Source organism: Amblyomma mixtum, chromosome 6 (genome assembly GCF_055824585.1).
Source record: "Amblyomma mixtum isolate Tamu chromosome 6, ASM5582458v1, whole genome shotgun sequence".
Taxonomy (NCBI): domain Eukaryota; kingdom Metazoa; phylum Arthropoda; class Arachnida; order Ixodida; family Ixodidae; genus Amblyomma; species Amblyomma mixtum.
Window position 1 is genome coordinate 40,967,929 of NC_143017.1, and position 144,179 is coordinate 41,112,107.

General features: G+C 45.1%; 1 protein-coding gene across 1 annotated transcript; it reads right to left on the reverse strand.

Annotated features, from left to right (window-relative positions):
* Positions 1 to 26,132: 26,132 nt before the first annotated feature.
* Positions 26,133 to 90,761, reverse strand: LOC149338818 (uncharacterized). Its single transcript, XM_089550371.1, has 6 exons — positions 90,350 to 90,761; positions 37,317 to 37,688; positions 35,336 to 35,683; positions 29,893 to 29,913; positions 27,920 to 28,011; positions 26,133 to 27,696 (listed from the first exon to the last, which is right to left on the reverse strand). Exons 1-5 carry the CDS (start codon positions 90,402 to 90,404, stop codon positions 27,923 to 27,925), a joined length of 885 nt encoding a protein of 294 aa, XP_089406497.1. The 5' UTR covers positions 90,405 to 90,761; the 3' UTR covers positions 26,133 to 27,696; positions 27,920 to 27,922.
* Positions 90,762 to 144,179: the final 53,418 nt, after the last annotated feature.

A 144,179-nucleotide genomic window follows, 5' to 3' on the forward strand; every position in this document is an offset into this window, starting at 1 on the left:
AATAAAATATAAACGTGTAGACTTACCGTAAGCGGACGATGAAGCTGGATTTTGAAGAAAACGTAATCCGCGAACAACACGCCAACGCCATTGACGCAGCCACACACAGGGTTGTTTGCAGCCCGAATGATTTTCCGCCGTCTCGCGGTAAAATGGGTAAAACGTGAAACAGAAACCCATTTCACGGTCGTATCTTTATCGCTCGCACTCTTGCCGTGTACAGCTTGATCTGATATCCAAGACCACCGAATGCAATTGGTTTATAAGCGTAAATTCTTCGCTTACCCTCTAAAAACCTTATTGTTTACGTGAAAACAGAACCGAAATCTAACTGCTTGACCGTATACGCGCCGCATCTCCCACCGAATAGTATGTGGTACAATTATCAAATAATAATTATAATGTTGCATAGCATAACGTCTTTTTAGCGTGCGTTCGTGTTTAGAAAACTGATATGCTCGACATAAGGGTGTCATCTGCTCCGAAGTAACAGGTGCAAGGGTAGGAACGAAAAAATACTGGCTTTGTGATTGTTGCGTCGGTGCACTTTTGATTGTTGCGTCGGTGAATACAAACTGCAAATGTATAGATGGGAGATGTTAATCGCACAGATGACCAGGCTTTATGAGACTATTCTGAGGTGTTTCTAAGGGATGGGCGCTTCCTTGAATTCTCATACCCGTCTTTCCCTCTATTTTAAGCACGTTTTAAAGAGAAATGTAGAAGCGTTGATGAAATGTTTCTGATTTCAGCGCGTTGGACAGTAACAATCGAATGATGGAATGGAATTGTGTCGAGCGATTCCTTTAAGGGACAGCGTATTCATTCGATGTAGTACAGTTTGCGGCGCCCTTACTCCAAGAACGGCTGCCTTTCCTCGGCTTACTTGTTAGCATTAAATATTTAATTGTATTGGCAATATATGTCACGATATAACGAAAAGGAGCTTGTCAAGGCTCCTGAAAACTATATCCAGGAGGGTGTTGTAATGTCCTCAAGCAATACTTCTTTAATTTCGTAATAGCGAAGGAGGTGGAGGACACCCGACATAGTTGCGGTCACCAGATGCAGGTCCCCACAGCATGCAGTGCAAAAATAAATTGACATTGTTCTATACTTAGTCGAAAGTCAATGTATCGAACATTGTTAGATAAAATTAGGATTGTTATAGACTGGTCTATAGACAGCAGACTATCTATAGTGTATAGTGTATAGACGAAAGAAAATTGAGGTAGTTGTAGACTGTAGTCTATAGTCTATAGGGAGTCTATAGACCGTCTATAGACGAAAGGAAATTGAAGCACCTATAGACCGTAGTCTATAGAGAGTCTATAGACCGTCTACAGACGAAAGCAAATTGAGGCAGCTATAGACCTTAGTCAATAGACAGTCTATAGACCATCTATAGATGCAAGAAAACTGAGCCAGCTATAGACTTTGGCCTATAGAACGTCTATACACAAAAAGAAATTGAGGCAACTATAGACCTTGGTCTTTAGAGAGTCTATAGACCGTCTATAGACAAAAGGAAATTTTGGCAGCTATAGACCTTTGTCTATATCGAGTCTATAGACCGTCTATAGACGAAATGAAATTGAAGCAGTTATAGACTTTAGTCTATAGAGAGTCTATAGACAAAAGGAAATTGAGGCAGCTATAGACCTTAGTCTATAGCGAGTCTATAGACCGTCTATAGACGAAAGGAAATTGAAGCAGTTATAGACTTTAGTCTATAGAGAGTCTATAGACAAAAGGAAATTGAGGCAGCTATAGACCTTAGTCTATAGCGAGTCTATAGACCGTCTATAGACGAAAGGAAATGAAGGTAGTTATAGACTTCAGTCTATAGGGAGTCTATAGACCGTCTATAGACGAAAGGAAATTGAGACAGCTATAGACCTTAGTCTATAGATAGTCTATAGACCGTCTATAGACAAAAGGAAATTGAGCCAGCTATAGACTTTAGTCTACAGAGTGTCTATAGACCGTCTATAGACGAAAGGAAATTGAGGTAGTTATAGACTTAAGTCTATAGAGAATCTATAGACCGTCTATAGACTAAAGGAAATTGAGGCAGCTATAGACTTCAGTCTATAGAGAGTCTATAGACAGTCTATAGACAAAAGGAAATTGATACAGCTATAGACTTTAGTCTATAGACTTTCTATAGACTGTCTATAGACAAAAGTAAAAGTCTATAGGATGTCTATAGAGTCTATAAAAAGTCTATAGAAAGTCTATAGACCATTTTTATAAGGGTTGTAATGGTACTGTTACAGATTGATGAAAATAAAAACTTAAGAAGCAGACGAAAGAGGAAGTATTAAACATCTCGCATCCAGGTAAGATTAGGCTCATAAACATCGCGCAAAGAACTGGACATGGATGAGACGAAAGCAAAGAGTTTTCATTTGGGAATAAACATAATACAAACAGAAATAACGTGCCTAAGATTCAAATCGTTGCCCGTCCGTACCACAAACTGTTCGCACGATTTTCTTTCCCTCTTCTCGCACGGTATTGAAGGCGTTGTTGTTGCAGAGGAATAAGCTACTATACACGAAGCAAAAAAAGATAAGTACTGCAATGTGCAGGCAGCTTGCAGGACGCGCAGTCCTGCTTCGTTGTTGGGCACACCAGTACAGCTCTGCAGCTCGGGAAAGCATGGCTACGCAATTAGCTCAGCACGAAGAGTGGGGCAACGCGTTAACACCTGTCGACTAGTCAGGTTTAAAAGTTCAGTGTTTGCTCTTAGTTGTGCATCGCTCTTAACACAAGTTTAATTCAGGTCCCGTATTCTGTTGAACAAAACACCTATTGTGGCGGAGTTTGCCTCAAAGGCCCCTTGATGCGTATTGTCGTAAGTAGTGCTCGAGGTTAACTGTCAATGCGCACGGACGCAGGTACTGGGCTGGTTTTTAAATTTTTATAAATCTTTAAACAAACTATATAAACTCAATGTTAAACTAAGTACAAGCTAGTATTAACAAACTACCCTCTCAGCCTTCGCAGCTTAGTTCAGTAGCTGACATTATCTGTTGAACTGAGCGATATGGACTCTAAGTGCTCCCCAAATAGACGTACCATAGGTGATCACCTGAGGCATCTCCTGCAGCTTGTGGCATGGTATTTTTTGATGCATTCGTCCGCATTGGTTAACATGCTTCAAATTGCGACCCAAGAATTAGTTCAGTTAACTGATTGAGCACTCCTGCTGACTTGGTCCAACAAATACAGGGTCTTTTCTGAAAGTAGTAGGACTCAATTTTTTTATAAAATTTATTTATTAGAATAGTACAAATAGCAAGAATTTTTCAAAGTCACACCCTTCCGCACCTACACGCTGCTGCCAATGAGTTTTCCAGTTTTCGTACGCCTCCAGGAACGCCTGGACCGGAATGCTGTTTAGCTCCCTCGTCACAGCCTGTTGAACCGCCTCTACCGATCCGTGATGTTTCCCTTGAGCGTCGATTTTATTCTCGGGAATAGAAAAAAGTCTGGCGGGGCCAAGTCGGGCCTGTAGGGGGGCTGAGGCAGCGTTGCTGCCTTGTGCTGGGCAAAAAATGGGGGTGCTCATCCACGTGAAGAAGAAGATCCTGGCAGATCGCTTTCCGGTTGACCTATTGCTCCTCTGACAACACTCCCGGCACCAACTTCACACTTTCCTCATGACTAAGTTTTCTGTCACGATCTCAAACACTTGACTTTGAGGAATGCACAAGTCATCAGCAGTCATTCTGATACTCATCCCACGATCACTGTTCAGTAAATGTTTCACTCGCTACACATTTTCGTTGGTCTTGCTGTTCGAAGGGCGTCCGTAGTAGTCGTCGTCTTCCGCTCTTTTCTTGCCTTCTTGGAACAGCTTGTGACACTCAAAAAACACCTGATCTACCCATGGTAGCGTCACCGTAGGCCTCCTTAGTCATGTTGTGCGTCTCTTTGCCCTTTTTACTATGATCTACACAAAATGTGATCGCGTATGACTGATCCAGTAAACGCTCTATGATTCTGCGTTACGAGACGTTTCGACAGCGGTTCGCAGTACAGGCGACCTGCTCTTTTCAACGACCGGGAGCCGACTGCCGATTTTCCCCAGCATTCCCAATATACCCATTCAACGATCCTGCACGAGCAGACCACCTCTCGTCCGCCCGTTAGCCCAGGAAAGAACCAGTCCTACTACTTTCAGAACAGAGCCTGTAGTCGACGTCTCGTCTTGGCAGGAACTACTTGCATGAAAATATTTTTTTTGTTGTACTTAAAGCCTACACGCCATTTCGTTGATGTTAGGAATAGAACTTTTTGAACACAACAATTTTTGTCTGAACAACTATGTAGTGGGAGTCGGAGTTGTCTAGCCCACACCCGGAAGACCAGCTCGGACATGTTTTGAACTTGAGTTTTGCGATAGGAAAACTCAGCTCTATAACGAAAACGAAAAAAAAAGCTTGGATGATTGAGCTTCGGCTACCTAACTGTAGGCGGAGTTCACCAAGCCTGTCTAGATGTTCGGGGTTCCTAAGTTTAGTTGCATGTACCTATGTTCAATTTAAGCACTCATTATAATTTTGTGTGTTAAAACGTTTCTTTACAGGTGAGAAAGAGTAACAACAGTAAGGGTATCGTCGACAATATGTCACAAGATGAACTCTTTCTTGATTTTATTGGATTTTTTTTTTCCCTGAACAAGGTGTATATGCAGACTCGTTGCACGTATTCCCTATCGGCAAGGGAACAGCGCAATTTGTCCATGCGGCGAGAAAGTGTTCGAGATGAATGTTTTCAAGCCTGCAACTTTCTTCTCGAAACAAGAAAATATTTGTTACTTTCAACACAATGGCCGCCTAGCCTTGCTAAAACAGCCTTTTCTTCGCGCAGCAATCCCTGCGCGACTGTGCAGGAACAGCGACCCGCGCTCCAGTCACGTTGTGCACGTCTCACGCTTAGTCCGGAAACGAGGCTGCAATAGCAATCCCGAAAATTAGCCGACAGGACACGCGCCCTCCTCTTCTGTAGGCTAATGCTCCGCGCTGCTAAAGTGTTTTCGGCTGCCGGTGCTCTCTCTTCTCCGTGCTTTAGTTTTGTCCCCTCTAGTACTACAGAGTTGAAAGGGCAGATACCCTGTTTACCTGTTCGCTGCACTTATCTCGCCCTCGTATGCACGTTTTGTGTACAGGGGCATTTATTTTCTGCCTGTTCGCTACGCTGCCTTGCTTTCTGCAAGCTTCTCGTTCTCCACTGGAATTTGCGCGAGGGTTGCAAAACATTAGAATCTTGGTGAAACCGACGTTGACACGTGGCGGTTCACTCTATGAAATGTCCATCGTTTGTCGCTGTCTAGCGAGCACCTCATTTACTCGTTTGAGATTGAATTCAGAGAAATGGCAATTATTCAAACGGGAGCAACGAGGGATCACACAAAAGTGACGTGACGCGTACTTCTGCGTACTTATTTCGTGCCACTATAGTATGTAATTAGTTAGTCCGCCCAATAGAAAGCAAAAAGATTTCCTGCAGTTTTCAAAGGCAAAAAAAAAAATACCTGCTTGCGTTTGTACGTCATCGACCCAACTATGTCGCGCATTATTTGCTATGCCTTTTCTTTTGTTTTAGCCCATTATGATCATTTGGTATCGTTTTATTTCGCTGGCCATAAGTTTAGGAGTTCCTCTATAAGCTGTGGTGACCGGATTTCGACAAATAAATTGATTGCAATGGCTCCCGTTTACTGATAAGTTTCGGGGGGGGGGGGGGGGGGGAGGGGGTTCAACATAATGTCACGTTGAAGTGACTGCAAACCGGACATCAGACAGACAGCAAAAATGCGTGTAAACAAAACTCTTTATTTGGGCGGGCATGCACCCGCAATGAACTGAATCGCTTAGGGGCCGCATAGCAACAATCGTGCCCGGCGGTCATGGAACAGAAGGCCAGCTCGCTCTCGGCCGTGCTCAATTTAAAGCTGATAGCCAAGTTTCGAGACAGGGCGTGCAAAGTTACAGCATTATGAAACAACGTAGAATTAATTGGCTTCGCCTGGATGGGATCGATCGAGGTAAATGTCATCGCATTTTGCATCACGAACAAAGCAATAAAGCGGCATGCCGGCAGCCTGGAAGACTCAAAAAACACTACAAAGATTCACGACAATATGTTGGATATCTCTTGCTGAGCGAGTGCACATTTTCTGCCAACGCAAATGTTTTCAAGCCTTTCTAGCGTTTATTTTATTTGTGCAGGTCTTATTACTATGATTACCAGGTTTGCCTATAACGTCTAAACGACAGTGAGAACTTCGGCTTGGGTTGTTTTTTACGAATATGCAAAAATTTTTCAACATATAAAATAGACAAGGGTACTTAATACCTGCCTCCTCATTTTACGTCTGAGAGGCATGACCATCAAAAAAAAAATAGTAGATATTTATGGCCCCGGTTTTGCGCACTATCCAATATGCCACAAAAATTATCGAATGCCAAACTAGATTAACGCTTCGGCCTCTGCTTTTGGATATATAAAGGCTTGCGGGGTTGCCATTGTTGTTGCAGTTCATAAGTTAGGTTATGTTTTTGAGCCAATATATATTTTTCGTTCTTTCTCAAGTAAGCCTCATGCAAACATTATGTATTGTTTCCCGCTGCAATAATGCGTTCCGGCGCTGCAGGTATTTTAAATAAATAAATACGCAGAGAAAGAGGATCTTTGCAGGCACAATGAAGTGTAGTAGCGTTCTGCCGAGAAATTTCTTTTTCACCTCCCAATGCCTAAGAAAGCTAATCAACTTATATCTTTCATCAAGTGTCCATATTTGTAACGTCGAGGATAAAGGCTGTTCACGACTTAAATCTTGATATTTGTACAATGTCAGCTATAATCAGCCATATAAACTAATCTGATATAACTGAATTTGAAACGTGTCATGCCCACCTGGTTGCGCAACCATTTGGCTTAATATCAATTAGTCGAATGCTCTCTCTTTTCTTTGCACTGAGAGTAGGTGAGATGGAAAAGCTTCTATATTCCAATTTTTACACACTTCCGATCGTCTTTTTCCCTACGATCGCTATTGTTAGTTGCTGGAAAATAAACTCTCACTTATTCCCCAGACACCAGATAGCGCAACCGATGCTGGGCGCCAGAGGCATTAAGTTCCACCTCATTAAAGACGTGGGCGCTGTTGCTCTGCTTCGGTAGCCGAGTTTAGCGGATATGTAACGTCGTCACTGCCGACCAGCACAAAAATTTCCCTTTTTGAGTCACAGGAGAGTAACAAAGAGGTTGTTCCAAGCTTTGGTTTGGCCTTCTAAAAAGAACGAACCAAGCTGTAACATGCATGTCCTCCTGAGCCCCACTGCATAGGGTTTGTGTGCATGCAGGCCAATACTATAGTTCTTAAAAGAAAGAGGTTTATGACTATACTATTGTTGAAATGTAAGTCTCAGAGAACAGACTGTGCTGAATTTATCGAGTGAGAAAAAACTAGCTTGCTGTTAATAGCTCTTGCTGCTCAGTGATAATCGCCATGTATGCCAACACCATGTATGAGAAGAAAACTTAATTTTAAATAACAAAGGCTTCTTTCTACAATTGCTATAAATAGTCACGAATACAAAGGCAGCGAGTCCAAGAATATGTCTGAGCTGCGTGCATTTGTTTACAAGAATTCTTCACCAGAGCATGAAAACGGTGCCAGAAGCAGCCCTTCCTTTTTCGCGCCTTAATCTTTAATTTTTGAACGCCTACAAGGTACCGCATCCTCCGAAAGCTGCGCAAATGTTGAACGCACGGCAGCTGGAGCGTGCAACGCTAGAGAGCCAGTTACTACAGGAGTCACACGCTGACGCACAGCAAAGCAGGGAGCGTAATTAGCTGCAACGCCGGCAGCTCTCCTGGCGCAGCTAACGCCGCTGTAGAGCACTTGTGCTACCCATTCTCAGCGGTTCAACGCAGGGGAGGAAGGAAGAGTGGAAAGCTGAAGGCGTGCACGACGCGCAAGGGGGCCCGCGTAATTGAAGTTGGAGCAACGGCGTCTGGCGAAACGTGGACACAGCGGAAAAGGTTCCGCACCAGTGAATCGCTCACGACTTCTCCAGTGCGGGTTGACGGCTACAAATGTCTTCTCTGCAAAACGTGTTTTGACCATTGAGAAATCAATAATGAAGGCTCGAAATTCGAAAGCGTCTTGGCTACCTAGGAATGTAATATTCAAAGGCTAAGCTCGCGAAAAATATGTCACCAATTAGACAGAGCCTGCTGGATAAGCTGCTCTCATTGTTAATCAAGGTTTTTGGTGCTTAAAGCACCCCTCTAGTAATGGCATCGTCCTCTAACAGTAAGCAACGCGATTACTGTAAAAAGCACAAAAAAGTTTCTCCGCAACCAAGACCAGAAAATGGCTATCGTTGACTATATTGGCTATATAACAATATTTGCCCTTTCTAATCACAGCGAAAACTGGGACCCATAATAAGACAGATCAGCCAAGATGGAAATAGCTTTTCTGAGCAAGCATGATAATATTCAAAAATCAAAAAACATGCTTCACTGCGGGCCAAAATCTGAACATGTCAGAAGTTGAAAGGGTAAACGTTCAGCAAAATTAATACTGAGTGCACCAGAAGGACGACCGAACTCTCGGCAATCTCTTTGATGTTTTTTTTTTAACAATGTACGAAAGATGGGCAAGCACAATGCTGAGCCGTGTACATGGTTGCAAAATAATGAGCTCAACTTTATTACGTGCCTTGCTATCTGCCCGATCTAGTTTTTGAGTAAGTTATGAGGTAATCAGGCATGCTTTGTGAGTTTTTCAGTGGTCATGAACACACACGTGCGCAAATGCTTGTTTAGTTTTGTGCAGAATAATTTTACGCCTGCCGCATACGAAGGGTAATAACACGACAGGTTTCCGCGGTCGGAGTATTTCGTTCTCTGTTAACCCCTTGAATCTCCGCCTCCACACTTGAATACCAAAACTGAACGGTGTCAAATTTATGGATACTAGTGTCCGAGACGTATATACACAAAAATAAACAGTGCTGAAATTTGGAAATGACTGTACGCATATCTTAATTGCGGTATATGCAATGAACGCAAAAAAAAATTTCATCAGAAAACGCGCTTTACGGATTTTTTTTTAAATTCGGGCTTAAAAGTAACCCTAACAACTGAGTCGCTATGAAAATAAAACAAAAATCTAAATGACCTGGATATCAGTGACATTGAGTGTTACCGCGTGGCGCCCGCGTCAAAAATGTAGCGGTATGTCAGGATCGGAGTCGGCACTTGTTGCATGTTGTTTCTTTACGACTGTACTTAACAATAAAGCCAACACTACTCAGACGAAACGCATTTTCTGCCAACGCAGCGAATATAATCACATGGTCCAGTTATTGCTTTCCTATCAAAAATACTGCATCACTTACACGCCTTACAGAAGGCACACTTTTATAACAATTTGGCATTTTCTACATTCGAGCCACACAATAAAGTTTCCTTGGTTACAATGAGTTCTTTAGGTAGACCATGCTCCAAGAACATTCCGTGAATGGTGCCCAGCTACTGTCGCCAAGGAGGGAAAAACCACGCAGCCAGCGAGGAGGTCTTTATAGTTACAAGCTCACTGCCCTTACACCTTTCTTGTCATTGCTTAGAAAAGCTGTCGAAAAGTATAGTAAGTAATTCGGGTCGGAAACAAAAGCTCTTTTTGCCTGAAAAGTAGACAGTGGGCTCAGCGATAACAAGAAGGGAACAGAACCGAGCACCTCGAAATAAATTTAGCAAGAAAAGCTAAGCAAGATTAAAATCAGGTTTTGTGCACATTGACAAGAGTCGGCGACACGTTTGAAGGAACCTTAACGGGCGAGTGTCGGGTCCTAGTCAGTGGATGCGCTCAAGACGGAAAAAAATACCGGCGCACTGGATTAACATCAGTGCCTTAACATTACGTTTTCTCCTTGATTTTAGTGGGTTCTCTTCGACTTCGCTCCTGTTCGTATTTTTCTATATAATTTGTCATTTAAAACTCTTTGCTCAACTTTGAAGAGCAAACTGCTGGTGAGACTCTGCTGTGCTCTTAACTGAGTCATCATTCGTAGTCATTTTTATTTTCGTTCACTTAAGTTTAATGATTTTAGTTTCCGTTGAGTCTAAGTCACTCGTGTTAATTTTTTTTTCTTCGTGGGAGGGGGAGGCGGGAGGGTTCTTCCGTTGGCAGCTACCGTCCGGTGCTAGTACTGGCGAGAAACGTGTAAAACGGGATGGTCGCGTCTCGGTGAAGTCAGGAAGACGGAGAGAAAAGGACCATGCCAATGTAGGCGAAAAAAATGCCCACGCCTGCCTTTTCACTATCTTGCGAGACATCGGTAGCAATGAAAATATGAGAACGGAAGGACATAGGTGGTCCTGCCATAAACCGTGAAGCGGAGGAAAGGGCTGCAGCTTTGCATTCGATGTGAAAATGTCATCAAATGCAATCTTGACATTGCATTGTTATACATTGAATGGAGATCTGTGAAATGAATGTTTAAGGGACCAAGGAGATACTGCACGAAACATATCTGCGGAGTATGGAAACGAGACCAGGCGGCATTTAAAAAGACTGCAGGTTGACTAAGAAATATTATACTGGAGGTGTGAAGAAGTGAGTCGCATAAATTTAAAAACGTTTGGACTGTTAAAAGGCGAAAGCTAGATGATAAAGATGGAATTCGCGCCTCAAGGTGCAGGACAACATTGGCTATATATTTTGAAAGCCCCAAACAAAGGCGCAACGCCTCACGCTCCAAGAGCACAAGAGAGCGAAGTTTATAGGCAGGAGCTTCTGAGAATAAAACACAGCCGAACTCTAAAATTGGGTGGACATACAATTTGTAGATCAGCAGGAGTGTGTGCCTTCTCATGCCTGACCTAGCGCTGCAAAGCTTACGCAGGATGCGAACGGCCCGAACTCCTTTTGCAGAAACTTGCTCAATGTGTGCCCACCAGGAAAGAGTTGTGTCGTATATCACTCCAAGATACTTCACTGCTTCAACTTGAGGGATTATGTGATTTCTACAAGCAACGCAGATACTTAGAGGATGAGAAACTGGGAAGACTAACAAAGCGCATTTCTTCACATTGAGGACTTCCTCGGAAATCTTCATTGTCCTCTTCAGCGCAGGTGGTAATATAGTTACTTTATGTGAGTGTGACTAACTTTCTAACGCAATACTGGGATTTATGCTTGACAACAAACTCTCCTTAAGGCGTCACAGTACACCTACTTCGGGTCAATTAACATTTTAGAAGTGCTATTTCTCGCCATAGATGGGTATTGAACCCACGTCTTACTGTGACAGCGAGTTCTAATGGCTGCGCAATAGACGAAGTTTCATGCCGGAACTTAGGTGCCCATCACGCATGGCCTACGCTAACCAGACGCAAGAAATTTATCTCGAGCGCGACTGCAGATCGTTCAAAGTCTGTACTGGTGATAGGATATCTGTTAGGCTTCGCATTTGCAGCTTTGTTGGAAAATGTAAGAGTTACCCAAGCAAAACAGGTAACCGGTACAATATTGCGCAGGGATGTTTTTACCCCGATCCTTTGTAGGACCGGGCTATGCCATTACCGTTCTAATATTGGGCCGATCGATAGAAGATAATGGGAGTTAAGTAAAAGAAAATGTATTACCGGGCCTCCAGCCGAAGGCTACAATAACATCATGCTAAGTTAATCTCAAACATGGTGAAAAAAAAAATGACTCGCAGGTATCTTCCTTTTTTTTCTGAGAAAAGCATCTTGTTTCTGTTGTTTAGTCGTGCGGTGATCGGACGGCTTGCGCTCTGTACAAAGAAATTGCATTGCTCACATAATACTACTTGTACCCTTGCCGGTTTAGGTGCACTGCTGCGGTAGCAGTCGACCACGGGGACGCTATACTTTTGCGACGGGAAAAGAAATCGCCAAACTGGTAACTTTGCGTCCGAATTGCATGCAATCGCGACTTCCGCAAAATATGCATAAGGAGGAGCGGCGCGTACCTCAGTGATTATCTTTACGCTTGACGCCTGCCCTCCCTTATGAAGACAACTTGTGACACCAAGACTATGAACATAGCTCCGTAATGCCAGTGCAGATAAAAATCGCCTTTCTTTACTTTGTTATTCCAGTTTATTTCTGTGAATTTTTGCCTTTCGTCGTGCTCATGAAAGTTTCAAACAAATGTTCCCGACAGGTGAGCCATTGATCAAACTGGCACTAGCTCCTACTTCACAGAGACGGCTACCCTAAATAAATGACACCGCGCTGTTGCTACCTCGGCTGCTGTACTGCTGTTTGGTTTCATCTAGACGGTGGGAGTCGCGTGCGTGGGCCGTGCCCCGGTGAGAGGCCATGATTTGCAGCGCGCCTCGTTGTTTCTTCTCTGCGGGGGGCGCAAGAAGGGTCCCTAACGAGTTGCTGCTACACGCCCACGCCGCTCGTGATCGACCCGAGTCCGGAAAGAGTTATGGCGTGTTTGCCGTCCCCAGGGTCGTTACGAGCCGCCCGCGAGTCACTGAGCAAACCGCGGCAGCGGCATTTGACGCCTTCTCTCTCTGTGGCTTAGGCTGTATGAGGAGGCAATTTTCGGCGTCTTTTCGCGGTTATGACAACGCAGGGCCTCCGTGATTGCACAGCGCGCGGGACTCCTTCTCGAGTGAGCATGCCTTTATTTCGAGTTTCGTGAGAATGAGAACAGGTATGTTGCACAGGAAAGCCACAGGTATTCATTACGTAAAGGCGAAACTTTGGGGACCCGTGTATTTCGCCGCTTGGGTTCCTACTTATTTTCTTTCTTTTTTTGTTGGGTAGAAATTTCGATCGAGGGAAGCGAGGTAAAAAGTACAGCAGTGTGGAAAAACACACTGCCGCAGACAACAAATCAATTTGTGGGTCCCACTAATCCTGAAAAGTTTTCTCCTCAAGGCCTAACAGTTCGAATAAAATACAGAAAGGGGCAGTGGATTGAACACTTTAAATAAAATAGCGCTGCTTGGTTTCAACACGAGCAGTATAAAATACGACAGAGACTACGGGACGATACGCATTGCATTCTTTTTTGTACTTTATTGTGTGACAATCTTTGTTAGATTGTACAAAAAACGTGTAAATGAGATCTAATAGACAGTTCTTTGCTCGGGCTCTTTGCTCGCGCTCTTTGCTTGCGCGGATAGGCTACTCTGGGCTCTAGGTGGGTTTTCTGGGAGGAATGCGAAAATAGAGGAGTGCACAAACTGGTATAGTAAAACAATAGAAAGAGTGAAAATATGCGCTAATTGAATTGGGATGTACAGACCTCAAGATAGTATGCAGGAAAAATTTAAACAAAATGAAGAAATGTAATGCCCTGATGGCGTATCCACGGGTGGACAAAGTATAGCGCTTGCCAAATACACCTAAAGCAGGAGGTGAGAACGTTTTAAATTTCTTCAGTTAACCAAATATCATCAAGATAAGCAAATCTAAAGTTAAGTGCCTGCCGCTTCTGTGCAGGGCAGGCTGAAGACACAAAACATAATTCATAGTTATCGTGCCGCCGTGGTGGCTCATTGGTTGTAGCGCTCGGCTGCTGACCCGAAAGACGCGGGTGCGGTCCGGGCCGTGGCGGTATAATTTTGACGGAGGCGATATTCTACAGGGCGGTGTACTGTCCGATGCCAGTGCACGTTAAAGAACCCCAAGTGGTCGAAATTTCTGGAGCCCTTCACTACGGCGTCCCTCATAGCCTGAGCCGCTCTGGGACGTGAGACCCCAATAAAATAATCCAAGTTCATTATTTTCAGACCTTCTGTAAATGGCTACGATTGGAACTCACAATATGTGCGTTTCTCAGCATAGGCTCAGTATTCTACAGAATGTGGTGCACTGTTTTAACTGAGGCACAGTTCTCGCAATGCCAACTCTTCAATGCGCTTGAAATAACTTATATGGGAAGGTTTTTTCTTAAAAGGCACGTTTAGTCAAAGACAATGGTAGACAGATCCCACAATGCCGGAAAGTCTATGCTGAAGTGTAGATTTTAGGCATTGGTCATTAGTAAGAAGAAATGCGTAATGATGAGATGCTAGCTCGAAATTCGATTCCCTTCATCGTATTAATATTTGTCATTTGGGACGCATCATACTGTGTAAAATAACTAAACAAAGAACTTGATGTTCCGGTGCTGTAGACCTTAGCGGACCGCCTCATTACCTTTCCGTTTCCCAAATCAGCAAGTGTGCTGGAATCCCTTTGAATTATATAATGCCTTTTGACACAGGCTAATTTATGCAGATATTCAATGTCAACGGAGGCTGGCTGGTGGTAAGATTTGCATATTAGGCTCTGAACTTTTTTATAGCTCCTCTATAGCCCGTTATTATCGCCCATTATTCAGCTGTTTTGCGCAGCATGTATAAGAGAGGCTAATTTTATACCGTGAAGCACTGGCTTGTAGAGGAAGTCGTCGGCTGAAGGCGGTAGGACAAGAGGACTTAAAGAAACCACAGTTTAAACTATCCTGCCATGATGAGACGTCGGTAGAGTACAGTATGAGTTTCAACGCTATAGCATTAATGACTCCGTTTCCCAGAAAACCCGGCATCGTCTTGTGAGCGAAAAATCAGGAGCGTGACTCACTCAGGTGGTGTTCAGAAAACAACCGAGGGGGCAGGTGGGCGACCGAGGTCACGTGACCTTACGGCGTCATCAAAACCTGCCCATTAGATTGTGAGCAAACTACCACCATGAAAGGTGGCAGTTAAATTAATCATTGGTCACTCGGGAAGAGTTACCTGGGCAGCACAAGGCTCACAGCTGGGAGCACCTGCCACTGCCATGCAGTGGAGCATCTCTGAACGACGGCGGCACTGCGCGAGGTGGGGTACGGGGACTCACAGAGATCTGTGAATTTAAAGTATAGGCAGTGCTTCTCAATATATGGCAATTAACCCATTAGGCTATGCCTTCATAACCTCAAGGCGGAACCTAAGTGCCTCCTCCAGTTTTTTATACCTATCCCAAGTACCACGGGTAATCGGTCCAATATTGTAATGTCTGGTAACACCCTTTGTCTTTGTAAGACACGCATTTTCCAGTACATTTCCAGTATTGGGCCGACTAGCTGTGCTGGTGGGGATGTAGCTCAGAGCTTTGGGGTGTTGCAGTCTGTGGCATGGGATTATGTTGGAAGGGCCGTTCAAGCGTCCCTGGTGGTCCTAACTTTCGGAGGTGAGAGGACGAATGTTGTTCTCATCTTCTAATAATTTGTAAGACGAAATGTATTAGTAACCGCACAGCATGGCCCAGAAAGAGTGTCCTTGGGCTATAAACTCTCCACTACGGCTCTACAACGCATTTTTTAGAAGTTGCTAAGACTTCGCGAATGATGCATATAGTCTTATTAAGATAACAAAGTTCCGCAACGCAGTCGCAAGCATAATCTCTTAAGATAACATTTTCTGATCATTTTGGAATACGAAGGATCTAACCAACCGCATATCACGGTCCACAAAGAAACCATTTGGGCTTTAAGATCTTAACAACCGCTACACCAGGCGCTCGGGTTTTAGCACTTCGTAACAAGTTCGCAGCTAATGGATGGAGTCCTATTCATATAACGAAGTTCCTCATCCCGGCCGCAAGCATAAGCGCGTAAGATAAAACTTTCTAACATGACCTAGCAGCCGAAAGGGTAGGTTTGCTTTCTATTTACTTCCTCTCCGTCGGAGCGCGACTTTATCTCCTTTTTTTTTTTTTGCTGGGTGAATATTACCCAGGTTACTGTGTAACAATCGTGATTGTGGAAATCAGCTTCCACTATGTTAGGTGCTCCTGCCAGCGAGGATTACGAACCTTTCGCGGTAATCTGCACAGGAAAGAGCAATCTGTACAACCGTATTGCGACTACGATGATTAACGCAAGATAAAGAGAGAGCTTTGCGGCATGCCCCTCTTACGAATGTATCGACTTCGCGGCTGTCAGAAAACGTTCACAAGAAGGTTTTCACAAGAATTAACACTAGAACTGCACTCCAGTGTCATTTCGAGGGCGTAAAACTCGCTCTCCCGCGAAACCCGCACATCATCTAGCTGGGCGCGTAGCGGCTGAGAAGGGGTCTCTCCGTCAGGAACGATTAGCAGTTTACTTGGCTTTACATTAACGTCACCAACGTCTAACTACCGCCTCTGACTGCATCAAAGATCATCCAAAGTTGTAAGCGATCGTCGCATATTCTACTGACTTGAAAAATTGAAATTCGCTTCCGGACTTTCCATCGATGACGCTTGCGAGTTCAAGGGTTCGACATCACCATGTTCTACAATTCTGGGCGCGCGTACTTCACCACAGACTGCTTTTAACGAGCCCTGTGGAGGGTCTGTCAAAAGACGGCCATGGCGACGAATTCCTGTGACAGGTAAGCACTGGTGCTTAAACAAAACAGCAGTACTGTGGATTTTAAATGCCACCTGTAATCGACTGCCTGAAAAGTCAGAGCAAAACCGCCTAACAGACGTTGAAGTTAAATTTCATGTGGCGTTTTCTTGTTCATCTTTTCGTGATAAGCATCGGGTAAAACGATGCATCCTTCTTCTGGGAATTACTGCAAATCTTTTTATGTTTCTTACTCTTGCACTACGAATAAGTGCGCTGTCAAAAGACGGGTCCAGCATGTCCTAACCTCTACCCACATTGAGCTTCTAGAAGGCCTCCACCTGCCAGAAGGCCAACCAGTAGCTGAACGAAAGAAAATACGGTGAAAGCGAATTCAAATAAGCAATGAGAAAGCGATCAGTGTAAAAGCGAAATCTACAACCTCTTCTGGCAAGGCAGATTCGTCGTATCACATTGTATAATTGCTTGTCAGTTTTTTTTTATTCCACCTATTGGCTTTTCCTTTTCGTCTCTAACAGTTTATACAAGTATTTAGCCTTTTAAAGTTTATCGGTTCATAATAATGAACATCAACAAAGTTTGTGTAGAGCCATGCGTCTGGTGGCTGTTGAGAAGCGTAAAGGTTATGCACTTAAATAATCTGTCCCGTAGTGTGAACGAGAAAGGGGCGAATGCGCGTTTCTTCTTGTGTCTGAAAGATCGAAAAATTTGACATCACTGCGATAACGTGATTTAGAGTAATGCGATAGCATTGATGCCTCCTCGGCCCATGTCGCCTCTCTTCGCGTCTCTTTGATTCTCTTTGCCTCTCGTCGCCTCTCTTGGCTTTTCCTTGCCCCTCATTACCTCTGTTTCCCTCTCTTTAATTCACATTAGCCCTACTTTTCCCTCTTTACATCTCTTAAGATTCTCATTTATGCTTTGATTCTCTTCGCTCTCTTTCTTAATTACCCACTTCATTCACCATTAATTCGCCCTAATGAACAATTAATTCCCCCACATTCACAAGTAATTCAACTTTATTTATATAATTCACAATTATTTTGCAACCATTTCACAATTATTTCACTTTTATTCACAAATAATTTACCCTTATTCACCATTAATTAACCTTCATTCACAATTTATGAAGCTTAATTCATCTCTACTCAAATTAATTCAGCGTTAATTTACCCTAAATCACATTTATGAACAATTGTTTCACATTAATGCACCCTTATTTAACCTTAATTCAGTCTTAACACTTTTCTATAATCGTTAATTATTGATTAGATTTCAATTAACTGCGCATTTTCCCTCGTTTCATCTCAGTATTCATTGCGGGCTTTCAAATTTGGCGCCATATGTTGGCTCCGCCCACACTTTCAGTCACATGCTCCCACGCTTCCGGCGTTTTCAAATTTGGCGTCACTCACTGCCCTAGCTCCACCCACATGGCCATTTTTGGCTCTAGTTAATTATCTACTCATTCGATTTCGAAAATACTTTTTGCGCAGCATTCTTACATCATCCTCTTTTAATTACAGCCATTCGCTTCAAGCTACCTCTTCTGAGTTGCACACAACTGCTGCCGACACAATTTGCGGACATGACCCTGCGAACATAGCCTAATAATGCTTTCGCATTAAAAAGCTATGGTTGCAAGTGTGCCTCTTTTTCGGTAATGTGTTTCTGCGCTAAACTGATTTCCTTACTGATAAGTTTGTTTGCCAGTCGAGCAGATTCTTCGTCACTGATGAGTCAACACGGTCGTAGAAAATGGCTTTTACAATGTCCGATGTTGCTGGCACTTTCTGGGTGCTCTAGATTACCATTTCCCTATCGCAGTGTTTCCTCTTTCTCAAAACGGGTTCGCCCAAGAAACGGTTTGTAGCCGAAGCCTTCACCTCTCAAGGTTCGCTCACTTCCAGGCGACAATGTATCACAAAGGCGAGGTAATTGAGCACTTCTCCAAAAGATTCTAGCATGGCGAGGAGGCGCGCAGCGCAATGCACGATGGCAGCTAGCCTGCAATTTTGGTGTTTTTTAGATGAGCACTGAAGAAAACACACTGAATTATCTTGGTGCAAGACACTTACAGGATGAAAATCATCATGTAAGGACACCTGCATTACAGACCCTCTTTCGGCCTAAGCAGGATATGTAGGGAAAGCTCACGAATTATTCTTTCAACACATCACAACATACTATACAAAGTTCAGCATATGCCCTCACCAAGAAACCTGCTGCGAAGGATGTGACTTTTCGCAAAACGCGATGCAAAACTCGGGACATCGAAGTGCTTTAGTGTGTATGGCGCATACCTCCGGCCTCGTTCAACACGTCCTGGAGGCACTAAAAGGGTAGTCTACTGACTTTTTCGACTTAATATCCTTTTGCGACTGCCAGAACTTTCCTGGTCAAATGAATACATACCCTGCTCTTTTTTTCTATGTGGTAATCTCACTTTCTGATGCTAGACGACGGATTCTGCTAAACCTAAAATTGGGGACACTGACAATACGCATGTACCTCAATGAACACGACTTGCCGCGTCGTCAAGGTGGCGTACCATTGGCAGCTTTAATTAAAGCAATAGTTGAGAGAGCTAGGTGGTAGTAAAAATGCTACAAATAAAATAAAAAGGAGGTATCTGGAACAGGTGTAAGCAAATGCTTTTGCAGGCCGCAACACGTTACTACAAGCGTAGTGGCATTCTGCGTCTGTGAAAAATTTGTACAGATGACGAGGAAGCAAGCGCTAAAGCAATAGATTTTGGTAGAGCTATTGGTAGGAACAAGTAAGCCCTTCGGTATCAGTGGCTCCGACCAAACGCAAAGCCGTCCCCACAGAGGTTGCCGATGGCAGCGCTTGTTCGAGCATAACGGCGGCGTTTGTTTTCATGGAATCTCAGCGCTTGCAGACGAGACACAGAGAGGACGCAGACAACACTGCGCTGTGTTCTCTTCTGTAACCACTGAGATTTGATGATGTTTGACAAAACAAGCTAGCCCAGCAACATACCTTGCTTAAGTTCATTGATTTCTTTTTCTAAAATATTTTAAAAGATAATCAAGCAAAGCCAAGCGATAAAAGCGACTGTAGTTTACTGAAAGAACGAAAAGCGGGTTCTCTTAAACTGATATGAGCAAAAATAACTGTCGTCGTGAAGGTGAGGCATAGTCACGAAATCCATAAGATTCGCTGCAGGCATCTGCCGCGTTAGAAGCAACGCGAGAACACCGCGTGGCGCTATTATCCGCTCCAATTTCACCTTAGATGCTAATTTAAGCTATAAAGTCCCACCTGAACCACAAGTTCTGCTCTCGCTATTCCCATCATGGGTTGGGATGTACCAGAATATGCCAGTATTTTACAAACTCACCCTTGAGTGCAGACAGTACTTTCTCAAGGCAAGCTCAACTATTACATCCCGCGTGGAAGCGTTCGTCAGGATGCAGCAAATTGCAGTTCCACGGCGACCACCAAAGCGTTTTGTTCCGACGGGCGCGCAGGTAAACCAATTGCGAGCGGCATTTAAATTTATTTGATTCCGAGGAACTAAGTCCCCTATCCTTCAAACCCATGCAGGAGAGAAACCAGGCGATGGTAGTGCGAGGCGCAGCACTCGCTAGAGGAGGCAGAATTCCTCGTATACATTCAGTACAGTCTTAACGGTTATTTTAAAAAGGCCACACAACAGCATCTTTCTGAAGTTCTCCCTTAATTTCCCACCTGCAGTGAACATAACGAAGAGACCGAGCTTCTCATCAAGCTGATCATATCCCCTAGTTTTGATTAGCTATGTCATCCCAGCAAGAAACTCGTTATTTCCCTTCGTCGTACAATAACGCTCCTTTATAACAGCCGCTCCAACGGCTTCGGATCCGACAGTACTCATACATTTTCTTCCATCTTTTTTATTTGTTCTTTCCTGCTATGCAAAATTTAAAAAAATAGTCGCTGTTTTTCTACATATAATTGGATCAAAGCCGTATACTTAGTGGCAAGCTGCGACACCTTTATTTTTAGTCTCTTTGCAAGTCCAACCGTAGTATTTGTCAGAGCATCGCTTGGGGAAAATATGTACAGCAGTAAGGTGATGGCAACTAAGCCGAAAGCATAATTATAGGCACTTCTTGGATATGGTAGTATGCGTGGGTTGGGTCCCTTTCAAAACTTGGGTATTTTTTTGAAGAGGGGAGAGGCGGAATATGCGACTTTTTAATTGCTAAAAATACACCTGCATACTCGAAAGGTAAAAAGCGTGATCATCGCATGGCGGTCCGCTAACAGCGATTTTTGATTCGGAAAATTTCTCACTTTAGAGAATTAGAGCGATTAAATTTTAGAAAGAAGCTCATTTTTTGCCGACTTATGGGTAAATTTGAAAACCGCAATTTTTCCTTTTTCCATAGTGACCACAATGTCAAGAAGCTGTAAGGAAAAAGTGTCTGAAATAAGGACGTTTTTAGTCCTATTCAGGAGAATTTTGTGTTATGGCATCGAACATGACGTTCGAGGAATCGTTATGGCAATGACTGCACCAGCATGATGGTATGACAATGGCGTTCATGTTATGGCAGGGTTACAAGATGCCCTTTATGTTGTCGGATAACTGGGCGAATACTTGTGGAACTTTTCGCGCATCTTTTGCGAACAGGATCCCCATAGCGCTCGCAATCCGCTGAAACCGCCCTATGTTTGTGGGTCTCATATGAGTATACGGGGATCTTTGAGCATACCGGTTTAGCGGGCTGCGTCCTAGGAGCGTCGTTTCGTCTGTTCAAACAGCCACGCGAAAGCAAGCCGCCGCGGTAGCTCAATGATTATGGTGCTTGGCTGCTGATCCGAAAACGGCGGGTTTGATGCCGGCCGAGGCGGTCGCATTGGGAAGGAGGCGAAATTCCAGAGGCCAGTGTACTTTGCGATGTCAGTGCATGCTAAAGGACCCCAGGTGGTCGATATTTCCGGAGCCCTTCGATCACTACAGCGTCCCTCGTAGCCTGAGTCGCTTTGGGACATTAAATCCCCATAAACCATAGATGCACCTCTTCTGCTCCGCGCCCAGCGCCTTGACGCATCCCGATGCCATGGCTCTATATAGCCGTCGCCGCGACGCTGCGCTAACTTCGTGAATGCGGTCGCCGCGCTGTCACGCCCCCCTTCCCCAACAGCTGCCGCATCAAGTTGCATTCGAATCCGCCGAACGTCGCATCTTTTATGGTTGTAGTCGAGTGTTATCTCTCTCTCTCTCTCTCTCTCTCTCACACACACACACACGCACACACACAACACACAACACGCAACACACAACACGCACGCACACACGCACACACACTCACACACGCACGCACACACAGGCGGCCTTTTTCTCAATGGGGCAAGTAAGGCTTTCTCATTAAAAAATTTCTAAGTTGCGGAATGTAACCCAGGACTTTCAGATTGCGGTGGCGGTGGTGAAAATGTTTTAATCAAATTGTTTAGGTGGTTGTAGCCGCGGTTGGAGCTCTCAGTCCGAAAATCCATTGGCATAGGCTGTTGTCCGGACTCTTTCGGTAAGTTTTTTTTTACTCGTCTCGTCCGAGCTGGTCAGAGCTGACTACCAACCCTCCTGCGTTGGAGCCGAGTACCCAACCCACAGGTCACAAAATAGTCTTCCTTCATGACGAGCAAACCTTAACCTAGTACATGCGCTGCCTTACGACTGGTGTAATGCGTAGGTGCGTCAACAGTAAGGAAAGTAAAAACTAAAGTGTAAAGAACTTAAAATTATTATGAAATGTGCTTGAAAAAAAAAACAATGCTTTCGTATTCAAAGCACGTCAGAAGTAGTTTTTGCTCTCGCCGAATCGCACCACTTGCGCTGAGGGAAAACACGGCCCATTGAAAAATTTTGTTCCTGCGCGCAACCGTTCTCCGCGTGCGCTGCCCCTGTTCTCTCCCGTCTGTGCCCTTTTGTTCTGCCCCTCCTCTCCACCTTTCTCCTGCTCTTCTCCTTGATATTTTTTCCTCCGTTGCCCCTGCCCTTCCCCCACTAAGGCCGCCGGGTTCTTAGAAGCCGAAAAGAAAAAAGCGCCCTTGCGCACTGCGATGTTAGTGCATGCCATGGATCCTCCGGTGGTCGAAATTATTTCGCAGGGCGCCGCTACGGCCCCTCTTCCTTCTTCGCTACCACCTTCCTCCATTTCTTTATGGTGTCGTTGAGGTTTCCATTTAGGAGTGAGAGAGTTAATGGGACATCATCTTTCCTCAAAACTTGCTATTTTTTTCTCACCCAGGAGCGGGAAGGGGGGGTGTAGAAGGGACGACTGGGGTGGCGATAGCAGCAAACCGAGATAAGTGGATTAACATAGCTAGCGTTGTGAATTTAAATTTGTTTATTCGCCACCCCGCACCATGGCGTTTACTTTAAGCCCAATCCTAAACCCAGTAAAGTGGCACCAAAACGGACATGGGATCCTTTAAAGGAAACTTCCAGACACGTGTATAGTAAAATATTGCCTGGAGACTAATTGCAGAGCGATGCAGCGGAGAAAATTCCTTCCAAGTTGTAATTTACACTTTAGTCAGGTGAGGTGCTTTAAGCAATGTTGCCCAAAATTTTAACTGCTGAATGGGAATGCAGCACCGCCCACAAACGTCAAGCCTACTAGCCTCAATTAGGGACCGCCTCAATACTCATGGCGTAAATAATTCACAAAAGCCAGCACTGCGTCAGAAATCAATAGAAGCAGATAATGACGGCGAACTATGTGCTATCATCGAAATCACAAGAAAAATGTACATCGCGAAAACAAAAATGTCAAGCCAGTCGGCAATAAATTGTGTCATGAAAAGCATACCTCCCATCGAAGTAAATAAAAACCCTCACTTGCGCTCTAGATTCTTGAATCCCAGTTCCAATCTGTGGCCTGGATTTCCCTGGCCTTGAGTGTATTAATTCCCTAATGCAGTTTTCTCTCCGATAAAAAGTAGCCTTGTTCACTGGAATGCAAACACTAGCGCACCGCGCAGAAGAGCGCAAACAAGGGCTTTGTAATTAATTAAGCTAATTGGCGAGGCGGCGTTAGGCTTTTGCACGTCTGCAGCTTGTTGCGGCCTACCGGATATCAGCTCCCATAATCTGTGAGCAATTCGTGCCCGAGGCAAAGGTCAAAGATTTTAGCTTTTCCTGCAGGAAAAGTTTTATCTGATCGCGCGGAGAAAAACGCAGTGAAACCTGTTTATGTGCTGGGAGAATGTAGCTGGGATTTGCCCGGCCACTTAATTTTTGGGCCGACTGTTTCGATCGATTCCCTGCGATGAATAGAAGAAAACATAAGAAAAAAAGTGAAAATCATACTCTCTCAAGAATTTTTTTTTCTCATTCCGAGATGCTAACATTGGGGTGTATTAACCAATATCTGCACCAGACCTGTGCGCCATGTGCGCATGTGGTCCGGACAATTTTGGACCGTTCAGATGTGATCAAGCAAGAGCATCGTTCCTAGAACCGTCAGCTGCATCCTGGAAACGAAGAAAAAACTTTAAAATTGCTCAGTTACCTTAACATAATAAAAGCAAAGCGCTATAGTGCAGTGTATCATACTAACGGTGTTTTAGGTGAGATCATACTTAGTAATATTGAAGCCCTAGCAAGAAATGCAAAGTTCAGACCGTAATCATAACTTGCGCTGTTGAAGCCGTCCTACTTGACATATATCGCGGGCCAGTCTACAAGGCCAGCCTGCAAACCTTTGTTTCGAACAGCGAAGGATGTAAAGATTAATTTAGCAGACTTGGGAGAACACCCAATACTTGCACTCCTGAGCATTCAATCCAAACTATATGCTTGCTTCTTGCAGGTCGTCAAGCCGCTTCTAGAGTAGCAAAGGTTTCAATGAAAGAAAGGACAGACATTTGTGAGCAAGCTGCGCGATATGAAAACGACGTATAATGATACTCCTGACCACAAGACTCCTTTGGGCTCTAGTCACAGCGGTTTCACGAAGGACCAAGGGCTTACGTTTGAGGAAGTTTGGGGAAGTTTAGCCCTCAGCCTGAATGCAAGGATGCGAAATACGTACTTGCAACATTGAACGCGAAAAGACGACTTACCTTTCGCAGCCCACGCCACGATACTCGGGGGTGGCGCCAACAACGTATGTGATCTGCGTTGCTTGCCTCTCCGGCGTGAAGACGTGGTGATCGTAATAATAATACTTCATTTCCTTTCAGGCGGCATTCCTGGCTGGGGTAGGTTGGCGGCTCAAGCAAGGTGTTAAATGAGAAGGAGCATCAAGCCCAGTAATTTCGACCAAAAGGGAACACAAAGTGCATTGTATAATTAAAACTGCCACGCTAGTTTTCATGACTCTCACCGAATAAAACGTGTGCAAAATAGCATACGCCCCTGTTTACGAATAGCTCGTGATTAATGCTTGTACGATGTCGTTATTCTGTTCACCGGGCCCATTGTGAACAGACCTAGTGAGACAGAAAAACTTCTAGATGTCGATACGAGTCTTGCAGTTGCAAAGGAAGCATTGGATAACATGTAGAGAAACCTCCAAGAAGTTAACTGCAGCAGTCGCCTTCATTACATTGAGTCCAGAAAAAATCACGCCACATACGGCATTCTTTACAGCAGTTATATAATGTTAGTGTTTTATATATGTCTTTTACTTGTGCATACTTTCAATCTAGTAGAATTAAGATTAAATCGAATCACATGCCCACTGAGTTTTTAAAATAATAATTTCCTTTAACTATATTACGAATTGTCAACTTGCACAAACTTAACAGGCTGCTCAAAAGACTCATTCAGTGTTTTTACTTTATAATTTTTCTGCAGCTTTTGATGAAAGGAATATAAAGTTTTATTATGACGTTAATTGACTTACGATGTTAACTGATGTTAATCGACCAGTGCCATTAAACATTACAAATTGGGACGTTGTCTGCTACCCCCCTGACCCAGAACTGAATAATAGAGGAGCTGTATCATGGAGGTGGCTACAAAGTAATACATTTATAATCCCGGTATGGGCGTACCACGTGTACCCAGAGCTGAGGTCGCTTGATAGATGCACCAAAAGTGGGGCGAGAGGGACCCTCGACTGAATAATTTGGGAGGGCCCAAAGTTTTCTGGGGCGGGCAAACATATTGATAACAGAGAAGCCTGGTAGACAGTGCTATGAAGCCCGGACTCTAAGCTCCAGTGCACCCCCATCCATCTGGCGGAAGAGGCCGCTACTATCTAAAGACAGCCAGCCAGCCTCTAACAGCGAACGCACAACTCCCTGTCTCCCAGACCTGCGTGCCGGGTCCGGGGAGCAGCGTTTTCACTGAAGGAAATAGAAGTTAGTGAACCCAATCCAAAAAAATTTCCATGACATAGTGATCGACCCGTCGTTTGTTTCCTGTTATATGGCTGCTAGCCATAGCCATCTCAACGTGAATGTCTTGAATACTCTGCTACTAGAGGGCAACAAAATATTCGTTGTGATTGCACTCAATACACGCGACTTGACGCAATAAGCTTAAGTAAACACACGCATCGGTTTTATGCTCTGCCTTGCATATATGAATTAGCATCAGAATTGAGGATCGTGTACTCGTTATTTTTTTCAGCGAGAATAATTGCTTCAGTGTTTTTGATGGCAAAATTTTATCTAAGGATTAGCGGCTGAAACCAGGACCGGCACAATACGCTACTAATTTTTCGTAAATGCTGATGATGCTACCAAGAGGACTAATATTTGACAACACTTTATTACGCGAACCTAGAAATCCTCGTCTTTAATGCAGATTAAAGAATTATCAGATGGGAGCAGATGACATGGGGAGGTTACTAAATAATCAGTCTTAATAACCTGCATTCACTCCATCAGATTAGTAAAATCGAAATGTAGTAGTTGAAATATTTCTGAAAGCGTCTGTGGTTTTTCATATATTTTGTGAATGGAAGCAAAAAGACATAATTTGTGTTGGATCCATAAAAACTAATCGCGAAACACCTCTAAAAGCAGCCGCAGTCAAGTATTATGAAACGAGTTTCCTGTTATACTGTGTTCAATAAAACTTGTTCCAGGGCTAATTGGTGACACATACTTTAATAAAAGTTTTATTGGTTTAGTGGGGTTTAATGTCACAAAGCAACTAAGGCTATGAGAGACGCCGTTGTGAAGGGCTGCGGAAATTTCAACCACCTGAGGTTCTTTACCGTGCACTGACATCGCACAGTACACGGGCCTCTAGAATAAATAAAAAATAAAATAAAAACTAAAAAATAAAATGAAAATAAAGCACAAAAAAAGACGACCACCGGAGGAAGGCAGGACGTAGGTGTTTGTGGTGCCTTCCTCCTGCGGTCTATTTTTTTTTGCGCTGCCCATTTATTCAAGTTAACTCCGTGCTCACTAAACGCACTTGATAAGCTGTAATTTGGCCGCTTTATTGTATTAATTTCTTTAAGAAGTATTCATCACTAAATTAGGTCAACTTTAATAAGTGATAGAGGAAAAGATACCCGCAACACTGCTCTGGTACGATCTGAGTTCATAAGTCATCTTATCAATTGAAGCATCCACCATTGTAATAAACCACTCCATCATCCTGCCTAAGCTTGATAAAAGTGCTGGCCAAAACAGGTGGGTGTGGAAGTTTAAAAACGATAACCTTAAGGAACGTTTCCCATTTATCATTTCTCCGGCTGTCACGTGGTGGTTTGGGGAAAAAAAGTTTAAACTGTCTTTGGATAAATCGTCTGCCTTTAATGCGACTCCTGTGTCCTAACCAAGAGGAGGGCCTGCATTACAGGCCGGCTTATAATAGAATAAATACAGTACATGTAACTGTGACTGTTATCCAACACAAATACATTAACTCGTCCGGCACAACAAGTAACGTGTGCACGGCACGAGCAGTCTATAGATGTGTGCGTATAATTTTTCACAAACCAATAACCACCGCCGAAACACATACTGTCCTCTTCCTCCCTGAAGTGACAAAATAAGCGCTCAAGCGCCATCTCTTGGACAATAATGACGATAGTTCACCCGCGGTAGAAGCACCCGCTATCCGAGCTGCTGCTTCGCTGACGCTACATCGGCGCACTTTTGTCCATCCAGCTGCTCTGGTGCAGGATCGGCAACAACGCGCACTGAGAAATCATCGTTGCAATAAGATGAATCTTCCGACTGTTCAAACAGAATGTTCCATCTCCTGTTTGAAGCTCGCTAACAATCGTCACTCAAGTCAACCACTGCAGTCTTTCGAAAACCACCAGGGAGACCGAAGTCCACGTGAGCCTGATGCCCGTCTTCTTTGATACCTGCAGGTAAAAAAAAGTTTACAACTATGAAGAAAACGAATAAAAGCGCTCACACATCCAAAAGCATCTGCACTCTACACGTTACGCATTGACATGCTCTCAGTACTTGAGCAGTATCAGAGGCGTAGTTTTGCCCAAAGCGTCAATGTTCCCAACTTAATGAGAAATGTAAATCAACACAGATGGGAGCATGCTGCATGCAACAAAAAAGAATCTGTCATACCCTTCAGTGCGCACTTAATGTGGAATAGATGCTTAAGATCAAGGCGATGCATGAGAGCGAAAGAACAGGCATGCAGGATGCCCTCGAAGAACCTGCAAAACAGGAAACGTTGCATTCAGGAGAATACTCAGATGTGGAATACGCATCAACGAGTGAAGTGGTAACTCACTACCATCCACTCGGTGGCACAATTGTTTGGCTACATACGAAGTTAAAGGGCTTTCTCAAAACCTCGGCAGTTGGAGATAAATCCTTTCTGCTCAGCACATTATATTTCGGTTTTGCCTTCCTGCATACTTAAGTAATGAGCTTGGCTGGGAGGTGGGAAGGCAACAGCCTAGCCACGATGAATTTTTCTTCTTAAACGCTTGATAACAAACGCCTGGTTGACAGTTCATTCTCTCTTATCCCTCTGTGTTATCATTTTGAGAGAGCTGTGTAGTGTTGTGTTCTTTTGCAACGGTATGGCGGCGCGTGGACGTACAGAGTAACTACTGCCTTTAACAGTAGGCATCGAGAAGAAAGATGCGTAAAATCTACTCCGGTGGCTCTGAAATAAACCGTTACGATGCTGGTGCCCTCAGGCGATAATTTTGAGACATCGTTCATGCAAGTAGTCCGTGACTACCACTAGCTGCCGCAGAATAGACAAACTCGTCTCGTCTCCTGTCTTTACCAGCAACGCTCATTTGCAGCTCCTTCAGAGCTGTGATTACATAAGTCTTGTTCTCGGAGTACTGCCGGTCTTTGTTATATTTCGATATTAGTGGTTTATGGTTTATGGGGTTTAACGTTCCAAAGCGACTAAGGCTATGAGAGACGCCATTATCGATATTAGTGAATTAAAGTGAAAGGGGTTTTTCAAGGCTCCTCTTAACTGATCGAAATAATTTTCCGAGAGGACGTTGTCCAAACTATTTTAATTCACCTAATACGCCGTAAGGGTGAATTCCTAGTCAGAAAAACCCAAGCACCTGCTTCAAAAAAAAAAAGCTTACACTACGTTACGAAAGCACTTGTCTTGTTTATAGTAGCTGGTATTTACTAGACGTAGGGCGATAACAAAGTGAACAGTTGATAGAGTACGACTACCGCATCTAATTTTATCACGGAAGTAGCTTTGAAAATTACCGCTGAAAATGAGCGAGTATGAAACACCCCTGTCACAGCAAGCTGGAGGCTGCCGCTATACTGTTGTCTTGCCCTAGCCGGACGGTCCACTAGGAACCTGTGGAAAAAATTTTCCTGCACCATTCATAAATTGCTAGCAAAGATAACCGCGGTATTTTATATAAATGCAGTCACATGTGCACGCTGCCTTCGTATCTGGCGCCGGATCTGTAGTCATCCGAACCAGGTTTTTGTTCTTTCAATTCCCTTCTTTGCGCAAATGAAATGTATTTGTGAAGGTTTCAAGTATAAACAACAATATATGCCCATTAGTGTACAAAATGAGCTGATAATTTTTTTAAAAAATACTTAACCGCTCCAGAGATTGAATCGCGTTTTCCTTAACATATTCAACAGATCTTTCATTTGAACGGAGGGCATGCTGTTTATTTGCGCACGCGCTGATCTGGGATTAAATGGCGGAAAGAAGCAAGAGGAGGGCGAGTTAAGACAAGTAAAAACACATTTAAACACTACATAAATACAGAGTACTATCCTGTAGCTGGTACTGGGATATGTAATTATCAAAGCAACAGAAAAGCCAGTTTCCAGAACTGGGTTTTCTTGGGACGGCGTTGGGACGATGCTCAGACATTCAATCTTTCAGTGTTCGTTCTTGTTTCTTTACAGATCCAGTTTTGAATTTCATCTCATTAATTGAATGTGCTGAGTGAAAGCCTTTCAAGAAATTGCCTAATTTACGAGCACGAAGACAAAAAATCAGGCGAAAAGTACATTATTATTTTTCTTATACGCTGAAAACAACTTTCGCAGGAAGATCATCACGTACGGATGCTACTTACCATAGGCGCCCCATGTGAGCTCTGAGGAAAAAAAACAAAGGACAAACATATGTTAGGTATCTGCATGTAATTATGACAACCAGTGCTTTCAGTTCAACTCTGCCTCATTCATAAGAAAATGGGCTCGACTATATTACAAAAATGAACAGATATCTGTGATCACTACTTAACTGTGTGAACTTTTAAGAAGTTTTTTCAAGAAATTTAGGGCTCTTTTAGGACCTCTTTACATAACTCTGCAGCAAAGTACAGCGCGGGCAATATAGAATAAGACCCCTGCTTGCAAATATATGGGCTTCTTATGCATGAATTTCGAATTCAATCTTTTGTTGGTGTACTATTTATATTTGTTGTAAAGCCGTAGAACTTTGTAATGTTTATTTCTTCAAGCTTTATGGCACCAACAAGCGGCGTTATCGCATTATTTGTGATGCGAAACTTCCCCACATTTATCACGAAAGATCGCAGCCAGGCGGGAGCTATTCCACGTTGTTTGAAAATGTTGTCACTTTTCACACCCTATCTCAAAAGTTCCTTGTCATATTTAAATCGAGCACAGCCGAGAGCGGTGGGGATTCGGTTCGACGACCGCCGAGAACGCTTGTTGCTACACCGCCACCGAGTCATTCAGATATTTGTGAGCTCAGGTGTGCCACGTAAAGAGTTTCCTCCAGAAGGTCTTTTCGCTGTATTCTTGACGGCCGGACTGGCGCAATCACTACGTGATATTAGTCCCTTTCTCATGGGGAGTAGACCCATTGGGGAGTAGGCTTTACAAGGTTCATTGCGCAAGAAATTCGGCTTCAGTACAAAAAAAAACAGGCTAAGCATTATTTTTCTAATGTATGGCACTATTTCCGCAAGTACGATAAATTTCAAAATTGGTACTTTATTCACCAGTCGGAAACACGTGTGCACGTTGCTGATTATGCTGCAGGTGAACAATTCTTTCCAACAGCAACCATTGTTATGCCAAAAAAATTCTTGCCTATCATTCTTGCCGCGTCAACGACACTTAAATGAGAAATCAACATACGCAACACCAGTCAAATCCACAATGTGGCAGACTGACGCACCAAACTTTTAAGTGGATCAATACCTGGCTGTTCTTCCTTACAAGCCAATAATCATCAAAATATTTATGAATATCCGGGCCGCATATTATTTTGTCTTTTTTTGGCATGACTTGTACAAAACAATGCTTTTACAAAATGTAACATTTTTTTTGTACAAAATAAAGCATTTAACGGAATTGAAATATACCTAAATCGGTGTGCTTACCTTTCGTATTAGCCGAGCCCAACTTGGTACCACAAGTCACAGAATTCACTAATACTTTTCACACAGTATTCAAATTTTGTATAATACGACATTTACAAGCTGCAAATGTTTGCTACTTCTTGCTAAGTCACTTGTTTAGGACTTAGGAGCTTTTCTGGTTGGGACATCGTGTTATTGTTCATTTCAGAGATGTAGACGATGTGGTTGTTTCAGTCTAGGTTGTGGTGGAAATGGGTGGCTGATTATTTAACAATTAACTATATTTTCTGTCGCTTCTCAATAATATGTGTAAAAATGAGGTCAGTGTAAGGAAAGTGATTGATGAAAAGAAACCAGCATATGGGGTTTCTAAAACATGCCCTGTATTATTTTCAAGATTTTAAATATTGAATTTTTTTGAAAACGAGTTCACTACGTTATATCTATCTGAAAGATTTGAGTGCCTGTATAATATCACTGACCTTAGGTCCCAGCGCTGCAATATCAACCTATAGAAATGATTTCAATTTAAGTCGCAATAAAACCGAATCAGATCCAAAAAACATTACAACCAAATAGCCTAATATAATACAAACAAAAAGGTATGTTTCATTACAAAGAAAATGTGAAAATTGTTGCGAAAAGGTAGTCGTGTTTATGTTCTATATAACAGCAAAGTGCGGAGCATTGTTCAGGGAGTATCCATGAAATGTCTGCATGACGTCCGATATATGCTTAATATGCTGTGTGCTTTTAATAACAGTATTCCTATGGGCGTACAATATGTTGTCACTTTTCTTGCCATTTATCAAGACTGGCCTTTCGCCTTATATATTTAAGTTCTACGGATTTATCACAAGCCCCTAATACTGCGTTTAGCATAGTCAGAACGTCCTGCAGAATGTCAGATTATTTGTACAAATCTTCCAGACGAACGCCATATATCAAAGCAGCCTGATCTGGTTCATACTCTACATAATGCTCCAGTTATTTCAGGTGCTAGTTATTCAGTGTCTGCATTCGTTCGCTTCGCCCGATATGTTTCAACAAAATTGGCTGCTACCTTGCTCAAGTTCTCTGTGTTCTAAATGAAGATACTGTGATTTTTATTGTAGAGTATATCGAGGTATTCCTTTGGAAACTTCTTTACTGCTTCATCGTCGGAAGCATTTTTTACTCGTCCCGTCACATCCTCCAAAATTTTTCATGTTTTTTTCAGTAACTTTTTTTGGTGAAACTGTCACATCAAAAAGACAGCTTAAGGTGCTGGTTTTTACCATTACTAGAGTCTACAGCACGCAATCCTGCTTTGCAGCTTTTTTCCCTTAAGTTTTTCTCTGACCCTATCTTTCGAGTAGTACAACTATACTATACCATGATGTTCCCACTTATCACCAGGGTTTTTTATGTTGATTTTCGGCCGCTTTTAGTTCACTTCTCTTGTGTGTTGGGAAAGATTTCAACCATTGTTCTGTAGGCTCACATCAATACAACCTATACGGAAACTCTAAAAACGCAACAAAAAAGTTTGCCTACTTGTTTTTCATTCAGAACAGGTCCTATCTTACTGCTTTCCTTTATTCTACTACGATTGCCCTACATATTTGCTATTGCAATAAAATAATAAGCGATCGATTTTTGTCTCATGGCTCCACTACCGTGGGGGACTTTAAAGAATCATCAAGCTACAGTAACCAGTTTCTTACACTGCACCATTACACGCGAGCATCAAAGGCGCGGCTTGCACCACCTGGTTCTAAAGGTTGAACTGGTTTAGAGACATCTCAAGCACTAGGTTAAGGGAGCTAAGGGAGCACAAAAGAGGCCTTCCAAAAAGAGACGAATAAAAATTTCAAAGGACTAGTCAGCGATCCGTGCTCACAGGAGCTTCCATCCTAGTTTTGCACTTGGCAAAATACGATATGCAAATAAGGGCTTCAATGGGCATAAAATCCCAACTTGCATGAAGCTTTTAGTGCTTTCAGTATAGGAAGAAGGCATAGTGTGGATAACGTAATGCACGCGTTGGCATAGAATCCCGATTTTAATGAAAATGGCTTGCATTGCCAAAGAAAACCAATAGATAAAAGAGGCTTAGTGCCCACTATTGAAACGGGTAAGAAAGAAGAGATGCGCCGTAACGAAATCAAAAGAAGAGAGGACGTATATACCTTAGCGATGCCTCTGACATGATTATGGTGCACGTCACTCTTCTGAATACTTATTTTCATATCTTTCACACTGTTTGAAAACTTCACATTCATTTTTTAAGCAACTTTTTGCTCAATGTCTTATGCGAGCATTCATAACCTTTTGAATGATCGTATTTAATTGAAATTTTGTGTTCTTTCTAACACACAGGCATGTGGAATGAACTAATATAAGTTAAATGGATGCAAACATTTTGACGTTGCAGATATGTGCTCATGTACAGGGTTGGTCAAAAGTTCCCAGGCCACATGGTCCACTTTTCTTCAGTATATATTGGCACTTAAGATTCTGATAAAGCTATCAAGGTTCTCAGATGGTAGAACGATCCTTCTTCTATTCTCTACAGATATTTTGAGCTTCGAGGGTACCTCACCGGCCCGACTATGCTAGTGAAAAGCAATCCCTGTGGCCTTGGAACTTTTGACTGATCCTGTACATATAACGAAGCTACGTAATTTTCGCTCATTTCGTGCAGGTTTTGAAGTTTGCATTTTTTCTACAGATCGCAACACATTTATCCTAGCTCCTTACGTAGGAAACACACTCAGCTGCATAAATGACAAAACTTTCTTTATTTCTACTTCTCAGAGCTTATTTATCACTGCTGGCTCGAATAGCGATTTTAACCCAATTTTTCGCAATGAAAGACTAAAATAAGTCGCTCCGTTGTTTGTATGTTAAACAATGCTGGAAAACGAATAAGCCGCACTGTATGAGCTGAGACAATATATATAATCTTGGTATAATGACGATTTCGTTACGTGTCTGGCCTCCCAACGTAAAAGCAAGTCCGAATAACCTGCCTCTTTGCAACGTGAGTTCGCCCAGTAAATAATCTCGTGTAGACTATTATACTTGAGGAGAAAGCTTAGAGGTATTTTTTGTTGAAAAGAAAGAATTAACCCGACAAAAAGTAATTTCTATGGTACAAAAAAAAATCATCAGAACAACGAAACAGTTGTACTAAAAAAATAAAACTTTTCCTCGAGATTTTTCACATCGGCGCACACAAAGCCTACGATTGACCCGCTACTAATGACCTGCTCTCTGAAGAAGATATGACAATGGTTTCAAAATTTATCATAAACTATCAGAGCTGGGAATTTTTCTATCAAAAAGCATTAGACGAGTCCTGTATTTCTATCTCTGAATATTTAACGTTATCCTAATTATCGGATGAATGTTATGAAATTTCACGTGCAGAGGTCACTCCAATAGTCATCAAAAGATCAAAAGTAAGGAAGCATCGTTAAGTATTTTATCATAATGAGGTAACCGCCGCCACGGTGGCTCAGTGGTTATGGTGCTCGGCTGCTGACCCGAAAGACGCGGGTTCGATGCCGGCCGCGGCGGTTGAATTTCTTTGGAGGAGAAATTCTAGAGGCCCGTGTACTGTGCGATGTCGGTGCACGTTAAAGAACCCCAGGTGATCGAAATTTCCGGAGCCCTTCACTACGGCGTCTCTCATAGCCGGAGTCGCTTTCTGACGTTAAACCCCATAAACCGAACCAAACCAAACCATAATGAGGAAACCAAATATCACGCGAAAAAGCTATGCTTTGAAAGTTATAGACTGGAAATTTTGTTCAGAAAGGAGTTCAGCGGTCAACATGTTCTAATGAATAAATTCTCGAGACGTCTTTATTTTTATTTTTGCTTGCGCGGATGTTGCCAAAACAGCACTTGTGTCTCAGTTATATTCTGGCGTGGGAACACAACATGGTATTCTGGAAAGATGGACGAACCAGATACTAAGAAAAAAAGCATTGCATCCTGTTACAAAAACTGCCAAGTAGGAAACGGTGTAATAAAAGTTTTAAATGCTCGGTGGTATATACTAGCATCAAACTTACTGTCGCAGCTTCCATACGAACACATAAACTTCAGGCAGCCGCCTTGTATAACTGTTGCATGCACACAAAACAACTTCTTCCATTCTTGGCTTAATATGTATTCTCTAATGAATACTAACCGTGCGCTATGCTCATCCTGCGCGTCAATGCGTAATTGCTGTAAGGGATCTCCAGCACGCACTCGAAGAGATCCGCCACAGATGATAGCCGGCTGTCGACCATGTCGACATGCAGAGCGACGTCAAACAGGCCATCTTCGGTTGCTCGCGTGAATGTCCGAACGCCGGCATCGCCAACGGCCCTCCGTCTACTCCCCTTTATAAAAAACAGCTTCAGGTCCGGTTTGGGGTAGGTTCCCTGTGCCATGCACATGAGGCTCACGGCTGACTCCGCCGAATGGGATCGGACCTGCCCATCGAAGGGAGTCGTCGCACTGCTGTAGTTGAAGGAGAACGACTTGGCCGGCACTGCAAAGAAAGCGAAAAGAAGACATAAGGTGAAGATTGGTAGAGAGACTAAAGAAAGAGGCAGTACTGCTTTGTTAGTGAAACACCAAGAATAGATATACAAATTCTCAGCCAAGCGGAAAATTTCATCGTCTAGGAAAATAATCTTTCTTAGCATAAATAGTATTCAAAACATGAGAACTCCACTCATAACTAATTACGTGACTATCATCAAGCCGACCGCACAATGCAAACGCTTGTGTGTATATTCGTGATCCCTAAAACTCGGCCATCAAGCGAAGGCACAAAATAAGGACAAAGCTTTCTACTAATGCTGCTGTTTCGTCTTGGTTTTCGAGTCCCGACTACCGTCGCTAGGCGACTTGCTAGTTGCTCGAAATAGTGCGGAAATTTAGATAAATATTAGCATGAAATCGCTAAAGTAGAATCTGAAGCTCCTAATATAATAGTAGCCAATGGGCGACCTGCCTGCCACAGGCACTATTAAGCAACTCGTTGTCGCTATTTAGCCCGACGGGTGCCTACAGGCAAACACTGTAAGCTAATTGAAGACTGCCAATTTTACCGGCCATGACTGCGAAGTTTTTGGGCTGCTGGTATTTTCAAGACCTTGATAGCGGTCCTCACTGTTTTCATTGGGGCGAAAATTTTCACTGATGTCTGACTACCGAAGACTATCCAAAGAATACCACGACTTCCGATAGCGCCATGCATCTTAAGTATACAAGCCTTAACTTACTGCACTTGTGACCGCTTCAGTCAGACGTTATGCGTGAATGCGTGATATTTAATGGCGAAAATTCGCCAGAAACCGACAATCGGAAAATTATTTATTGTATTTGACCGTTTCAAGTGCACGGTTATGCCAATCTTGAAGGAAACATACAGGGTAGGCAATTTTTGTCCAACAAATGTGTTCCCTTTATTCCTGCAGCATTACGCGCAAAATTAGGTGGGAAAGTTTCCTATATACTCTGGAAAACGCACTTTTAAGACAACATTTGCATTACTGAAGCCCTGGGTTACTGAGAACATATTGATGTCAAACTTTGTGTGCAAGCAAGCACTACGTAGTAATGAAATCACTGCACGGAAATTGCAAATAGCATGAATTTGTGAAAATGGGCGTTAAAACTTTAAACTATAACAAACTAAGCTTAGACCTATTATTTTTTACCTTGAAAAATGAAAATTCCATTGAACAAGTGAATTCCACCAGCGTAAAAGGTTGGACTAGTCGGTATTAGTTCATCTTGAGAAACAGCGCGAACAGAAGAGGGCAAAGAGAGGCGAACTTTGAGCAGCTAAAGGCCCTGACCTCCGCCAGTGCGCACCATCCATCTGTTTGCCACCCTGGTGTGCGTCATGGCTTCTCTGTAATGCACGTCAGGCTGACATCTGTGCTAGGAAACGAGAAAGGCTTAAAACTTTATTTTGTTGAAGAGAAGGCAGAAAAGGGAGAGGGTAGGGGCCGAGACAAGACTCCCTAGCTTGCTTCCCTATTTCCTTGCTCTTTCTACCTGATCGTATTACACTTATGCAAGAGTGATATTCACCCAACGCTTTCCTACACTCGCTATACATCTCATTGACGACACTTGAAGCCATAGCGCCGATGACGGAGGCCGCTCACCGAACACGGTCATGTCCTTGTGCCGAGCGTCTTGGCCGGCTAGCGACGCTACGACGCAGGTGTACTTCCCGCTGAGCTCCCAGGTAGGCTCCACTATGCGGATGGCACGGTACTGCGAGTACACGTCACGGGAGTTCACGGAGAAGGTATCGTCCAGGCGCCCCTGGAGCACGCCGAACGCCTCGCGGACCCTCATCTCGGGTATCCACTGGTATACGGGCTCTGGTCCGTCGTTGAAGAACCACTTGACCACCAGCTTGAGGTCGTTCTCGTTGTACACGTACTCGCAGTCCAGCACCACGGGCGTCTCTGTGCCGTTGCGCACCCACCGCGGCACGCTTAGACGTCGGATGACGACGGCCCGACAAAGTCCTGCGCAAGAGTTTGGGGAAAGAACTTACTGGCGGCTCTAGCTTTTCCTTCTTACTCGATGATAGTAACATTTTTAACGCAATGGCTACATATCGCACAAGCGCGTCACAGCCGGCAAGTGCTACAAATTGATCTATAAAATTGTAAGAGGCTTATAAGATGATCAGTGAAAGTTGTGATTAGAACACGGTAGTTTCACCGCCCTCCGATACTTCAGTTTGTCCTCAATAGTCCTTTAACACAGGGTGGCCAACACCCACAACCATTATTTCGCCAAATATTACTAAATGGGCGCGGTGTAATTGCAGCCACCATATCTTGCCTCTTTTCGTGACGGATGGAGGTCCTACAGAAGAAAAGTTTGCTTCCGAAACCATCGTCCACACTCTGCATGGTGTTCGCTCATGACCACAGATTTATGTCTTACGTCGGCTCATGATAACTTTGCGGAAATTCCTGGCTCCGCTTAAAAGATCGGCAGCACAAAAGGAGCGCGGCACAGTCATTCTGCTAGCTTCAGAGAAGGCATATAAATGATGAAAAGGAGGCCGTCACAAATATACTCTTAGATTTGATGGTATCTACGTTTACATATGCAGCGAAATAGGAGTTTACGGATGCGTAGGCCTTCATACTTCGCCACTAATATTAAGTAAAGGTTATACTAGCCTCGATTTCTCTTCAAAACAAACAAGAACAGTACCGGGCAACCGCGGTGTTCTCATTGAGCAGCTCCAAACATGCCACCCAAATATATAAGAAATAGCACTAAACCAGCGAGCTGAAAACAAAAGCAGTTTCGCTTTTACTTGACTTTATCTAAACTGCTGTATTCCGTTCCTTTGCCGTCTATTGTGTCTAGCTTCTTTTTGTGCAACATATTTTATTTTAAAAGGCAGTGCTGCTAGGCGACATGAGGATCCATAGCGCACAAAATTGAAGGGACACAACACAAGCGCTATGGATCCTCATGTTGACTACCCAGTAGCCCGAACCCTGACCCTTCTATGCTAGGCGACGCCACCTCGATCATTTCCTATAGTGGTGCTTCGCCATGCTGCATGAAAAATAAAACTCTTCACAGTTCTACAGAGGGCAGCTAGGAAACCCGATAGCTTATTAGTATTGAAGTTCTGAAGCTACACTTCCTGCGTGCCCGTTCCACGCAGGGGATCACGAATTTTCTGCATTTTTCGCTTCGCGTGATCCAATATTTGCCCGTCTTCCGGCGGGAGCGCGCCGGCGGCCAGACAGAAGACAAACAGGCCGGCACGCGATGCACGCCTCCCTCACGGGGCCTTCGTTCAATATCCGCTTCGCCGACCTCATTTTATGCTTTTTTCTTGAAAAGGGAGCGCCGCCGATGCCCCGCTCGGGAGTTGCCGCTTCGGGCAGTCGGTCGCCATGACGTCTCCCCTCGGCTTTAAGCAAGTAAAGTAGTAGTTATAATAGTCATTTTGATAGACAAGCTGCATGTATGTTCACGTACATGCTGAAAGCTAGTGGTGCCGAAATTGACTAGTCATGTCACACGACTCTTATGAGCTCAGTTTCGTCTGTTATACCCCGTAAATGGCGTTCATGATCGGTTGCCCACATCAAACAAGTTTGTACGTCTGGGGAGCGCACGACACGCACGCGCAAATGACAGGACCGCAGATGGTGCTCAACATTCATAGCCGCCTATATAGTTATTAAAAAAGCCACATTTATTATGTGGGCGGTTCATTCTCGCCCCCACCCACCGCGGTGGCTCAGTGGTTACGGCGTTCGGCTGCTGACCCGAAAGACGCGGGTTCGATCCCTGCCGCGGCGGCCGAGTTTCGATGGAGGCGAAATTCTAGAGGCCCGTGTACTGTGCGATGTCAGAGCACGTGAAAGATCCCCAGGTGGTCAAAATTTCAGGAGCCCTTCACTACGGCGTCCCTCATAGCCTGAGTCGCTTTGGGACCTTAAACCCTAAAAAACCGAAACCAAACCATTCTCGCCCCCCAAAATAAGGCAAGGGGAACAGTGTCACGTAGTAGAGACAAGTCCAGGCAGTGAAGAAGTCAGCGAGAAGTTCTTGTGAGCGATAACTGTTCATTGGCCTGACCTGCGCCCATAATGGACTGAATGACTCGGTGCCGGCGAAAGCAACAAGCGTGCTCGGCGGTCGTCGAACAGAATGCCCACAGTTCTTGCCCGCGCTCAATTTAAAGCTGGCAGGGGAACTTCAAGGAGAGGAACCAATAGCAAATACAACAATTTGGAAAAATGTGGAAGCAGTTGTTCGTGGCCACGATCAATCGAGATAAGTCTGGTCACGTCTCGCGCCAGAAATAAAATGATAAAGCCGCCTTCCGGGGATTTGAGCGTGAGCGAACAAACTATAAAGATGCGCTGCAGTGTGTTAAAGACACATCCAGTATGCAGGTCGTGATTAGTAGACAGTATGTAGACACGGAACAGAACCATATGCTACAGCAGGAAATTTTTAATAATATTTCATTATCGCCACCTAGTACAAATAAGAAGAGTTGCCAGGCGCGTACATTGACATACTGTTTCAGCAAAGTCATCTAAATGTTCAAGAAATGACCTTTTTCATAGACATAAGCGGCATTGGTCTAGCATACCTAGCATGCGCTTGAGAAGCTGCTAACGAACGTGTTGCTCGATAATCCGCAAAATTCTGCACACGCATTTAATGGAAAGAATGAGACAGCTTTAACTCGAGCCGACTTAATTCGGGGATTTAAGATGTCTATAGCGGCTTTGAAATTTCTTACTACCAGACACTAGTGTTCCAAAATAGAACATTGGCATAAGCCTCAATATCAGCGAAATGCAAGAAGGCTTCAGTTTCTTGTTTTTCTTTCGCGAAGTCGCCAACTATATTTCATTACTTTTGTTCCGTTTGATTATTTATACATATTTTTTTTTCTGATAAAGGGCTCCACAAATACTCGGTCAAGACAAGGCTAAAAATATGCCCCTTTTCCACTAATATTTCAGTCTTTAAATCAGCAGATAATGAAACCTTATAATTGCGTTCTTTTCCAGGATCACCACAAATATGGAAGAGAAATATTTTGTTGAAGGGTGCATTTTAAAGAAAATAAAAAATTTAGTGCCATACGTTTCAGTGTTTAATCGTTAAGAAGTAAAGATTAGTAATGTAAGAAGGCGACCTATGGATTCTATGCCGACGTTTTCAGAGTGAGACAAAAAATAGGCAACAGAGCTTCAAAAACAATATGACTCTAGCAACGGAAAAGAATAAACAATGTTCAAGGGAGGCGTTCAGTTACCCACATTAGGTTAATGATTTTAGGTGCGAGCTAATGTTTGTAACGTCAGTATTGAGGAATACCTACCGTTTGCTTTTTCAGCAAAGTCGAATCCATGAACAAATTTGTTCATCACAGTCGCATAATAAACTCCAAGCAGGCATTGAATAGACACTAACAAAAAAGAAACCTCAAGATTTGTCTGACGGTTTGCAAGCACTAAGGGGAAGATGTGTGCATACCGAGGTCGCAAATAGATTGAAGATGTTAAAAACACTGAAATATTTTCCGCGCCTCCCTTTGTTTGGAGCACACGTCCACATACATGAACAGTTATGCTTTAAGGCCCTAACCGGCACCTAGACAAATTCTATCGACTTGACCAACCATATTTAATTCAATAAATTCATGCGTGGCGTGGCCGCGAGGAGCCTCTTTGTGTATCATTGTAAACGATCTATGCATCTGGCGTTCCACATAGTGCATGTGTCGCTTGGGATATTAAACCCCATAATTTACAATCTTTGTATCTCCCAAGGTAAACTAGGAGCTACTGAGCGCAGCAAACCAAATGACGAGGCCGGCATGAAGCAGGCCATCGATCTGTTGCCCGGTAGTGATTTGTACCACTGCGACCTCTAAGAAATCATGAAAAGTTATTGCAGCGCTAAAAAAAAAACGAGGAAGACAGAATTGAAGCTTATTTTGGGATTTCAAATTAGTAGCCTGCTCTTTGGGCTAGAGTTGCACGGCAAGAATTGTATAGACACATGCGGATGCCGTATCTCGCGCTCAGGGCTGGGTTCGAAACGGTCGATACGGTGTCAGCAAACCATCGTTTCTTTGCAGTTGAAACCACTAAAAAAATAAAACTTCGAGCCCACAAGGCAGTAGCCACTTGGCAAGCGTTCAGATTGAGGAGTTTGTCGAGGGCTCCCACTGATCATTATCGATCCAAAGCCTCGAACTTCACTTGGACGCTAATGACGAGACTACGCCTGAGAAGGATCGAGCGGTGCTTTGGGGCTAAGGCGGTTTAGGGCGCAAGCGGCACCTACCTCGCTTTGCTTCTTTTATAGCGTCCGGATGAAGTAGGCTGCGGCTATTTAGTTCAGGTTCTGAAGAAGCAGAGTATACCGAAGCCTTCGCAGCTCGTCGGGCGCCATAAGTTTCACAAAACAGACCATTTGCCTAACGATATCGTTTCACACGACGTCGCATTAGTGTAGAGGGTTGCGAAATAGTGTGGCTTTGTTGCAAGCAGTGGGACAGCTGTACCGGTCGTCATTTTCTCGCTAGAGTCTACGGCTAATGTTGGCCATGCCAACGGTTGAGCAATGCTGCCCCTCGAATTCATTGGGGAAAAATATGTCTGCGGTTTCTGGGTCCTAGGTCCGCAAGTGGGGCCCAAGAGGGCGTCCGCAAGAGCGGCTGAAAAGTGAGGTCTCCAGTGATTGGCTAAATTTGCAACACACAGCGACGCCGCTAAGCGGAACTTCTCCGCTTCCTGCTTTTGATGTGCCGGAAACACTGCGCCTTCAACTGGCGTCTGAACGGAATTATATGCAACTATTGCTTAAGTATAGCGCAAATTGAAAGGGGCCACATTTCAAATTGAAAAGTGGTCAGGAAGCAGCCTCAAAACGGCAACCAAGTGAACCCAAGGGCGCAGAAAGAAATCGCGGTCTCGGCAGCCGCATTTCCGTGGAGGCGAGATGCAGCAACGTTGGTGAACCACCCGATATAGTCGAAGTCCACCCCTACGGCGCCTCTCAAAGCCCGTGTGCACGCATTGCATACCATACCATACCATACCATACCATACCATACCATACCATACCATACCATACCATACCATACCATACCATACCATACCATACAATACGCAAATCAACTGTAGAATATCGCGGAGATGCGCAAATCAACTCTAATGGGGACTCCGCATACATTTTTATCCCTTCAATGTTCCTTAGCCTGCTTTCATGTCTCACGGTACAGGAGAACGTTTTTATTTTGCTCGGCCTACGAAGTTTGCACCAAATGTCAGCACCTTGCGGCATAGATAATTTAGAAGATAATGCTTTCCTTTCTTCTTCCTCGACTGCCGACTTTGCAAGCAATGACGATGCCCGTATGGCTACCTTTGGGAATGGCAACCTTCCAGTCGCAGCGACTTCCTTGTTTCGTTCTTCCTTACTATTTCGCAATAAGACCCCACATCATCATCGGTGACGAGGTGAAGAAATGCCTCAGTTAATCGTTCAGAGTTGTCAACCGTGCTTCAGACTTTAAACTTTCAAAGAAAAATTCACCTCGAAAAGAAGACATTTAATTCCGCGTTCATGCCACGAAGCCTGGCGTAGGAGAAAATACTTATCTAACGCATTTTGGCGTAGTTATAACTTCCACCGAAAGTGTATGACCCGATAGCGTAGTGGGGTGATCCCCATATAAGCAGATTGTCATTCTCCACCTTACATTCATAGATCCCTTGGAGTCTTAACAACCCTCCTGACCCAGTGGTGCAGCGGTTCAACAAGAATCCAGCACCGTGCGATGGCAGGTGCCCCGCGCGGTGGGCCTTGTGTGGCCCAGGTTGATCGACCGACCCTAGCGACCAACCATAAAATTCAACTGCCACCTGCCACGGTGTGCAGTTCGCTCACTTTCCAGTGGGTAGGCTGTGATGACGTCACAAGGTCACGTGGCCTATGTCGCCCACCTGCCTCCTAGTTTGCTCTGTGGACACACCTCCCAGAGTCATGTTCGTGATAGTTCGCTCACAATGCAGACGCTGACGCCGGGTTTTCTTGACCACGAGGTCTTTTAATAGCCCTATAGTGTTAAAATGTTCGCTTCATTGTGATCATATATTTTCGGTAACGAACTTAAGCAAGGGAAATGCGAAAAAAAAAGAGAGATGGACGAGAAGAGCAGAAGGACGGGTGCATACTCGCGAATGACTTTATTCAGAAATAACACGTATTTATACCTTTATGTATGCCAAATAATTGCCTAAAGCGCACATGCCAGCAACCTTTTCTCTTTTTTATACACTTTGATTGATGCATCACCTGAACCCTGAATGAAAAAAGCATCTGCCAGCTTATGTGCCGTCTGGTCATGACTGCGCCTCAAGATTATGCTTCTAGCCAGCAACGGGCGGCATGGCTTATCAGGCTTAGCAAAGAGCATGTGCCGCAATGTAAGGGCAAATTGAACCCTTTCCCGCCCTTCATCGAAAGCTGGTGCTACCCCAGTCCTTGGTATATAGAATAGTATAAAGGTATACATAGGCCAAACTGGCCGTTGTAAAAGCCAACGTTGTACACTCCAGTCGTTGGTTTATAGAATAGCATAAAGGTATACATAGGCCAAACTGGTCGTTGTAAAAACCAACGTTGTACACTCCAGTCGTTGGTTTATAGAATAGCATAAAGGTATACATAGGCCAAACTGGCCGTTGTAAAAACCAACGTTGTACACTCCAGTCGTTGGTTTATAGAATAGCATAAAGGTATACATAGGCCAAACTGGCCGTTGTAAAAACCAATGTAGGACACTCCAGTCGTTGGTTTATAGAATAGCATAAAGGTATACATAGGCCAAACTGACCGTTGTAAAAACCAACGTTGTACACTCCAGTCGTTGGTTTATAGAATAGCATAAAGGTATACATAGGCCAAACTGGCCGTTGTAAAAACCAACGTTGTACACTCAAGTCGTTGGTTTATAGAATAGCATAAAGGTATACATAGGCCAAACTGGCCGTTGTATGAAGAACGGGAAAGGGCCCAACTTGCCCTTACATTGCTGCAGATGCTCTTTGCTACGCCTAATAAGCCATGCCGGCCTTTACTGGCTGGAACCAAAATCTTAAGGCGCAGTCATGCGCAGTCATAACCAGACGGTATATAGGCTGACAGAGGCTATTTTCATTCAGGGATCAGGTGATAACTGCCTAAGCCACGTGTCAATCGGAGTGTATAAATCAGAAAAAGGTTGCTGGCATGAGCGCTTCAGGTAATGATTTGGCAAGCATAAACGTATAAATATTTGTTATTTCTGGATAAAGTCAGACGCGAGTATGCGCCCGTCCTTGTGCTCTCCTCGCCCGTCTCTTTTTTCTTTTGCACATTTCCCTTGCTTAAGTATGTACGACCGACTCGCCTAAAAACGTGCAGTTTTAGATCGAGGTCACAACCTGGAGACTCCTTTCATACAGTATCATGGACAGACGGTTGATGCTGACTCAACGCGGAAAAGGCTTAGCCAAGAAACCTATTAATGATCTAGAACAGCTTGGCTGTCGGGCATGAGTAGAACACGCACACGCATCTAAAAGAGAGACCTTCGCAAGGAAAGTTAGCACGATAACGACAAGGGGACACAAGTGGCATGATTTCTTCCCATGCGCAGACCAGAGTGCTTAACATACGGCTGTCTCAGTACTAGGAGACTCCATCGCAAAAATGAGCGCAGACGTCTTGTCAGGGCGCCCTGCGATATCGCTAGAAATATCGCCGCCTGTGTATCCTGCCCCCCGATGTCCGGTTCGCTTCCAGTGGTGCTCCACGTGAAAAGATTAACGACGACGGTATGGAGGCGGAACCCTCGCACGCGCCACTGGATCGACAGTTAGTATGGACTACACAGCTTTCGCATTACCAACGCTCGGCTGTTTCTCGACAGCCACGCATTTTCTTGCTTCTTGCACACGAATCTGGATAGATGATTCCGGCGAGGAGTTCAGTTGCGCAGAAATTACGACTGACTCTCATTTTGGCATGGCAACGACAGGAACGTTCTTCATCCCTTTTGCCATCTTTTTGAGTGAAGGCACAACACCCTGCGTTTGCTTCGTTAAGACGCCAGCCATATCACCATAATAATCACAGGAACGTCAAAATCACTAACAACACGAAAACCAGTACCACGCTTGGCAGGTTTCCGAATTGTTACCGTGCTTTGAGAATCGTTGGGTCGTGGTGTTCAAATAACGCTCTGAAACTCAACATCATCATCAGCCTTACTACGCCCACTTTGTGGGCGGGGGACAGACCTCGACCGTCTTTGTTTTATAAAAAGATAGGTTCACACAGCTCATTTTTATTTTTTGCTCTAGCGGAAGATGTGACAGACGGCATAGAATGTTCGTGTAAAAAGGTTTCAATTCTGTAGTTCCTACTCGTGAGAGCCATTTTGTGTAGTCAGAGTAAACAAGGTATTTTTGAATATTTGAACGGCACACATACTGTTGCGCTTGAGCCTCCTAAAGGGCGGCGACAGGTTCTGATAGGAAAGCTGCTGTTTGTGACACCGTTCCTTCTTCCTTTTTTACATCGTTCGAGGCTTTTAACTCGAGTTTTTCGTAAATTGGGGCAAGCATAATCCAAAAAACGTGGCGAACTTGGAGCCGCAAAGCAAACCCAAACTAACCAGAATTACTGCAACCTATACCGTCCGCACGGTATCGAACAGGCATGAGGTTCAGCCTACAGCATGATTCGAACCACCAGCGGGCCAAAAAGAGCAACTTCGTTTCCCAGTGTTTTCGACCGGTACGGATACGCAGCAGATTTTCTTTCATTGCATGAAAAAACTAGCAAGAGGAATGATCTCGAACTGACTCATTCCTCTGGCAAAAGAGCCGCACGATGCTATACCGCCACGCCCAGGCCCTCCATCGCAAACACGCTGACGAAAATTACAGGACGCACACGCACGCGTCAGGGAACGGTAACCAGCCGGCGCATTCTCCCTGTCCTGCGTGCATTTCACGCATCAATGAGAACTGGTCTGGAAACAGCGACTTCGCCGAATGGGTAGCGTCCGCATTTCGGCCCAACGTGCGGCTCATCCACACACTTAATATTTCCACTGACACAAAGCTATCACAAGAGAAAACAGTTTTCCTGAACAACTTATCAGTGTACGGATTTGTTCTTGTCAAATTTACTCAACTATGCACCAAAAAGAACACTGCATTGGAATGAGAAGAACAGCAATTCTGATTTGAACCAAAATTCGAATTAAAAATGTAACTGAAAGAACAGCATTAGTCCTGAAATTATTATTGGAACTGCATAGTTAGAATTGCGCCGACAAAACTGGTAAATTCGCAAAGGAATAATTGTCAAAGCGAGACATATCTTGTGATTACTGTAAATGAGTTTAGTTCGTCAACACCAATCGCTCGCGAGATCCACATGCCAGCACATTTCCCTCTGCATCAGTCGTATTGATAGCCCGTGAATTTTCTGCAATGCGTATCATGCTCACGTCTGCTCTCGGCAAAGTTAGAGGTTATAAGCTTTTGCTCCAGCAGTGATCTCAGCGTGCCATGCGCGTCCACCACTGTAAGGTATAGTTTTACGCGACAAATTTCTGAAAGAGCTCGAACAATGCCTCAAGATGATTTCGCGTGGGCTCCCGTGAGTTCATTGGAACTGTTGGTTTATGTTTCAGACAAACTTTGTTCTTACTGGTGACATCTTGTGTTGGCCAAAATGTAATCGAAGGCGGCAACACTTGCTGACGGGAAAAGAAGAAAATGTGGCGCCACAATCGAGGGCATCACTTCAGACTGACCTGTGAAATCAAATGAGTGAGTGGCCTGCGTTACTGACTGCGACATAAGAAAACAATAAAGTGCCGAAACAAAGAGAACGAGAAAGAGGTGCCCTGCTCAAAAAAAAAAACTCCCGGCAAGCAAGATAAAAAAGGACCCCGTTTGTAAGGAGAAATAAAAGCTGAGTGGGTCGCTTGGAGACAGGCACGCGCTAAGGAAGGGGAACAAGAGAGGGGGGGAAGAGGCCGAGACGGTCGATATATTTTCGCTGCCACCTCATTTCCGCACAAAAGATGGCTCGGCGCTTCGCTGCCCTTGGGGACGACCTGTCACGACCGAACAAAATTGCGGGAAAGAAAGTAAAGTTATTATTTTATTCATTTCTACTCTCGCTCTGTTTTTGCCACTCAGAGCCGAGTGCTTAAAAGGTGTGGGCGAAATGACGTTGATGTATGCTCCCACTTCCCAGGCTTTTTCCCAACAAACGTTACTGATTGATTCGTTCGTTTTGCGCCGTAAGATATACCACCATCGCTCACAGCGAGCGAGCGCCAAGCTGGCTATGTGTCAGGGAAGTGCGCTGTGGCGTTCACCGTAGATTGGAACGAATATCTCTGCGCAGTGACATTGTCGCAGTGACTCTGTTTGCCAGTCTACCAAGTGTTTATTCACAACCTGGATGGTTTTCTCCGGCGTCATTCTTAATCCTGTAGCTAGTTCATCATGACAGCATTTCACTACTTCTCCATTCTCTAATAGCATCTTGACGTGATTTTGTTAAGGTTTTTCGAGAAATAAAAGCAATTGGTGATGTGAATACGCTAGGTGAAATGTGTGGCAGTTCACAAGAGCAGTGTTGTGCAGTTGTGTGTGAGTGCGTTGAAGTGTGCATATACATAGGCAGATCTTGAGACATAATATAAAAATCTGTCGCAGCACGAACGAACCGGGACACGAGAGAACACACAGGACAGGACGAGCGCTCCTCTCTTGTCCCCGTTTCGTTCGTGCTGCGACAGATTTTTGTATTATGTACCAACACCAACTAGCCCAAACTTCAGTACTTCTTCACAGATCTTGAGAAAGGCCAGGCTTTGGGCGAAACATCGATAAAAAAATGCGCTCATAGCTTTCCCTGCTCTAACTCCATATACACCGCAAGTCCCAGCTAAGAGCCAAACTAGTAGCGCCAAATGAGTGCTGTGGAGAGTCGCCTGGCCTATTCCGTAATATTTGTTTCGTCCATCTAAGTTTTAATTAATGAATGCAATTACCTAACTTCCTAAATATCAGCGTGACAAATAAACTGAAGGAAGTACCAGACTTACTTGGAAAACAGCCGTTGTGGAAGGTTCGCGCGAAGGTACTGTTTACGTAGCGTTCTTAACCGGCCTTAAACGAGAGCCCGCAAAATAAAAAAAAAGGCTACCACTTCCGCGTCCAAGACGTCCTTATAGAGAACAGAATCCGCCTTTCTTCGGAGGGCCATCCCTGACGTTACAGACGCAGCTGTAACGTGGGAGCTTTTGTGTTTCGTGGATTTTTTTAGGGCAGTGAACGAAGCTGCGCAACGGTACCTTGCCGCAAACATTTCAGCCGGCTGTTTCCAAAACGATCCACAAGTCATAAAGTGATATTTTGGTTCTGAAGCCAATATACAAACGTAATAAGTACTACCTAATGATCTAACTTTGCGGACAGAAAAAAAAAACATGGGAGGCGCTAAACCGTCGCCTTAAGAGTGGTACTACCTAATGATCTAACTTTGCAGACAGAAAAAAAACATGGGAGGCGCTAAACCGTCGCCTTAAGAGTGAAACACAACAGTGTTCCCTCGTGGTCGAGCATCCATCGTCGAAGATGGTCCATCAGCATTCGGGGAAGGCGCAGACTCCGAAGAAAGCCCCCGCACAAGATGACGTTATCGGCTCCATCACACACGTGTGTCAGGAGTATTAAGGGCCCGTTCGTTATACCATCCACATGACGCCAATCACTGTGCACTGCTCCTGGGAGGTGGAGGAAAACTATTAGTTGTGCGAGCTTATGGTGGGGTCCTCGTTCAAGGGCTCAAAGAGGGACAAACCATCAGGGAAGTTAACCTGGTCCACATTCTTCGGCTTTGGATACAGAGCAACCTCCGTGTCACCAACACCATCCAGACTCTAGAAACCACCGCAAACCAGATAGCTGGCATGATCAGCGGCATTACCAAGCATCGCCAAGGAATGCGAGAGGAAGACACGCTTGGGCTGGTGGAAATGATCTATTTTCGATGGAGGCAAAATTCTAGAGGCTGGTGTACTCTGCGATGTCAGCGTACGTTACATAACCCCAGGTGGTCGAAATTTCCGGAGCCCTTCACTACGGCGTCTCTCATAGCCTGAGCCGCTTTGAGACAAAATTGCGTGTACCACGCATAAAACGTCGCATCTCTGCGGTAACACTATTAATGGCTGATTATGCAGTGGTGTACAATGAGATGTGGCCTAGACAGGAATTATATCGAAGAGAAGTTCGCATTTTTCCACGCTGCACAGCTTCGAAACGTTCTGTTAAAAACGGTAGAGAGGCGAAACCGCTGCTAACTTTTTGCATGAATCGTGTCTACAAGAACTTCTTTCGTGAGTCACGTTTCTTGCGCCTTTTTCTCGTCAACCAGCTGTCGACCATTTCACAACCACGTGTAAGAGCACCCATGAGTTGCTAACTTTATGTTACTCGCTAGTTTCAAGAGCCCGGTTTTCTGGCACCTGCAACAAATGGGAGCAGCCATGCGAAAGAGACAAGTGGCTTGAAAGGCCAGCACAGAAAGGGCAGAAGGGATGGCAGTGAACAACACTGGTCGTGGTCATTTTTATTTTTTCCTGTCTTCTTCTCCCAGCGTTTTACATCATTTTTCTTTCCTAGACGGTTCCACTTCTCGGCTGGCCTTGGACGTGCCTAATCGACCCAGGAGGCACAGCGAAAGGAAACGAGTAAGAGGTCCGACACGTCGTCAGCAACGTTTCCTCAGCCTCCTTGCTCCTTTCGTCGGAGCGGTCCGGTCAAAACCTTCCCCTCTCTTCGTTTTCTCGTTCCCTGCTTCCTTGCTCGAGCTGCTGACCACCGCTCTTCAGGAATTGAGCGGCGGTCCTGCGGACAACTGCAGCCGTTCCTTTATTTTTTCACTCGCGCCTAGGAACTTGTCTCTGCAGTGAACCGTTCGATTCCGTTCGACTGGAGCCCGGAATTTTTTTGTGCTTGTGAATTTCTTTCTAGAAGGAAGTCTCACTTCAACGTCATTGAGAGAGCTGTCGGGAAGTGGGCTGAGGTGCGAGTTTAGACTTGAACTGCAGATATTTTTTCGTACGCCTTTGAGCATAATCTTAAAAGCCCTTTCTTGAAGCCTAAGTCGATTTTATACTCAGGCCTGCTGCCAGATTCCAGTTGGTAGTTTTCATTCTGCATGAAAGAGGGATAATATATATAAAAAAAGTACAAGGCCTGTCATTAGTGTCCAAATGGACAACATCTCTCAAACGTAGGTGCGCCTGCGACCCTCATTCGATCATATGCTGAAGGAGCATGCCTCTGCTCGAGTGATAAATATAATCTGTGCGATCGGGTCAAAGACTCACTAAAAAAAGTACCGACGATTACGTTACTTCCTAATGCGAAATTTGAGCGCAGCAAAAAGCTGTTTCACCTTTTCGATAGATTGAGGCAAAGAAATCGAGCAACACATGTATGCGCTATCACAGAATTATTTTTTTTATTTTTCACACGTATTCCTTTAACAAAGATTCCACTAACAGTTCTTGACAGTCATGAAGGAAGCTTTGTGGTCGGAGAAATAGACTGATATATGTTCGACTTGGTACACCAATGCTTGATTCTCAAAGACGAGATCTATACAAGTGCCTCGCGAGGTTGTCACAGCCGTGGGACGCGTTACGAGCGAGAGGAACGGGATGTTCTCCCGCATAAGTGTTAGGAAATTGCTGTTTGTCTTTATGTCAACATTAAAGTCCCCCACTACTAACATCGGTGTGGATCGATGGACGGTTAATGCGAGTTGCAGGAAGTGCACGACGTCTTTCGTGAGTGCGGTAGGGGCGAAGTAGGCAGCTACTACCAGCAAGCCGTTGGGCAACTTTGCGGCGCACAGTTCGCCAAGTTCATGTGACGTGCCAAACATTTCGACTGGTATTGCAGAGAGACCTGTGCGCAAGTAGATAGCGACTCCCGCCGCTCTGTTGTGGTCTCTGCGAGCACCACAGCAGTATAGGAAATCTATGATTTCGAGAGGCTCTTCGGGATCCATCCAGGTTTCAGCAAAGCAAAGTACAGAGGAATGGCGCAGAATGTGATCGTGGTGTACGTCCTTGGCATGTGCGGCAAGGGAGCGTACGTTAAGAATGTGGTTGTGAATGATGAATGAAGTGCTGCCAGCGAATGACGCGTCCATTGGCTGTCTGCGTGTGTTACTGATGTGTGGTTAACATGTTAAGCTTCGCCTGTAAGAGTGGAACGCGACAGCGTCTTGCAACGCTGCCAGGGAGTCCACGGAACGCCATCGCCAATTCGGCTGTACGCCTTGCTGGACGGTAAATTTATTTTTTGAGGAAAGGAAATGTATCTCTCTCGCATATCTGGGTGGACACCTGCACCTCGCCGTAAGGGAAAGGGGGAAGATGGGAGTGAACGAAGACGCCGTATTAGCTAGACGCGCCTTTGTTCATTCCAAACCATTCAGCTGGCATTACGGAGTGGCTAGCGTGCTCGTATCGCACTCCGGAGACCCTAGTTCGATTCCCCAACTCGACCAATTTCGTTCTCGCTTTTATAGATTTATGCGGTCTAACTAGAAAGGTTAATTAGGCTATTTCATATTTACATTATTGCATTTCTATCCATCGTGTTCTGTCATTAACCTGTCAATTGTTGGAACTGTCTAGGATGTTCGACACAACGTATATGAAACGAGCAACGGCTTACTGAGCGGGGAAGTGCGTGGTGGTGGAGGGAACGCGGCTTCGTACTTATCTGTTTTTTTTTTCAGCAGCGTCTCCTTCCGCGGACGCTGTTGTCGCTGCGGCGCGCGTCTTTCTTTTCTTTTCTTCTGACCTCTTCATTCTCCTCTATATTAATTAGGCTAATTGATTAATTAAGCAATTAACTAAACTCAGTCCAACTTAGTTGCAGCATCACTATACGATCCCTTTGATTGGTTGCATGGTTACTAGCCAAAGTACAATTGGCCCCATTTGAAATTCGCGCACTGTGACATCACGAGCATTTCGACCAATTGAAAAGCGTGACATTGGGGGCGGAGCTGGTTACGAGGCCGACGCCGACGCCGACGACGACGCGAAACCCAGGAATGGACGCCAAAGAGCTGCGCTCTAAAAAGCTGGCGTGCATTTTGAGCCTTGCAGTGCAGGGGATAGGGAAATGGAACGACCGCTCATATATTGCGCCTAAAAAGAGGTGAGGGGTGTCGTGTTGAAGAAATATGAACATCGATATTTCTCACTTTTTTTATTGCGGTGAACTGTGCCTATTAAAAAGCCCAAGTCGTATTCTAAACTGAAGTGATTTCACATCATTGAATAGCTTAAGCGCTTTCATCAGGCGTTATGATTGGGACCTCAACAAACTCTTTAAATTGTGGCTTAGGAATTGCCCAATTCGATAAAAAATGTGTCTGTTACTACAACAACGACGCTGGTTTTGACATTCCGAAAAACAACACTATCCAGTAACTCAGGTTAATATGCAAATTGCAACGGCAGGAAATGAATGGCACGTAACTGCAGGCTTAACGCCTTTATAGAAAAACTCGGCAGAGAAACCTAAGCATGCTTACGCGTCAGATGGCACAAGCCCGCCCGCTCACTTTGTGAACGCAGTCACCGCGTGCTGCGGCGTGATGTAACCTGATACCAAGCAGCTGGCAGTTCCAGCTCTGCATGGCTCTACGTAGCCACCGCTGTGCCCCTTCTGATCTGCGCGCTAACTTCGTGAAGGCAGTCGCCGAACTACCGCCGCCCACATCCCACTGCCCCACTAAGTGCAACATCATGTTGCATTCGGTTCCGCCGACCGCCTGCATGAGGCCGTTATCAACTTTACAGTTAAATATACCTGGGAGCCCTCATAGCACTCCTGGCGCAGTGGTACACCGGTTAAGCAGTGCGTCACTGCCCCAGGATGGCAGGTACTGCCGATGGCAGGTACTGCCACCGGTGGGCTTAGTGCTATTCAGGCTCCACTTCCTGTGCAACCTCGAGCGACCAATCATTACTTTAACCGCCACCTGCCAAGTTGCATGAGGACAGTATCTTTTATGGGTACCATCAAGCGTTATCACAAACACACACACCGAGGCACACGCACGCACACAGACCGGTTTTAATTCAGTGGGGCTAGTAAGGCTTAGCCTTTTAAAAAAACGTTATTAACAAATGTTGTGGGGTCCGTGTCCCGCTATGCCTATGTGAATACGAAATCACCGTGATCCGGGCGCGAGGGAATGCGCCCCAAGCTCTTACTACTGCGCATGACCGGACAGTTCATCACCGCTAGCGCGGCTAGCATGCGCGTCACTACGGGAGGCGCTGCCCGGCCGCAGAGACGCTGCTCGATCGTGCCTGCAGGAGTAGCGTCCTTCCCAGCTGTGCTCGACGGCCGACTCATCATCATCAGCCTGACTACACCCACTGCAGGGCAAAGGCCTCTCCCATGTCTCTCCAATTAACCCTGTCCTTTGTCAGTTGCCGCCACTGTATCCCCGCAAACTTCCTAATCTCATCCGCCCACCTAACTTTCTGCCGTTCCCTGCTACGTTTGCTTTCTCTTGAAATCCAATCCGTTACCCTTAAGGACCAGCGGTTCTCTTGCCTTCGCATTACATGCCCTGCCCAAGCCCATTTCTTTCTCTTGATTTGAACTAAGATGTCATTAACCCGCGTTTGTTCCCTCACCCACTCCGCCCTCTTCCGATCTCTTAACGTTACACCTATCATTTTCCTTTCCATAGCTCGCTGCGTTGTTCTTAACTTAAGCTGAACCCCCTTTGTTAGCCTCCACGTTTCCGCCCCATAGGTGAGTACCGGTAGAATACAGCTGTTGTATACTTTTCTCTTCAGGGATATTGGTAAGCTACCATTCATGATCTGAGAGAACCTTCTATATGCGCTCCACCCCATTCTTATTCTTCTAGTTATTTCCCTCTCCTGATCCGGATCTGCGGTCACTACCTGCCCTAAGTAGATATATTCTCTTCCTACTTCCAGCACCTCGCTACCAATTGCGAACTGCTGTTCCCTTGCTAGGCTGTTGAACATTACTTTGGGATTCTGCATGTTAATTATTAGCCCCACCGTTCTGCTCTGCCTGTCTAACTGATTGAACATGCTTTGCAGTTCTTGTCCTGAGTGGCTTAGCAAGGCAATGTCATCAGCGAATCGCAAATTACTCAGGTATTCTCCATTAATTCTTATCACCAACTGTTCCCATTCCAGTCCCCGGAATACCTCCTGTAAGAAGGCAGTGAATAGCATTGGCGAGATCGTGTCTCCCTGCCTGGCACCTTTCCGTATTGGAATTTTATTGCTGACTTTATGGAGAACTATAGTAGCTGTGCAATCGTTATAAATATCTTCAAATATTTTCACATAACACTTTTCTACACCCTGATTCCGCAATGCCTGCATGACAGCTGAGGTTTCCACTGAGTCAAACGCTGAGTCAAATGCTGAGTCAAATGCGGCCGACTGGAGGCAATGTTAAAGCAAAGTTCGTGGCGTGAGTGGCTGCGAGTCCTGCAGTCCCGCTACTAGCCCGGCGCTGACGCGTCCAGGCGTGTAGCTGTTTTACGCAGCTGAGTAGCATAGCAATTCACTCTCAAATATGCCAGGAGGATCCGAGTGATATTACTTGTTTGCAGCTAGGCCGCCGGCAGCTTTGGTGTTTATAACGTAGCTACAGCTAACTAACTGGACTGACCCTCAGTAAAATCACGGGCTTAGAGAAGAATAAACAACGCAGCTGGTCACTGTAGTCGCATGCAGCAGTGTTTTGTAAACCACTCTCTACCCATTGCTAACAAAAACAACTACTCGAAAACTCGAATCTGCACACAATGCCTTCCGCAAAGGTCCATCAGGAGCTAAATCACTCACCGCAAGAATATCGCGATTAGCGAGGTGGCTTTAGCAAATGTCGAAACATTGACGAAGCGAGAGCAAATTTCAAAGTTAAAATTTAGTAGCAGTGACAATGAAACTGTTTTGTTGCTTAGCGAGCACTGGTTAGGACTTCGAGGAGTTAAAATATATACGCTAATTTATTTATTTTTATTTTTTATTTATTTACAGAACACTACAGACCCTAACATGGGTCCAAGCAGAAGGGGCAAAAGCACAAGGGGAAAAAAAGACAACAAATACTCAGCAATTATGAATAAGTACTTTTGTTAATTGCATCGATGCTGTTTACAACCTCAGGCGGGAGTTCATTCCATTGAGTGATTACAGTGAGGAAAAAATGAGTATTTAAAAGCATTGATTCTAGCGCTGTAAGGTGTTAGTGATCCCGTGTGACGATGTCGTGTGAATAATAATGAAACGAACTACATGCGCCACCACAAGTGGGCACTAATACGCATCGCGGGGAGTTACTCCTACGGTGGAAACACCGGTTAGACAGCTACGACCTTACTGCCGCGGCGCGGGGAATTCTTTTCGTCGCAGGCCTCTGCGAAAGTTGTCGCCAGGGTGTAGCTGCTGATCTTCCAAATGTGTACCTCCCGACTGTGCACTCAATCCAAATATTATTTTAGACACCGCTTCAGTGCCGCACCGCAATGGTTCCTATTATTGGGTTTGCGTTTTCCACTGAGAAAAAATGTCAGGCGCAGGCGGTGATTCACGGATTACAAAGGGGGCGCTGAGGCGTGTCCCATGGAGCCCGAGGAAAATTTCATCTCGACTCGGAGAGGAACCCGCCCACTCAGGTGTGAAAAGAAACTCGGGAGTTGGAATAGGAGAACACTACTGTAGCCGGGGCGCGAAATTGGATCTGCGTGACAAAATGGAAAGACGCAGTCTGTGTGACAGCACGACCGATGTGGGAAGAAAATGAAGTCTTGAAGCTCCGCTTCAGCCATTTCAAGGAATGACGCGTAGATTGGTTTCAAGATATCGACGGGCTGTGCAAACAATTCAGTGACCGAATGCCAGCTCCATTATTTTTTTTCCTTGCAACTGACAGTTATCAGAAGGCTTCCTTAATGTTTTTATCACTACTCAATGGTGACGCAAGTTCTCAGGAGTGTTCATACCGTTTGAAGAATAAAAGCAATAAAGGAATCGTCAAGAATCATTTCTGATATTTCTCTCCGCATATCGCGGGTGCTTTGGCAAGGGATTGGTAGAAATCTTCGTGGCAGTGTCAATCACAGGGAAATTGCCGGCTATGCCTGTCGATTGTTGTCGTCAGTAGACTAACGCCTTTTTTTCCTATTTTATGCAGCGCTTCCGATTACAGTTTTTAGTCAGAGCAGATTAACAGTTGTGAAAGTTTAGTTTTGTTCTAACGTAGCGAAAATGTGTGCTACCTGCTGTCAAGCCTTCTAGAAGACCGCGTCAGTGTTTCTCAATGCTGTGCCACTGGCTGAAGACGTCACCATAATATCTCCTTGCTCGGTGCTAGTTCAGTGCTCCAGATGCCCTGTTATGACTGAGTGACCTCGAGGAGCACCTTTAGTTCACTACCACAGTAAAAGCCATACGAATCGCAGTCTTAATTCATGAGCAGGTACGAACCATCAGCACATGTCTCTTTAAAATTGCTTTTGCCCACAGGGACCACAACAATAAGTCAGTAAATGAAGGAAACTATTTCTCGATGAACGAGAGACATGTAATTTTAAATCGTTTTCCTCGCGCTAATGGAAATTTTCGCATCGGATCTGAACGAACCAAGTGCTCGGCCATAGGATGAATTAGGTTCGCAACTCCGTCTGTCCAATGAGGCGGGTGTATCTGTTATGGGCCTACTTATTCCTCGGTGACTATCACTTTAAATAACGAACCGTATTTGTTCCATTCCTTCGGTATTTTCATCATTATAGCTGCCTCATTATACAGAAATACGGGAATCGTTTTCAACTCTTGTGCTTGTGCTCGTTTGAAACAGCCAGTTTTTATTTCTAGTTATGTTGTGATTATAAAAGTTTCCACCGTGCAATTATGTATTCAAGTGCTTCACCACAAAACGAAGGTGGGCAAACGATTGGAAAAACTGCAATTTGTTAGATGCAAATCGTCATGCATCCACAAAAATGTAGCCGCCCTCTCGCTCGATTATCTAGCACTGAACTTCTACAAATGTGCAGTATTAATGACACCATAAAGGGTTCGTTGCACCTGAGGTAGGTCGTGAACATCGGAGGTACGATGGGAGTAAGAATTTGCGCTAATGGCAGATCACCGAGATGGAATAATCACAACTTAACGCTCTGCAGTTCACGGAAACATAAAAAAGTAAGACTCCAGGTCTTCCTGAATCCTGTGTTTTGCTGGAGGTTCAATTGAAATTCACCCCCTTCCAATAATTCTATTTTTTTCTGCCTTGTCATTAATCGGTCACTTGTGCAAAAGTTTTTTACACGTTACTGTAGCACCCTTGCCCATTTGCACAAAACTGACATATGGACTTTGAACTGTGCGAGATGTGGGAATGTAAATGAAGCAAAACATACAAACAGCAAAGTTTTCAAAGAAATCTAGGGATCATTTCGAACTCTTTTAAAAGAATGGATGCTGTCATGTAACAGCTTCTGAGAACCGAGGTGAAGGTTACCAAGAGGAGCAAAGCGGCAACCTGCAATTAAATTTATTTATTTATTATCATGCCCACAGCAGAACAAGTGGCATTACAGTGGGGGGGGGGGGGGGGGGGGGGAATAACACATCATGCAAACGAAAAAAAAAGGTAACCTGCTACTCATACAATGCAACCACGAGAGTATCATCATTACAGCCCAATAACAACATTCACAGAGGTGAAGAGAATAAATCACACGGTGTAATTAACACTACCTCTTCTGAGAGCCTATTCCAATTCCAATCTCTTGTAGACCTTAGTAAAAAGCATACTTGTACATTTCTGATTTACAGTTAATTTCTCTAGCTTTCAATGAATGGTCACGGCGAAAAGAAACATAGTTTGGTGCATAAATATAGAGGTCACGGCTTATGCCAGTTTTAAAAGAGTAGATACTATGAAAAAATTTTATCCTCGAACAATGTCTCCGCTTTTCTAGCGAATGCCATACCAGAGAGTTTTTTGCGCGTGAAATGCTAAAGTTCATGGTATAATTATTAAAGTCATAACGAATACCTAAATTTTGTACCCTTTCTAGTTTACTTATATCTATTTTTTACTGCGCCAGCATATTCGAGAACTGAGCGAACGGTCTTGAAAAGCAACTCTTTTGGTCCTAAAGGTAATTGTTTGGCGTTACGCCTTAAAAATTAAGAAGACAACACGCCTTTCCTGTTGACTGGCACTGCGGAGAAACAAAAGAAAAACAACAAATCTAGAGATTCGCATGCGAACGCAGAAGCACAAACGATGCGAAGGATTGTACCGCTTTCAGGAACTCTTACTGAAACCGGATAAGCTGGTGGTGGTGGTTGTTGCTAGTCTGTTATGAAATGACACATATTAACTAAAAGACGCTGGCCAGGGTTCGGTGACAAGTGCCAAAAAATTTATCGTATGACTCAGGGGTAAACGGATGCAATAAACTCAGAGTTTGTCATACAAATATCATAAAATTATCATACAAATCACAGTAAAATTATCATTCAAACGTCATACATTTCTATAAAATCATACAGTCATCATAAAGATGTCATAGAACATCATACAATTTGTATGATATTCTATGATGAAGCCTCTATGAGGTTATTGCTTCATGGAACATTTTTTCAGCAGGGATATATGACGGAGATTCAAATAAACCAAAAAGTAATTGAAGACGACTTAACGAAACACAGAATTCTTGGGAAATAATCAAACGAAACAAAGAGGCGAATATCCAACAATTATCAGCCTTGTTAACATGGCAATCAGCCGGTCGCAGTGACGAAGTTGTAAATATGCAAACCTGACTGGGCGCATATTACCCCTGATATTACCCTTAGAAGCGGAACCGACAGAAAGAGACCCAACCTTTAAAAAGTATTTTAACTTAGGACCTTCTCTGATGAATGAACTGGCGTATGTTTCTATGAGTGATTAGACATTTCTACACGGCTCACAAAAGTTCGTGGTGTGAATGCACTGAGCTTGCGGTACTGGATTGGCCAGTGCTGTAGTTTATCTTTCTTTTTATTTACTGCAGGCGCTTGGGAAACGTTCGCTCAGTAAAAAAGGCGCTATAGAAAACTGTCGAACCTCATCGGGTGGAGTAGATAGACTAGCGAGCATGCCGTAGCCGGACACGACTAAAGAACATAGCTTCATACGCCCCTCAAAGGAGGCATCTTTAGAGGGGCGCCTGTCACCCACTCGCGATTAGCATTGATGCCATTACAACAGGTTGGTGTCGTTCGCTGGACGGCCTGCTTTGAGGGCTGACTGCCAGTTCGCGCTTAAATTTTATCCAGCTGTAGTCCAAAACACTTGCGACATTTGCTAGTCTTTCGCTTCGAGAAGCTGTCCAGGCGCCGTAGGGGCAAAAAAATTGAGTTTTGATGCTGTGCCCACGTGGTTTGAAAAGTGTGTTGTGAAGTAACTGAATCTAAGACCATTAAATGCCTTAGCCACTTTATCACAACTCCAGCTTTTTCGCGCAATTCTGGAAGTGCGGAGTAATGAAAACATAGAAAACGAATAGCTCACTGAAGAGAGCTAACAGCGATTGGGACTGTTCCTCAAGCAAAGAAACAGGTTCGGTTGCTAAGCCTTTTAATTGTGCCACATCTGGTATTTTTTTTCTTTTTCGTAATGAAAACACAGCGAGAGCATAGAATATTATGCAGTATATCCTTCCATTACGTTCCGAATTTCTGCATATAAATAGCCTCATGAAGATGCCCGCGAGGGACGGATCCTGTGTCACGTTAAACTGCCTCAGTGTCCCACTTGCTTTCTCGTCGCCATGGTGAAAAAAAGTGGCTTGGCGAAACGAGAGAATGATTGCGCTTGAAAGCCGTCGTATAGTTGGAACGGATAATCATATGCGGCGACAGGAAAGTTTTTGATTTTTTTTTTAGGTTATACAACAGCTGCAAGGACTGTTTCTAAAAAATGAACAGACGCGATGATATCAGCGATAAAAAACGCAAACAAGTTCTCGTTCTCGCTTGTCCTTGCCATTACAGAAGAGAAAAAAAAAACGTCATGCGAGGAAAGACTTATAAGTTGAAGGGCTTGCCAACAAGGACCGTTTAAGAATATCCACGAAGAAAAAAAAGAGAGTCGGTAGAAAAAAAGTTTCCACTTTTATCTGAGCGTGGTTTTTTCAGTGTCAAGTGATACTGAGTCGTTCTGCTCTCTCATGCTTTTTCCAGTCTTCTTGAGTTCTAAAAAAAGGCGTGGATATTAAGGGCGCACTTTTCGTTTTTTTTTTTTACTTTTGAGAAAAGAACTTAAGCGTGCCACTTTGCTCGGATAGTTCACATATGACGACGGCGGCCATACCTTCAGTGGTTCACGTCTGAAATGGTAAGAGTTTCAGTGGTTATTGACTTTTTACTCCTTCTTCATTCCTATTTTGCTGCTGTGATTTCTATACTTAACGTTTGCAAGTCTTTAATTTCCTATTTCTTTAACTTTTGCTAGCCTTTAATTTCCTATTTCTTTTCATATTTTGGTAATTTAGTTTTACAAATACCCTTTTGGCTCACCTTTACACAATTTCCTCAATCCCAGTCATATATTTTAAGGTGCATTAAAAGTTTTCGAAATTGACCATACCTCTATTTTGTCGTCTAGTTTTCATAACAGAGTGCCTTGGAATATTTTTGTGTCATGTCTAGAAAAGTGGAATTTAGTTTTAAGATCTACGACTCTCGAATGTCGCGGCCGCCGCGGTGGCTTAGCGGTTATGGTGCTCGGCTGCTGACCCGAAAGACGCGGGTTCGATCCCGGCGGCGGCGGCTGGAATTTCTTTGGAGGAGAAATTCTAGAGGCCCGTGTACTGTGCGATGTCAGTGCACGTTAAAGAACCCCAGGTGGTCGAAATTTCCGGAGCCCTCCACTACGGCGTCTCTCATAGCCTTAGTCGCTTTGGGACATTAAACCCCATAAAACCAAAACCATCTCGAATGTCGTATCAACTCTCTTTAGTTTCTTCCTCTACTGCGCTGCAATATTGTCACCTGGCAGTGACGACGAGGAAGAAGGCGTAGAACTTGAGCGAGTTTGCTGTTGCACCACATGCGTCCACAAGCGATAAAAAAAAAATGGCAAAAACACGTACGACTGCTTTCCCCGAAAGCCTTGTTCACGCCTCATGGTTGTACAGTCGCAAGTGAAAAAGATTAGCACACATGAAGGAACACCGGAGCGCCGGAATGGCAACGTGTGGCGCTGCGGGCGACGAAGAGGCTGATAACGAGAGTGCTGTGCCGCTCCCATTCTACGTATTAGGGCGGTTCAGCGCACTGTCGCGGACCGGCAATATTACCGGCTAAAAGCAGCGCTATCATCTGTTTTTCTCGCGAGTTCATTCTGACAAACTATCGCGGACATAAAAAAAAACAGTAATAAAAGAAGTCATCTTTGCTCCTGATAACCGAGCCAAAATAAATGCCGCATGCGCAGTCACGTAGAGTAGGGTCGGCAATTCGGCTCTCGGGCGGTGCACGCTTGATAAACCTTACTTCCTGCCGTCCCCCTTTAGGCTGCAAACATGGAAACGGCCCGATAGGCAGATCTGCGAACCGCAGCGACGCGTGGTGAGATATCCCAATTCTGATCGCCAGTGATCTGTGCTAATATTTTTTGCACGCCACTGTACACACATCAAAGTCCATTTTTACAAACATCTGCGCGTATGACTCTACACAAAACACTGCACGCCGAACGGTTGCGTCATAATTTCGCTACGAAAGTATGGGAAGCCATACAATTCAGGGCGCATATGTCATCGGCTCAAAGGCCTGTCGCAATTTATCTTCCACTTTGACTAGCGCATGTAAGCTATATGCAGAGAGAAATCGTATGACGCCACTCGGAACGCTAGACGACAAACGACTGCGTCGTAATTTTGGTACGAAGGTCGAAAAGCTGACACCACATATAAGTTGGCCAGTGGCGACTATATATAGACGCACTAGATGTATTGGGTGTCTGAATTAGCAGTGCTCAGCTTCCTTTGTGCGTCATACAGGCGCTTGATGATGTCGCCCTATTTTTCTTGTCATTGCTGGGATTTGCCGTGACATCTGCGAGTACACGCACACACGCCGGCGAATTTTCTCGTAATGGATCTAGCGTTGCTTTCGCATTATAAACCCACCTAACTGCGCCGCTGTCAAGTACGTTCAGAATATGTAGGGACACGAATTACTAATATATGACTGGGAAATTTCCCAATAACGCTCATACATCGTTGGGAGCGTTCCTGGTAGTCGCCGAATTAGGAAAGTAATCATGATATGTCCGATCCGTCTATACACGCACACTGGGGCAACAAGCCCAAGGATATTTGCAGGAACGCTTCTAGTTTGCACATCTGCAGGCCCGTGCCGCGTGGCGCTGAAAGTTAAAAATAACCGCAGGAATTTCTAATATTCTACACCCTATTGATTTTCTACCGCCGTCGAAAGTAGTTTGTGTGAGCATATAAAGGTTTTATAGGATGGTTTATGGGCCATATTTTGCAGCGAATAGAGCGGTCGGCACCAATAATCACCATCGTTGAACACAATTTTATCCAAACTACTTTTATCAAGATTACAGGTTTCAAATATCCCCATTGAGCTACGTGGTGTTTGCTACGGCGGCCAACAGAGGGCGCTAGTTGGTGATGCGCAGAGTTGGTGATGACCACAAAAGAGGCAGTACAAGGGGATATGGGCTTGGCATCGTTCGAAGCACGGGAAGCTGAGAGTAAAATACTATATGAAGGACGCCTGAGGAAATTGGACGATAACAGATGGGCAGCTAAGGTATTTAAATATTTATACAGAAAGAGCGTTGACTCACAGTGACGGAAAAGAACTAGAAAACTAACCAGTAAGTATGCCCGTCATGAGGACGGAGAAAGAAAGAGCATTAAACGACAGGTTAAAAACGCGGAAGTTAAAAATTGGATGAATTCAATGGAAAAGAAACATAGTGTAGAACTATATCGATACTGGAAAAGGCAAATCAGGAAATAATTTTTCTATGATAACTCAAGAGGCAGTGCCCTACTTTTTGAAGCTAGGTCAGGGTGTCTTAGAACGCGCAGCTACAAAAAGAAATTTAACGAAGAAGATGACACATGTGCAGTGTATGGTAGATCTGTGGAAACAATTGAACACCTCATAATCAAATGCGATCGTATCCATCCGGATGTCGATGCAGGCACAGTCACTCTTCTTGAGGCCCTAGGGTTTAAAGATAACAATGGTCATGTAAATAAATCTGCAGTGGAAGTTAGCAAAAAGCGATTGGAGGATTGGTGGCTGAAAAGCAGAGATGTGGCATAAAGTTAGAATTGTACGAAACTGTAGGTAAAGATGATGGCGAATCTTAATGAGAATTTCCAACACAGTAAACGAAAAAAATAATAAAGAAAGAAAAGCACAGCATGGTGGCAATTGCCACCACCTCGTTTTAAAGAGGGCGCTCCCATCCATCCGTCCGTCCGTCCGTCCGCCCGTCCGTCCGTCCGCCCGTCCGTCCGTCCGTCCGCCCGTCCGTCCGTCCGTCCGTCCGTCCGTCCGTCCGTCCGTCCATCCGTCCGTCCGTCCGTCCCTCCGTCCGTCCGTCCATCCATCCATCCATCCATTCATCCATCCATCCATCCATCCATCCATCCATCCATCCATCCATCCATCCATCCGTCCATCCGTCCGTCCATCCGTCCATCCGTCCATCCATCCATCCATCCGTCCATCCGTCCATCCGTCCATCCATCCATCCATCCGTCCATCCATCCATCCATCCATCCGTCCGTCCGTCCGTCCGTCCGTCCGTCCGTCCATCCATCCACCCGCCCGCCCGCCCGCCCGGCCGCCCGCCCGGCCGCCCGCCCGGCCGCCCGCCCGGCCGCCCGCCCGCCCGCCCGTCCGTCCGTCCGTCCATCCGTCCGTCCGTCCGTCCGTCCGTCCGTCCGTCCGTCCGTCCATCCATCCATCCATCCAGAGAAGCTGAGCTAGCCATATCAATATTACATGTGGAGCGCGCCAAGAGGATATGACAGGGTGTCCGGCCACGGCGCCGTCAAGGCAACAAAGCTGATGAAAAAAAAAAGCATAACAAAGTTTGGGTGCAGTGTGCGCCAAATATAATGTATTATCACAGAAAAACTCAGCAAGCCTGTCAGCATCCGTACGTTATTCGTCAAACATGTATGAGCGGCGCTAGTTTTCAACGTCGTCTGCTGTACCCACACTGTAAAAAATAAAACACCTCTAAAGGAGTTTCCAGGTGTCTATAACTCGCACCCTTGCACCCGGCCCAGAAGGGTGTTTTGTGATTTCAATACACCTTTAACGTGGGGTGTTTCATGAAAGAACCAACCCGAAAATGATACAACTTGACCCAAAGGTGTTGAGGTGTATCACACGCTATTACCACCGAGCCACAGGAGTTTTATGCTTCTTACACCCCTACACCCTTCAGGAAAAAGCATGCAATGGGTTCATAATTTGTTCCCACTTTTATTACTTTTCTTAAGCGTTCTTTAAATTTACCATTATTATGCCTACGTATTGCAATATACCTGTATTACTGGAGCTCTTCATAGCAGTAAACAGGCTGTATGCACCTAAGAAAAACGTTTATTGACAAAACTAACCAAACTGCAGAAATGTTGAATGTTTTTATTAGAACAAAACACATCCATAAAACAATGCACAAGAAGCTTCTCCAATGAATTCCTCACTGCCATCCAAAGAACTTAAAATTTTAAGGTACAACAGCCCCATACCTGCTGTTATTGGGCTTATGGTGCTGCAAGAATAAGGTTCCATTGCACTTACTCTACCTCCTAATTTTTCAGAGCAAACAGAATGAAAAATTCATGATGTGCAGCCTTCTATACCAGCCTGAAGAAGGCTTGGACTGTGACGCTAACTCCCAGGAAAAACCAAAAAAGCAAACTTGAGGCAGCTTATGCTGAACACCCATATTCCTGACATTATGGCAGTTGTGGAGTGAGCCGCAGTGGTAAGCCTGCTGAGTAGTCATCCTCCCTCGACGAACAGGTTCTCAGTCACCTCAGGATTGTTTTCGGTGAACAGCATACATGGTGTGAGTCTGCATTTCAGACAAAAACAGTAAAATATTTCATATCAGTTTACACTGCTCAATGGTCCTTATAAATGCCAACATATTGCTCACTAACAATGTGTTTTATAATGCATGCTAACGCTAACAGAAAGAAGAAAATCTGTCCAAGTGGCAAGCAGGCGCCAGCTGTTATTTTTTGAACCATTCCAAAGAGTCCACTGTGGTTTAGAAAAAATAGCTCTAAACGGCATTATATAAACAATGTTTTAGCTAAAAAGCTAGATGTTATGAAATGGAATGAAGGTGGTCAGGCCATGCAATTAATTCTGCGCGAACTGCTACAAGCTAGTGCAAACCACTGGCCTGCCTGGCGGGTAAAGTGATTATAAAAGGCACAAAACACCATGACAACAAAGGCGAAAATAGAGCACTTCAAAATGCTTTACAATAAACCGAACGACAAGTAATGTGCAACAATCACTGTAACAGAAAGCACAGTATCTGATCAAAGTCAGCAATACGACCCCTTCTATGAGAGTGGTCGGCTGCAACTAACGCAAAGCATGCATTCATTATTACACCAAGCAAGTGACATCTTGAAAGGCAGGCAACAGTGCTAAGTTAACATATCTCCCATGTCCGCAGCCAGTAAACTCAAAAATCCATCAAGAAAAATTTGCACAAGGCCACTAAACTACTACAAGAAAAGGAGCTCGGCCAGTTGGTGCATGAATCTTTGCAAAACCACGCAGGATAACAGGACACAGACAAGACAGGTGCAGCGATAACTTCGGAATTCATTGTTTAGTTTGCAATGAATACAGGAACCATCATCCAAAATACAAAGAAGGAAAGTCATGGAATCGTCATTTTGTCAAATCTGTCGTGATTATTTATCCAGGTAGTTGATTTCTTTTTCGTTAAAGTTAGTGATGATGTGCTTAAACAGGTTGAACAATTCTTATGTACTATGCACGTCTCTTACATTTCCTCAGAATTTTATATTGTCGAAAGTGTGATATACACTCAACAGTCCAATACGTGTCTTGGTAGCTTGCTACCATATCCTTTCTCAGTATTCAGACATGTTGCATTAGATAAATGTTAACATGCTGGCCTTATTTCCCAACACAGGACGCTCCGCGTGACGGAGGGATCCTGTAAACTAAGCCACTGTCGCATGCCATGAATTTGTCTCTGTGCTTCGTCTTATGCTGGGCTGTTTTTGAAGCACCTTTGCTAGGAGCATTGCATGCTACGTTCAGCTACTTTCTGTGAAAAAGCAAATGAAGCCACTGCAAAGAACTTCCACAAGCTGCAAACGAACGTCAAGCCAACAACTTGACCAAACTAGGGCTGGTTGTGAAAAAGAGTGAGGGCCTATGCCTGAATGCCTTCTTTATGGCAACAACGCAATGATAACTGGCCTTTCAGAGTAATTGTATCTGAACAAGGATCGTGGCAGCAACCCTTAGGGCAGTATCTGCAAGAATTGCTCTCCTTGCTCACCGTGGAAGACCTTTTCCTGGTAAAGAAGCCAGAAGTGTCCGCATTCCTCTTGAACAGCCGTCTAGAAGGAGTGTCTTCTCATTGTCATCAAGGACTAACATTACACGCTGCCACATACCACCTTGTTTGAGACGGTAAGAGAAGGCATTGATTCAATGGGAGCAGCACGATTCCAGAACCAATGCAGAATTAATGCTGATAGATTCCTCGAGCTGCTAACCATCTATTATTTTAGTTTAATGACCTGCACACACAGTGGCAAGGAGTATGCACCAGTTCCTGTGTTGCACTAATTCTCATTGTCCTGCTAGCCTGTCAAGATAGCCAACTATTAAAAAGCTTTGCATGACACCAATTTGATAATGACCTTCGAATTCTTGGACGACTTCCAAGTAATCCACAAGCTTCATAAACAAGGGCAACACAACGGCATTGTTCACATATTCAAGACCTTCTCCGAAGTACTTGCTGGAGGTACAGCTTCTCGATCTATGGCTGCATATCAGAGAGGCCCATATCTGCTGGTGTTATGTTCCACAGTCGAAAAAAAGACTGTTGCTACTGGCACACTAAAAAATGTCTCAAACAGATTGTGTACTGACTGTCGGCAGGAAAGCGTTGAGGCCCAACTAACATAGTTACCTGAAGCTAGTTTCCCGGATGACCTCGTCTGCAGCCTTCGCTTGAAGATAATGAAAGAAATTTGCTGATCCACCCCAACGAGGCTTCAGAAAGAAGAATGGAAGTTAGCTGTGACGGCATATGTGCATGGTATCAGCCACGCGCAAGAGAAAGTGGTCAGGCGAGCTGGTGTGAACTTACTAAACAAGGTGCCTAAGTCACTGTCGCATGCTGCGGATTTGACAGCCTTCTTTTATACCAGGCTGTCTTTGAAGCACCCTAGCTGGGCGTGTTGCATACTAAGTTCACACCAGCCTGCCTGACCACTTTCTTTAGTGCGTGGCTGATACCATGCACCTATGACCTTAATCACCGTGTTGCCCACTACCCTACTGGCTTCCACGTACTCCTCTGGCTCCCTGCACACCATGTGGGCCTGGGTGAGAAGCTGCTGCCTCGTTGCGTGGTTCCTTACCGCGTCTTCTCTTCAGGCAACTGAGCAATGTGACCTATGAAATCACGTCCCTGCACTCCCGCACTCTTCTCCCGGCCCCCTCCACAAAGCTCGTGCACGTCACCTGTCTTAAGCCCTACCATTCACACCACCTTAGGGCGCCCAGGGGCTGTGCTTCCTTCCGCGAGGCGGAGGGGGTAGTGCTACAGTGCAAGTCGCAAGGCGAAGAGGACGTTGTTTTGACACTGGGCAGTTGATGACATCAGAGACGCTGCAGCTAGCGCTCGGGGTGACTTGGTTTGGGGTGCCTTCTGAGTGCAACCTGTCGCGCCTGCTGCTGAGCTAAACCACATAATAATATGCTATGGCAGCTACGTTCCGTTCTTTCTGAAGCCTTTTAGAGGTAGATAGGCAAATTTCTTTAAACTGAAGCCAAGGCTGCAGATGAGGTCATCTGGGAAATCAGCTTCAGGTAGCCATGTCAGGTGGGCCTCAAGGCATTCTTGCTGACGGTCAATACACGAGCTATTTAGGATATTTTGCAGTGCGCCAGTAGCAACAGCCTTTTTTTCGACCCTGGGAAGTAACGCCAGCACATATGGGTCTCTACAAAGTACAGCCATAGATCGGGAAGCTGTACCTCCAGTGGCATTTCTTTGGTCAGCTCAAAGTTAGCAAGAACTTCGGAGAAGGTCTTGAAGATGTCAACAATGACTTTGTGTTACCCTTGGTAATGAAGCTTGTGGATTACTAAGAAGTCGTCCACAAATCGGAAGGTCGTTATCAAACTGGTGCCATGCACAGCTCTTTAATAGTTGGCTATTTTGACAGGCTAGCAGCACAATGAGAATTAGTGCAACGCTGGAACTGGTGCATACTCCCTGCCACTGTATGCACACATCATTAAACTTTACATAGGTAGAACGGAAGTAGATGGTTAGCAACTCGAGGAATCTATCCGCATTAATTCTGCACAGGTTCTGGAATTGTACTGCTCCCATTGAATTAATACCTTCTCTTATCGTCTCAAACAAGGCAGCATTTAGCAACGTGCAATGTAAGTTCTTGATCAGAATGAGATGACAATTCTTCTGTACAGCTGTTCGAGAGGAATGGGGACACTTCTGGCTTCTTTACCAGGAAGAGGTCTCCCACGGTGAACAAGGAGAGTAATTCTTGCAGATACTGCCCTAAGGGTTGCTGCCTTGATCCTTGTTCAGCGACAATTACTCCGAAAGGTCAGTTATTGTTGCGTGTTTTTGCAATAGCGAAGGCATTCAGGCATAGGCCATCACTTTTCTTCATAGCCAGCACTAATTTGGACAAGTTGTTGGCTTGACACAAGTTTTTAGGTTTCGTTCTTCACTGTTTGGCGCTTGACCTTCTTTTGCAGCTTGCGGAAGTTCTTTGCGATGGATTCATTTGCTTTTTTGCAGAAAGTAGCTGAACGTAGCATGCAACGCGCCCAGCAAAGGTGCTTCAAAAACAGCCCAACACAAGATGAAGCACCGAAACAAATTCACAGCATGCGACTGTGGCTTAGTTTACGAGATCCCTCTCTCATGCGGAGCGTCGTATGTTGGGAAATAAGGTCAGCGTGTCAACATTTGTCCAATAGAACAAGTCGGCAATACTGAGACAGGATATAGTAGCAAACTAGCAAGACATGTGCCGAACTGTGAGTGCACTCCACACTTTCGATGATGTAAAATTCTTAGGAAATATAATTAACAGCTCATGCCGAGATATAAGAGACGTGCATGACACATAAGAATTGTTTAACCTATGGAAGCACATCATCACTAACACCAATGAAAAAAGCAATTGACTATCTGGATAAATAATCCCGACAGATGTGACCAAATGATGATTCCATGACTTCCCTTCTTTTGTATTTTGGATGATATTTCCTGTATCTATAGTGAGCAAAGCAATAAATTCCTCAATTGTTAGTCAGCTCAGTATCTGCGTCTTCCTATCAGTGTCCTGTTACCCTGCACGCTGCTTTGCCTAGACTAATAGACTATCGCACATTAAGAGATGAAGTCTACATCTGGAAAAAGACCACAAGGGGTTCCAAGCTGTTTCCTTTCTGGTTCGCGTTCCCTTTCTTGGAGGCATACATGCACTACGTAGTGAACAAAAGTACAAAGTAGATAAATAGAATTGATCATCTTGCAAATATCACTACTGTAAAATGGTGTTAAGAAATGGCCACATTCATCCTTAGGACAGATCTGCATTTCATCTGTCACTACATATGAAACATGAAACTACCAAGCAGCCAGGTGAATGAATACATTTTTCCCAGAAATTTACCAAAGGTACACACAGTGATACCATTCCAGTGGATCAGTTGAGTATGCTGCTCAGGAGCAGCAATATTCATATGGGGTGAACGCTAGCAGCATAAAATATTGGCAACGCAATACAAGTTTGCATACAAGATGCGAAATAAATGGCATGATATGGAACCATTCCAATTATGCAAGCAGAAAAAATTGCATTCAACCTACACTGCAATATTAATCGAGCTACAAAAATAATATAAAGGCTTCTTCAAATCAGCGCACAGTTGGCATTTATATGCCATTGGGTCATTCCATGCCAATGTTCCAGGCTTAGCACTGAATCTTCGATTTCTTTAAAAAAATTCATGGCTTATTGCATTACTTAGGCAAACATTATCCCAGCTTGTTTTAGGCGGAGTAATTTTTTCCCGTCGTGGCCGCCATCTCATGTTTGAAAGTGATAGCCAAACGTAACCTTGCAAAAAAATTTGTAAAAAGAAACATTCTTACGCAGGACTATGAAGTTTCTGTTATATAAATTAAAGGTATTACATATCCAATGCAGTAAATTGAACTTATTTTGTTTTAAATAAAACATGTAATAAGTACAACATATAAAAATTTGAAATCTTTTATCAAATTTTATGTTCTCACAGTAGTTATTCTATTTTCTAAGCTGTCGAGAAGGCAAAGGCGATAAAAATGTTTGAGAGAGCAAAACACGTAAGGCAAGCCAGCCAAAGCATTCTAAAGTCGAGAAAATTTGCTTTTTGTGACATATTCAGTAGTCTACTACATAATGAGGTGATCTTAATTAAATTATGAAAGATAGAAAGTTAAACAGTACTATTTAATGGCATTTATTTGGAGCTCTTTTTTTGTTTTAAGCGAGAAAACAACCTTAAAAGTTGAGTCCCTGCGTTCAACATCGACACTGCTCAGTGCTTCCTTTTCACTCCAGCATACTTTGCCACCAGCTGTAAATTACACAAAACCAGCACTCCGCTGCCCGAATACAATGGTGTGCTGGTCTTCGATGCCACCAGCTTCAGTAATAAAGAAACCTGCTGAAGGATAGATTTACAAAAAGTAAAAATGAAGTGGCCACATGGCAGGACGGCTCTCGTTCCTCGACACAAACAGTACTCAGCCGGGAAGCACTTTAACGGCATTGGTGGAAGTGTGAGGCCCCCTGCAGCAACAGAAAGCATTCAGAGGCCATAGAAAGGTCAAATACTGATCCTCTATAAGCTGTTTACATGGGCGGAGAAAACCATTAAGAGTGTCATAGCCCTCTGGGTGCTCCAACAAATGATTCAAGAAAATAAAGGTGAACTGACTAGGCAGTTTACAAAAGTGCTACCATTAAAAGGAATACACATTTTTCACCACATCAAGCCTTTATCTTTCTCTCAATGGTGCATGCTGGACTTAAGCCATGCTCAAGTTTAAACTGACAAAATTTGAGCGAATATGCCAGCAGACTTCTCAAAACCAAAATATGAGGAGCATCCACATAGAGCACCGTGCAGCAAAGCTTTGTGTCTTCTTGATGCCGGCTCTAGCATGCACCGCAGTGTCGAGCAAGCAGCCAGCAATGCTGGGGTTGAAGGTAGAGACTGAAATTGCGAAATTATTTTCTCGCCTAAAACGAAAATTGCTCCAATTAAAATTTTAGAAATGTCACAGCCATTAGAAAGTAAATGAGGCCAACCTCACTGTGCAACTGGTGGCTGAATATGCCTCAAAAATAGAATTTTTTTCGCCTGACTGACATGCCTCGCATTTTTTTCATCTCTGAAACACTTTTATTCCATCCTTTGCCTTTTGGATAACCCAGAAAAATGGTTTAAATGACTTATGAGAACATAAATTGGATAAAAAATATCAATTTCCAATATTTTTGTACCTTCTTTCATGTTTTATACATGAGTCCTATTTATTGGATATGAAAGCACATCCTTTATTTACATGAAAAAGTTTGTCATGCGTAAAGCATTTATTTTTAACATGTTTTTTTGCAAGACTTAGCTTTGCTATTGCTTGTAAACATAGGATGGTGGCCACGACATGAAACTTCTTTTTCTCTGCCAAGAACATGCTGGAAAAATCTTTGTCATGGTAATAAAATAAGCCATGATTTTTTTTGTTTCTTTAAGAAATCAAGTGCAGTCGAGTGCAAAAGTCTGGATAAGGTGGCGTGGAATCACCTTATTCAGTATTGCACAGCAACAAAATACACAGCCTACTTATCACCAGGCATATAGCAGCTTCCATATAGGTCAATATATTGGCTGGACTTTAAGAGACTTCTGTATCACTAGAAAAATTACAATTGCAAGTTACAAAGACGACACCAATCTGAATCTTTACATTGTACAGATGTATAACCCTGACACTGAGAACTCCCATTCCCCTACTTCGATGGTGGCATTGTTCCTGCCAGTACCTAATATAGTCCCCGCAATATCATAATGAGTCGAGCATTTTGCCTTCTGTAGACGTGAGCAGCAAAGGAGACTTAATGCTGCTAATAACAAACATAAGCATCCGAAGAGTTTGGTAAGCTTGCAAAATTTAAGCTTGTTCGGTTCCAAAAAGATGCAATAGCAATCTGAATGGTCATTCATTCAAACCATGCGAATGCAATTGGTAAAATGGCTTCACAATGTAAAAAGTTACTTTCTTGAACTAGTCGGTACATGTTCGTCAGCATGAAGGGCACAGCATGGCAGTAATGGGATGAAAGAACTAGACAGACTCGGCGCTGACTGACGATCTAAAGATCGCCACAAAATAAACAAGTGAAAAAAGGGCACAACCAACATTTTTTTTGCAACAGTTTGCCTGCTTGCAAAACATGTGGCACTGCATTAAAGATTGTCTGCAAAGGGCAAAAATGCTGGCGAATAAAAACAAAAAAAAAGTGTTTAAAAATGTAGAAAAACCATTACTCTGCCGTCTAAACTGCTGAGGTAGCCTAGTTCTTTGCATGTGAGCACAACAGTAGGTTTGCTGATGCATTTGTCTTGCTCCTGACGGATCAAACGCATCAACAACAATCTCCCGCGTGTGCTGGTCCTTATGTAAGTGTACAGTATGGTTGGCTGAAAGCACAGGCGCAGTTTACACACGACTGCCAATATATGACCATATTGCTTTCGGGAGGTGGTTTTAAGGAGCTCTTGTGTTCGCTCAGACAGTCGTTTAGGCATCTCCTGTTTGACTGATACAGCCCGTTCCGCGGGATAGCTCACTTCTGTGCGCCACATTTTTGGGGCACTTGTACATAAGAGAATTCTTGGTTCTTTTCGCATTCTGCAGGTGCCAACCCTTCACAGTTGACACTCTTGCAGAGACGTTGCAATTTGCTTCGAGCTGAGAATACTACTCGCGCACCGGCCCTAGCTCCTATTCTTTTCAAGTTGTGAGACACGTGTGAGACGAGATTGTTGTTGATGCGTTTGATACATCAGGAGCAAGACAAGTGTGTCAGCAAACATTCTGTTGTGCTCACACGAAAAGAACAATACTTGGGGACAGCTTTCTGTGGCTATGCAGTGGAAGCTATGAGGGCAAGGCTTTTACAAGCGTGCCTCTTATCACACCGTCACGAGGGACAGAGATAGGTGTTTAAGCTGGCGGTGCGTGCTCGTACCTTCCACTGCATAGCCACAGAAAGCTGTCCCAGACTATAGGCTACCTTAGCAGCTTAGAAGGCAGAATAGTGATTTTTTCAACATTTTTTATTCTTTTGTTTTTATTCGCCAATGTTTGTTTTGCTTTATGTAGTCAATCTTTGATGCAGTGATACGTGTCGGTAGTGCTCATTTTTCATCTATTTATTGCCCATGCTCTGCGCAGTTGAAATAATTGTGATGCCAGCTACTGCTACCTCAAAAAAAAGAACAGTGGGGTTATGAGCGACACAGCTAGCTATTCTGCTTTAACATAGACCGGACTGGCATAAGTGACTGTACAGGAAATAGAAGATGTATTAAATCCAAAAAGCCATTCAGCTTGCTCTTGCCTACATCTGTAAGTGTGCTCTTGGTGCCAGATGTCTCACAAACTAACCCTCTAGGCTTTCTATGCCACCGTTATCAATAGCTTTTAGTTGATTCTAGCTGCAGCTAACTAACTTGAATGCTGATGCTACAGTAAGGGTCTAGGTTTATTTTTTAATTATCACTCTTGATTGTCTAAGTATTCATACGTGCTTCTGCATTGGGCTTCTGACTGGCTTATTTAAATGAGTGTACCTGCATTATATTTGTCATACTGAGACCCTTACATATGCCCACATATATTTAGTTACAAAAGCAGGTCTTAAAGTGAGCACCCAGTGAGTAGGGGTTCTGTTTTAGCACAGGATTTTATTTTGAAGCACTTTTTGTAACAACCCATTTTTCATTATCAACAACTGATAACGACAATGTTTAGAAATTCCCAACTTCATGACACACAAATAAAGATGCACCAAGAAGCTCTAGTTTTTGTCCTAATCCCATTCACATCATACAAAACAAACCCATCCACACATTTGGCACTTCATTTGCCGTCTCTTGGAATCCACTCCGTTGGTCCTCAAGTGTAACGGAGAGGATTCCAAGAGAAGGCAAACGTAGCAGTGGGCGACAGGAAGTTAGAGGTGGGTGGATGAGGTGAAGACATTATGCGGTAGCACACTTTTTATCACCAAATGCTAGTGCCAAGTTTGCAGGGATATGGTAGCCGCAGCTGGCAAAGGCGGTCCTTTGCCCTGCAGTGGGTGTAATCAGGATGATGATGATGATGAGAAAACTACGTTCAACAACACTCAAACTGGTTTGCAATAACCCTATGCTGACAACGAACTAGCAATGATGTACAAATAAATGAGGGCATGGTAAGGCTATGTACCCTGTTTCATGAAGCAGCTTGATGAAGGAAAGAAGGGAAAATGGTCCAAAAGAGAACCAACCATACAACATAAAAAGAAGCTTGCAGCAAGAACTAAAACGCACCTTTGCTTCCATACTGCTCATGAATATTGCCCAGCGGCAACAAGGTGCAAGCTGTGGCTGTGGACTCCCATGTGGATGTAGATGTTTCCCCCTGCAGACATCCATTTAATACCATCACGATTACAGACCGCCAAAATTCAGAAATTAGGTCACTATGGCCAAACAATGAAGCTTTTAAAAACTTGAAAAAGCAAGCTAAATATACCTAGCTGGCACAGCACAGGATTCTTTTATCTGGATGACGTTGTAAAAACAATTAAAAACCGAAATAGATAGCAGCGTCAACAAATTTATGCAAAAACCTGGTCTGATGCAAAAACGACCAGCGGTCAGCGCCTGCAGCACACAAAATTGAAAGCTTATCTCAGAGGTCCCGCTGACGCAACGCATTTTACGCAGATATACAGAATAGACCTTAAGCACGGGCGGAAAAATTACCATGTGCAGATAAACCGTAGGACAACGAATTTGACAAAATAGCGTTAAACGGCTTTAAATTTGACAGAACACACATACTAGAGCTCTTAAGTAGCATGAGGCAGTACTTTGCAACATTCGTTTCGTCAGAACAAAAACAGCTCTGAGTAGAATGATTCTCGGCGAACTCTGTTCAGTGCTGCTTCTCTTCCTGGATACACGGAAAGAGCTGCCTGTCTTCAGATCTCGGCACTTTGGTAATAGAAGCGGCAAGCCTTGAGGCCGCTCTTCCGTAAAATATGCTTTGAATAATGCAAACCAGCATGCATGAAGACATAGGATTGCTTACCATTAGAGGCAGGTGCGTAGCCGTGCCGAGCTGAAGTACGTCTCCAAACCCCCGCAACGCTCGTGTTTTTCATTAACGCCGACTTCAGGACAACGTTTCTACATTACAAATGCATTGTGGTGCATAAACACGCTCACATTATAACTTCGCCCTTGCTTCCTGATATCAAACCTTTAAAACGTGAGCGAGCGTCGGCCTTTCTGCCAATCTACAACAAAGAAACGCATTCGGCAGAGCCTCCAAAGGCTGCTTCTGTTCCGATACGTGAGATACGAGTACATGGACAGCAGTGAACGAACCTACGCACTACTCCAGTTATATATGCACAAAAAAACACTTCAGTTCAATGCGGTACCTCGGAAAATGCGGTCGAAAACGCAGTTCACGTCAACCACTGAAGCCCGCACACCACGACGTCGCGGCCACACCACGTGACACACAACAGGCGGGAACATGGAGGAAAGAAAGAAGGGCGGGAATAAATCAACAAAGTCCCGAAGGTACCGATGGCCGCCTAGCGGCGGAAATGCAGTTTCAGTTTCAGTTTTGAATTCAGTTTATTGGGCTTTTTACAGTGCGTACGTAAGCTAGAATGTATTTGCAGCACCGGAACAGCATACGCAACGATTGCCAACAGTTACCAGCTACGGAAAATGCGAAGTGATTAATATTATGAGAACAAAAGTAACTGCGCAAAAGGACGGGACAAGAGAAAGAGAACCACACGGGACAAACGCAGACTGACAACTGATTTATTCCACCTACTCCTCTTTCCTTCAGCAACAAAGCGCATGCGCACCAACCACAAAAACAAAAAACAGAAGCGACACTCATCTCGTGGAATCAAGGAACTCGAACTCCTTGCGGTACAGGTGTACTGAAGCATCGCTAATGCACTTATCAGGCCCTAACCTCGCGATTTCCAAGGCCTCGATAATTTCTCGTTCTTTCTTATCCCTCGAGCGTCCGATAATCTTAGTCCTATCGAAAAGCGGATTACAATCTCTGTCATCATGCTTGCAAGTGTGACAATGCTTAGGCAGATGCTGCCCCCTTGAATCTTCTAAGGAATTTGCGTGCTCTAATAATCTAATGTTGACGCAGCGGCCAGTTTGCCCTATGTAGAACCTACCACAACTCAGGGTAATCTGGTAAATTACATTGCATGTACACTGGACGAACTTATTCCTGTGGTTAATGCCACACTCAACCTTCTTTTGCTTATCTTTTCTCGCCAAATTGCACAAACGCGACAACTTGCAAGGTGCAGAAAAAATGACGTCAACGCCGAATTTTCCGGCGACTCTCTTGAGGCCGTGCGAGACCCTGTGAACATAGGGCATAACTTCATACTTCCGCCTCTCCTGTGCATCCGCCCCCAGAGGTTTTGAGTTTGGGCGGAAGGACTTCAACAGGGACTCAGCGACAGCCTGAAGAAGGGCCAGCGGAAAACCAGCAGACCTAAGGCGATCAACCTGAGCCTCAAAGCTAATCTGAACTTTATGTGGACAGGACTTGGCTAATGAAGCCCTGAGGCAAGTTGATACAATACTCCTCTTGACCAGCTTCGAATGGCACGAGTTAAAGGGTAAGAGTGCCTTTTTCGACCTAGGCATGTACGCCCAGCAGAGGTGGTCAGGATCGTTAAAAAATAATTTTAAATCTAAGAATTGCAAACAAGAGTTTTCAGGAAGTTCAATGGTAAAATTAAAACTCGGAAAGGCTGACTTAAAAGATGCTAAAACCGCCATTGCCACCTGGGCCAATTCGTCGTTGTGGTCAATATTTAAAAGGATTAAAAAGTCATCCACATATCGGAAAACTCGAACGATACGGTCGTCAGATAGTACCCGCGATAGCGAGCGGTCAATTTCAGCTAAAAGGATTTCCGATAAAACTGGGGCTACACATGACCCGATGCAAATTCCGCGTTTCTGCACGTAAAATTTTTCCTGAAAACTCACAATCGTTGAAGTAAGATAAACCTTAAGCAATTCCAAAAAACCTTCAACAGAAATACCGCACGCATTCTGGAAAGACACAGCACCAGAACGTTCGATACAGTTCCGGACTGCACGGAACAGGTCATCGTGGGGAAGGGAGTAGAACAACTCTTCGATGTCAACCGAGAAGCCCGAGTTAACATCGCAGAGGCTATCCCCTAACATTTCGGCCACTCGGTCTGAGCTGCTGACCTTGTACGGATCGTCGGGTGCCAGACTTCCCAGATGGCGCTGAAGGTAGCGACTGACCACAGCTTGCTCACCGCACTCTTCTAGAAGTGATTAAATTAGATATATTTCTTCGGATTCAAAAGTTACCATGAATTGGCCCCCTTGCCGTTTTTTTCTTTTACGTTCACTCCAGCGGCTGCAATTCGGTACTGGCAAAATATGTATTAAAAAAAGTGTAGCCTATATCGTCGTCGAAAGTGGAGGAAGCATGAAAAGTATGGCAGGCAGGTCGTAGCACATTTTAGGACGGCGGCCTCACCGTCAAGCGACACCTTCGAAGCGCCGCACAGGGATGGTGCCAGGGCATTCGTGGTGAGGTAGCTCAGAGAGGTAGAAGATTGGCGGGAGGGCGCTAGGTTATGATGGATAGGCATAATGCCCCTAGGCCTGTGGCATTGCTCTTCATAAAATTAAATTAATCAACAAAACGCAGCGGTGATTGAGAGGAACACAGAAGGCCGAATGCGTACTGCAAGGTCTGATCGCGACAGATATTTCTGCGGTCAAGTAGACCTTCGGCTCCCTTGGCGCTCTCATGGGCCCGCACAGCGTGCTTCCACTCGCGGCGCGCCTGTTACAAGATCAGCGGGAGGATGGAAATGTTCGCTTAAGGTTCTAAAAGTTCTAGCTCCTGTTCTATGTCCTGTGCGCTGCTGTGCGTCGACGATGTTCGCTAGTTTGTCCAGAACGGAAACCGGAAGCACTAAATGCCTAAATTGTCCGTGTGTTGTGCGAATGTCAGTGCTCGTTAAAGGACCCACGATTGCCGAAAATAGTATGTAGTCCTCGGTGTCTCCGATAGCTTAGGTTTAGCCTTCAGACATTAAACGCCGTATACCACAGCATTTTTTTGTAATGGGTTTGCACAGGTACCTACTGCTACTCGTTCAGTTTTTGTTCTCCTCCCTTTGATCGTTGAGCTTCTCAAGCTCTTCTGGGAACCTAATTAACTTCAGGTCTGCATAGTTACCTTTCTTCCAGTTGACACAGAGGTTGCTTCAAGAAATTGCTAATCTGGGTCTTGTTGTTTGTGCGTAGTTTCGTGTGTAAAGTAGAATGATTTCGCGTAGACAGTACTCCGTTTGAAACATATACAGGATGTTTCACGTAACTTGAACCAAGGATTTTAAAAAAGCGGTACACCGCAGCCAGCTGAAACCAACGATGCACTGTTCGCCATTATGTGGCGCTCCTCAGAATATTTTTTTATTGCGCTTAATTTGTTAATTAACTAAGATGAATTATGCAAATTTTCAAATATTCACTTTAGTGCCAAGACCGTTACGTTAGGTTGTAGAGCAGATTTATAAACAACCAATCCAGTTCATTGTAGCATCGTATCTCATACGGGGTCCTTTTTTCCGGCATCTAAAAAAAGCCCGCTCGTCAGCACTTTCTGCAGCGGCGCGGCGGCCGTTCACTTCGCCACGGTCAGCGGGCACGCTGCGTTTGCTCGAAACGCCATTGAGAGCGCTGCAATTTGGTAGCGCACGAGCGTAGTCACATGGTATTTTTTCATATTTCGCGGGCTTTCTTTAGATGCCCGAAAAAATGACCCCGTATGAGATACCATGCTACAATAAAGTGGATTGGTTTTTATAAACCTGCTCTACAACCTAGCGTAACGGTCTTGGCACTAAAATGAATATTTGAAAATTTGCATAATTAATCTTAGTTAATCTTAGTTAATTAACTAATTAAGCACAATAAAAATATTCCGAGGAGTGCCACATGATGGCGAACAATGTATCATTGGTTTTAGCGGGCTGCAGTTAACCACTTTTTTTAAACACTTGATTCAAGTTACGTGGAACACCCTGTATTATCGCAAGACATTAACGTAATGATTTTTCTATTCACTGCGATGCAGTCGTAACAGCTTCACCTTGATATGGATTCAGTACAGGAGCACGTTATTATCAAAACAAGCAATGAGCACCCACATTCGTGGCATAGATATTATTCCAGCAATTTTTATTGGCATTTCTAATAAAATCAATAACTTTTTTTTTTCAGCTGCGAGTGAACCAATATTTTTCTCGCCACTGCATGTATGTTCTCGGCTGCGAAAGATGTAAACCATGCCTCAAAGTGCAATCCTCAAAAGCGCATACTATCGCCCCCGTCAGAGCGTTTGTACTGCCTTCATAATTAGTTAAGTTGGGATCGCCATGTGGAATGTTGCCGTAACAATCGCATCGATGCATCAGTGAAACGTGGATAAAATGCCGAAAACGCATGTTACTGCTTCACACGTGCACGTGTTGTTGTCACAGGAACCACGCCAACATATTTTGTCCCATAAAACACACGAGCTACAGCTATATTTTGTTTTTTACATTTCCCTTCCCCAATTAGTCCGGCATGCATAACTGAGGTGAAGCCAGCTTTACATTTTTTAAAGGAACACCCTTGCTTGCACTGGGGGGTTTTTTGGCCATATGCACCCGCCCCTAAAATGCTAGGTTGCAGGACGGGTGCAGGACAGGTGCACGAGTAACAGAAACTCCTATTTTTTCGGGTGCGGGGGTGTGTTAGTCAGTTTGTTCCCTTTAAATGTGTGAAATTTTTTACAGTGCAGAGAGACCTTTCGGTGGCAGCGCATTAAAGAAGCGCGCAGTTGTAATGAGCTCACAGGGATGCCGTCTGTTCATCAAGACTCGCAGCTTTTTCGTACGTGTCACAAATTTTCTTCGAGTATAGGCTGCATGATTACGTTATTAACGGTGTCACGCTACTCTCAAAGGTATTCGTGTTCATCAAGGACGTAAGCAAGACGAAACTTTGAATTGCATGCCCAACTGAAATTAAGATGCGTCTCACTTTTCCGGACCTTATTACACAGCTCATTCACTCGGAGCTTATCAATTAGCTACAATTCAGTACTTTGCAGTCAGAAAGCTTCTCATACGACGTGAATTGTTGTTCAATTTAGATGTTCCAAACAAATATTTTGACTGTGCAAGTAATATGCAGTACGACGGTGTAATGGTGCAAGAAGCCCACTTAGAGCAATAGTAAACAGGGTATCACATACGTCAGTACTGCGCTTAAGGTGCCCGTGAGTAATATTTTGTTGAACACAGCTACAATGCACTGAAAAAAATGCAACCCTTTGCATGACCCCATGCGACTCAACCGCCGTCAATTCCAAGTGGCCGTGTAGGTAGATCTAACGAACACCACAAACGATGCATTTCTCGCCGTAAGAAAACTTTTTCTTTACCGCGAACATTTGACGGTTGAAAGAAAGAGGTCTTGCCAACTATTCTCCCAAATAATTGCCTTGCGATACACTGGAGCGAAAGCTTTCACGAAACGATGGCCATGCCGTTAAGTCATCTGCGTTGTCCTTTTGCGGGCACAATGTGCGCGTCAAGCCGCGCACGAAAAATTGTTTGCGGTGTTGCACGGAAACAAAGAGCGGAATATATAAAACAGGTGCATACAAATCGAGATGATTGATTAGAAGTTGCCCCTGCTAGATTATTTCACGGTTTTTAACGCTATAGTGTTAATCAACTGATGTCGCAGAAAATCTGACGTCGGCATCATTCACCGTGAGCAAATAATCCTCGGAAAATCCAGAGAGAAGCAACCGAGGAAGAAAGTGGGTCACCAGGTCTCGTAACCTTGCGGCGCCATCACAACCTGCCTATCGGATTGTGAGCTATCTGGGAACCGCACTAAATGAAAGTTCAATTAAGGATTGGTCGGCAGTGGCAGCTTAGCAAGAGCAACCTGGGTTGCACAAACCCCACCGGTGGCCGCGCTTGCAATCGCAGAGCAGTGGCGCATCACTTAACGGCTGCACCACTGCTCCAGAGGTGGTATGAGGACTCCCACAAATCTATGAATGTCAACTAGAGAATGAACAATCCTGCATATATGGGCATTTTTTTTGCCCATTCGGCGATTACATCATACCCTTAAGGCGCAGCTAAAGTGTCCACTGCAATTTTTTTTTCAAGCATTAGAAAATTAAGACACCCTACCTTCCCCATTGTGTTCGTATTATATTCACGAGCCCCTCCTAAGAACAGCGCAACGACACCAAGATAGAGCGCCAATGAAAGGTGCACGCCAGGTTTAGCAGCTCCCGTTAAGATTTTATCTATCATAACATCGACCAGACTTACTTGGCCTCTTTCATTTTACGTCTCTTTACTTTCTCTCCCCTGGAACAATAGATCTGGGCTTTTCTGTCATATGAACATAATCTTAAGCAGTTTCGACGCTCCCGTCAACGAATGCCGAAATGTGAACGAAGGTGCGAAGTGCTGAAAATGTTCGTGTCATTGCAATACAGAGAGCAAACGCTCAAGAAGCTAGTCTGGCCTATGACACATGGGCTCGTGTGTGGTTAAAACAATTAGGTGCCAATAAAAAAAATGGCTGAGGCTTAACTTGGTTAAGCCTGGATAATGCGAAGCATCATCGTGTCGCGTATTTGGAGGCGCACAACCACAGCGACGGCGCGAAGTGGGCCCCCGTTTCTCTACTGTCGTGACGTCATCGTGTCACGTGGTGTGACGTCATGTATCACGTGATTTGGAGGCGCATAACTCGGTGAAGGGCAAGATATAACAGAAACGAAAAAGGAAAACTACAGTGAACAAAGTGCCAGGCAACAGCTCATGTGCCCGAACTGCGACCACCGACCGCAGTGGCTTAGTGGCTATGGCGTTTGGCTGTTCACTCTAACACACGGCAGACGTCTGTGTACATGCGCTGGTATCTGCGGCTCTGGACGTATTAGAGCCAACCACTATATGTACGGGTCATAAAACACACTCAAAAGCTGGTGCTCGGCTGCTGACCCCAATGAGGCGGGTTATAACCCAGCCCTGGCGGTCGAATTTCGATGGAAGCAAAATTCTGGACGGTTCGTGTACTCTGCGATTTCAGCGTACATTAAAGAACCCCAGGTTGCCGAAATTTCTGGAGCCCTTCACTACGGCATCCTTCAAAGCCTGAGTCGCTTTGGGACGTTAAATCCCCATTAACTCCAAATAAAACACATTAAAAGATTCGTAATTTTGAAATTGCAAGTCCATTAATTTTCTTTTTTGCGAAAACAACAAAAAGACGCCTTGCGAAAATTCCACGTGCTTTGAAACTGAAAACCGAAATCCAGATTTTGTCTCCAGCAGTACGCTGAACAAGCCTCGCAGTATGAATAGCTACTACGGCGCTCAAACAGGAACTTTTTAATTCGTGGTCGAGTCGTTAGGGATGGAACTCGCTGCAGAGCCGTAGCTTCTACACGGTAAACTCGATCACCACCGAGCCAGACTCAGCTTGACCTAATGCCAGTTCCTCGACTAGGATTTTCGGCACCGGTCGTGGGGTGCTGCACTTGGGGCTAGGAAGCAAAATATGCGGTGTAAAAAATTAAACGTACAGACAGACGCTCTATAAAAGGTAACATAATTCTGAGAAACACCTTTCTTTAGGTCAGCGATGCTTCATTTCGAAAAATGCTCTAGCTCTAAGCACCAGCCGCCGGCCTGGGCAGCACTGAAGAAACGTAGCACCCACATGCCCCAGCCACTAGTATGGTGGTTGGCTTGCTTTTGTGGTGAAACCTGCACTAGCTATGTTAAAGCCACTCCAAGGAATTTATTTCATGAGCGATTGCTTCTTTTTGCTGCACAACAAAACAATTTTCTCGCCGCCCTCCGCACCACGGTTGGATGGATGGACTTGAGGAGGGTGCCCTTTCAAAGGGGTAGAATCAGTTGCCACCAAGCTCGGTATTTCATTTTCTTTTTATATTCTCCAACCAATCTGCGTACATGCTACGTATGCATTAAGCGCCATCTGGTATTAGTAGGACAACTCATCGATCTCCATTTAGTGGGAACGTGTAGCAGCTGCGCATGTCGAGAGTGCTAGGAAGTTCAGTCGGGATCGGAAGTGCTCGTGTTATCGCTGTATATGAGCAGAGAAGCTAATGAAAGAGAACCCGTATCATGTTCACGCATACAAAAGTGTGGCTCCAGGAAGCTGGTCCTGGAAGAACATCAAAACAGAAAAATACAGCACAACATGGTTGGGGCCGGAAACGTGAAACGTGAGAAGAAGAAAGTGAGCAAGAAAGAAATATAAAGCTGTGAGCCCGAGAGATGAAGTAAAAAAAAAAAAAAAAACTTAACAACACAGAAGAAGAAACCGAGAGAATGAAGAAATTACTTTCCGATTGCAGGGGCGACAGGAACAGGGACAGGATTGCGTACGACAGGAAACCGTACACAATAAAAGTGGGTGTCCTGTATCGAGCTCTTTTTCTGACACGTATAAATAGGTGTTTACGGCAAGAAACTTGTACAGTCCTACAGACACCAAAACAATTAGACCTTCATGCTAGTTGCGCCATCGAAGCCTTCAGGCTGCAAAGCAAGGTAGAAAGACAGCACCCTTTGTGAAGTAAATGGGCAAACCATTTGTTCAAGGAAGCGTTTGGGAGCTTGTACCTGCGACCAGAAGCAAAGGATAAAGAAGCGGCACGGGCAGATGATTGGGATTGAGCTGTGCTATAAAGCATACCCGCACTCGCAGGGTTCTCCCGCTCTCCACTACAGCCCCGCCTACAGTCTAAGATCTACAGCCCCGCCTACAGTCTAAGATCTACAGCCCGCCTCCTATTATCGTGTTTCGGGCAGTTTTATGGTGTCTACTTTGCAGTTTACTTTCCCAGTCAGAGCAAGGCACCTTCACTTCTTTATCTTCATTTTTCTTAGACCTAGTCAGAGATAAGAAACTAAATGAAGGAAGAAAAGAAAGCATTACGAACAAAGACTCTTACTGTGCTCCACCAATTCGCACACGCGTGTTTGTCGTTTCCAGCGCGACCAGCGAGGGTTGCGAGAACACCGAGAGAGCTAAGCTGCGCAAACAAGAAGCCGGTGCCCTCGGGAAACAAAGCGGGTATTTTCCCACCCGCCTCCTCTGTTTACACCTGCGTGCCAAGAACACGCCGCTCCTATTTTCTCGCGAAAGAACGGGCTTGTGTACTTCTCCGCTGAGCACACAGCCGCAGCAGCCACTACAGTGCAAACAGATTGCTTTCGGCGTTCGTGGCGGTCTCACGCAAAGGCGCTCGTTCCCGGTGCAATGCCCGCACCTTTGATTAAAGTACACGAGTGCGAACTAGACACCGGGGAAAAGAAAAAGCATGATAGCATTTGGAGCCACCGTTTGAGTTGGAACCCGTAGAATTGATTGCAAGAGACGGTCGTACCTACGTGGCAGCGAAGACACAGATAGGTGACACCGATTAGGAACAGAACTTTTAGACGGGAGGGATGGTTTACAGTTTCAGGTAGCGCTACAGCGCATGTGAGAGACAAGGACGAAAGAGAGAAACCACGCGGGACAAGCGCTAGTCCCGTGTCCTTCTTGTCTTTCGTGTTGGCCTTTCATACACGGTTTAATGCTTCCAGAGAATTGGGAAGTCTGCGGGAAAATGGCGGCCGTATATACCGCAAGAGAGTGCCGGTTCGACACAAACAGGAAAGGCCTTCTTCCTAGAAGCTAGGTCGCTTACTTAATTGTTTCACTTGAACAACTAGAAACAGTTATTAAACGGGCACGTAGCGAAATGGCAATTAGACTATGGCTCTGAAAATAGAAATTCTCAAACCATCAAGAGTTCCAAAAAATTCTCTTCGAAAGTGTAACGCGAAAAGTATTTCTTCGGGCAAATCGTCATTTGAAAGCGGCAACTGCTACTGGGAGATTGTGAGAGCGCGCATGCGGGTGCTGCGGTGTTCGCTTTCCTGTGCCGCCAGGCACCCACCGGTGATATAATGGGTACAAGCTTTCCCCTGGTCTGGTGCTAGGCTTTTTTGGGCTGAAATGCTTGGCAAACGGGTCCCCATTTTGAGTAGGAGATCAAATCTTGTACCATGGCACTCTTGACCCCAGATATCCTTCCGCGACAAAAACTTCACAGTCATCACTATCACCATGATCATCGAGATTATGAGAGTGGTTGCGGCTTGTGCTATTATGTCGCTAGGGTGCACCTTTCTCCCCGTGCTGTCGCCCACACTGATGATTGCTGTTTGAGGTCGACCGCAATAAATGGCAGTGAGACCGGATCCTGCAGCCTTCGCGATTGTAGTCGCGTTGAACGCGGTCAGGAATCGATAAGATGAGCGCTAGCGACAGCTTCGTGCTTTTTATGAATTATTATACGCTTCCAGATGACGTAAGTGGATTCCTAACATGCTTGATTTGCGGCGAAGGGTTGTGCGAAAGTACCAAGCTGTTCGGGGTAGCTATATTAAGGTTTATGCTTCATTCGCGTCGGGGCTGCGTTCCCGCGGTCAAATTGGACAAATAAACCAATGCACACTGTTTGGCACATGCTTTTATATATATATATATATATATATATATATATATATATATATATATATATAGCACAATAAGGTAAACGTACTTGGTTGCTAGTTTAAAATAAGATGCGAAATTGAGAAACGCTTCGTTTATTGGGAGTCGACGTTTCGGACAGAGCCTGTCCTTTTTCAAGTCTTGAAAAAGGACAGGCTCTGTCCGAAACGTCGACTCCCAATAAACGAAGCGTTTCTCAATTTCGCATCATATATATATATATATATATATATATATATATATATATATATATATATATATATATATATATATATATATATATATATATTTATTTATTTATTTATTTATTATTCCTTAAAGGCTCATAAGGACATTACATTAGCAGGGGGCTGCAAAAGTGTATTATTTTGGACACCGCAGCCATAAGCTAAGCATAAGCTGCAATGAAATGTTTTTCTTCCACTGGCTCGAAAAGCCAAAAGTGGGCGATAGCGTGCTCTAAATCACACTGCGAGCGCAAAAAAAAAAACTAAAATATCTGCTGTACAGGCCCGTGTAATGATATCCAATACAATGCCCCCGGCAATAGTGATCAAATTTCACTAATTTTTGCAGAAATGATGTATGGCAACAAGGAAACAGCACCGCCCTTGGCGTCGCCAGGCTTTTATTCCGAAAGCTCGAATCGATTAGGCAGCTGCAATCTACAGCCATGTGCTAAAGAAAAAAAAAACAGCATATTTTCGATGGATACATAGTGTCTTTCTAATTCAGTCCCGGTTTCAATGAACATCTTAACGAATTTAGAAGCATTGAAGCATTATCTTCTTTCGGTCTTCACTTCGACACCGATAATTAAGCAGTAGCGATCCCATGACGAGGATCGCCATTCAAGAAGGGAGTTAGAAAGACACAACTGTCTGCGAAAACTGCAATCATAACGAATATTTAAAAATTTAGCGCGGATGCGTTGATTCTCCCGATCGGCAGAAAATCCGGCGTCGTTGTGAGCGAAAAATCCCCGCAGAAGCAACCTACGTGGCTCACCAAGGTCACGTGACCTTGTGGCGCCACCCCAACCTGCTCACCGGATTGTGAGCCGTGGGATCATTATCAGTATCATAAGCCTGACTATGCCCACAGCGGGGTAAATGTCTCTCCAGTGAACTCTGTCCTCTGCCAACAGCCACCTCTCGATCCCCGCAAACTTGATAATCTCATCCGCCTACCTAATTTTCTGTAACTTCCTGCTACGCTTGCCTTCTCTTGGAATCCAGTCCGCTACCCTTGAGGACCGTCGATTATCTTGCCTTCGCCTTACATGCCTGACGAAGCCGATTTCTTCCCCTTCCTTTCGACTAGTATCTCATTAAACTGCGGCAATTTAATGATTGCTCGCGACAGGTTGCTCGGGAAGAGCAACCTGGGCCACACAAGCAGTACCTGCCATCGCAGGGCAGCAGCGAATCGCTTAACCTCTGCATCATTGCGCCAGCAGTGGCATGAGGAATGCCAGGTATGTATGAATTTTTAGTAGATAATGAACAATAACACATATATGAGCATTTGCCAATTCAGCTATCGCGTCATACCCCTAAGGCTGAGCTTAAGCGTCCCCGACAATTTTTTATTACATCATTGCAAAGTAAGTAAACCTATAGGGTTCCAGGGCATTGCAAGATATACGAGATTAAAATTTTCATAAAGAATGCCTCTTCACGAATACGGCAGAGGCTGAACATTTTCCTTATTCGGAATGACTATGAAAATACATTACATAGCTTGCAAAAATAATCGTCTGCTTAGTACAGAATGATAGAAATTTATCCACGCAAGTTGCAATAATTCTTTGGAAAATATCATTGCGCTTGAGCGCACCGTTGCTTTAAAAATCCCGTTACAATCACCTACTTTTTACGTGCATTAGAACGCGACTGCACGAAATCAGATGCATTTCTCATTTTTCCCATTTCCATTTGGTTGTTTGCTTTCAGTACCGATAATTCTTCTCTCCTCGGCAAGAAAAATTCCTTCTTACTGTTTTTAAACACTTTCAGGGTTAATAGCGAGGGAGTAACAGGCAACAGCCACAGCAAAGACCGAGGAAGCACCCGTGAATTAGAGTGAAAGATAAGTATTGAAATTCTGCCTTCTAAATTACCGACACTGCTTCCTCGTGAAGGTGCCAACGTGGCACAGTGTGACGCCGCCGCATTTAGACAACTGCGTTTAATTATTCCATTTTTTATCAACCGCCGTCTCTTTGCGGAAGGAGGGCCGGAAGGCGCTTAACAAAGGGAACGGACGGCAACACTGTCGTTCGCCCTGTGAGGCCTTTTACCGTCCGTTTGTTGGACCGAGGCTGGCGTGGTCTTTCGGTGTGGATCGAAGACGAACTCTTAGAGCCGGAGACCGGACGAAGATCCAATGGAAGATATGGGGCAACATACGAGACACGCCGGTTTCAAGCGAACGTTGTAGATCTATAACTTCGAGCCACACGGAGAAAAAACGTCTTTTTTTGTTTTCGAATGCCTTCTTTTCCACCTAACATCCCTGAACTCTGCCTTTTCTCTATATACCATCTGAAAAAAAACCAATAAAAACCTCTTTATTTTGCTACAGACCATTAAAGGTAACAAAAAAAGCACTTTTGATGCAGTCGTCTGCCTTACTTATTCACGTTCCTTGAACTATGATAGTGGTAGACTGCGCACAGCTGACACTTTATCAGCTACCTAATAGAAGCCTTTAACTAATATGTAATCCCTCGCTTTGGAACCAGTCATGAGCTGGGCAGAGGTTCCAAAATATAAGAACACTGTTCAGCAAGCCCATCGGAAGGGCGTCTTCTGCAGCTGACAAATTTACGAAGATTATTTTAATGGCTAAGTGGGGTAATTATTTGAATTTCTTAAGAAATCCTGCGATCTATCTCCTAGAGTAGTTACTTTCCGCATAGAGTCATCATCTCCTTAAAAAAACTGAGCGAAACTAATTCGCCAAGGCTGGATGCCTCCCGGAAAAGCAAAGCTGTTACGTCTAATCAAGTTTCAACAGGCATTATTCGGTGGAGAGTCATTGCAAAGAAGAACTTCTCGAGTAGAAGCGTACTTTCAGCGTACTCACCTCGGAGCAGTAGCAGCGCGAGCAGCAAGAACAGACCACGCGGGTCGCTCCCCATCGCCGACAACGATCGCAGCAGCGCAGCTGTTCCCCTACGGTGTAGAGAAACAGTCAAGCCGCTACCGGTTCCGGAAGCTCACATTGTGGTCAGTGTCTGTCACTGCGCAGGACAGCCGCCAACGAAGGGTCGGGCCACTTTCGTCACAGGTAATCCGATTCTGTTTAGGAGCCTTCCATTCAGGCAACGACCCGAGGACACATCTCCGGAGCATAGCGCGGTAACTTCAGCAGCCCAGTCCCGAAGCGCGATAGTGGCACCTGTCTCATCACCGCGGCGACGGGATGGCGAGTGAAATGCTGAGAAGAGCACTAACTCGAAGCCCCATCTTATGCGGCCTTCCGGCGTTCACTCGCGCTCGTCAGTCGATCGCCGCTTCTTTTGAGAGCCGGCGCCACGTGGCCCCGCGGGCGAACCGTGACGTCAGAACCGATCAGCCAGGCACTAGCTCCACCTGGAGGAGGGCTGCTGAAGGCGCACTCTGCGACTCGGGCGGGTTTCGGATCCCGCGCGCCTGCCCAGTATCTGAGCCCGACCGCCCCCGGTCAATAAATAGGGTCACGCAAACAAGACAAGCTTTTGAGCGGCGGAGCGTCTCTTTTAGTGGCTGTGGTATTTTCAGTCTCTCCGACATGTCTGTGGGCGCGGGGGCATTTCATTAACCTTTAATGGGCTAAGTGCTTTCGGCCGCTTCTGCGTGTATGCACAGGTTCGCGCCACGTTTGGAGTGCTCGCATATTCGTGGTAGCCTGCTGTTGCTGGTGGTCGAACCAGTTGAACGAAGGAGCGCTTAGGCTTACATTTTCTATTGCGCTGTACAAAAATTTAGACAACCTGCATCTAAACAAGAAGCCTCACATTTTGGCGCTGAAAATTTCACATTGTATTTTTGTTTGCACCAGGCTGTCAAGAAAACAAGTGCTGGGCACGCCTATAGTTAGCTCTGCAGCAGTCCGCGGCATCTATTGCGGCACATTCTTCAATGGCAGTTTAACACAGCCTCAGCATGCCGCTTGAACGTTTAACATACAGCACACTCTCGCCACGTCGAACTAAGCCAAAAATCACCCCAGTAGGTTCACCCGCCACAGTATTTTGCTACTGAGAATAACTTTGCATGGTCTACACATTGCTAGAACAGCGCCATTGCTACAAGCAAAGTGTCAGAAACACATGTACCCAACATTCTGCAATGATATTTAAAGAACTTTAGTTATGAAGCCCCATTCGGATCTTTCCATCACAGCCCGGATTACACTTTCTGCAGGGTGTGTGTGTCACCTAGGAGTTTACAGATCTTTTAAAAATAAGCTTTTTGAGTTAGAAGAGCCTTCTTTCGGCACAGCATTGTCAGCGGTGAAATAACGGATGCTAACAGGCTGGTGAACTAATATTGAATAGTTAACTTTTAAATATTACTGTTAGGCCGCCTGGAGAGGGGGGGGGGGGTGGACCGACTGGGGTGCTTGCTTGTGCCTCCCACCAACAGTTTTGGTTCTGTGTAGTCTAGGCTACTAGACTGTTCTGGTGCAACCGACTGTGGGGCTTGCTTGTGCCCCCTTGCCCACAGTTTTGGGTCGGTGTAGTTTCAGCTACTGTACTCTGTTCTGGCGAAACTTCAGCTGCGGGAATGGGTACGGCGGGTACCCATTCTCTGGGGATGCGGACCCTCTGGGAGTGGCAGCGACTCCCACGCGACTGTGAGGGTCACTTGCGCTCGTGAGGTGCGATGCCTGAGTGAAGCAGGCCAGGGTTTATACTAAGGTTTGACCCACGGAATCCCGCACGGAAGGCATTTACAAATTCAAAAAGGTTTCCAAATACACGCTACCTCCATCCACATGCGAGGGCGTGCAAGTCTGGCTACCGACGCGCCGGATTCTGGTTCCGAAGAAACCAGGTCCACGCGGGGGAGGTCCATGCGGGGGTATACAGTAGCCTGGCTCTAAACGAAGCCTCAAAGAAGCGGCCTTAGCCGACCGTGTGGCCGTAAAGGTAGTTCCTGGACGCCGAGGAGGGGGGTTGTAGTATGACCGAACACGAGAACTGTAGATGTTGTGAAGTATCGGCGGAGTAAGCATGTGTCATCTCACCCTAAGCCCAGTTCTTGGTATGTGACACGGGCAGCCCTGACTTGAACACTCCCTGCTTTGTAGGTGCGGAGCAAGCTGCGGGAGGAAAAAATTGCGACGACACTTTGGCAACTAAACTGTTGAGAGGCGAAAGCCGAGGACACCATGCCGTGACGACTTCCGGTGGATGTGACGTCACACCGTTCACGTGACTATATCGATACCCAAATTATACATCTTTCGGGGATCTTAAGTGTTAATTACGCTTAATTACACATTTCTCCATCTAATTTGACACAAATCCGACGTTATTCTGACCATTCTGTGGCAATTTTTACTATACCGTAACGACTTCCATTGGACGTGACGTCATACCGTTTCCGTGGCTATATCGACGTCTGCGTTATTTCAACGCAATTTCGATAGTTTTGCCTATTGGTAATTACCTAATTAACCTACCGTCATGAAACTCGGCTTATGGGTTCATTTTTTCCTCCTCTATCTGAAGCAACTATTAGTTTTCTTTTGTCTTTTTTAGTTCCCCATTTAAACGCGTGTGACACGCTTTGTTAATGGACGACAGTATGAACAATTAAAGGCTTTCACCTTAATAAGAAGTGCGCTGTTGGTTGGTTGGAAGCACGGGTGGGTCCCTTGGAGGTGTTAGGTCATGGTGCCGAGGGCCGGGGGGTCGATAGGCTGACGATCTAAGCCTCTACTGGCCGGATCACATCATACATACTTCTGGTGTCTGAAAAACCGCGAAAAGCACTGCACGGCTTGTAACTAGTAGGTTAGAAACACCCCTTGAGTCGTGGAGGTGCCTCAGGTCACTGACCACATGATAGGTTCTCCTGTCTCGGGTGGTCGGAGCCCGTTGCGTTTGTGGGTGGTCGGGCATCCCGTGAGTAGGGGCCACACCATTGGGCAGTCTGGACGCCCTCCCTGTCCTGGCTACGCAGACCAGAAATGGAGTCAAGACTGATTGAAGGATCATAGCAAAAACTAGCGGTCCCCATACCCGTCGAAATTCATAACCCGTTTCCTGACAACTTTACACGCCATCCTTATAGCCCATCCTTACCGCTACTTCCCTGGGGAGAACAGGGTAGTCTCCCCGGGCCAGCTGCTCCGGCCGCGGCTCGATATAGTAGCTCCCCCCCCCCCCCCCCCCTTCATTTTATTTTTTTCACCTTCGGGTGCCAAAACTTCAATTTGCCCAAGGGCGTCCGCTTTAATTTTATAATTGGTTTAAGCCTGTTGTACGTAAGTGGCACAGGCAGCAGCCATTATTTTTCATTCCTTTTGGTAGCCCCAAGCTATTGAATATTGAATGTTCGGCTGCTTAATAATTCAGAGGCGTGTAGGCCACCGTAAGTAATATACATGTCAGCTTATAGAATTTGGAGAACGCGGTTACCTTGGGCGCTCTGGTACAACAAATTTTTCCTACATTGCGCCAAAATACATGCGCTTTGCAGAAGCACGCACGAAAAGAAATCTCTCCAGGGCTCTTAACTCGTCGAAACAGCTAAAACTTGTTAGGCGACAGCGGCGAAAGTAATCGCGTTTTCGAAATTCTGAAAACTGACATGTCTACTACTTGCGGTGGGCTACACGCATCTCAATATTTAAGCAGCCTAACGTAAATAGTTAAAAGTGAACTACTGAATATTACTTAAACGGCATACTAGTTAGCATGCTTTAGCTATATTCTGATGAAATTCACCGCTGACAATTCATTCCAAAAAAAGCGCTCTTGCAACTCAAAAGGCCTTTTCTATTTATTTGTGCACATTTAAGTCATTGGTAAAACATCCTTTATATCGCATATATGCTAAAATATAAATAGAAGCTCTCAGAGACCTTCATCTCGATACCTAAAACTTTGCTAGAGAAAATTCGCAGATTTATTGCTGCCTTCTTTCAACCCCGATACATGTGGATGTTTAACCAAGCAGAGGTTGGATGCCACATAATGAAGTAGTAGCATTTATCTGCGTTCTTGGTAGCCTATAAATCTTGTGAGTGTGTTCGGAATACTACCCTTGTTATGGCTTGCCACACGCAAGAAAAGGAATTGTTAAGACAGGTACATGCGTCGCATGCGACGATGTAGGTACTTCCCAGACGCAAGAAATGAAATTAAGACATGTGCATGCGTCGCGTGCGACATGGTTGATAACGGTAATTTCTAACGCATTTTGTTTCAACGCAATTGCGGTAACGCTCCCGCACAGCAGAAAATCCGGCGTGGTCGTCGGCGCCGTTCTGAGCGAAAGATCCCAGAAGAAGCAGCCTAGGTAAGCCACCTAGGTCACGTGATGCTGCAGCGTGATCGCAACCTGCCCATCGGATTGTGAACAAACTGCCCACGTTGGTTGAATTAATATTTATTTACTCAGCAAGAGCAAGCTGGGTCGCATAAGCCGCACCGATGGCGGCGCCTGCGACCGCAGGGCTGTGGTGGATCGCTTAACCACTGTACCGCTGCGCCAGGAATGGTTTGAAGGCTGCCACGGGTCTATGAATGTAAAAGACTAACATATTCCGCATACCTGGGCATTAATCCATTTCAGCTGTCGAGACATATGCTTAACTTGAAGCTGAAGTGTCCTCTCCAGGTTTGTTTACGCGCCGTGTGACACACAGATTATGGAGTCCAGGTGTTGATCACATAGACGTGTGTTCGAAAACTTGCAGCATAGGCCCAATTTTGATAATGTTGTGTGCAAACAACCTTGTGCGCTTCGCGATGGCAACGCACGTTGGGAAACCAAAGGCTACCGAAATTATCCCGGAATATTTTACCACGACCTACTTCATAACTACGCGTAGCAACGCGACATCCGAAGCGCTTTCTCTATGCACGACCTCTCCATGCATATACCGAACGTTAGAACATAGAAGAAAACAATGGGTAATTTTTTTTTTGCATGATGTTTCCTATGCATCAATGGGCAGATTTAATTCAGCCGAACGGCACTTCCATGTACGCTCCTTTTTTGACACGCTGCTATAGCGGCAACCTGGTTGTGACTGACAACCCCACCGTGCACCGTTTCGATGCTAGTCTCCTAAAATCATGTACAAAAAATTTAAACTGTTAAGAATAGAAAAACGGCGCATGCTCGTCACTACAGAAGCCGCTCCGGATCGCTCGTAGCCACATGGCCACGTTGAACGCGTTATTTTTTGTACAGCAAATACATAATTTTAGTGCCATAATGCGATGTATACTTTTCAGAAAGAGAAAAGTTAAAGATGTACTGCTAAAAGTGGAGCATTGCGGATGATACCGTGACAGTTCCGTCAATATGTTCTCGATACTTAGCTAATGGCTGGAGCTGTAAACGTCGCATCCCTCAAGGACGGAGAACAAAGCCCCACGAGCAGCAAAAGAGACAAATTGGGGAAAAAGATTCAATTAACAGTGACACGTTCAATAATTCCAAGTCGTCATATTAGTGAAGTCCGGTGGGTTCCATGCTGTTTGAGAATCCCATATTTCTCCACAGGTGGAGCTTTGGGTCGCCTAGGTTGTTGCAACACCATTAAGGAGACTCGAAGGAGAAGAGCTGAGGGTGTTGTCCCGCTGCGGCCTCGGTGGTCAAACTCGGATTTTATTATATTATCGAATATTATTATACATCCTGGAATAAGTTGTTTTGAGAAATATTTGGGTGCTATGATATGAGGGCGTGGGAAAAGGATACAGTAGAACGATAGTTATTGACAATATATGCACTAGCGCAAGGTGTGATTCTGAATGGATACTCCAGGCAAGACAGCACATATAACCTCTCCCGTAAAGTGCGCTCGCCTCTTTCACATAAATTTGTCTCGAGACATGCAAGCTCTTTCGCGCTCCTCTCCTACTTTGAGCGGTTTTGGGGCAACCATTGACGCATTTTAGTTTTGCTCATGCACAGCACCTTTCACCTGTGCCGTCAATCACTTCACCCTCCCCGTTTACCGCAACACTGTCAGAAGCTAGAGAGAAAAAAAAGAAAAGCGCCGGGCATCGTCGCTGTTGCCGCAGATGTAGCAGCTGGGCGATCACTTTGCAGGCGGGCCGCGGTGCTCGCTGCAAAGTGGTCGGCTGCCGGAGCGCGGTCATGGTTTGTGACCTCCGCGACGCCAGCTGTGTGCGACGCCGGCCGCTTTCAGCACTGTGCACCTGAGCGCATGCTTCGCTACTTATATCGCTTCGTTAGTTTCAAAACGGCGTGAATGTGTGTCCTGGTTTGGTATCAGTGCTTAGAAAAAGAAATGTAACCCGGAGAAACTTCGCTTGCTTTAAATAGTTTATGTAAGAGGGAGACCTGTCAGCCTGTGCAGAAATTTCTGTATCAGGAGGTGACTTCGCGGGAGCATGGTATTCTCTTCAAAAAGAAATGAGTAATACCTTACAAAAAAGTTTTAGACAGTCTATAGAGTGTCTATAGACTTCTCTCTAAAAAGTCTATAAACTTTCTATAGACAAATCCTGGAGAAGAGTGTATAGGCAATATAAATGCCATAGACAGTCCATATATTTATATGGACAGTCTATGGCATTTATATTGCCATAGACAGTCCATATATAGACAATCTATATATTTATGGCCATAGACTTTTAGTAGACTTCTGTCTGTAGACAGTGTAAAATTATGAATAGACAAAAAGCAATATCTATAGGAAATCAATAAAGTCAATAAGAAGTCTATAGACTGTCTATAGACCATTTTTATGAGGGATGAAACGAATAGGCTGTTGAATAGGGTAGTCACATCGTCTCCTGTAATTATCTGTCAACGTCGAAATCAGCTGTACGTGCGCCAACAAAGGCCTTTGTGTCTACGTAGGCCAGTGGGGTTTTGCATATTTCTTTTTATTTATTTTTTTGCGGTTGTGCACTCTATCGAGTCTACTAACGGTAACGGCATCTTTGATGACAACGCCTTAAGGCTGCACTCCTGCGCAAGAAATTTTAACTCATACTCGCCAGCAAAATACCCATATTTGCTTTGACACGCTAAGCAGCTTGATAACTATAGCTATTGATATAAGCGTGGTTTATTCGCCATCTTTTTCGCGAAGCCGGCGTGCCATGAATCCTGACAGGGTTGCGAAGGGAAGCAAGCTAGGCTTCGTGTGATAGTTAGTGAACCTTCTGTTCTGTCGTGGAGAGGTCCTACAGCATGTTTCCAAAGCGGGCCGAAAGAAGTTCCGACAAATCCTTGATCAGCCGGGTCACTGATTGTTTGCGACCGGACAGGGTTAAAGGGAGGAGTATGGGAGAGGCATTCGACCTGCACTGGATATGGGTAAGGTGATGTTGGTAGTGGTTATGGTAAGGATTACTTATCTGGTGCTCAAACTTTCAATTTTGGCTAGCTTTTTCGTTAATATTAACAGGTTCGGGGAGGGCATCTGTACCGCAAAAATTGAAAATAGAAGTGTGAAAGCGTATGAGAATTTGCTGCACTGCGATCGCAAGCACGTCTTTGACCATTAGCGCCTCGAAGCGCGCATTATGTGCGCCTGGGTTTCTTCCCCTCAAAACAAATGAAAAATAAAAGAATTCACCAGGCGCTTGGCCCTGAGGTAACGCAACTTTGAGCGCAACTCGCCTCGGTGCTCATTTAGCAGCTAAGTCTTCTTGACTCATTGCGGCCGAAGAACGGGTCGGCTGTACGTTGCTGCGCTTTTGCGTCGTGCTTTTATGGACATTTTTTTTTATACCGACCACAGCTGCGTTCGGCTGTGCGGGAAGAGTTTTAGCCGCGCTGTGTAATTGATTGGTGAGAAGATTGTTTTTACATGATTTTGGGGGGTTGCTTGGGGCATTTATCTAGTGTAGCTACTGCTTCTGCGCTACTGTGGCTGGTAGGGCGTGCCTGTGCGCACCCGCCATCTCCTTCGAGGAACCGCTTACTCAAAATAAGCGATGCGGTTGAGAAACCAAGAAGCTTTTAGGGTTGAGAAAGAGCGCAGCAGAAATCGAGCCGTGGCATGTAGCCATATTCATTCCTTGGTAGACTGCAAGGGGCGCACCAGGCACGAGTCGACGATTAGAATACATGCAAAAAAAAGGCTTTCTCTATTCATCCAAATATTTTGCCTAATAATTAAGTTCATCATTCGGCAATAGTCTCGTCGTTCTCTACGTAGATCGTGTAGATATCTACGTACATCGCTTCCACTATTACGTAGAGAAAGCGACGAAAGAAGTATTTATATGAGAATAGCAGTCATTTGCCTGGTTGAAATGAAATCTGCGTATAGCTTCCTTGTATGCTTCGCCGCTTGCAGCATGTACAATTCGAATTTAAAATGTGGGCATGCATAATGACATTTCCTTCGTCCACAATGTTTTATATGGATAATTCCTCGCAATTTACGTGCAAGATTTTTAAATACAGTGCGGAGAATACAAAGACATTGGATAGAAAATAAACTATACCACTTCATGTGCTGTCTTATTAAAACAGGACTTTCTGCCACCACCGGAACATCTATATTCCATTTAAACGTGTCATGCGTGGATGTCGATGTGCTAGCGTAGTGCACACTGCTCTTGGTTTTTCTTTTTTCAAAGTCTGAATCTTATTTCAAAATCCTACCGAAAACTTATTTCGGCTCTCTGTATGCTGCTAAAGCATGACGCTCAGCTAAGATGTTCCATTAAGTGCAAAAAGAAAATTATTCACAGAGTGCGGCTCAGCCACTTAGGTAGTTTCACGATTTTGAAGCCGTTCAGTTTTCATCCCTGCACTCGGCCTATTATCTTCCTCCTAGGAATCAATGGCAAACCTACTGCGAAGAGATACTGGTGAACCGAACGTTATATCCCAACAGCAACAGCTGAGTACAGTATAGCGCGATTTGAAGGTTATTGTGTTCGTTCCGACTGAAACGGACCAAGAAATTTTTCTTGACTTGGCGGTCGCTTAGTTCGAAACAAACATGAGGTGCATGAAGCAGGAATCCTTCGGCAAGCTTAACTGATGCATTCGTTCCAGCGTTTTTGCGAATGTAAGCCATATAGGAGGAATTTATTCCGAGCAGGTTAAGTCTAAAGGGATTTGCTTTATATCTCTTTGACTAGCTGAGTCGCGGGCATTTAGAACTGCATCTCTTACGGGTTTATCCCTCCAATTAGTTATGCAAGCAAACCTGCTAAGACAACACGGGTACCAGTTCAACGCCCTCCCTCTCCCAGCGATGAGTTAGCATAAATATATCTTCTGCGCACGCGCACTACACTGCTCCGTGCAGCTGCACGGCTCGCGCACGCTCAGAAGCTCCGGCTTAACTCCAACCGCCCATCACCCCCCTTCGGCCCATGGTCCCGTTTATAGTCATACCCAAACATCTGTGTCGAGGTACTACTCCCATTCCTTACCTATTCCGCTGGCAACCTCTCCTTTCTCCGCGGCGAATTGCTCTCTGCGCTGCTGTCGCCACCATCACGAAATTCACACAGTTAGGTTCAAGGTATATAACGTGGTAAAGCTGTTACTGCTCTCGACGCAATAACTACTATTGAAGCCAAACACACCTTCGGCCCATGCAGCCACTTGGCTACCGCCCATTACAGCAAGAGGAGGAAAGAACCCTTCCACGGTACGCAACTGTTTTCCTCCTTCCGCGTTGCTACGTTCTGTGCCCGCCAGCTAGCTTTAGTAGTTTGTTCAGTCTGCTTGCGTGATCACCCTCGACTCGTTTAGTTCCATCGCTGCACGCACCAGCGGAGGCGCGTGAGTCATCGCAACGACGAATATTGTATTCGCTTCTGCATCGGCCACGCATACAGGTGAATGCTCACGTTGGTGTCACTGTGCCTCTTTTAGGGCACCGCCCTTAGCAGACACGTGTGCTGCACATGTAATGATAGAACACTCTCCGTATTAATTCCGCCGCGCTTTTTCGGAGCGTTTACCAGGTGCTTCAAGGACCGCTTCACTACCTTCGAATAATGAGCTGTATAAAGGAGAAATATGGCTTAGCGGCAACCAGTGTTGCCGGATGGCATAAAACAGGTAGTTCATCCCACATTGTAAAACGGCGAACTAAATTCTAATACTCAAATTCTCAACTATTAAGGATAGGCGCCTGATGTCAATTGGCGATTTCAAGCTGAATTTAGCATTGTTGTCATACCACGTTATAAAATTTTGAAAATGCGGTTACCTTCAGCACTGGGAATGAAGAAATCCTGGCGATTCCATGTGCAATTCGAAAGTCGCGTTGGCACGTTGCACCCAAAGGGACGCTCACCATTGAACGTCACCTAGGCAGGAGCAGTGAGGAGCGGCGAGCTGCGCAGCGCGGATAGCGCGGTGCCCACCCATCCGGCGAGGAATTATCGAATTGCGGGCGAAATGTCCGGAATTTGTTAAGCCACAGCGCCAAAGGTAATGCCGCTGTATGGCTGTTGCTAATAGCTCACTACAAATCTCTAGTTGCAACTAGATACCCATGCATACTTGTTAAAAAGTTAATTATTAGAATTAAGCTAATGAGCTCACTAGTGAACATGATTCAACTGTTTAGATCAGATCCGCCAACACTGGTATTACTTTAACGAAAATCTCTTTTTTTTAACCACTGAAAGCCTATCATTAAAGATTAGCGGCGTGCTTCCCTGAAACTCCTAGCATATTCTCCACCCTCTGGCCACAAGAACCCAGAATTAGAATATGAAAGTTTTTTTTTTATTTTACACAACAAGTGAATGCACAGGGTTGAGAAAGAGGTGTTTGAATGCAGCTGTCACGCTTTATCCCCCAGAGACCGCAGTAACAGCTTCCATATTTCGAGTCACAAGACAAAGAATTGCCAGCAACAAATTATACGACAAATATCTTTTCGTAACAATCAGGAATCCATAAATTGAACGTGAAGAACACTCAATCACCTAATACGTATTGTTGCTGGTTATACATCATAAGTTGCACACACGTATGTAAACATACGTGCAGTTTCAAAATGCATATCTAAATGAAAACGAAACAGATATCGCCAACTACTGCCAACAAGAGCATTGCTGGCCATATATCATTCACTCTTTAGTTCTCGCCTCAATTACTGTAATTTAGTGTGGGGAAAAACTTCGCAAGAAAACATCAATAAGCTACTCGTATTACAGAAAAAGTTTATCAGAATAATTGAAAATGTTCCTAGAACATTTCATACACAAGAACGTTTTTATAAATACAGAATACTCCCGGTAACTAAATTGTACACCTTCCGCCTCAGCCATGCACTGAAGCGCGAAATTATTATTCACACGTCCTTCCTTCATGAACTCTCCAACATTTAAGTAAGCTATAAAGTACACAACACAAGAAACGTCGATCAGTGGCACATTAAAACATACAGAACAACATATGGCTGTCAAACACTTGAAAACATATTACCGCGTCTACTAAATGCTCTTTGTGTCAATGACATTGACCTAAAAACCACCTCACACAGAAAGCTTTTAGAATATTTTTTATTTACAGATACTGCGTTGAATCTGTGAAGCGAATTGACTGTATTGCACTCTTCATTGCTTTGTTTGTCTTTTTGTTTTTCTTGCGGGAAGTACCTGTCGCGATTTTTTTGCAATATTGTATTTAGTTTGAAAGTGTGCCACGGTTTTGTTGCCAAAGTTTGCAGCTGCGTGTCCATGGCCAAGTCAAGCGGTCCAAGAGGCTGCTTTTACTATGGGCACCCTGTCACCATGTATATTGTGGTGGTAAATAAAAATAAATAAATATCAAATATCAAATATATCGAAAGAAGGCTTATTCACTGTGACTGAATACACTGGTGTCACAAACGCTAGGTTCGCTTCAGAACTAAGCTATGAAAATTCTTTGAGATAGTGTTTTCCCAAATCAGTATTCAATAATTCAGCGGCGCATGGAATACAGAATTGTATAGAAGTCTTTTTGTGCCAGTTTGAAATAAGTGACGACACCCATTTAAAAGACCTGTGGCCTTTGGTAATTTTCTGCAAAGAATCTTTATGTTTATTCCAAATGATGACATTTGAAAAGACCGCTCCAAGAGGTTCGAAGTTTTCATCACAGGATATATTCAGTGTCCCTGAACTAGCAGTGTTTCTCATCGTGGCGCAAGCCCCTCGGACTCGGAAAACAAGATATTTTGTTTTTGTTTAGTTGATTATGACGCTCTTTGCGACCATTATCGGGGCACACAGACAACGGGACTTGCAACATTAAGTATACTTGGTAAGTCTCTGGTGAAATATGCGCAGTAATGTCTTTCGTATTGATTATAAATTTAAAACGCGGGTCTTCTTGCACAATATCATTAACTTGGTACAAAAAACAGCATGAAGCTAAGAATACCACCTTGCGGACCTCCTGTTTTAATCAGCATATTGTATGACCTACTACAAACTGTACTCCTTAGTGAAAATTCGTTTTACGGAGCTGGAGCGAAAGTCTTCGTATCTTTCTAGATTTTTTTGAGTGAGTGGTGGTTAATTCGGTCTGAAACTTTTGTTTAATATACGTACATTAAAAGGGTCATATTTTCCGAAGTTATCGAAGTTACTGGCGAGGCAGTTTCTCTGAAAGATTTAATCTGAGAGCAAGCTGATAATCTGTTATGAAACTGTATTTCCGATCGTAACTATTCACTCGGGCATTAATTAATTTCTCGCAGCGCTTGGGACAACCTTGATGTATAAAGAACGCACGATAATTGCATTGTTCCCATCTCGTCACTTGTGTATAACTGTCAATTCCGCGACATCCATGTTCTGATCGAAAGCGCCTGCTGGCAATGCAATGCTGAATGCATTTAATACAAGTGCAATAAGATCTTATGCATGTAACACTGCTCCGATTTTTATCCCTAGTCCTGCGGCAGTGGACGTGGCCGGCCCCCCTTACGTCCTACGCCGTCCCGGGAACCACGCACCGCTTACACTCCTGCGACACCGCCGCGGAAACCTGTGACGATTCCTTGCCCAGTAAACCGCAAATTTCCGTTCGTCGTCCCGATTGCCATACATCTCGTTCTGAAATAGATATCCACGGATATCCACGAAATATATATCCGAAAGACGCGGGTTCGATCCTGGCCGCGGCGGCTGAATTTCTTGAAGGCGAAATTCTAGAGGCCCGTGTGCTGTGCGATGTCAGTGCACGTTAAAGAACCCCAGGTGGTCGAAATTTCCGGAGCCCTTCACTCCGGCGTCTCTCATAGCCTCAGTCGCTTTGGGACGTTAAACCCCAATAAACCAAACCAAACCAAACCAGATATCCACGGGATGCTCATATCAGTACCAGCGGTACGTGTTGACGCTAAATGTGTACAAAAAAAGCAATGGCACTAGTGTTTTATGCATCTAGTTCACTTCTAAGCCCATGAAGTGATTGAGGAAAATTTCAGGCTGGTCCATTTCATTTGCTGACCTTTCGAAGCGTCTAGGAGTGCTAGATAAAGTTTAATTCGCAGTTTCGTTAAGAGTGGGAGTAGAAAACGCTGGAAAATCTGAGAACGCTAAATGGATTCTGACCAGTATAAAAGAGCGCATTCTTAATCCCGCCCCCGTCGATTCGGAAATTTAGGAGGTGCTACATCAGAGTACGTGCGAGGACCGAAATAGAAATGGCCATCATTGAGGCACGGTTGATCGCCAAAGCTGGAGACGAGTGCGTCAGCATCCCTTCAAATTTACTTTTAGACAAGGAGTTGAGTTTTCGAGGTCCGCTATAATAATGTCTCTGTTTAGCTTGACTTTTGTTCTTTACACCTTTTTGACATGTTTTTTAGAACTTTTTAACTTTTTTTAGACTCTGTATGGCTTTCGGCATTTGACACAACGTTCGCGTAGCGTTCCTTTTTGTTGTGTTGTCTCTTTGACTCTGCTTTGCTTCGACTTTTACACAGTTTTGCGGTTTTGTTTTGTTTTGGCTTTTGTTCTTTGTTTCTGCCAAATCCATCACGATGAGTGGACAGCAATAGAGGATATATCATTCTTTTATTCCTCGTTTATTTTGGCTCTTCCTGTTCATTTAGTCATGCAGTTTTTTGGTACCGGGGTGACATTGCGTCGCCTCGGTGTGCTGTTCCTTCCATGTTGTGTGCAATGATGTGTATCAGTGTTAGATGGATTTCCCACGCCTGCTGCTTTATCTGGTCGCGTGGGTCTTGGATGCCATTATAAAAGCTGCTCGTTTCTTTGAATAAATGTGTTGGTAGTCAGCGCCAGTCCTGTCCACTTCTTCCTTTGTCCCTGTCTTTTCGCGCTGCATTCTTTAACCATGATCACCTTACGGAGACGGTGAGGTCCAAGTTCAATGTAACTTGACCACAGGCATAGCTCCAGGCTGCAAATGTAATTTAAAGAGGTAAAAACTGGGGGATGAGAAACCTATGCAGGAAGAAATAGGCTTCCTTAATAAAAGAGGGTTTTCTTTGATGGTAAATTATTAGGCATCGTGGTGGGCTACTTTTTTGTTACACAGTTCAGAAAAGAATGCGGCTTATATCGAGAGGGAATACGGTAACCAACTTCAGGCAAGAGCCGGAACACGGCACCGCATTCTTCCTCTGATAAGAAGCCGCCTTGATTGGCTAGTTCGAAGAACGCAGTCGGAGCGGCCTCACTGCTTCGGACAAGCACACTAAGAATGCCAGGAACAAAGAAATGGTCGGGCACGCGCCCAGCGAGATCACAGCGGAGCTGTTCTTGGGAAGCAGACGCTTCCACCCTCTTTTTCCGGAGCTCCTCTGGACCCACAAGGAAGCTCTTCCGCCCATAACAATGTGGCTGATAGTGTTCCGCCTTCCTCGCGTGATTAGGCTCAGGTGAGGGCGTACCGGCGTAGCGGGAAACAATTGGTTCTGTACGCTACTTCCGGTCGCATTTCTTGGGCCGACATGGAAAGACCACGCGATGGCAGCTTGCTATCTACGGCTAGCCGTCTTGGCGTGCCTGCATTCTTTTCCTAGGCATGGACACATCTCTTTGTTGCACGGTCGGCGCAATTAGCCGTTTCCAAGGAGAGCGTGGAAGGTTGTGGATAAAAGGTACAGCTTGAGTTTCCGTATAGCAGATTGCCCAAATCATTGTCGTTTGCTCGCCCTAACTGTCATCATAAATGTGCGGATGCTCATGGCGCAGTAGTTCGTTCTTCTGATAGCTAGGCACGCTCCTAGGAGATGGGTTCTCTCCTATGGATATAATACTGGATCTTTAGCAGAGATCAGGTGCTTATGATTGGCAATCTTTTCCTCGCCTTGTCAGCTCAGAAAGCAATCCCCCTTTTCGTTGGCGGCTCAGAACCGAGAAATAAGCTAGAGTAATAAATTAGCACTGCAAAACTTTTTTCGGCAGAAAGCGTGAAGGTTTCAACACGTCGTAACATCTGCAAATTTGGAAAGCATGCAGGCATAGTAATTCAGAATCTTGCGGATTGTTCCTGCCTGCTTTAAGGATATGCGACCGTCTTAAAACGCTAAGTATGAAGGTTTGCGAATTTCCAAAAGCTTTAAGCTTAAAACTGCCGCCTTAACTACAATTAGTAATTAGAAATACAATGGCGTTCGCTTAGTTCACGACATGCCATAATAGCATATCTGAATTGGCTGCTAACGCTACCTGAATGCTCAGACTTTTTAACGGAAACTTTCTTTACCTCTCTTTTATTAGAACTGCTGGGTCATAAAACAGTCGTGCGTTCTAAACAAGATTATGCGTCGATAACGAGCCAGTTTCTTTTTCCTGATTTCGAGTAGGATGTCATTAACTCGTGTTTGTCAACTTGCCCTCTACCCTCTTCGTGCCTCTTAACGTTACAACTACCATTTTTCTTTCCATAGCAGGCTTCACTGTCTTTAGCTTAAGCTGAGCCTTTTTCGTTAACCTCCACGTTTCTGCCCCATAGGTGAGTACCGGTGAGATACTATAGTTATATACTTTTCTCTCGAGAGATAAGTAAGCTGCTGTATATTATAATAAGACAGGCCATTGTCCGTCGCGCGGGACCGTGGTCGTGCTATTTGGCGCATGCGCGAACGAATGCGCACAATCATAGGCTTGGTGTATCGCTCCTAAGCGCATCAAAAACATTAGAAATGCCTAACCTCTCGCACGTGTGTACTGCGAACAACACAATGCTTCATACATGAAACCAGCATAGAGGCTGGACAACGAAGAGAATCTGCTTTTTAACCACGATTTTTAAAGCGATATAAAATTTCAAGTAGTTCAAGGTGGAGAAGAGTTCCAGAGCAATGACTATAAAGAGAGAACACTGGCTGCAGTATATGATGTGTACTTTTATGGGTGTCTGCTCCGCGGTAAGAAACGGGGCACATTCAACGAGAGAGAAAATTGTGCACAGTGTAAGGCTTCGGCTTAATTTTGACGACGAGAGTTTGATTTATGTGGAATGAGTTCCTACAGGACACTGGCGTCTTTGGATTGAATGAAATAAAAATGGTTACTGAGTCGAGTTTCGCCTCCATCAAAGTAGAGCCGCCATTGCCAAGATTCGGTTTTGTAACTTCGTGATCAGCACCTAGGGCCAAAGCCACCAGGCCAACGCGGGAGTTTGCTGATTAGGGTAACGTTACGATTAGGATAACTTGTAAATGAGGAAGAATGCAATACAAACCGAAATCGAACACTGCGGAGCTGATGAGCGCATGAAACTGAGGAAGGGCTCTGTAGCTCTCGCTGCCTCCGGCCCTGCAACTGTTGCAACACCAAGGTAAAATGACCCTGGTATGAGTGTTGCTTGGAGAAGTATTGTACAAGGTGAGAGAAGGTGAGAGTTTTTTTTTTTTTGACCAGTCACGACCAGCAATCACGGACCCGACTGCATTTTTTTATCACTTCTGCCATCAACACACATTCCCAGAAAATAACATAGGCAATGTCTGTCGATAGTGGGCCTGTACATTTATTTATGTTTGTTAAGCTAATATACCACCGTGATAAATGTGGCATTTGAAAGGGGGGGGGGGGGGGGGGCGGTGTTGAAGTCTGTCACATCCCCAGATAGTCAGGCTCTATTGACCCAATTGTTGTCCTACTTTGTTTTCTTTGTGCATCTTTTCCTCCAGTATACAGTAGTTGACTGTTACGTGTCTTTAACGTTTTTGGCTTACGGTATCTTTTGCGCTTTTGACTTATTGGTGCGCTTGCTTTTTCTAACTGCAGTGGCTGAGTAACGTACAGTTTTGTATGGCGCGAAATGAAAAGTTATACTGTGAAAGAACCAATTTGGCGAAACTGATAGTGTGTTAAAGGACAGATCTTGCGATATTAAAAGTGTTAATGTGAAATAACTTAATTGGGGAAACTTAAAGAGTTTTAAAGAGCAAATTTAGCAAAATTGAATGTTATAACGCGAACTGAAAGTGGGCTGAAGAACGAATTTGGTGAAACTGAAACCTGGGTTGCTAAAGAACAAATTTGACGACATTGAATGTTGTAATGTGAAACAACCAATTTGTCGAAAGTGAAAGTAATAATGTGCTAGAATTCTTGGAACTGAGAGCTATAGTTTTAAAGAGCGAATTTGGCAAAACTGGAAGCTATAAAGTGAAAGAAACAATTTGGAGAAATTCAAAGTTATAATAGAAAAGAACCAATTTGAAAGTTATAATGCAAAAAAATAACTTGGCGGAACTGACAGTTAAAGTTCTAAATAATTAATTTTGCGCAATTGAAACTTATAATGTTGGAGGACCAATTTGTGGAAAATGAAAGTTGTAATGGGAGAGAACCACCTTTTCTGAAACTGAAAGTTATCGTAAAGGACCAGTTTGGTGAGTACAAGGTTTAACGCCATTGTGGTACAAAGCTTGTAAAGAGCAGTTTTAATGTTAGTTGGAGCGGCGATATTGTGTTTGAATTTTTGTCTCCGAAAACGTAAGTTATTAAAAACTACGTCTTTATGACTTATTGCACGCCAGGGACTAAAGTCCGCAGAGTACCAAACGCTTTCCTTCAAATGATGATTTCTACGCCATACCATTATACAGAAAAAAGGCGCCTGGAACGCATCCTACTGGTGCAATATCTTAATTTTTCATTGCTTAGGTGAAGGCCTGCGTGCCCTCGGCGGAACAACCGTGATTATGCTTTCTGCGGACAGAAATATCAAGCAATAATTGACACAGGGCATAAAAACTACGCGCTCTTCCAATATTCCGCACATCTTTCACAGCACTGCTACAAATTAATGACGCCATATGGCCCGCAGGAGGACGTCTTCACTAAACTAGGAATACCCTCTTCTTCTTAATACCACTAGGCCTTGCGCTACGAAACCTACGGTGATTTCAGTTATAGGATGCGCGAACTATGCACGTTTAAAATTTCAAACTTTTTGTTTTACGGTCTACTTACAGTTCAGAGTTGATTGCCCCTTTTAACGCATTCTTAGTGCATTATTCTTGTTGCCAGTTTGTTTTTGCTGCTTTCACAGTCAGGAATTCACAGTTATTCCCTCGCCATCGAGCGCCTGATTTACAATACGCCCGCTTCCTGTCATTTATTGGTAACCTGATTTCGAAAACTGTGATTTCGAAAACCCATCAAGTGCTTGAATCAATAAATGTGTACGTGACTGATCACAGGCGTGCGTGAGTTCCGTAATGCAAGCACTGCTGGCTCTTTGGCCCCGTATGCAGGAAGGCAAGTATATGCGTGCACCACTATTCTTCCAGTGAGAAGAAAATTCCGTGCACTGTGCTTTTTTGTCACAAACGCAATAAACATATCCATGCTGCAGGTCGGCATTGGGGACTATGCGCCAGGTGGCAACGAATCCGGTAAATTTTGCTTTTCTAAGGCCATAATCAGCCCCGAGGATACCACAGAGAGTGCAGCTGTAGTCTAGAAATCACCGCAGTTCCCTGTTGTCCATAAAGATATGTGGCGCCGAGAACTTTGCGTCGGAGTGATAAAGCGGCGAAACATGTTTCGTCCTCAGTTTATAGAACCTGAACTAAATTGTATCTATATTCTTGGCTAACCGCGTTCGGCGTAGCGCTCGTCTCGACTAGCCGCAGAAGTAGCGTAACATCTCCAGCTTCAAAAACCGTTACTCGTTTCAGCGTTATAACATCGCCCGCAAGTGAGGACTTACTTCTAGAAAAACTTCTTGACTGTTCCTGAGTCTCTTTACAGGAATTACCACGGGTTATCTTGGCGCATGGCAGCAAAAACATACAAGAAGCGCCAACAAATGGTCATTCCTCCTCATCTTAATGGCTGCGCTAGAGCGGCCAGAAACATTTCTCTCTGTAACGACGTCGGCTAAAGCTGAGACGCCTTTCTTAAAAAAAAAGACATCAGCTGGCAGTTCTCTTGGATGTAGGTCGGTACAGAAAAAGGAACGGATGTAGTTGTGCATAAAGAGAAATTACAACAGGCCGTTTCGCTGGGAGCAATTATTTCTAAAATAGCTAGGCATCACCTTTTCCTGGCGCAAGCACATTCGTCGTTTTCTTGCCCTGTGCGTTTTAATTGCTCTTTTACTCGAAGAAGCTGTCATTAGCATCCCCACTGGACTTCTACAACACGTCATTAGCGAGTCCTGTCCGAGTGGCTCACAGAGCTGTTGCCATGGCTACCATTTCTGAGTCACGCTCGGTTCTTCGGCAGAATTCCCATCTGACCTTCTTTGCATAAGCTTGCAATTTTTTGGACAGGTAACAACTTGTATTTAATGTTGTAATACAGTTGTCATACGATGCTGAACCCGCGGGGCAGAAACGTTCTTAACGCTCTTCCATTAATGCTGGAATCTCCCGCGTTCAGAGTAATAGCCTCTCTAATCCGACGGTCTTAAGTGATTTTTGCTGGCCCGCACTATGATGTGTCTGTGGATTGCAAATCTTTCGTATGCGACACGGCGCGCGGTATCAGATCATTCATATGTTATCTGTTGAATATTGATAAGGATGACGGACATGCCTGGGCGGAAATGAAATAATAATATTGCGGGGCAGGCGAAAAACGGGTCGCACAACAAATTTGTTCAACAAACCTCCCAGAATATTCAGAGTGGCTTTTTTCGTGATGGGATATAAGAGCCTATAATGAAGGAATAGTTAGTGACTAGGTTTGCATTCTGTCCTCGAAATATGAACATGAATTGGGAATCTCCGTTCTGAGCTCTCTCTAAAAACAATGACAGTAAAAGGTTCGCCGGGATCAACTGCTAGGGTTCAAAATTTTGCGCGAGCATTGTGATTTACTAGCTGGAAAGTATAGATATTATTGCGGTTAATGTGAAAATGGCGATAAACGGATGTATAATAGCACTAACAAAACTGTTTTTTGGGGGGAAGTGGAATGAAGAGATAATAAAAGACGGGTTTGAATATTTGTGTTTGTTCTTTCACTCCGATCTTCTTCCATATGTGCGGACCTAGTGTTCACCGAGATGTGACCATTACTGCGGCTTTTCCTTTCCATAAAAAATTGATTTTTCTTGTGCCTCGAAGTTTACCATGCTGGAATTCCGCTTACCCTGTCATACTTAGCCGGATTAAGTTTGGGTCACACGATGTGACGCATTTCGGGTCGCACGAGGTCATGCATTAGCACAAGGTCACGCATTCGGCCGCACTGCGCTGCTGTATTGTCATGCGGGGCATAATCATAAAAACTATTTTACTTTTTCAACTTTAACAACCAGCAGACAAAATAGTTATCCGGCGCCCTCGACTGCGTAACGTACCACAGCAGAGTGCGCTGTTAACGCACTTTAAAATGCAACTGATTACAAGTTCTATAAACCAGCTATTCAGATAGCTGTTTTTCGCTTGGTATGCTGTGAGCGCAAATTTTACGTAGAATCGTACTTTCTTTCTATTAGTTCCAAGAAAGAATTTACAAAGAGAACTGCGTTCTTGCATATTTTAGGTGTTGATCTGTTTCAGGCAAAGTGAATTATCCATATTATGTGGTAAGATGGAATCAAGAATCGAACATACAGGCGGAGATAAGGTTTGAAGGTGAGGACAAATATATATATCCCGTGCTGGTTTTCTGGTTGGCTGGATATATGATATGCGAACGAGGGTGACAAAACATGAAACCAAAATGAAGGACTTATTTGTAATGCAACTTTGCGTGTGCAGGGTAAGTAACTTGAATAATAGACGTAATCGCAAGTTTGATCATTTTGACAGCAGTCGCAACTGCCGGGATTCCTTTTCTGCCTCCCACCTTTGGAATTTTCTTCGCGTCTTTAGAAGGTACGATGAGTTCTCTTCTCACTATAAAAGCATTAAAGGAAACCTGTGCTGTTGGATAAAGGATGAAAACATTAACAATGCGTAATAAAATTTATGGCAAATAGTAACATCGAAGGGGAAAGCGAATGAAAACAGGGAAGGCACGGATTTTAACCAGAAAGTTGTTCCAGTGGGCGACCCTACATCTGGGACAGAGGTCACGAGACACAAAAATGAAAGAGGGAAGTGCAAACATGGAACCTCGGTACTTCAGGCATTTTATGTGCATTTCTGCACTGGTGTTGCAATGGATGGTCTGTGCTTCTTATGAAGACATCTTCGCCATGCAGAGCGCTCTACCAAGCTGGTAGGCGCTTCTTCCTTGAAGGTACCCCACGAAACATCCCTCTTGCTTGAACATGAGAATACAAGAAATCGCCACGCTCTCGCCCCCACATGAACAAACCAAAATTCAGGGAGCTGAAACTTTCACCAATACTTTATGTGCCTGAATAAAACTATGACAAAATATATTATGATACACAATATAGAAGCAAGAAGTATATTAAGTTAAAATGTAGACATAATCTCAAAAACGTCAATCAATAATTCATCGAACAAACATGCAGCCTCGTGATGCAGGTTTTGAAAAACACATTTTTTCAAGTACTGTGAATAATATTCATTCTTTATGGAACAGCACATGACTCCGGCAATGGTTCAAAGCGTCCATATTTCAAAACAAATGCGTCCCGCAAAATATAAAAATGTGTCTGAGCCCATTCTATTTCAGAAGCTATCGCGTTGAAGAAATAACTACAAAAAGGTCTGCGTTTTGGTCACTTGCAAAATGTCAATAATCTTTCGGCGGGATCTAAACGCAAGATAAAGAAGAGCTGCATCATTCACTTCAAAGCACGGCCTGAAGTGAAAGGCTGCCCGTTCGTTGCAACTTTCCAATCTGGGCATAACAGCGAAAGAAATATATTTTGGGATCTAGACACATAGGCCCGCCCGCCTAAATCTTTGTCGGCGGAACGGCGCAGATATCGCGGCGCTTTCACCTTTAACAACTTCGTTGATATTGGTTTTTACATGTTTACGTTCAAGCTCGGCTTCGATGTTTTTGCCCACTGAGCCAAAGCGGAATCGGCTTGACGTGTGAAATCTGACACGCCGCAGTGAGCGTCGAAAAGCGTTGGTGGTGAAAATGCCACGCAGCCTCCCTTGGTACCGAAACCGATGGCGACAAACCGAAAATGAGACAACGCGGCATTTTCTTTCTCCACACTTTTCTGCAACGTCGGCTAAATGCAATCCCTTAGAATCAACAGCAAAAGCAACGCCCTGTAGTGGTGCAGCCGCTTCTAGGATAAAGGTTTTCCCACTTCAATGAGAAAATGAGGAAATGTGGTCTGGATATGCGAAAACGCCAGCTTGCACTTCTTGCTTACGTTGCGTAGTATCTAGATTGAGGAAACTCTCGTGGTATATGGCAGTCTTAGGAAATAATGCTTGTTTTTTGTTGCACCCTGCCACGTGCCTAGGCACAATGAGAGTATCAATGCGAATGTTTTTAGCGCGTTGATTGAAATGGGTGCTTAGTCTACCCTTGCATTCACCCTGCTTTGCTATACTGATCAAAATTTGTCTTTCTACGACAATACTTGTTACTTTGCAAGCAGAAGCATTTCAAAAGAAGCACTGAACACATTAGAATATCACCAAGCTGCTATAAAAACGAAGCTTAACATACAAAGATGCAAACATCAGGACTTCCATTTTTAGCGCATGAACTTCTCTTGCTCTCGGTGGCTCAGTGGTTATGGTGCTCGGCTGCTGAGCCGAAAGACGCTGGTTCGAACCCGGCCGCGGCGGTTGAATTTCTTTGGAGGAGAAATTCTAGAGGCCCGTGTATTGTGCGATGTCAGTGCGCGTTAAAGAACCCCAGGTGGTCGAAATTTCCGGAGCCCTCCACTACGGCGTCTCTCATAGCTAGTCGCTTTGAAACTTTAAACCCCATAAACCAAACCCAACTTCGTGTTCCCGGTGTGGCGTGCTTTTTTCTGTGATGCTTGCAATGTGATTACCTTTTGTGAAAAGATGACGTGACTGTTATTAGATGCAAGGAATAAAATATTCTCTGACAACGCAGAAAACAATCCCTTCGCTTCAACGGCATGCAATTGTATCTGTCGGGCTCATGATCTCACTCGTCCTTCAAGCAGCAGGGTTCGAAATCGAGAGCCAATGGTTTCAGTAACCTTATTCAATCACAAAATTTATTAGAACCTAACCATAATAAAAATACCACGTAGAAAATGATAAATGTCATTGCATCCTGCAGTAATTCGACAGGCATGACGTTAAACATCTCACAGCAGAGGAGGCAGGAAAAAAGTACTCTATACAATGCAAAAAGAATAAGAGGCGGAAGGAAAGCTTCAGTTGACTATCCGACGTTTGTACAAGAGGTGTACTCTTATTGAAACGTCGGATTCGCCTTAGGTTTCCCTTTCGCCGCTTCTTCATATTGCGCTGTGATGAAAAATGCACTGAGGGAGAGGCATTAGATAGATATCAGCCACGGGTAGCATTTGAGTGAAATTAAGATGCGAAAATGTCTCTGTACTGAAATATTGCGATGCGCTAAGAAATAAAAGGTAAAGGTGGCGGAATTTATTCCATGTCTATCGGTTATAGCTTACCACATCATCATGTTTGTTTTATTCACTTCAAACCATCGAAACCATTTGTCCACCTTGGAAATACTTGCTGCATAGATGTAAAGTTTGCTCTTCGCTTATTTATTTCAGGCTCTATTTAACTAGGAGCGATTACCGTAGTCCAACACCGAAGCTCTTTGTAAGAAAAATAATAGCCTTTATTTCCATCAACTTGATGGATTAGGTTGGGGAACATAGTTGGTCAGATTGATTAGTTCAAGCCCTCCCCCCACGTAAAATGCATAAGTGCATCAACAAAGACAACGTGCAGCGGACGACAGAAAAGAAAATTTCAATCGACGTTATCTAATTTACAGTCATGGCAACCATCTGCTGGACAGGCGAAAAAGGAATTGAGAACAGAAAAGTAGCGCGCACTAAAACAAGTAAGCACGAAACAGAACCATCATGTTATCAAAACTCAGGCCCATTTTTACATACTATGTAAATCAATGTTGCTTAAGACATTTCATATTCACACGTCTTTTGTTGAAGACATACGCAAACTACAAATGAATATTTACACACGAAAAATGATATATTTGAACCCATAATATAATTCGTCCAAAGTTAATGTTGGGAAGATTATGAATGCAACCAAAATAATGCAAATACATATCTATTAGGATGAAAGTAAATAATACGTATGTAAGGAAGTACATTTAAGCTGAAAAAGAAAAACAATTCTTGCTCTTGCTTTGATGGCTTTCGGAGAGTACGGCGTATCTATACTAAAGATTCAATAATTATGGCAGTTTTTGTTTTTCCATTTTCTCTGTGTAGTTTGCTCTGCACCTCTCTATATTACAAATTTCCCTACTACGTGTATCATGCAAATGAGTTTTTCTTGATAAAGAAGATAAGGAAGAAGGAAAGCTGTGTTTTCTTTCATCTTTTGAACCAGTTAAGCAAATGTGGTATGGGCAAATCTGAGTATTTGTACTAATCCCCAAAGTTTCACGCAGACCCGAAGATGCGTTACGCTGTTGAACATTGAAAACGTGTCGCAACACTCTTTTCTGTAACGTAAGCACTTTTCGTAACTTTGTAGCTGTAGTTTTCCCCCTGACTAAATGAGTGTAATTAATGTGAGAGCAAGAAAAATATGTCGTAAAGGATAATATTTTCTTTACTGACAACATCTCCTTCTTATTGTGCTTATTAATGTGCATTAAAAACTTATTTATTTGAAATTATGTCCCGGATAAGAGTTTGCTCTTCGAAAAACGTTTATTGTAGGTCCACCTCGGCACCCAGCCGCCTGATATTTTTACCAGCTGAAGGAACACCTTTAATATCTTCATACAATAGCAGGCGACTGTATAGAGAGGTGGAGCTACAATAAACGCTTTTTGAAGAACTTGTTTCCCGCAAACTATTGTACCCAATAGTACGCTAAACCTACGTAACACCTAGGTTTTCAACGAAAACTGCGCCAACAGTCTGAGTTAACAACAAACCTGTATTAATGGAAACGCTATTATTTCAAGGACTAGAAAGCGCGCCCTTTGTCTTGGACACGTTTGTTTTAAATTTATAACCATTGCCTATGCATGTACACGTGGTAATGAGTTCATAAACATGTTTACGTTAATGAGCGATCGGTTAATTAGAACATGCAGCAGAGAAAAGCAAATCGGATCATCGGAATAAATTCTGTAATTAATGTTCGGGTCGATCTCTATAATGTTGTTAAAATAGTTATTACATAAAAGGGGCCAAGAAGATTTCTATTAAATATTTCTGACGTTTATTGGCTTTACGACTTAAGAACCATCATGAAGGTAAACATACTGTTTTGATTAGTTCAGTAAGACTTTTAACAGCGCAGCAGCGCTATCTCTGTATTCTGGAGCAGCCGAAAAAGGCGGAGAGACTCAAGCCGCATGCTAGAACGCGCGGGCACCGAGGAGGCTTCGGACGATGCCGATGCATTAAAAGGAAACCTGTTCTTGAGTCTGCAACCATTCGGTTCCGGCCCTTCCTCCTGACGGCTCTCTACAGCTTGTGACAGCCAGACGTGATCCCTATGGCCCTTGCTGAGACGAGGTAGAGCCATGGGGGACCACCAGGACCCGCTCTCTAAGCAGAACGTGGAACACAGCTCGGAGCCGACTTTGACGCCTCAGTCCCCAGTACCCCTCTCAGCTGTTGCTGTCCGCCTGCTGCCCTTCTGCGAGAACAACCCAGCGCTCTGGTTTCATGCCATCGAGGCACACTTTAATCCTGCCCGTATCACGACTCAAGCCACACGATATCTACTCCTCGTATCTACCCTACCTCCTACAGCGGCTGAAGACGTCGCCGATCTCCTGACCCGGTTCCGCTTGACCCCCCCCCCCCCCCCCTCTCGGATACATACGATGAGCTCAAGGCAGCACCTCCTTACTCCTTGCGCGCACTGCAGCATCGACACGAACAGATATTCAACAGCTTCTGTTCGAGAAGCTTGGAGAGTGCCGATTGAGTAAACTGCTCCGTCGCATGCTGCAGCTCGAGGTGAAGCGGCAGACAACAATCTCCTGCTTGAGCTATTCCTTCAAAGTCTACCGATGAACGTCCTGTTGAACCTGGCTGCTGCCTCAACTATGAAGCTCTCCCAACTCGCCGACTTAGCCGACAAGATCCTGGAGCCTGGCAACCACTCTCTGCCACAGTTTTTTCAATCTGTTAGAGAAAATAGGAAATATTGACTCATGTCTGTAATTGCAAATGTTCTAATCATCTTTTTTTGCACAACACGGCAACTTTGAGAAGTTGCAATATTTAGAAAACAGGATTTGCAATAAGCACAGATTAAATATGTATAGCAGGCAAACAAAATTATTTTGGTTATATTTTTCACGAGTTTAACTTCTATGCCAACTGCACCGCTGCTTTTACTATCATTTAGTCCTTGGAACAGTTAAATAACATCAGCCTCTACTACAGAGCTCGAAATAAAGAGATTACTGACTTGCTACTTTAATTTAACTGAGTGCCCCATCGGTAGGACTGTCTGAGATAATGTCGACGAATTATTCGGCGAACTCGTCCGTCAAGCATGATTCCGAGACCTTTTCTTGCCACGCTTGATCTTGTGAACAACGGTTAGATTCGGGCGCCTGTTTAGAAATGTACTTAGTTTTTTCCAAATTCTTTCTGCGTTGCCTGCTGATGCTCAAAAAATTGCAAAGGTGATCGTTTCTCGCACATATAATCTCGATTATCAGTTTCTTAATACAATACAATAGATTTCTTAATACTCCTGAATAACATGTATTTTCAAGCTCAGCAGTTGGTCCCAAATTTCGACCTTTCGCCGAACATGTATCCTCAAGCTTAGCGTGTAGTTGATCCCAAATTTCGATCTTTCGCCGAAGGTCCTTTGCCGCCCATGGCTTGCGTAACTTTTTTGACTTCAAATATATTTCAATAGGACAGAATTTATTGTACATTACTAAAACAAGATCCAAAAAATTGGATGTGGCTTAGCTTGGTTAAGCCCGGTAATTGCGAAAGCAATATTCGTAGCTACTCCATGGTTCAGCTGGTAGTGTAGCTGGTGGTGGTGCTTGTGGTTAGACTTGTGGTGATGCATCGGTTATACAATCCAATCCAATCCAATCCAATTGAATCCAATCTTCGTGTATTTATTTTAGACCCCGCGCTGGATACTGAAAAAGGTCGGCAGGCCACTTATCAATGTACCTCTCCGCATCCACGGCCGACCGTTCCATATGCAGCCTGGAGAGTTCAGTTAAGGTTGTAACGTACGAGGGGGAAGGCGGTGGGATTATTATCAATACTCGTAGCTACGCCATGGTTCAGCTGGTAGTGTAGCTGGTGATGGTGCTTGTGGTTAGACTTGTGGTGATGCATCGGTTATACAATCCAATCCAATCCAATACAATGCAATCCTCGTGTATTTATTTTAGACCCCGCGCTGGATACTGCGAAAGGTCGGCAGGCCACTTATCAATGTACCTCTCCGCATCCACGCCCGACCCTTCCATATGCAGCCTGGAGAGTTCAGTTAAGGTTGTAACGTACGAGGGGGAAGGCGGTGGGATTATTATCAATACTCGTAGCTACGCCATGGTTCAGCTGGTAGTGTAGCTGGTGATGGTGCTTGTGGTTAGACTTGTGGTGATGCATCGGTTATACAATCCAATCCAATCCAATCCAATTGAATCCAATCTTCGTGTATTTATTTTAGACCCCGCGCTGGATACTGAAAAAGGTCGGCAGGCCACTTATCAATGTACCTCTCCGCATCCACGGCCGACCGTTCCATATGCAGCCTGGAGAGTTCAGTTAAGGTTGTAACGTACGAGGGGGAAGGCGGTGGGATTATTATCAATATTCGTAGCTACTCCATGGTTCAGCTGGTAGTGTAGCTGGTGGTGGTGCTTGTGGTTAGACTTGTGGTGATGCATCGGTTATACAATCCAATCCAATCCAATCCAATTGAATCCAATCTTCGTGTATTTATTTTAGACCCCGCGCTGGATACTGAAAAAGGTCGGCAGGCCACTTATCAATGTACCTCTCCGCATCCACGGCCGACCGTTCCATATGCAGCCTGGAGAGTTCAGTTAAGGTTGTAACGTACGAGGGGGAAGGCGGTGGGATTATTATCAATACTCGTAGCTACGCCATGGTTCAGCTGGTAGTGTAGCTGGTGATGGTGCTTGTGGTTAGACTTGTGGTGATGCATCGGTTATACAATCCAATCCAATCCAATACAATGCAATCCTCGTGTATTTATTTTAGACCCCGCGCTGGATACTGCGAAAGGTCGGCAGGCCACTTATCAATGTACCTCTCCGCATCCACGCCCGACCCTTCCATATGCAGCCTGGAGAGTTCAGTTAAGGTTGTAACGTACGAGGGGGAAGGCGGTGGGATTATTAGCAATATTCGTAGCTAGGCCATGGTTCAGCTGGTAGTGTAGCTAGTGGTGGTGCTTGCGGTTAGACTTGTGGTGATGCATCGGATATACAATCCAATCATCCAATCCAATCCAATCGAATCCAATTAATCAAATACAATCCAATCAAATCAAATATGCCAATATGGTAGCTACCGGCCTCGCTACGCGACGGGCTGAAAGGGCAACTAGTATTGCTTTCGCAATAAAATATATTGAAAGCACTTTCATCACCTGTCTCATTGAGCTCGACACTCCAATCAGCAGACGACATTTGTAGTATAAACATGTTCATGGCTGTTTCTGGAGGGGCCTAAAAATATTGCTGCGAAAGTTTCATTTTGCACATTGCGCACTTCTTTCAAGACATATATACGAAAAAATGATCACTTATATGCGTCCACATTGTTCCGGCATTTATAATAGTTGCATGCAGGTTGGTTAACAATATTTCCATCAAAATGAAAAATGTGAGACTGAGCCATGTTCGTTTTTTGATGACAATCTTACATTCCTAAAAGTTTAATAATTGTTGAAGTTCCCTTTCTATGGGTAACTCCCCAAGCATATTAAAATTTAAATATTCGCCATTGATTTTAATGCCTTATTTTCACTCTGAAAAGCAGCAAATATTCTACAAATAGAAGAAAGTTTTGAACATTCCCACTCTGAGGGCGATGTGCTGCGCCTACGAAGAATTTGTTGGCTACCAAACAGAGAACTTCATAACCTTCATTCATGCTTGTAAAATTTAGGACTTGCTCAAAAACAAGGTGTTTCTTCGCCATCAATGACACGCCTCGTCCACGAGAGGTACTTTGGTATAAGAAAAACGGTTTTATAAGCAGGTACCTTCATCATTATTATACCATGTCTCAGTTAACATAACTACATCAAAAGGAAAATGAAGCTTAAGGAACAATAACTCAAATTTGGCGTCTTTTTCCCTGGCTGATGGCGCATAAAGATGAAACAGTTTGGAATCGTTTGCATGTTTCACTCCATCGATGGTGCATCTCTTGAGGGTGCTACCTGTTGAATTTTTAAACACATTCATGTAACTTTAATGAAAAAATTAGGAGAGGACCTTAAACTCCGCCTCAAGAGAATTGCTCGTTAGCTACAATAGGGTAATGCTAACATATGTGGAATTCGCGTTTCTTTACTTTATATTTGGGTATTCTGGGGAGTCGTCCGCTGCACCACTATTGGCCCAGTGGTGCAGCAGTTAAGCGATGCACCACAGCCCTTTCATCCACCAGAGTTGCTGCTGCGACACAGGTTCCTCTTGCCCAGCAACCTCTCTCAACCTATAATTATTTAACTGCCGCCTGCTACGCAGGGCAGTCTGATCACAATCCGGTGGGCAGGTGGTGATGACGCCACATTGTCACGTGACCTAGGTGACGACGGCGCCGACGACTACGCCTGCTTTTCAGCGGCACGGGCTCCTTCAAGTTATCGCGTTAAAACACTAGCGCCACAGCGTGTAACGCAAAAATGAGAACACCTACGCTTTCTTTTGGTGCGAAAGCAACACTCCGAAATCCAAGGCGAGACCTCGGGTGGCCTCTGTAACTACGCTTAAAGCCTGTTTCACATGCAAGCGAATATGGTAGCGAATCCTGCCGCCGCGATGGAAAAACCTGTTTTGAGTCGTCGCTGCGACGAGCTGCGAGGTTTCAACAAGTTGGAAATTTTCGCAGCGACGCGCCGCTCAATCGCTCAGTCGCTTGCATGTGAACCGGCCTTTAACTTGTTTCAATTGGTCTAAATGATGTGACGCCATAGTGCGCGAAATTCAAATGGGGCTAATTGTACTTTGGCTAGTAACAATGCAAGCAATTAAAGGGATCGTATTGTGATGCTCCAAATAAATGGGACTGAGATTAGTTAATTGCATAATTAACCAACTAGCCTAATTAAAATTTCTAGTCAATCCAGATAAATAAATAAAACCGCGTAGGAAATTGGTCGAGTTGGAGAATAGAACCAGGGTCTCCAGAGTACTAGACGAGCACGCTAATCACTCCGCCATGCCAGCTCGATGGTTTGGAATTAATAAAGGCGCGTCTAGTGAATATGATTTCTTCGTTCACTCCCATCTTCCCCCTTCCACTTACGGCGAGGTTCAGGTTTCTAGCGAGATATGCGAGACAGATTCATTTCCCTTCCTCAAAAACCAAATTACCGACGAGGAAGGCGTAGAGCCGAAGGGGCGATGGCGTTCTGTGGACTCCCTTCAGGCCACCGACTATATCCCTCCAACCTCATTGGCTTTCGCAGAGCACTACCCACCCAAGTCCTTTTACTTCTCCTTCAACACACCTTCTTTAACTCAAATGCTCCAGACGCGGCGCAGGTGAAAGCCTTAGGAACAGTTGACATACGCAAGGCTTTCGACTACATTTCACACGACCACATCCTCACCATACTAGCTGACACGCAGTGCGGATACAGCATCCACAGTTATATAAGAGCTTTCCTCTCCACCGCTCCGCCCGTATCCGCTATCTCGACAAACTTTCTCACCCCATCCAACTCACTCGTGGCACTCTACAAGGTGCCATCCTCTCTCCCATTCTCTTTTACCTAGGCAAGGTCCCGCTCACCTGGGCCCTAGCCGATATTCCCGGCCTTCATTTCGTCTTCTATGCAGATGATTTCACCTTGTGGGTCACCACTGGCTCACGGGGAGAGGTCCAAACCACACTCCGACATGCACTTAGCACCATTCACTCACACCTCTTTGAAGCTGGCCTGCAACCCGCTCCTTAGAAGTTTGAAGTTCTACTCATAACATGCAGTAAATATCAATGGACGATAAACCCTCCATCTCCCTCACCCTCGCCGGACAGCGCATCCCCTGTGTACACTCTTGTCGCATCCTGGGTATTCCACTCACCTCCAACACATTCACCTCTGCCATCACTCAGTCCATACGCACATGTCACTCAATCACTGGCCAAATTCTTGTACTGCATACATTACCGCCTTCTTACAAGTACACAGCAAGACAAACTAACCCGGGTCCTCAATACACTAAATAAAGCCACACTAGGACTCCCCGCTCAGGCTTCCACAGACAACCTGTACAGAACAGGCCTTTTCCACCCTCTTCAAGCTCTCCGTTATCTACACCGGGAAAAGAGCCCTTCGTAATCTACACCGGAAGAAACAAATTATCCGCCTGTCCAGCTCACCAGCTGGGTGGTGGATATTATCCCAGACTCCCTACGTACCTATCTCTTTCCCAGACCCACCGCAGTCTGCGATCTACCCCCTAACCTAGGCCTCGAACCCATTCCATGCAACATGGCTCCACACACACACGCAGGCAGCCGCCAAGCATACGCATACAACCACAAACCACCCTTGGACGCCGAGGCGGTGGCCTACAAGACGCCTGTCGCACGGAAACCGTGGGATCCACCGCAGCCTTCTTCCTCCACCCTTGCCTCTCTACAACCAGCAATCACACAACCAGTCCATACACCTTACCACCCTCCACTCTCGCCCTAGAAATGCACGAGATCGCCGATGCCATCACACACTTTGCCACCCACCCCCCGCCCCCCAATACGTTGTCATACAGAGTCGCAGGCAGCTCTGCGTGCCTTACACGAAAGAAAACTTGCCCCTTCCCCAGCCGATCGGCTTTAGATGCGGCCTTCATAGCATTAAGCCCACGACCGTTGACCCTTCTGTGGATCGCTGCTCACATGGGCATTTCCAGCAATGAGCTGGCTCACCAGGTTGCCTGCGAAATTATACACCGTGCGCCGGGGATCCCATGGACGAGCCCACCGACGGAGCAAGCGCTCAGGGCTTACAAACGCACTGTCGAGGAATACTACACGCAGCAAAAATTAGACAGCTGATTTACTACCGGCACACCCATCCTTATCAGTACGTGAAGCTGGCATTCTTCGCCGAATAGAGTTTAATAACCTACATACACCAGCGCAACTTTATCTGTACCGGTACACTTCCACACCTGAGTGCCCAAACTGTCCACACACATATGCAGACGGAGAACACTGCCTTACGCAGTGCCACGCAGCCTTCCAGTCCCCCGCCTATCCTTTCCCCGCACCCCCACAGGGGCCCAACTGGCTTGCCTCCCTGGATCTAAAGCTGCAACGTGCCCTCGTCGCCTTGGCCCAGGACCTACTGAACAGCTAACAGAAAGGTTGTTTTAATAAAAGTTTCACACCACCACCACCAACCTGGCAGCGTTGCAAGACGCTGTCGCGTTCCACTCTTGGAGGCGAAGCTTAATATCTTAACCACACATCAGTTACACAAGCAGCAACACCGCGCTTTGGGTCAACAAAGTGAAGGAAGGATGAAATTGCACGGCCTGCCCACTAGCTCAGCTGAGCCACAGTTACAACCACGTGCGGACAGAGCAGAGTTGAGGGATGTGAGAGGACAGATGGAAAGAACAGGCGAGCGGCGGTGCAAAACACTTTGATCAGAACATAGATAGGCGCTGCCCACACTGTGGAGAGATCTGCGATGTCTTTCACATGGTGCGGGCCTGTAATCAGAATCCTCACCTTCCCCCTTCCGCCACCACCACCCGAGAGGCATGGGAGACAACCCTCCTCTGCTGCTCTAAACTGGAGTCCCAAAGGGCTCTAGTAAAGCGGGTGCGAGACGGGGCCTTGTCGTGCGGTGCCCCGGACTAAGGATACAGACCACGCAGTGGGAATTTCTGACCCCCAAACTCTCTTTGAGTATTAAAGTTTTTCACCACCACCACCGAAGCGACGACGCCAGTTCTAATAGATACTCCTGTGCCCCCCATGCGGTGTCTATAAAGGTTGTTGTTGTAACTGAAGGGAGGATGAAAATGAAAGTACACGGACCTGCCCACTGGCTCGAGCTGATCCGCAATCGCTGCCTCGTGATGACAAATGAGAGTTAATGAGAGGAAATATTGAAAGAACAGACGCTTGTCGCAAACACCGCGCCCGCCTAAGCGACGACTCCGGTTGTAACAGATACGCCACAACGCCAGCGAGCGCTGACCTTTAATCAGGAAGCCAAACAGGTGGTCGGTCCCTACAATCGACACACGCCTAGCCCACCTCTGGCAAGCTTATCACAGCCTCCTCGAACGCTGGAAAGGCAACAAACTTAACAGGACACTTAAAAAGCGGCTGGCCGCGCTGCAGACACAAATTCAACAACACTCTGAGGAGCTCTGCCGGTCCAACTGGGGACAAATATATGACGGCATCGCAGGAAACCTGTCCAGCAAACGCGCATGGCAACTCCTCCGACCACTCATTGACCCCACACGCACCAAATCAGCAACACAGCACCAGGTTACACGCGTCACACACGAACACATAGACGATCCCGACACCCTCCTAGTCACACTTCAAACCATTTACACCTCTCCAGGCGCACCCACACATCTACCCCACTACACAGGACAAGCAAATCCCACACTCGACACCGACATCCCGGAGACGGAAGTCAGAGCGGCCCTCCTGATTCTCCGCGCCAACTCCGCACCTGGTGCAGGCCAAATCAAAAACTCCATGCTCCGTAATCTGGACGACCGATCGATCACCCAGATTACGAAATACCTCAACCAGTGCTGGAGGGAGGGTAGCCTCCCGCAGTCGTGGCGCCACGCGAAGGTAATATTCATACCCCCAAACCCAACAAATTACTTACCATTCAAAACCTTCGCCCGATTTCGCTAACCTCATGCCTCGGGAAGCTCCTCGAGCATGTTGTGTTAGCAAGACTCACAAGTCACATGGCGGACAACAATCTTTACCCGCATAGCATGGTGGGATTCCGTCCCCATCTATCCACACAGGACGCCATGCTGCAACTCACACACAACCTTTTTGACCCGCTTCTTCCAGGTCACACCAAGGCAGTCTTAGCTTTGGATCTTTCCAAAGCTTTTGATCGCATTGAACATCAGGCGATCATGACTGCCCTATCCCCATTTAATGTGGGTGTGCGCACGTATGCCTACATTCGAGCATTTCTCACTGACCGCACGGCTGAGATACACTTCGGCCCTCTGTCTTCCCCCTCCTACACGCTTGAGAGTATCGCCACCCCTCAAAGTTCCGTCCTTTCCCCCTTTCTCTTTAACATTACCCTCATCCCCCTCGCCCGAAAATTGGCAACCATTCCCCACCTGAAGCACACTATTTATGCCGACGATATCACCTTGTGGACCACCCACGGCAGTGACGGCGACATAGAGAACACCTTACAAGATGTAGGTGTTTGCAGCGCACACGAAACACGGACGGACAGAAAAGGGAACGAAACACAGCGCTGAATTTCAACTGAACTTTATTGGAAAAATAAGTGACTTTTTTGCAAAAATTTTTGACATGTGACTCAGAAGATGTCAAAACGTCCTACTACATGTGCCATCTAAATCACTGACACTCTAGATAAAAACCCAGAAAAAAACTGAATGGAAAACACTGAAAGACATGTGCCGCTTAAACCAACTAAAGGGTGTCATGATCAACAACGGTGAAGGAACAACAATGGAAAAAACTAATTAAAAAACTATGATACCGAAATGCAAAAGCAGGGTGAAGCTGTAGATGGGCTCCCGTTGTCACAAAAAGTAAACGAATACAAATTGACAAAAAACAGGACTGAAACGGTATAAAAACACTTTAACTAAAACAGCATAAAACCCATTATTTAAAGAGTGTCGAAATTTACGGGTGAGCGCCTGCGGCCTGCAAGAATCCAAGTTCTTTATCCAGGAGCACTAAGGGCAGAGCGCTGACGCACATGTCCCCTTTCTGTTGGATGGCTTTTGCCTCGATAATCTCCCTCGTGGTCTGATCGCTCCTTCTACCTAAAATCGTAGTGTCCTGGAACCGTAGTCTGCTCTTATTGCATTCGCTGCAGTGCACAGCGAGATTTCCTTCTCGTATGTTTCTCTTGCGCAGATTATCATAATTATTGTTGTGTTCTCGGAGTCGGTCGTTAAGTCATCACATGACACTGCCACCACCCCACAGTACCTTGTCGCCCTTATCCAGCGCCACATGGCGGCAATTACAGACAGGCTGCTTTATTTCACCCCACCGTCTCTCATGCTTTCATCCCACCTTTCCTCCTGATTGTAACACCTGTGGCGTGCCCAAATCCACACTTTTCCATTACCTTTGGGAATGTCCTTCCCCAAAGGCAGTATCCCCCATCCCCAATCCCACCCATTCTTCCTGGGAGGCTGCTTTACGGACCGCTCAGCCCGCCGGCCAGAAATGGCTAGTGGATCGGGCTTTACGTGAAGCACTAGCCCGTGGACTCCTGGACCAGTAGGGGACCACCCTGGAAGATTTTTTTTTTTTTGTGTGTGTAATAAAGTTGTTTCCATCCATCCATCCACGTGGTGTACCACAGGTCTCAGTAAGCTTGCAAAGCTTTGACAGCTTTTCCGGGGCTGAAAACAATACTCTCAACTTCACTTTTTTGCCTATTCGTTTCGAATTGTGGGAGATGCTGTGCAAATAGGTTAAGTCGTTTTTAGAAATGCTTACTTTCTACCATGGATCCACTTACGTAACTTGGAATAACGAAATATATTTGCAAAGCCAAGGTGTATGCATAGGGTCCTGCTTGGCACCCATCCTCAGTGACATTTTTTAGGCCATCTTGACAACATGTTGATGTGTCACCTGGCAGAGTTCAACGCCGTAAAAGTGTTTAGATATGTAGATGATTATTTAATTTTTTTTTGATGATAGCAATGATTCTTTCCAGGCAGATGTAATGCAAGCATTGTTAGTCTTTCAGAGATTGTCGAACCACTCGAGTTAACGCATGAGCTGCCGACTAACGACACAATCCGGTTCCTAGATTTAAGTATCACATGTACGAGAGATCATATCTGCTGGACATACGATCCACAAGGCAAAAAAAGTGTCCTCCCGTTCAACTCGGCACATTCTAAACTAGTAAAACGTTCCATTATTAAACTGTGTTTGACAAATGCTTTGCAAAAATCCTGTCCATATACCATGGAGCGCAGTTTCTGTCAACAGACTGCAAGGTTGAAAGAAAGTGGTTATCCGGAGCAGATCATCATCTCGGTGGCTGAACGAATCTACACGGTAGTTAAGAGTAAATGCAAGGGAAGTGTGAAAGCTTCGGCTGAGAGTCAACAAAAACGAAACCTGGTTGTAGTACCCTATATGCACAGCATCTCCCACAATTTGAAACGAATAGGCAAAAAAATTACCGACGATTACGTTACTTCCTAATGCGAAATTTGAGCGCAGCAAAAAGCTGTTTCACCTTTTCGATAGATTGAGGCAAAGAAATCGAGCAACACATGTATGCGCTATCACAGAGTTTTTTTTTTTTTTATTTTTCACACGTATTCCTTTAACAAAGATTCCACTAACAGTTCTTGACAGTCATGAAGGAAGCTTTGTGGTCGGAGAAATAGACTGATATATGTTCGACTTGGTACACCAATGCTTGATTCTCAAAGACGAGATCTATACAAGTGCCTCGCGAGGTTGTCACCGCCGTGGGACGCGTTACGAGCGAGAGGAACGGGATGTTCTCCCGCATAAGTGTTAGGAAATTGCTGTTTGTATTTATGTCAACATTAAAGTCCCCCACTACTAACATCGGTGTGGATCGATGGACGGTTAATGCGAGTTGCAGGAAGTGCACGAGGTCTTTCGTGAGTGCGGTAGGGGCGAAGTAGGCAGCTACTACCAGCAAGCCGTTGGGCAACTTTGCGGCGCACAGTTCGCCAAGTTCATGTGACGTGCCAAACATTTCGACTGGTATTGCAGAGAGACCTGTGCGCAAGTAGATAGCGACTCCCGCCGCTCTGTTGTGGTCTCTGCGAGCACCACAGCAGTATAGGAAATCTATGATTTCGAGAGGCTCTTCGGGATCCATCCAGGTTTCAGCAAAGCAAAGTACAGAGGAATGGCGCAGAATGTGATCGTGGTGTACGTCCTTGGCATGTGCGGCAAGGGAGCGTACGTTAAGAATGTGGTTGTGAATGATGAATCAAGTGCTGCCAGCGAATGACGCGTCCATTGGCTGTCTGCGTGTGTTACTGATGTGTGGTTAACATGTTAAGCTTCGCCTGTAAGAGTGGAACGCGACAGCGTCTTGCAACGCTGCCAGGGAGTTCACAGAACGCCATCGCCAATTCGGCTGTACGCTTTGCTGGACGGTAAATTTATTTTTTGAGGAAAGGAAATGTATCTCGCTCGCATATCTGGGTGGACACCTGCACCTCGCCGTAAGGGAAAGGGGGAAGATGGGAGTGAACGAAGACGCCGTATTAGCTACACGCGCCTTTGTTCATTCCAAACCATTCAGCTGGCATTACGGAGTGGCTAGCGTGCTCGTATCGCACTCCGGAGACCCTGGTTCGATTCCCCAACTCGACCAATTTCGTTCTCGGTTTTATAGATTTATGCGGTCTAACTAGAAAGGTTAATTAGGCTATTTCATATTTACATTATTGCATTTCTATCCATCGTGTTCTGTCATTAACCTGTCAATTGTTGGAACTGTCTAGGATGTTCGACACAACGTATATGAAACGAGCAACGTCTTACTGAGTGAGGAAGTGCGTGGTGGTGGAGGGAACGCGGCTTCGTACTTATCTGTTTTTTTTTTCAGCAGCGTCTCCTTCCGCGGACGCTGTTGTCGCTGCGGCGCGCGTCTTTCTTTTCTTTTCTTCTGACCTCTTCATTCTCCTCTATATTAATTAGGCTAATTGATTAATTAAGCAATTAACTAAACTCAGTCCAACTTAGTTGCAGCATCACTATACGATCCCTTTGATTGGTTGCATGGTTACTAGCCAAAGTACAATTGGCCCCATTTGAAATTCGCGCACTGTGACGTCACGAGCATTTCGACCAATTGAAAAGCGTGACGTTGGGGGCGGAGCTGGTTACGAGGCCGACGCCGACGCCGACGCCGACGACGACGCGAAACCCAGGAACGGACGCCAAAGAGCTGCGCTCTAAAATTGAAGTTGAGAGTATTTTCAGCCCCGGAAAAGCTGTCAAAGCTTTGCAAGCTTACTGAGACGTGTGGTACACCACGTGTGCAGTGCTCCAAAAAACACCGGTCTCCGTTTGTACCTTGACCAAAGGTGTGGTGTATCAGATTCCGTTAAGCTGCGGGAAAGTCTATGTAGGACAAACGGGCCGATGCCTTAACGACCGACTCCGAGAACACAACAATAATTATGATAATCTGCGCAAGAGAAACATACGAGAAGGAAATCTAGCTGTGCACTGCAGCGAATGCAATAAGTGCAGACAACGGTTCCAGGACACTACGATTTTAGGTAGAAGCAGCGATCAGACCACGAGAGAGATTATCGAGGCAAAAGCCATCCAACAGAGAGGGTACATGTGCGTCAGCGCTGTGTCCTTGGTGCTCCTGGATAAAGAACTTGGATTCTTGCAGGCCGCAGGCGCGCGCCCGTAAATTTCGACACTCTTTAAATAATAGGTTTTATGCTGTTTTAGTTAATGTGTTTTTATACCGTTTCAGTCCTGTTTGTTGTCAATTTGTTTTCTTTTACTTTTTGTGACAACGGGAGCCCATATACAGCTTCACCCTGCTTTTGCATTTCGGTATCATAGTTTTTTAATTAGTTTTTTCCATTGTTGTTCCTTCACCGTTGTTGATCATGACACCCTTTAGTTGGTTTAAGCGGCACGTGTCTTTCAGTGTTTTCCATTCAGGTTTTTTCTGGGTTTTTATCTAGAGTATCAGTGATTTTAGATGGCACATGTAGTAGGACGTTTTGACATCTTCTGAGTCACATGTTAAAAATGTTTGCATAAAAGTCACTTATTTTTCCAATACAGCTCAGTTGAAAGTCAGCGCTGTGTTTCGTTCAATTTTCTGTCCGTCCGTGTTTCGTGTGCGCTGCAAACACCTACAGCATGAAAAACCAACTAACCCAAGAAAAGACGATTCTGACCTTACAGGAAGCAGCCACCCTCACCCAAAATTACGCACGGACCATCGGACTGTCTTGCTCCCCAGAGAAGTACGAACTCCTCCTCATCCGTCCTAAGAACCACCGCTTTCCCCGCTCCCCCATTGCCATTGAACTGAATGGTGACCCGGTACCTGAGGTTGGCACCCTCCCTGTATTGGGCCTGCACTTCCAGAACGATGGCAAAAACACCACCACTCTGAAGAAACTCAAGCACCTCATCCGCAGGGTTTCGGGACATCATAGAGGCATGAAGGAGCGTGACCTATGTCGCCTCATTCATGCCTTTGTCCTCAGCCGTGTGCTGTACACTACCCCATACTTACAACTATCCAAACATGACATAAACGCTTTGGATGATTTGATTCGCAAGGCATTCAAAGTAGCACTTCAATTTCCCCTCAACACACCCACAGACAGATTACTAGGCTTGGGCCTCCACAACACGATCGGGGAACTGGTGGAGGCCCACCGACAGGCCCAATGCATCAGGCTCACAAAAACCTCCACAGGTCGGTATATCCTGGACTCCCTCGGAATCAGAATACCTGCCAACGACCCAACGCTCCTCGCCATCCCACGATCCCTTCACCGGGAGCTACTCATCAGGCCGCTCCCGAGGAATATGCACCCGTCCCACCATGAGCAGCGCCGCAGAGCTCGTGCGAAGGCACTCCATTGAGCGTACGGCTCCTAGCCGGACGCCGTATGGGTGGACGCTGCCTGCACGGGTGATGAAGCGACAGCAGCTGTGGTGGACTCCTCTTTATCTGCCCTCATCACACTACCTCTCCCTCCAGACACCTCCCCAGAGGCTGCAGAGGAAGCCGCCATTGCAGTCGCTATCACCCGCACGGAAGCCCGGTACATTTTCAGTGATTCAAAAACTGCGATTCTAAATTTTGCTCGAGGCCGAATCCATCTCCCTGCTTTTGGCATACTGGACTCGCCGGATGCACCCCCGCCCCGCCAAGTGGAGCTGATATGGGTGCCTGCGCACTCCGGGAATCCGGGAAACGAGGCCGCCAACCTTTTAGCCCGAGGTTCTTTAAACCGGGCTCAGGTGGTCTCTGATCGGGGATTCACGAAGGAGCGCATGCACTCATTCAGTGAGCTGACCCAGGTATACAGAGCCTCACGCCAGCTCTACCCTCCACCCCACCCCTCCCTAAACAACAGACACGCAACACTCTGGCGCAGATTACAGACACACACTCTCCCCTCGCCCCTTACCCTAGCCCACTATCATCCCTCCTTCCCTACTCCGGCATACGCCCTATGCCCAGAACCCTTCGCTTCTTCCCTCCACATCCTTTCCTTCTTCCCGGCGGACCCTCCCCCGCGGGACCTAGAGAACCTCAAAACCTGGCAGGACTGGGAGACCCTGCTACGCTCGGAGGACCCGGCCGTGCAGACCATCGCAACCGGCCGGGCTGCCAGTGTTATGGACCTTAGGAATATGAACACTTGAGTGGAGTGGGTTCGTGCGGGGACCCTTGGGCGTGCCGCGAATTCCTGTTGTAATAAAGTTTTCTCTCTCTCACTCTCCCGTGAAACAAGTGGCGAGAGCGAGCGGTCAGAGCAGCAGCAACCTCGCAGCTGCGGAATGAGGGGTAACAGCTGCGGCAAGTCACGCCGTATGACGTCACAGCCACACCTACGGCCAGTCTCGTTAGCCACATCCCGGCCTGATTTGACCTGCAGCTTTCCGCTCCAAAAACGCATACCGAGCGTGCAATACAGAAATCGAGGTGATAATGCTTTCGGACTGCTATAGAAGCCTGACGTTCCATCGGCTTTACCAACATTTCTCTCTCTCCCGATCACAACAACAGAGTTCGGTTTTTTTTTCGAGAGAGGCTTCCATTACAATGGACAAATGGGTCTCACTTTTTTTGCTATTTGTTTCTGTTCTGCCCGTAGCTGTAGGCAATATCTTATAATTCCTAAACAGCATGCAGCTATCTGCCCTGCTAGTAAAGGAATCAGCGGCTGTATTCTTCATTTCTAGCCTCATTCCCCGACTTTCAAAATCACGCGTCTGTGCTTGAGTAGCAAGCAGAACTGGCTCACTTAGTCAGTGGGAGCCCCAATCATACTGTGAAGGCGGTGGCGTTTCCCTAGAAATTGAGGCGGTTAAGCGCCTCTCCTTCTCTGAAAACGAGAAGAACGTTTCGACTCCAGTAATTCCGGTAAAAGGCAAAACACATAGCTGGCTGCGTGGGTCATAGTACTCCTCAGTAGCAATTATAGTCACGTGAAACCACGCTTTCACATATTAGCAATGCTAATAAACTGCTAGACATTTTGTACCAATAGATACACTACGCCAGCCGCTTCGGCTCTTCAGCATCGTCGCACTTTTGCCATGGTTGCGCCTCGGCCGTGGTAGCACCTGGGTGGACACCCGAACGGCACCGTACAGGAAGGGAGGAAGTGGGAGTGAAACAAGTAACAGGGGGCGTAATGAAGAAAATGAAATTGTATTTGAGGAAAGGAAATATCGCAGTAACTACCTCGCATATCGCGGTGGACACCCGTCATCCGTTTGTAGAGAAAGGGAGGAGGTGGGAGTGAAAGAAGAAACAGAAAGAGGGGCCGTAATGAAGAAAATGAATTACAGCAAAGGAAATTACGGAGGAGGTTGCGCCACTGCAGACAATCCATCGCCGACGGATTCACCATCACCTAAGTTCAAACCAAAAGCCATTTCTTCACGAATCACCGACTGGGAGGCGGCCCTGCTCGGCTGCCACAACTTTCAGGCCCAACAGGCCATGGTCCGGCGTACCAGAGCGGCGGTGGAGTCAAATCGAGTCCCGGAATAGGGACCCCACCTAGTATTGTGAGGCGGGTGGCGCACTAGGGGCCACCTCCCAGGTATAGTAACCCTTAATAAATGCTTTTCACCACCACCCCCACCGAACCGCGTTTACAGGCATAAATAAACTGCAACCACGGTTTGTTGCTTTCGCTACCTACCAGGCTTAACCAAAGCTAAGCCCCCGCCAATATTTTTTCACTGCGCCGGCCCTGACCGACGACTTTCATTCAAGGCATGTGTGTCACAAAACTAGATTTACTGTTCTTGCTTTGGTACACGGAGGTTATTCCACACGAAATATCCCAAAAGCGACCACCACCAACTCCCATGAATAAAATTGGAGGACGCTTAAGCTTCGCCTTTAGGAACGGAACGCGAAGGCGCGTTGTAGCGCTGCCAGGGAGTCCTCGGAACGTCACCGCCCGTTCGGCACGACGCTTTGCCTGTTGGAAACCGCGTGGAAGGCAACGCATTTTTCAGGAAAGAAAGAGAGAGAGAAAAAACTTTATTTACACAGGAATTCGGGGCAGGCCCCAGGGTCTCCGCACGACCCCACTGCACTCAAGTGTTTATGTTCCTAAGTTCCATAACATTGGCATCCCGGCCGGTGGCGATGGTCTGCACGGCCGGGTCCTCCGAGCGTAGCAGAGTTTCCCAGTCCTCCCAGGTCTTGAGGTTCTCTAGGTTCCGCGGTGGAGGGCCCGCCGGGCAGAGGGAAATGATGTGGAGGGAAGAGGCGAAGTGTTCTGGGCATAGAGCGCATGCCGGAGTGGGGAAGGAGGGATGATAGTGGGCTAGGTTAAAGGGTGAGGGCAGAGTGTGTGTCTGTAGTCTGCGCCAGAGTGTTGCGTGTTTGTTATCTAGGGAAGGGTGGGGCGGGGGGTAGAGCTGGCGTGAGGCTCTGTATGCCTGGGTCAGCTCACTGAATGAGTGCATGCGATCCTTCGTGAATCCTTGAACAGACTCCCCCTGAGCCCGGTATAAAGAACCTCGGGCTAAAAGGTTGGCGGCCTCGTTTCCTGGATTACCGGAGTGCGCAGGCACCCATATCAGCTCTACATGGCGGGGCGGGGGTGCATCGGGCGAGTCCAGTATGTCAAAAGCAGGGACATGAACTCGGCCTCGAGCAACATTTAGAATCGCAGTTTTTGAATCACTTAAAATATACCGGGCTTCCGTGCGCGTGATAGCAAGTACAATGGCGGCTTCCTCTGCAGCCTCTGGGGACGTGTCTGGAGGAAGAGGTATTGTGAGGAGGGTGGATGAAGAGGAGTCCACCGCAGCTGCTGTCGCTTCATCACCCGTGCAGGCAGCGTCCACCCATACGGCGTCCGGCTAAGGGCCGTACGCTCGATGGAGTGCCTTCGCACGGGCTCTGCGGCGCTGCTCATGGTGGGACGGGTGCATATTCCTCGGGAGCGGCCTGATAAGAAGCTCTCGGTGAAGGGATCGTGGGATGGCGAGAAGGGTTGGGTCGTTGGCCGGTATTTTGATTCCCAGGGAGTCCAGGATATACCGACCTATGGAAGTTTTTGTGAGCCTGATGTATTGGGCCTGTCGGTGGGCCTCCACCAGTTCCCTGATCTTGTTGTGGAAACCCAAGACTAGTAATCTGCTGTGGTGTGTTGAGGGAAAGTTGAAGTGCTACCTTGAATGCTTTGCGAATCAAAGCATCCAAAGAATTTATGTCATGTTTGGATAGTTGCAAGTATGGGGTAGTGTACAGCACGCCGCTGAGGATAAAGGCTTGAATGTGGCGACATAGGTCGCGCTCCTTCATGCCTGTATGATCTCCCGAAACACTGCGGATGAGATGGGATATCGCGCCTACAACCTGCTTGAGTTTCTTGAGGGTAGTGGTGTTTTTTCCATTGTTCTGGATGTGCAGGCCCAATACACGGAGGGTGGCAACCTCAGGTACCCGGTCACCATTCAGTTCAATGGCAATGGCGCAGTAATTGCAATTGACAGTAGTTGGCGATACCAGAAACAAGAAATCAAGGGAAGAATCTTAGCGGAGGTAGAGGAATACTTGGGCTACAGTCTATTCACAGATCCCGCGACCCCCACGAGAATCGGGAATAGTGTAAGCGCGGACACGTGCCCGGAACTCACCTTCGTAAGGAAGAGCAGGGAGTGACAGTGGGAAAATATGATGGATAACCTAGGCAGCGATCGCTTTATCCTCTGATAACGAATATCATCGGACAGGAGAAGACGCCAGGTTGGACAAGCGAAAATCACAAAGCCGGAGGGGTAGGAAATATTTTATTAAAAAGAAAGGTAGTTGTGCGAGTTTATGGATGGGGCCCTCATTCCGAGGCTCCAGGGGCTTCAGCCCTGCGGACATGCTGCGTAAGGGGCCGTTGGCCTTCCAGGTTATCGCTGGTCAGCAGCGCCTCCCACTGCTCAAAAGACGTGTTTTCCGTCTGTAAAGTGTTTGGTTTGGCCCCACATCCTTAAGAAATGTGGAAGAGTGTAGTGCAGGCCTGGCACCAGGCACGGGTGTTGAGTATAATTTTTTGTGCGTGAGATGTAGTCTATGGATGTTTGGAAACGTGCGCTTCAGTATCTGCCGCAAAAAGATTCCCTCTAGGGTGTCGGTTTCCTATGAGGAGGTGAGGGAAGTTTCTCATTTGAAGAAGCTGAAACTCGAGGCGTTCGTTGTACCTGGAAGGTAGAGAGGTAAAAGTGGGCACGGTTTCTGGCTCACTCGGTTGATGATGCCTTGAGATAGAATGTGCCCTCTCGTTCCTCTCCAGTCCCTCGTGACCTGGTGTCCAGGTGATTTGGCGGTGCTTGGTGAGGGATGTAGTGCCCATGAGCCGGCTTACGTGCTTAGGAACTCGACCTCTGAGGAAGTTTCGACACGCATGTTGTATGTGATCACATGACCGCTTTTCCCCGGGGACTCGTAATGCGGTGTCTCCGCGGCCGCTCATGTTTCGGCTTTTTCTTCTGAGCGTAGCAAGCGGACGTTTGACTGGCTATCCTGGTCCATTCTTTTCTCTCAGTATGCTGTAAATTAGAACGCCTGACTTGTGACATCGTTATTGCAGTATCACTACAGTATCAGTAGCGTTACCTTCTGATTAAGAAAGGTGTCTGGTGTGGCCACTCTCATTGCATCTAGAAGTAGTATCGGAATGCAATTGTAGGAATTCTCGGTAAACAGAGATTTCGCTTAATTGAAATAAGCACGTAGCCTTGCCTTTGTGGCAAAGTACAGTAATTTTCTGCCTTCTCAATTGCGTGAACTGGGCGCCTTTATCGCAGATTTTGCGCTCGTTTGTTGCCAGAATTCACTGCTGGACGGCAAGGGTTTAAAATTTGACAGACCTTCTAATGTCTTAATTGCTAAGTTTTCTATTTCCGGTATGCCTTCAGTTCTTCCTGAGACAGCTGCAAGCAACATGTTCGGCTAAGGCTCAACATTCACGCCTGTTGCGCAGCTAAACCTACCAAAAACAGATACGCAGTTCTGAAGTTCGGCAGGTTGAAGAGGTCCTGGGACTCAAATAAATGGCGTGATTTTTTTTTTGCTGTTTTCATACTGTTAGACACTGCGATATTTGAGCGCTCGAGGGGTTTCTTGAAATCGTACTATTATTATTTTATTCTGCTCCGGATGTGTCCTTTTGGGCCAGTGGTGTCAAAACGTAGCAGCGATTTTTCGGGGCGGAAATGCGACGGTAGCCGCACAGGGCTGCCGTTGGATGTGCATCCAGTTTGGATGTGCATCCAGTTTGAGATTTGCTCCTTTCTTGTCTGTAACAGCTCGAATACTAGCCGAACAGGTACATACACAACGGAATGAATGAATGAATGAACGAAAAACTTGATTGTACAGGGGTTCTTTCTCTCAGCGTAGGTAAAGCCCTCAGTCCAGGGTCCCAGCGGCCTTTGCTCTCTTGCGAGCCCTGTCGATCAGCATGAGCTGCTCTTCAGCCTTCGAGCTCGACAGCGCAGCCTTCCACTGCTCCGGTGTTGGTGTGTTGTTTATCGGCGCTGCCTGTATTTTCTGACAGGCCCATGTAACGGAGGCGCCGACAGTCAAACGGCATTTGTATTCCGGTGAGACAGGAACATATATTGCACATCTTGACAAAAACACACAGATGTAAAGTGCGCAGGATGGTAAGACTAGTGAAGGGCACGTGTCCATCTCGTATGAGGGTAAGGTTGAAGCTGCTCAACTGCTAAAAAGAACAAAATAATTATAAACAGGTGAGAAAGAAAACAAGATTTTAGGAATGGTTACCTCGTAGTTTGGCACGTGTCATGCGTTAGTGATAGGTTACGCGGGCACGCGTACCCAGTCATGCATGCTCTTCCTTGCTTGATCAAACCCGTATTATTAAGATATATTTTAGCCGTAATGTCCGAGAAACTTGCGGAACTTTTATCAAAAAGATAAAACAACATAAATTTTGTGTCAGTGCATCGGCGGTCACAATGCATCGGAAAGAAATTGCATTTCTTGCAAATCGCAGTCATGAAACGTGCCAAACCGTGAGATGACCGTTCTTAAACTCTTGTTTCCGGTTTGCTTCCTTGCAATTTGTTTTTAGCTACATCATCCTGCTTATGTGAACATTTCTCGTGACTTTCCCTTTTCCTTACCACGTTGTGCATCTTGAATCTATTTGTGCTGCTTCTTTGGTGGGTACAGTATATATTCTTGTCTTTCTGAAAGAAAAGTGCCAGCCGACAGTCGGAGCTTGTATTATGTATATATATAGTACGTCCAGTCTTCTCATTCTTACGGACACGATCCTGATCTAACGAGCCTAACACACAACGCTTCTTACTTCCTTTATCTTCCGGAAATGGATCCAAAGTGTGGTGTCTGTGCGGGATGGGAAATTGTTTAATACAAGAAAGGGCTGAAAAAAGGAACAAAAGAGAGCAAATTATAATAAGAATAACGCGAAGGGTGACGCCTTCTATTTTGCTTCAAACTATCCCGGAGGCCAGCGGTGCTGTTCAAATGCTGGTACAAAGAAGGCAGAAACCAAGAAAGCCGGCCTACACACTCAGGCTAAAAATACGAATAAAAAACGGATTAAAAGACGGGGCGCGGAGAGAAAAATCAAGATGGCTACCCCCCGTAGTAAACCAATATAACAACCCAATTAGTGATTAATTGGCGAAGTCATTAGCATACCTAATTGGTGATTGGTGACGTCACTGATTTTGTGACGTCATAATTAACTAGTCATATGACTATGTGTAATCACTTTTAACTTAGTATTTAGTGAGGCATCATGAAACGAATTAGATATTTGGAGTCCTCTAATAAATACAACAGGTCAGACATCAAAATGAACTAATGAAGTTAATATTTAGTTAAAGTTATATTTTTGTTTAATTGCTTGTAACTAACTAACTTACGACTTCATAATCTAACTAATGATTTAGTTAAGGTTATATTTTTGTTTAATTGCTTGTAACTAACTAACTTACGACGTCATAATCTAATTAATGAATATCCGTAACGAGCTCGATGAGTAGGACATGTTAGACACCAACATTGTGTAATTAGCCTAATATTTTCTTATGGTTAGGCTTAACATGGCGGTCATGTCGGCAGCACCCAGCAGCTCACAATTTCATACCTCATGACGACCAGGCACCTACAGACTTGTGGTAAGGAAAAATTGCCCTCCAAAGAGTCTAAAAACTTTTTCGGCCCGAATTCTTCAAAAATATCCTAGCTCAAGGGGGCAGGCGCCCGCTCGGCGTAAGGTATAGAAAAGTAGCCTAATCACGTGACAATACATCACATGGACGATAGATGGCGCTACCGAACAGCTAACATTCGTTACTTCAGCGTCTTGCACACGGTGGCAGAATTTTTTTCGCAGGCGATTCGGCAACAGCTGTCACAGAAAACTTCTTTCAGGGGGGAATTTAATTGTATTCAGTGTACATAATTTTTTTTAGAGACCATACTTCACACATACAGGAGTGTGATCAGTGCTCACCAGGACTCAACGGCGTGATCGAGTAGCAAAGTATGTGCTGGCCCGGCCCCCGTCTGTCACGACGCGGTTTTGGGACCAGGTCGAACGGTAGATAGACCCCTTTTTCCTGCTTCATAGACCGTGGGTGGACCTAGTGCGCGTGTTCAAGGCCTACCTAAACCCGGCACGCAGACTTTGTGCTACGAGCGGGTGGAGATTAGTGGAGCGCTCGCATCGGGAGAGCTTCGTCGTGATTGCAGCACTAGTCAGCAGCGTCCCTGCGAGAGAACTCTCCGGAGGGGATAGACGGTACAGAGATACCTCCATCCTTCCTGAAGTCGGACCCAGAATTCCTGACGACGTATCAATGCCAGAATTCTATAGGAATCCGGCATCAAAAGTAATTCGTCATTTTCTTGCGCCCTACGCTATCTATGAAGTGAAATCCTGGGGTTTTTCAGGTAAGGTTCTTACTCAGCCACATCTTGCTGGAAATCTGTAACACCCCTGAGAATCGCGCTATTCTTTTGGTGACGCCAGTTAACGGTTTGAATGCAGGAAACAGTGTGTTCATGTAAAATGCATGCTTTTGAAGTTCCTGAATTCAAGACACCGTGGCACCCTGACGTCACACAAAGAACTTGGCCTGCTCTCTCGGTGCGAATATGCTATTCCTATGCAGCTCCCATTTATATGGTAATTTCTCTGGGGACTGGACCGCGAAGAAAACGAATTGGCCGGTGAGTGCTGGCCTTGCATATAAAATCAGACTAATCTTGAATTCAATTTGCTATTCAAATGAATGCGCCTTTCAGAGCGATTTTCATTTCTTCTTGCATAATGCAGATTTATTACTGAAGATAGGCTTCTTAAAGGGCTTACGCTTGGCTGCATTGCGAACGGGAAGTGCACAAGAATATAATAAGTTTAGCGATTCTTTATTACTGCTTTATGAGCAAAGTAAATGCAGCCTTCCAGGCTACTTTTTTGCTAACAGAAAAAGAATTATCCCCAACAACACTGCTTAAACAAGTTCAGTGCAACGTTCCGCGTTTGCGTCGGGACCGGAACAACGCCGCAAAATAGACTGCTGATGTTCTGCGAGCCGCACCACAAGTGAGGCGCTTCAGCAGTGCTTTTCTTTGTTCCATAGCTAAAAGAAACGCGAAGTTTTTTATCCGGCTGGAGCTAGAAAATTTTGCCAGTACAGTAAACGAAGGAATAAATTTCGGCGGCAATAAATTATTCAGAAGTTCCTTATATGATTTATTCCTACCAGAAAAAGGGCCACCTTACTGACACAACTCGCTTTTTCATGCCATGGTGTGCTAGCCGGTTTCTGAACATTTTGGACTCGGCTGTGAAAATTCATACCAACTATGACCATGCCAAATAGAATGACAGGAACGTTATTTTGAGGAAAAGTGTGCTGTTTCTCAAGGTATCGTGGTCGAAGTGAAAAAATTGCCCTAATCTGGATATCTTTCGAAAAGTAATCTTCAGGAACTGCTCTTTAAAGCAAAAGTAGTTTTCATCAGTGAGGCACAGTGTACCATAGTATGACGGACTCCAATATGCTTTAAAGTAGTTAGATTGAATTTCATGGAGGTAAAGCAAGCCGCAAACTGGGGACTTTGCTTTAAAATAAGAGTCCGCTGCAAAAGAAAATTAAAAAATTCCGCATTATTCAAGAAAATTTAGCAGGTAACTTTTTAGATGTATCATTTCCACGGCGTTTCTAAAAAATTGCATTAGCGTAACATAGCATTGAAACTTTCATTAACAGTCCTCGCGTTTTCTTTATTTGCTAAATCTTGCTAGTTGAGAGATGAGAAAACTACCACATTAAGGGCCAGATAACGCAATATGCGCAACAAGTAAATACATGATGAAAATGACCAAATGGTCTTACTGTTGTTAGCTTCGCATATAAAAAATTTAAAATCGCACTTTCTGACCTTACAGCGTAATAACTTTATTAAAAAGGAGTCACATCGGTGTCACGCAAGCTTGTGCTGTGGTCGGTAAAACATCGCCTTATTTTCGAAGCGACTGCTATCATCAATATTTATTATCAACGCTAACAATGTTGTTATAACAGGGTTTACTAGAGAAATTTCACCTTGTCGTCTTTTATTGCGAAAGAAATACTAGTTGCACTTTCAGCCCGTCGCGTAGCGAGGCCGGTAGCTACCATATTAGCATATTAGATTGGATTGGATTGTATAACCGTTGTGTCACCACAAGTCTAACCACAAGCACCACTACCAGCTACACTACCAGCCGAACCATGGCGTAGCTACGGATGCTATTGCGAAAGCAATACTAGTTGCACTTTCAGCCCGTCGCGTAGTGAGGCCGGTAGCTACCATATCAGCATATTGAATTGAATTGGATTGGATTCGATTCGATTGGGTTGCATTGTATTGGATTGGATTGAATTGGATTCAATTGGATTGGATTGTATAACCGATGCATCACCACAAGTCTAACCACAAGCACCACCACCAGCTACACTACCAGCTGAACCATGGCGTAGCTACGGATATTGCTTTCGCAATTACCGGGCTTAACCAAGCTAAGCCACAGCCATTTCTTATCAATATGATGTAAAGGAATGTTTTAGCTATATAATGCCTTCCATTTTATTCACTCTACTTCTGACCCTAATATAAGATTTAAAATGGCCATCAGCAAATGTAAATTAATTAAGATATTAATGCTTACATTATCATTCATTAAGGTACCTCGCTGACCAGATAGTTGAACTTAAAAAACCGTTAGCGTAACGAATACAAGATTGAATAAATATTTATATCTAAATAAATGGAACATCTAGTGAATGCAGCCGCAGGTCGTACTGGAGGTATAATAAATTACTGATCGAAGCCCGCTATGTAAGTGTCCTTTCCTTATACGAATATGTAGCAAATTCTATAACACTCTGAAACGTAGTTGCATTTCACTTGCAGCATTCCAAATTAGCGCATGGGGGCATGAAGGAGCCCGACCTCTGTAGGCTCACAGAAGCATTTCTCTCAAGCAAAATCAGATACTCATTTCCGCATTACCTTATTCGGCAAAAGGACAGGGAGGCAATTGATAGCGTCATTCATGGTGCTTACGAGGCAGCACTGGGTGTACCCAGTTTTTCTAGTAACAACAAGCCACTAAAACTTGGAGTCCATAACACCCTCGACAAGCTAATTGAGACACATAAATCCGCGCAGAGAACGTCTGTCGAGAATGGACGCAGGGCGATTCTATTATAGGCAAGCTTGGCCTTCGGTCCGTTGACACGGAAACTGAGCTCACAGTCCCTCCCGAAGACTTTCGACACACAGAATGCAATCGGAAATTCGACGGGTCTTCTTAGCGACCTCTTGCTCCCTCTCCGCGTCTTCTTCTTTCAACGTGGTGTCGACTCCCGCTAGTCGTAACTTGCGCTCCACCTTTTCATGCCGCCGCTTGGAGAGACGTTGTTCACGCACTTCGGCAGTGTCCGACGAAAGCTTAGCTCTCTCGGGCTTCATTCTTACGTAGACGGGCTGCCTCACGTAAAGCAATGACTTCGGGATCGGTTGGAGCCGCTTCCAGTAGCTCCTGAAGATGCCGTTCACATACACGCGGCCACCGGCCGCTTCTTCTCCAATTGCGCCTTCGCAAGCAAGTTGTTGTTGTTGTGACTGAGAGAAGGAGAGAGAGAGAGAGAAAACTTTATTTACAGAGGAATTCGGGGCACGCCCCAGGGTCCCCGCACGACCCCACTGCACTCAAGTGTTTATGTTCCGAAGGTCCATAACACTGGCAGCACGGCCGGTGGCGATGGTCTGCACGGCCGGGTCCTCCGAGCGCAGCAGGGTCTCCCAGTCCTCCCAGGTCTTGAGGTTCTCTAGGTCCCGCGGGGGAGGGTCCGCCGGGCAGAGGGAAATGATGTGGAGGGAAGAGGCGACGGGTTCTGGGCATAGAGTGCATGCCGGAGTGGGGAAGGAGGGATGATAATGGGCTAGGGTAAGGGGTGAAGGAAGTGTGTGTGTCTGTAGTCTGCGCCAGAGTGTTGCGTGTTTGTTATCTAGGGAGGGGTGGGGCGGGGGGTAGAGCTGGTGTAAGGCTCTGTGCGCCTGGGTCAGCTCACTGAATGAGTGCATGCGCTCCTTCGTGAATCCCCGATCAGAGGCCACCTGAGCCCGGTTTAAAGAACCTCGGGCTAAAAGGTTGACGGCCTCGTTTCCGGGATTCTCGGAGTGCGCGGGCACCCATATCAGCTCCACTTGGCGGGGCGGGGGGGCATCGGGCGAGTCCAGTATGCCAAAAGCAGGGACATGGACTCGGCCCCGAGCAAAATTTAGAATCGCAGTTTTAGAATCGCTTAAAATGTACCGGGCTTCCGTGGGGGTTATAGCAAGGGCAATGGCGGCTTCCTCTGCAGCCTCTGGGGACGTGTCTGGAGGGAGAGGTAGTGTGAGGAGGGCGGATAAAGAGGAGTCCACCGCAGCTGCTGTCGCTTCATCACCCGTGCAGGCAGCGTCCACCCACACGGCGTCCGGCTGGGGGCCGTACGCTCGATGAAGTGCCTTCGCACGGGCTCTGCGGCGCTGCTCATTGTGGGACGGGTGCATATTCCTTGGGAGCGGCCTGATGAGAAGCTCTCGGTGAAGGGATCGTGGGATGGCGAGGAGGGTTGGGTCGTTGGCCGGTATTTTGATTCCGAGGGTGTCCAGGATATACCGACCTGTGGAGGTTTGTGTGAGCCTGATGTATTGGGCCTGTCGGTGGGCCTCCACCAGTTCCCCGATCGTATTGTGGAGGCCCAGGCCTAGTAATCTGTCTGTGGGTGTGTTGAGGGGAAGGTGAAGTGCTACCTTGAATGCCTTGCGAATCAAAGCATCCAAAGCGTTTATGTCATGTTTGGATAGGTGTAAATATGGGGTAGTGTACAGCACACGGCTCAGGACAAAGGCATGAATGAGGCGACATAGGTCGCGCTCCTTCATGCCTCTATGACGTCCCGAAACCCTGCGGATGAGGTGCGATATCGCGACTACAACCTGC

Excerpts from the sequence above, each read along its gene's own strand:
- LOC149338818 (XM_089550371.1), bottom strand. The coding sequence starts at position 90,404 with ATGGGGAGCGACCCGCGTGGTCTGTTCTTGCTGCTCGCGCTGCTACTG. Across the intron at positions 37,689-90,349 it reads CGCGCTGCTACTGCTCCGAG|GACTTTGTCGGGCCGTCGTC; the intron begins GTGAGTACGCTG and ends ACTCTTGCGCAG. Across the intron at positions 35,684-37,316 it reads CAAGGACATGACCGTGTTCG|TGCCGGCCAAGTCGTTCTCC; the intron begins GTGAGCGGCCTC and ends CTTTCTTTGCAG.